At 41.8% G+C, this 117,500-nt stretch overlaps 2 protein-coding genes across 2 annotated transcripts; one reads left to right on the forward strand and one right to left on the reverse strand.

Moving 5' to 3' along the window:
- Nucleotides 1-30,023: 30,023 nt before the first annotated feature.
- Nucleotides 30,024-48,443, reverse strand: LOC128657892 (gastrula zinc finger protein XlCGF66.1-like). Its single transcript, XM_053712320.1, has 6 exons — nt 46,970-48,443; nt 34,178-34,300; nt 31,023-31,082; nt 30,696-30,843; nt 30,257-30,349; nt 30,024-30,118 (listed from the first exon to the last, which is right to left on the reverse strand). The coding sequence occupies exons 2-6, from the start codon at nt 34,253-34,255 to the stop codon at nt 30,024-30,026; spliced, it is 474 nt and encodes a 157-aa protein (XP_053568295.1). The 5' UTR covers nt 34,256-34,300; nt 46,970-48,443.
- On the forward strand, nt 30,721-92,033 carry LOC128657066 (gastrula zinc finger protein XlCGF26.1-like). Its single transcript, XM_053711293.1, has 6 exons — nt 30,721-30,738; nt 58,654-58,809; nt 65,017-65,124; nt 66,600-66,704; nt 67,981-68,094; nt 90,421-92,033. Exons 2-6 carry the CDS (start codon nt 58,758-58,760, stop codon nt 91,866-91,868), a joined length of 1,827 nt encoding a protein of 608 aa, XP_053567268.1. The 5' UTR covers nt 30,721-30,738; nt 58,654-58,757; the 3' UTR covers nt 91,869-92,033.
- Nucleotides 92,034-117,500: the final 25,467 nt, after the last annotated feature.

A 117,500-nucleotide genomic window follows, 5' to 3' on the forward strand; every position in this document is an offset into this window, starting at 1 on the left:
GGCGTCTAAGGTAAAAGAGTTAGCCAACTTAAGTGCTTGAACTCTGTCCATAACCTCCTCATAAGAGGATGCTTGATTGAGCGACTTTTCTAGTTCCTCGAACCAGAAACACGCTGCTGTAGTGACAGGAACAATGCATGAAATTGGTTGTAGAAGGTAACCTTGATGAACAAACATCTTTTTAAGCAAACCCTCTAATTTTTTATCCATAGGATCTTTGAAAGCACAACTATCTTCTATAGGGATAGTGGTGCGTTTGTTTAGAGTAGAAACCGCCCCCTCGACCTTGGGGACTGTCTGCCATAAGTCCTTCCTGGGGTCGACCATAGGAAATAATTTCTTAAATATAGGGGGAGGGACAAAAGGTATGCCGGGCCTTTCCCATTCTTTATTTACAATGTCCGCCACCCGCTTGGGTATAGGAAAAGCTTCGGGGGGCACCGGGACCTCTAGGAACCTGTCCATCTTACATAATTTCTCTGGAATGACCAAATTGTCACAATCATCCAGAGTAGATAACACCTCCTTAAGCAGAGCGCGGAGATGTTCCAATTTAAATTTAAATGTAATAACGTCAGGTTCAGCTTGTTGAGAAATTTTTCCTGAATCTGAAATTTCTCCCTCAGACAAAACCTCCCTAGCCCCTTCAGACTGGTGTAAGGGCATGTCAGAACCATTATCATCAGCGTCCTCATGCTCTTCAGTATCTAAAACAGAGCAGTCGCGCTTTCGCTGATAAGTGGGCATTTTGGCTAAAATGTTTTTAATAGAATTATCCATTACAGCCGTTAATTGTTGCATAGTAAGGAGGATTGGCGCACTAGATTCACTAGGGACCTCCTGAGTGGGCAAGACTGGTGTAGACATAGAAGGAGATGATGCAGTACCATGCTTACTCCCCTCACTTAAGGAATCATTTTGGGCAACATTATTATCAGTGGCATCATTGTCCCTACTTTGTTTGTCACATTCATCACATATATTTAAATGGAGAGGAACCTTGGCTTCCGAACATACAGAACATCGTCTATCTGATAGTTCAGACATGTTAATAGGCATAAACTTGATAACAAAGCACAAAAAACGTTTTAAAATAAAACCGTTACTGTCTCTTTAAATTTTAAACTGAACACACTTTTTTACTGAATATACGCAAAAGTATGAAGGAAATGTTCAAAATTCACCAAAATTTCACCACAGTGTCATAAAGCCTTAAAAGTATTGCACACCAAATTTGAAAGCTTTAACTCTTAAAATAACAGAACCGGAGCCGTTTTTACATTTAACCCCTATACAGTCCCTGGTATCTGCTTTGCTGAGACCCAACCAAGCCCAAAGGGGAATACGATACCAAATGACGCCTTCAATAAGCTTTTTCAGTGGATCTGAGCTCCTCACACATGCATCTGCATGCCTTGCTTCTCAAAAACAACTGCGCATTAGTGGCGCGAAAATGAGGCTCTGCCTATGACTAGAAAAGGCCCCCAGTGAAAAAGGTGTCCAATACAGTGCCTGCCGTTTTTTTAATAAAATTCCCAAGATTAAAATAACTCTCCAAAGTTATAAACCATTAAATATGCTTATAAAGTAATCGTTTTGGCCCAGAAAAATGTCTACCAGTCTTTAAAGCCCTTGTGAAGCCCTTTTATTCTTATATTGAAAATTAAGAAAATGGCTTACCGGATCCCATAGGGAAAATGACAGCTTCCAGCATTACCAAGTCTTGTTAGAAATGTGTCATACCTCAAGCAGCCAAAGTCTGCTCACTGTTTCCCCCAACTGAAGTTAATTCCTCTCAACAGTCCTGTGTGGAAACAGCCATCGATTTTAGTAACGGTTGCTAAAATCATTTTCCTCTTACAAACAGAAATCTTCATCTCTTTTCTGTTTCAGAGTAAATAGTACATACCAGCACTATTTTAAAATAACAAACTCTTGATAGAAGAATAAAAACTACATTTAAACACCAAAAAACTCTGAGCCATCTCCGTGGAGATGTTGCCTGTGCAACGGCAAAGAGAATGACTGGGGAAGGCGGAGCCTAGGAGGGATCATGTGACCAGCTTTGCTGGGCTCTTTGCCATTTCCTGTTGGGGAAGAGAATATCCCACAAGTAAGGATGACGCCGTGGACCGGACACACCTATGTTGGAGAAAGAGGGCGTGTGTGTATCATTTACATGAAGCAGAGGGTAAGAGAGAAGGGAAGAGAGGGCATGTGTGTGAACCATTTACATGAAGCAGAGGGTGAGAGAGAAGGGAAGAGAGGGCATGTGTGTGTATCATTTACATGAAGCAGAGGGTGAGAGAGAAGGGAAGAGAGGGCATGTGTGTGTATCATTTTACATGAAGCAGAGGGTAAGAGAGAAGGGAAGAGAGGGCATGTGTGTGTATCATTTTACATGAAGCAGAGGGTAAGAGAGAAGAGAAGAGAGGGCATGTGTCTGTATCATTTTACATGAAGCAGAGGGTAAGAGAGAAGGGAAGAGAGGGCATGTGTGTGTACTATTTACATGAAGCAGAGGGTGAGAGAGAAGGGAAGAGAGGGCATGTGTGTGTATCATTTACATGAAGCAGAGGATGAGAGAGAAGGAAGAGAGGGCATGTGTGTGTATCATTTACATGAAGCAGAGGGTGAGAGAGAAGGGAAGAGAGGGCATGTGTGTGTGTATCATTTACATGAAGCAGAGGGTGAGAGAGAAGGAAGAGAGGGCATGTGTGTGTGTATCATTTATATGAAGCAGAGGGTGAGAGAGAAGGGAAGAGAGGGCGTGTGCGTGTACCATTTACATGAAGCAGAGGGTGAGAGAGAAGTGACGAGAGGGCATGTGTGTGTGTATCATTTACATGAAGCAGAGGGTGAGAGAGAAGGAAGAGAGGGCATGTGTGTGTGTATCATTTACATGAAGCAGAGGGTGAAAGAGAAGGAAGAGAGGGCATGTGTGTGTATCATTTACATGAAGCAGAGGGTGAGAGAGAAGGAAGAGAGGGCATGTGTGTGTGTATCATTTACATGAAGCAGAGGGTGAGAGAGAAGGAAGAGAGGGCATGTGTGTGTATCATTTACATGAAGCAGAGGGTGAGAGAGAAGGTAAGAGAGGGCATGAGTGTGTATCATTTACATGAAGCAGAGGGTAAGAGAGAAGGAAGAGAGGGCATGTTTGTGTATCATTTACATGAAGCAGAGGATGAGAGAGAAGGAAGAGAGGGCATGTGTGTGTATCATTTACATGAAGCAGAGGGTAAGAGAGAAGGAAGAGAGGGCATGTTTGTGTATCATTTTACATGAAGCAGAGGATAAGAGAGAGAGGGAAGAGAGTGCATGTGTGTGTATCATTTACATGAAGCAGAGGGTGAGAGAGAAGGAAGAGAGGGCATGTGTGTGTGTATCATTTACATGAAGCAGAGGGTGAGAGAGAAGGAAGAGAGGGCATGTGTGTGTACCATTTACATGAAGCAGAGGGTGAGAGAGAAGTGACGAGAGGGCATGAGTGTGTATCATTTACATGAAGCAGAGGGTGAGAGAGAAGGAAGAGAGGGCATGTGTGTGTACCATTTACATGAAGCAGAGGGTGAGAGAGAAGTGACGAGAGGGCATGAGTGTGTATCATTTACATGAAGCGGAGGGTGAGAGAGAAGGGAAGAGAGGGCATGTGTGTGTATCATTTTACATGAAGCAGAGGATAAGAGAGAAGGGAAGAGAGGGCATGTGTGTGTATCATTTTACATGAAGCAGAGGATAAGAGAGAAGGGAAGAGAGGGCATGTGTGTGTATCATTTACATGAAGCAGAGGATGAGAGAGAAGGAAGAGAGGGCATGTGTGTGTGTATTATTTACATGAAGCAGAGGGTGAGAGAGAAGGAAGAGAGGGCATGTGTGTGTACCATTTACATGAAGCAGAGGGTGAGAGAGAAGGAAGAGAGGGCATGTGTGTGTATCATTTACATGAAGCAGAGGGTGAGAGAGAAGGAAGAGAGGGCATGTGTGTGTATCATTTACATGAAGCAGAGGGTGAGAGAGAAGGAAGAGAGGGCATGTGTGTGTATCATTTACATGAAGCAGAGGGTGAGAGAGAAGGGAAGAGAAGGCATGTGTGTGTATCATTTACATGAAGCAGAGGATGAGAGAGAAGGTAAGAGAGGGCATGAGTGTGTATCATTTACATGAAGCAGAGGGTAAGAGAGAAGGAAGAGAGGGCATGTGTGTGTATTATTTACATGAAGCAGAGGGTGAGAGAGAAGGGAAGAGAGGGCATGTGTGTGTGTATCATTTACATGAAGCAGAGGGTGAGAGAGAAGGAAGAGAGGGCATGTGTGTGTATCATTTACATGAAGCAGAGGGTGAGAGAGAAGGGAAGAGAGGGCATGTGTGTGTGTATAATTTACATGAAGCAGAGGGTGAGAGAGAAGGAAGAGAGGGCGTGTGTGTGTACCATTTACATGAAGCAGAAGGTGAGAGAGAAGGGAAGAGAGGGCATGTGTGTGTATCATTTACATGAAGCAGAGGATGAGAGAGAAGGGAAGAGAGGGCATGTGTGTGTATCATTTACATGAAGCAGAGGGTGAGAGAGAAGGGAAGAGAGGGCATGTGTGTGTATCATTTACATGAAGCAGAGGGTGAGAGAGAAGGGAAGAGAGGGCATGTGTGTGTATCATTTACATGAAGCAGAGGATGAGAGAGAAGGTAAGAGAGGGCATGAGTGTGTATCATTTACATGAAGCAGAGGGTAAGAGAGAAGGGAAGAGAGGGCATGTGTGTGTATCATTTACATGAAGCAGATGGTGAGAGAGAAGGGAAGAGAGGGCATGTGTGTGTGTATCATTTACATGAAGCAGAGGGTGAAAGAGAAGGGAAGAGAGCTCATGTGTGTGTATCATTTACATGAAGCAGAGGGTGAGAGAGAAGGGAAGAGAGGCCATGTGTGTGTATCATTTACATGAAGCAGAGGGTGAGAGGGAAGGAAGAGAGTTCATGTGTGTGTATCATTTACATGAAGCAGAAGATGAGAGAGAAGGTAAGAGAGGGCATGAGTGTGTATCATTTACATGAAGCAGAGGGTAAGAGAGAAGGAAGAGAGGGCATGTGTGTGTATTATTTACATGAAGCAGAGGGTGAGAGAGAAGGGAAGAGAGGGCATGTGTGTGTATCATTTACATGAAGCAGAGGGTGAGAGAGAAGGAAGAGAGGGCATGTGTGTGTACCATTTACATGAAGCAGAGGATGAGAGAGAAGGAAGAGAGGGCATGTGTGTGTATCATTTACATGAAGCAGAGGATGAGAGAGAAGGAAGAGAGGGCATGTGTGTGTATCATTTACATGAAGCAGAGGGTGAGAGAGAAGGGAAGAGAGGGCATGTGTGTGTATCATTTACATGAAGCAGAGGGTGAGAGAGAAGAGAAGAGAGGGCATGTGTGTGTATCATTTACATGAAGCAGAGGGTGAGAGAGAAGGGAAGAGAGGGCATGTGTGTGTATCATTTACATGAAGCAGAGGGTGAGAGAGAAGGGAAGAGAGGGCATGTGTGTGTATCATTTACATGAAGCAGAGGGCGAGAGAGAAGGAAGAGAGGGCATGTGTGTGTATTATTTACATGAAGCAGAGTGTGAGAGAGAAGGGAAGAGAGGGCATGTGTGTGTGTATCATTTACATGAAGCAGAGGATGAGAGAGAAGGAAGAGAGGGCATGTGTGTGTATCATTTACATGAAGCAGAGGGTGAGAGAGAAGGGAAGAGAGGGCATGTGTGTGTATCATTTACATGAAGCAGAGGGTGAGAGAGAAGGGAAGAGAGGGCATGTGTGTGTACCATTTACATGAAGCAGAGGGTGAGAGAGAAGGGAAGTGAGGGCATGTGTGTGTGTATCATTTACATGAAGCAGAGGATGAGAGAGAAGGGAAGAGAGTGCATGTGTGTGTATCATTTACATGAAGCAGAGGATGAGAGAGAAGGGAAGAGAGTGCATGTGTGTGTATCATTTACATGAAGCAGAGGATGAGATAGAAGGAAGAGAGGGCATGTGTGTGTATCATTTACATGAAGCAGAGGGTGAGAGAGAAGGGAAGAGAGTGCATGTGTGTGTATCATTTACATGAAGCAGAGGATGAGAGAGAAGGAAGAGAGGGCATGTGTGTGTATCATTTACATGAAGTAGAGGGTGAGAGAGAAGAGAAGAGAGGGCATTTATGTGTACCATTTACATGAAGCAGAGGGTGAGAGAGAAGGGAAGAGAGGGCATGTGTGTGTATCATTTACATGAAGCAGAGGGTGAGAGAGAAGGGAAGAGAGGACATGTGTGTGTGTGTATCATTTAGAAGAAGCAGAGGATAAGAGAGAAGGGAAGAGAGGGCATGTGTGTGTATCATTTACATGAAGCAGAGGATGAGAGAGAAGGGAAGAGAGGGCATGTGTGTGTATCATTTACATGAAGCAGAGGATGAGAGAGAAGGAAGAGAGGGCATGTGTGTGTATCATTTACATGAAGCAGAGGGTGAGAGAGAATGGAAGAGAGGGCGTGTGTGTGTATCATTTACATGAAGCAGAGGGTGAGAGAGGAGGAAGAAAGGGCATGTGTGTGTATCATTTACATGAAGCAGAGGGTGAGAGAGAAGGGAAGAGAGGGCATGTGTGTGTACTATTTACATGAAGCAGAGGATGAGAGAGAAGAGAAGAGAGGGCATGTGTGTGTATCATTTACATGAAGCAGAGGGTGAGAGAGAAGGGAAGAGAGGGCATGTGTGTGTATCATTTACATGAAGCAAAGAGTGAAAGATAAGGGAAGAGAGAGCATGTGTGTGCTATTCACATGAAGCAGAGGGTGAGAGAGAAGAGAGGGCATGTGTGTGTACCATTTACATGAAGCAGAGGGTGAGAGAGAAGGGAAGAGAGGGCATGTGTGTGTATAATTTACATGAAGCAGAGGATGAGAGAGAAAGAAGAGGGGGCATGTGTATGTACCATTTACATGAAGCAGAAGGTGAGAGAGAAGGGAAGAGAGGGTGTGTGTGCCACTTATATAACGCACATGGTAAGAGAGAAGGGAGGAAAGGGCATGTGTGAGTACGATTTACATGAATCAGAGGGTGAGAATGAAGAGAATCGAGGCCAGGTTTATGTATTAATCCCACGAAGCAGAGGGTGAGACAGAGGGCATAAGTGTGTATCATTTACATGAAGCAGAGGGTGAGAGAGAAGGAAGAGAGGGCATGTGTGTGTATCATTTACATGAAGCCGAGGGTGAGAGAGAAGGAAGAGAGGGCATGTGTGTGTACTATTTACATGAAGCAGAGGGTGAGAGAGAAGGAAGAGAGGGCATGTGTGTGTGTGAGGGTGAGAGAGAAGAAAAGACCAGCCCCTCCATTACATATGCAGCGTCACCCGCAAAAGCCGGCGATGCCGGTTTTTGCACAGCTTTGGTATCCTATATACAGCGCCGCATATAAATGCGGCACGTATATTTCACCCATTGGACGTAGATTTTTCACCCATAGACTAACATATAAAACCCGCGGAAGAGGGGGATTACTACAATACTGACTAAGATGGAAGGAGTACCAGGGACCGAAGTGAATGGAGATGGATTATTCTAAGCTAAAGAGACAAACGTAAAAGGAACTGCTAGAAGCCAGGGGAAAGATAGGCAGCAGCAAACCCAAGGCTATATTAATTGCTGAGCTGATGGAGGGAGACAGAGCTCGCAGCGCTACGCCTCCAGCAGCCATGGAGGAGACCCTATACCAGAGGGAAATGAGGACCAGGCTGGAATTTTTACCCCAACCTGTACCACGGGATATGCTATCCGTGGTAATGGCAGATGTGCAGGAGTACGTGATGGCACACAGTCCGCGGAATGCATCCTCCCGAGCAGAATCCATTTTGGACGCACTCAGCAACCCAGTAAGACCCAAAATCCCATACCATGCATTTAAAATGTTTTGTGAGGAGAAGGATGAGATTGATGGGTATTTACAGGATTTTGAGAGACTGTGCGAGTTACATGATTTGGAGCAGTCCGTATGGGTGCCGGTGCTAGCAGGCAAGCTAGCCGGTAGGGCAGCGGAAGCGTATCGCGCTGTACCCAGGGAGGACAGCAAGGATTACGCTAAAGTGAAGAGAGCGATCTTGGAAAGATATGCCATTACCTCAGAGGCATACCGGCGCAAGTTTAGAGGCCTGCGCAAGCCAGAAAGAGATTCCCATGCAGAGTGGGCCCACAAGCTGGATCAAGCATCTCAGGGGTGGATACAGGCCAGCCAAGCTACCACCATGGAAGAATTGCGACAACTGATGCTGTTGGAGCAATTCTTTAACGGCTTGTCCCCAGAAGCCCAAGAATGGGTGAGAGATCGAAAACCCCTCACCTTAACCGAAGCAGCCAGATTAGCAGACCAGCATTTTGATGCCAGGAGGCGCCATGGACTACAGCCTAACAACGGACGGGCTAATATACAATGCCACACCTGCAAGCAGTGGGGACATATGGCACGTGAGTGCACCCAAAATCGGAGCAGACAAGCTTGGAACCAGGTCAGACAGAACCTGGCCCCAAGGGCGGCTGCTCACCATTACCAAACGGAGCCAGCCGCTCATGAGGTGTTGAGCACCCAAGCCGAGGAACCCCTGGGAATTCTGCATGAGGTGATGTCGGTCCAGGGACTTCGGGATTCGGGAGCTACTTTAACCCTGATAGCTCCCCATTTGGTGCCGGATACAGCACCCACTGGCGGATCCGTGGCAGTACGAGGGGCAGGGGGAGCAGTATACCGATTGCCCACTGCTAGAGTGGAGTACAGACCCCCAGTCACCCCAGCAGCTGCCAGTTACCAACCCCCGGCGCACCGCTATACCACACGGCCTCTGGCCACGAACTACCCTCAGAGAGCCCGGTTCAATTCGCGGGGCTACTCACAACCTATTCGGTGCTTTGGATGTAAGCAACTAGGGCACAAAAGACCAGAGTGTCCCCTAAACGCAGCGAATCAAGCACAGTCCTGGAGAAGACCCGCTGGCGGAATCCCACATAATCCTCAGCCTGTGGCCCGCTACGTAGAGGCGCCAGAATGCTGGGGCAGCCTACATGAAGCAGACCCCGTGCAAGCTGCCCACCGGAATAACCGGCAACGGGTTAAAGTGAATGGGAAGGAGGTCAGTTGTCTACGGGATACTGGTGCTACCATGACCTTGCTTCAAGAGAACTTGGTGCCTGAGAAACAGCACACTGGAGACACTGTGGCTGTGAGGGTAGCAGGGGGCACTGTGTTCCGCCTACCTGTTGCCAGGGTACATTTGGATTGGGGAGTGGGCGCTAGACTTGTGAATGTGGGGGTCAAGAAGGACTTACCTGCTGATGTTCTCCTTGGAAATGACTTGGCCCCCCTTGTTTCTGCCTATGCTCCCATGGATCCCGCTGATGTTAACCCTGTGACTACCCAAGCCCAGTCCCTCCGGGAAGAGACGCTTCCATGTTTGGGGTGGGGGCAGTACTGAGCCAAGTTGGAGCAGATGGCGGAGAACACCCCGTAGCTTACTTGAGCCGAAAGTTGTTGCCCCGGACATCCCCAAGCCGATCCGTTGGGATCAGACTGTGTATGCCGGCTTGGTTCTGGGGGAGCATTGTGGCAAACCTAGCCACTTCTGGACTATAACGTGAGAAAGGTTGTCTATAGGCTGTATATTGTGCTATGTAGATGTGACAGACCCTTCTGTCAGCACTGAAAGAGTTAACTGTGTTCAGCTTTAGCCTCAGCTATGGTGCACTGTCATTAATGTTATTGATACACAGTCCATTGTTTAATCAACCTCAGAGAGCAGACCCTAGATGATAAGGAAAGCCAAGTGTGTGTCTGTGTTTAAATTGTTATCAGCTTGAGCAAGGTATTCTATTGTATCATGTAAAAGGGCGTGTTCCCTCCATCTAATGTACAACATTCTTTCAACCCCCCTTCTGGGGGGGGTCAGACCTGCATAAATACTGGGCATATGAGCCTTAATAAAATTGATTCTGTTTAAACCTGAAAACTGGCTGGGTTGTGAATTGCTGATTCCCTATGCAGGACATTGTTCCCTGGTGTTAACCCTTGGTATCCGGTTGGTACCGTTACAGTGAGAATGAAGAGAATCGAGGCCAGGTTTATGTATTAATCCCACGAAGCAGAGGGTGAGACAGAGGGCATAAGTGTGTATCATTTACATGAAGCAGAGGGTGAGAGAGAAGGAAGAGAGGGCATGTGTGTGTATCATTTACATGAAGCCGAGGGTGAGAGAGAAGGAAGAGAGGGCATGTGTGTGTACTATTTACATGAAGCAGAGGGTGAGAGAGAAGGAAGAGAGGGCATGTGTGTGTGTGAGGGTGAGAGAGAAGAAAAGACCAGCCCCTCCATTACATATGCAGCGTCACCCGCAAAAGCCGGTTTTTGCACAGCTTTGGTATCCTATATACAGCGCCGCATATAAATGCGGCACGTATATTTCACCCATTGGACGTAGATTTTTCACCCATAGACTAACATATAAAACCCGCGCAATTCGGTATCCAATATCCAGCGCAAGGCCTTACGTGGCGAAAATGGAGAAATCTTACTCCATTTTCACGTCGCCATAAAATGCAGCCGTAGCAGGCCTTGTGCTGAGTATAAAATGCCTTGAAAAAAAAAAAAAACTAACACCTAACGCATGCGCAATGTCTATCTACCTGTCAACTGCAATCCCCCACCGCAATACCTAATAAAGTGTATTAACCCCTAAACCGCCGCTCCCGGGCCCCGCCGCACATAAATAAAGTGTTTAACCCCTAAACCGCCGCTCCCGATCAGCCAATTCTATTGGCTCATCCAATCAGCCAATCGGATTGAACTTCAATCCGATTGGCTGATTAAATCAACCAATCAGATTTTTCATACCTTATTTCCGATTGGCTGATAGAATCCTATCAGCCAATTGGAATTTGAGGGACGCCATCTTGGATGACGTCATTTAAAGGAATATTCATTCGTCGTTAGTCCGTCGGCCTAGAAGGAAGTTCCGCGCCGGAGGTCTTCAAGATGGAGCCGCCCCTCGCCGGATGGATGAAGATAGAAGATAACGCTTGGATGAAGACGTCTGCCGGTCCGGATGTCCTCTTCTGCCCGGATAGGATGAAGACCTCTGCTGGTCTGGATGTCCTCTTCTGCCCCATCGGATGAAGACTTCGGCCCGGCTGGGTGAAAACGGCTCAAGATAGGGTGATCTTCAATGGGTAGTGTTAGTTTTTTTTAAGGGGGGATCGGGTGGGTTTTAGAGTAGGGGTGTGTGGGTGGTGGGTTGTAATGTTGGGGGGGGGGATTGTTCTTTTTTTTTACAGGTAAAAGAGCAGATTACTTTGGGGCAATGCCCCGCAAAAGGCCCTTTTAAGGGCTGATAAAAGAGCCGATTACTTTGGGGCAATGCCCCGCAAAAGGCCCTTTCAAGGACTATTTGTAATTTAGTTTAGGATAGGGAATTTTATTATTTTGGGGGGCTTTTTTATTTTATTAGGGGGCTTAGATTAGGTGTAATTAGTTTAAACTTCTTGTAATATTTTTTTATTTTTTGTAATTTAGTGGGGGGGGGTTTGTACTATAGTTTAGTTTATTTAATTGTATTTTATTTTAGATAATTGTAGTTATTTTATTTAAATTAATTTATTGATAGTGTAGTGTTAGGTGTATTTGTAACTTAGGTTAGGATTTATTTTACAGGTAATTTTGTAATTATTTTAACTAGGTAGCTATTAAATAGATATTAACTATTTAATAGCTATTGTACCTAGTTAAAATAAATACAAAGTTGCCTGTAAAATAAATATACACCCTAAAATAGCTACAATGTAATTATTAATTATATTGTAGCTATCTTAGGGTTTATTTTATAGGTATTTATTTAGTTTTAAATAGGAATAATTTAGTTAATAATATTAATACTATTTAGATTTATTTAAATAATAATTAAGTTAGGGGGGTGTTAGGGTTAGACTTAGGTTTAGGGGGTAATACATTTAATGTAGGTGGCGGCGGTGTAGGGGGGGGTCAGATTAGATGTTAATATATTTAATGTAGGTGGCGGTGGTGTAGGGGGGTCAGATTAGAGGTTAATATATTTAATGTAGGTGGCGGCGGTGTAGGGGGGTCAGATTAGGGGTTAATAAATTTAATGTAGGTGGCGGCGGGGTCCGGGAGCGGCGGTTTAGGGGTTAATACATATAATGAAGACGGCAGTGGGCTCTGGAAGCGACGGTTTAGGGGTTAATACTAGGATAGGTTTATTGCGGTGTGGGCTATGGCAGTTTAGGGGTTAATAATTAGGCTTAGAATAAAAACTACATTTAAACACCAAAAAACTCTGAGCCATCTCCGTGGAGATGTTGCCTGTGCAACGGCAAAGAGAATGACTGGGGAAGGCGGAGCCTAGGAGGGATCATGTGACCAGCTTTGCTGGGCTCTTTGCCATTTCCTGTTGGGGAAGAGAATATCCCACAAGTAAGGATGACGCCGTGGACCGGACACACCTATGTTGGAGAAAGAGGGCGTGTGTGTATCATTTACATGAAGCAGAGGGTAAGAGAGAAGGGAAGAGAGGGCATGTGTGTGAACCATTTACATGAAGCAGAGGGTGAGAGAGAAGGGAAGAGAGGGCATGTGTGTGTATCATTTACATGAAGCAGAGGGTGAGAGAGAAGGGAAGAGAGGGCATGTGTGTGTATCATTTTACATGAAGCAGAGGGTAAGAGAGAAGGGAAGAGAGGGCGTGTGTGTGTATCATTTACATGAAGCAGAGAGTGAGAGAGAAGGGAAGAGAGGGCATGTGTGTGTATCATTTTACATGAAGCAGAGGGTAAGAGAGAAGGGAAGAGAGGGCATGTGTGTGTATCATTTTACATGAAGCAGAGGGTAAGAGAGAAGGGAAGAGAGGGCATGTGTCTGTATCATTTTACATGAAGCAGAGGGTAAGAGAGAAGGGAAGAGAGGGCATGTGTGTGTACTATTTACATGAAGCAGAGGGTGAGAGAGAAGGGAAGAGAGGGCATGTGTGTGTATCATTTACATGAAGCAGAGGATGAGAGAGAAGGAAGAGAGGGCATGTGTGTGTATCATTTACATGAAGCAGAGGGTGAGAGAGAAGGGAAGAGAGGGCATGTGTGTGTGTATCATTTACATGAAGCAGAGGGTGAGAGAGAAGGAAGAGAGGGCATGTGTGTGTGTATCATTTACATGAAGCAGAGGGTGAGAGAGAAGAGAGGGCGTGTGCGTGTACCATTTACATGAAGCAGAGGGTGAGAGAGAAGTGACGAGAGGGCATGTGTGTGTGTATCATTTACATGAAGCAGAGGGTGAGAGAGAAGGAAGAGAGGGCATGTGTGTGTGTATCATTTACATGAAGCAGAGGGTGAAAGAGAAGGAAGAGAGGGCATGTGTGTGTATCATTTACATGAAGCAGAGGGTGAGAGAGAAGGAAGAGAGGGCATGTGTGTGTGTATCATTTACATGAAGCAGAGGGTGAGAGAGAAGGAAGAGAGGGCATGTGTGTGTATCATTTACATGAAGCAGAGGGTGAGAGAGAAGGTAAGAGAGGGCATGAGTGTGTATCATTTACATGAAGCAGAGGGTAAGAGAGAAGGAAGAGAGGGCATGTTTGTGTATCATTTACATGAAGCAGAGGATGAGAGAGAAGGAAGAGAGGGCAGGTGTGTGTATCATTTACATGAAGCAGAGGGTAAGAGAGAAGGAAGAGAGGGCATGTTTGTGTATCATTTTACATGAAGCAGAGGATAAGAGAGAGAGGGAAGAGAGTGCATGTGTGTGTATCATTTACATGAAGCAGAGGGTGAGAGAGAAGGAAGAGAGGGCATGTGTGTGTGTATCATTTACATGAAGCAGAGGGTGAGAGAGAAGGAAGAGAGGGCATGTGTGTGTACCATTTACATGAAGCAGAGGGTGAGAGAGAGGGAAGAGAGGGCATGTGTGTGTATCATTTACATGAAGCAGAGGGTGAGAGAGAAGGGAAGAGAGGGCATGTGTGTGTATCATTTACATGAAGCAGAGGGTGAGAGAGAAGGAAGAGAGGGCATGTGTGTGTACCATTTACATGAAGCAGAGGGTGAGAGAGAAGTGACGAGAGGGCATGAGTGTGTATCATTTACATGAAGCGGAGGGTGAGAGAGAAGGGAAGAGAGGGCATGTGTGTGTATCATTTTACATGAAGCAGAGGATAAGAGAGAAGGGAAGAGAGGGCATGTGTGTGTATCATTTTACATGAAGCAGAGGATAAGAGAGAAGGTAAGAGAGGGCATGTGTGTGTATCATTTACATGAAGCAGAGGGTGAGAGAGAAGGAAAGAGAGGGCATGTGTGTGTATTATTTACATGAAGCAGAGGGTGAGAGAGAAGGAAGAGAGGGCATGTGTGTGTACCATTTACATGAAGCAGAGGGTGAGAGAGAAGGGAAGAGAGGGCATGTGTGTGTATCATTTACATGAAGCAGAGGATGAGAGAGAAGGGAAGAGAGGGCATGTGTGTGTATCATTTACATGAAGCAGAGGGTGAGAGAGAAGGGAAGAGAGGGCATGTGTGTGTATCATTTACATGAAGCAGAGGGTGAGAGAGAAGGGAAGAGAGGGCATGTGTGTGTATCATTTACATGAAGCAGAGGATGAGAGAGAAGGTAAGAGAGGGCATGAGTGTGTATCATTTACATGAAGCAGAGGGTAAGAGAGAAGGGAAGAGAGGGCATGTGTGTGTATCATTTACATGAAGCAGATGGTGAGAGAGAAGGGAAGAGAGGGCATGTGTGTGTATCATTTACATGAAGCAGAGGGTGAAAGAGAAGGGAAGAGAGCTCATGTGTGTGTATCATTTACATGAAGCAGAGGGTGAGAGAGAAGGGAAGAGAGGCCATGTGTGTGTATCATTTACATGAAGCAGAGGGTGAGAGGGAAGGAAGAGAGTTCATGTGTGTGTATCATTTACATGAAGCAGAGGATGAGAGAGAAGGTAAGAGAGGGCATGAGTGTGTATCATTTACATGAAGCAGAGGGTAAGAGAGAAGGAAGAGAGGGCATGTGTGTGTATTATTTACATGAAGCAGAGGGTGAGAGAGAAGGGAAGAGAGGGCATGTGTGTGTATCATTTACATGAAGCAGAGGGTGAGAGAGAAGGAAGAGAGGGCATGTGTGTGTACCATTTACATGAAGCAGAGGGTGAGAGAGAAGGAAGAGAGGGCATGTGTGTGTACCATTTACATGAAGCAGAGGATGAGAGAGAAGGAAGAGAGGGCATGTGTGTGTATCATTTACATGAAGCAGAGGATGAGAGAGAAGGAAGAGAGGGCATGTGTGTGTATCATTTACATGAAGCAGAGGGTGAGAGAGAAGAGAAGAGAGGGCATGTGTGTGTATCATTTACATGAAGCAGAGGATGAGAGAGAAGGAAGAGAGGGCATGTGTGTGTGTATCATTTACATGAAGCAGAGGGTGAGAGAGAAGGGAAGAGAGGGCATGTGTGTGTACCATTTACATGAAGCAGAGGGTGAGAGAGAAGGGAAGAGAGGGCATGTGTGTGTACCATTTACATGAAGCAGAGGGTGAGAGAGAAGGGAAGTGAGGGCATATGTGTGTGTATCATTTACATGAAGCAGAGGATGAGAGAGAAGGGAAGAGAGTGCATGTGTGTGTATCATTTACATGAAGCAGAGGATGAGAGAGAAGGGAAGAGAGTGCATGTGTGTGTATCATTTACATGAAGCAGAGGATGAGATAGAAGGAAGAGAGGGCATGTGTGTGTATCATTTACATGAAGCAGAGGGTGAGAGAGAAGGGAAGAGAGGGCATGTGTGTGTATCATTTACATGAAGCAGAGGGTGAGAGAGAAGGGAAGAGAGGGCATGTGTGTGTATCATTTACATGAAGCAGAGGGTGAGAGTGAAGAGAAGAGAGGGCATGAGTGTGTATCATTTACATGAAGCAGAGGATGAGAGAGAAGGGAAGAGAGTGCATGTGTGTGTATCATTTACATGAAGCAGAGGATGAGAGAGAAGGAAGAGAGGGCATGTGTGTGTATCATTTACATGAAGCAGAGGGTGAGAGAGAAGGAAGAAAGGGCATGTGTGTGTGTACCATTTACATGAAGCAGAGGGTGAGAGAGAAGGGAAGAGAGGGCATGTGTGTGTATCATTTACATGAAGCAGAGGATGAGAGAGAAGGAAGAGAGGGCATGTGTGCGTATCATTTACATGAAGCAGAGGATGAGAGAGAAGGAAGAGAGGGCATGCGTGTATATCATTTACATGAAGCAGAGGGTGAGAGAGAAGGGAAGAGAGGGTGTGTGTGTGTACTATTTACATGAATCAGAGGGTGAGAGAGAAGGGAAGAGAGGACATGTGTGTGTGTGTATCATTTAGAAGAAGCAGAGGATAAGAGAGAAGGGAAGAGAGGGCATGTGTGTGTATCATTTACATGAAGCAGAGGATGAGAGAGAAGGGAAGAGAGGGCATGTGTGTGTATCATTTACATGAAGCAGAGGATGAGAGAGAAGGAAGAGAGGGCATGTGTGCGTATCATTTACATGAAGCAGAGGATGAGAGAGAAGGAAGAGAGGGCATGCGTGTATATCATTTACATGAAGCAGAGGGTGAGAGAGAAGGGAAGAGAGGGTGTGTGTGTACTATTTACATGAATCAGAGGGTGAGAGAGAAGGGAAGAGAGGACATGTGTGTGTGTGTATCATTTAGAAGAAGCAGAGGATAAGAGAGAAGGGAAGAGAGGGCATGTGTGTGTATCATTTACATGAAGCAGAGGATGAGAGAGAAGGGAAGAGAGGGCATGTGTGTGTATCATTTACATGAAGCAGAGGATGAGAGAGAAGGAAGAGAGGGCATGTGTGTGTATCATTTACATGAAGCAGAGGGTGAGAGAGAAGGAAGAAAGGGCATGTGTGTGTATCATTTACATGAAGCAGAGGGTGAGAGAGAATGGAAGAGAGGGCGTGTGTGTGTATCATTTACATGAAGCAGAGGGTGAGAGAGAAGGGAAGAGAGGGCATGTGTGTGTATCATTTACATGAAGCAAAGAGTGAAAGATAAGGGAAGAGAGAGCATGTGTGTGCTATTCACATGAAGCAGAGGGTGAGAGAGAAGAGAGGGCATGTGTGTGTACCATTTACATGAAGCAGAGGGTGAGAGAGAAGGGAAGAGAGGGCATGTGTGTGTATTATTTACATGAAGCAGAGGGTGAGAGAGAAGGAAGAGAGGGCATGTGTGTGTACCATTTACATGAAGCAGAGGGTGAGAGAGAAGGAAGAGAGGGCATGTGTGTGTATTATTTACATGAAGCAGAGGTTGAGAGAGAAGGGAAGAGAGGGCATGTGTGTGTATCATTTACATGAAGCAGAGGGTGAGAGAGAAGGGAAGAGAGGGCATGTGTGTGTATCATTTACATGAAGCAGAGGATGAGAGAGAAGGTAAGAGAGGGCATGAGTGTGTATCATTTACATGAAGCAGAGGGTAAGAGAGAAGGAAGAGAGGGCATGTGTGTGTATTATTTACATGAAGCAGAGGGTGAGAGAGAAGGGAAGAGAGGGCATGTGTGTGTGTATCATTTACATGAAGCAGAGGGTGAGAGAGAAGGAAGAGAGGGCATGTGTGTGTACCATTTACATGAAGCAGAAGGTGAGAGAGAAGGGAAGAGAGGGCATGTGTGTGTATCATTTACATGAAGCAGAGGATGAGAGAGAAGGGAAGAGAGGGCATGTGTGTGTATCATTTACATGAAGCAGAGGGTGAGAGAGAAGGGAAGAGAGGGCATGTGTGTGTATCATTTACATGAAGCAGAGGGTGAGAGAGAAGGGAAGAGAGGGCATGTGTGTGTATCATTTACATGAAGCAGAGGATGAGAGAGAAGGTAAGAGAGGGCATGAGTGTGTATCATTTACATGAAGCAGAGGGTAAGAGAGAAGGGAAGAGAGGGCATGTGTGTGTATCATTTACATGAAGCAGATGGTGAGAGAGAAGGGAAGAGAGGGCATGTGTGTGTGTATCATTTACATGAAGCAGAGGGTGAAAGAGAAGGGAAGAGAGCTCATGTGTGTGTATCATTTACATGAAGCAGAGGGTGAGAGAGAAGGGAAGAGAGGCCATGTGTGTGTATCATTTACATGAAGCAGAGGGTGAGAGGGAAGGAAGAGAGTTCATGTGTGTGTATCATTTACATGAAGCAGAGGATGAGAGAGAAGGTAAGAGAGGGCATGAGTGTGTATCATTTACATGAAGCAGAGGGTAAGAGAGAAGGAAGAGAGGGCATGTGTGTGTATTATTTACATGAAGCAGAGGGTGAGAGAGAAGGGAAGAGAGGGCATGTGTGTGTATCATTTACATGAAGCAGAGGGTGAGAGAGAAGGAAGAGAGGGCATGTGTGTGTACCATTTACATGAAGCAGAGGGTGAGAGAGAAGGAAGAGAGGGCATGTGTGTGTACCATTTACATGAAGCAGAGGATGAGAGAGAAGGAAGAGAGGGCATGTGTGTGTATCATTTACATGAAGCAGAGGATGAGAGAGAAGGAAGAGAGGGCATGTGTGTGTATCATTTACATGAAGCAGAGGGTGAGAGAGAAGAGAAGAGAGGGCATGTGTGTGTATCATTTACATGAAGCAGAGGATGAGAGAGAAGGAAGAGAGGGCATGTGTGTGTATCATTTACATGAAGCAGAGGGTGAGAGAGAAGGGAAGAGAGGGCATGTGTGTGTACCATTTACATGAAGCAGAGGGTGAGAGAGAAGGGAAGAGAGGGCATGTGTGTGTACCATTTACATGAAGCAGAGGGTGAGAGAGAAGGGAAGTGAGGACATGTGTGTGTGTGTATCATTTACATGAAGCAGAGGATGAGAGAGAAGGGAAGAGAGTGCATGTGTGTGTATCATTTACATGAAGCAGAGGATGAGAGAGAAGGGAAGAGAGTGCATGTGTGTGTATCATTTACATGAAGCAGAGGATGAGATAGAAGGAAGAGAGGGCATGTGTGTGTATCATTTACATGAAGCAGAGTGTGAGAGAGAAGGGAAGAGAGGGCATGTGTGTGTATCATTTACATGAAGCAGAGTGTGAGAGAGAAGGGAAGAGAGGGCATGTGTGTGTATCATTTACATGAAGCAGAGGGTGAGAGAGAAGGGAAGAGAGGGCATGTGTGTGTATCATTTACATGAAGCAGAGGATGAGATAGAAGGAAGAGAGGGCATGTGTGTGTATCATTTACATGAAGCAGAGTGTGAGAGAGAAGAGAAGAGAGGGCATGTGTGTGTATCATTTACATGAAGCAGAGTGTGAGAGAGAAGGGAAGAGAGGGCATGTGTGTGTATCATTTACATGAAGCAGAGGGTGAGAGAGAAGGGAAGAGAGGGCATGTGTGTGTATCATTTACATGAAGCAGAGGGTGAGAGTGAAGAGAAGAGAGGGCATGAGTGTGTATCATTTACATGAAGCAGAGGATGAGAGAGAAGGGAAGAGAGTGCATGTGTGTGTGTATCATTTACATGAAGCAGAGGATGAGAGAGAAGGAAGAGAGGGCATGTGTGTGTATCATTTACATGAAGCAGAGGGTGAGAGAGAAGGAAGAAAGGGCATGTGTGTGTGTACCATTTACATGAAGCAGAGGGTGAGAGAGAAGGGAAGAGAGGGCATGTGTGTGTATCATTTACATGAAGCAGAGGATGAGAGAGAAGAAAGAGAGGGCATGTGTGCGTATCATTTACATGAAGCAGAGGATGAGAGAGAAGGAAGAGAGGGCATGCGTGTATATCATTTACATGAAGCAGAGGGTGAGAGAGAAGGGAAGAGAGGGTGTGTGTGTGTACTATTTACATGAAGCAGAGGGTGAGAGAGAAGGGAAGAGAGGGCATGTGTGTGTATCATTTACATGAAGCAGAGGGTGAGAGAGAAGGGAAGAGAGGGCATGTGTGTGTATAATTTACATGAAGCAGAGGGTGAGAGTGAAGAGAAGAGAGGGCATGAGTGTGTATCATTTACATGAAGCAGAGGATGAGAGAGAAGGGAAGAGAGTGCATGTGTGTGTATCATTTACATGAAGCAGAGGATGAGAGAGAAGGAAGAGAGGGCATGTGTGTGTATCATTTACATGAAGCAGAGGGTGAGAGAGAAGGAAGAAAGGGCATGTGTGTGTGTACCATTTACATGAAGCAGAGGGTGAGAGAGAAGGGAAGAGAGGGCATGTGTGTGTATCATTTACATGAAGCAGAGGATGAGAGAGAAGGAAGAGAGGGCATGTGTGCGTATCATTTACATGAAGCAGAGGATGAGAGAGAAGGAAGAGAGGGCATGCGTGTATATCATTTACATGAAGCAGAGGGTGAGAGAGAAGGGAAGAGAGGGTGTGTGTGTGTACTATTTACATGAATCAGAGGGTGAGAGAGAAGGGAAGAGAGTGCATGTGTGTGTACCATTTACATGAAGCAGAGGGTGAGAGAGAAGGGAAGAGAGGGCATGTGTGTGTATCATTTACATGAAGCAGAGGATGAGAGAGAAGGAAGAGAGGGCGTGTGTGTGTATTATTTACATGAAGCAGAGGGTGAGAGAGAAGGGAAGAGAGGGCATGTGTGTGTGTATCATTTACATGAAGCAGAGGGTAAGAGAGAAGGAAGAGAGGGCATGTGTGTGTATTATTTACATGAAGCAGAGGATGAGAGAGAAGGGAAGAGAGGGCGTGTGTGTGTATTATTTACATGAAGCAGAGGGTGAGAGAGAAGGGAAGAGAGGGCATGTGTGTGTGTATCATTTACATGAAGCAGAGGGTAAGAGAGAAGGAAGAGAGGGCATGTGTGTGTATTATTTACATGAAGCAGAGGGTGAGAGAGAAGGGAAGAGAGGGCATGTGTGTGTGTATCATTTACATGAAGCAGAGGGTGAGAGAGAAGGAAGAGAGGGCATGTGTGTGTACCATTTACATGAAGCAGAAGGTGAGAGAGAAGGGAAGAGAGGGCATGTGTGTGTATCATTTACATGAAGCAGAGGGTAAGAGAGAAGGAAGAGAGGGCATGTGTGTGTATTATTTACATGAAGCAGAGGGTGAGAGAGAAGGGAAGAGAGGGCATGTGTGTGTGTATCATTTACATGAAGCAGAGGGTAAGAGAGAAGGAAGAGAGGGCATGTGTGTGTATTATTTACATGAAGCAGAGGGTGAGAGAGAAGGGAAGAGAGGGCATGTGTGTGTGTATCATTTACATGAAGCAGAGGGTGAGAGAGAAGGAAGAGAGGGCATGTGTGTGTACCATTTACATGAAGCAGAAGGTGAGAGAGAAGGGAAGAGAGGGCATGTGTGTGTATCATTTACATGAAGCAGAGGATGAGAGAGAAGGGAAGAGAGGGCATGTGTGTGTATCATTTACATGAAGCAGAGGGTGAGAGAGAAGGGAAGAGAGGGCATGTGTGTGTATCATTTACATGAAGCAGAGGGTGAGAGAGAAGGGAAGAGAGGGCATGTGTGTGTATCATTTACATGAAGCAGAGGATGAGAGAGAAGGTAAGAGAGGGCATGAGTGTGTATCATTTACATGAAGCAGAGGGTAAGAGAGAAGGGAAGAGAGGGCATGTGTGTGTATCATTTACATGAAGCAGAGGGTGAAAGAGAAGGGAAGAGAGCTCATGTGTGTGTATCATTTACATGAAGCAGAGGGTGAGAGAGAAGGGAAGAGAGGCCATGTGTGTGTATCATTTACATGAAGCAGAGGGTGAGAGAGAAGGAAGAGAGTTCATGTGTGTGTACCATTTACATGAAGCAGAGGATGAGAGAGAAGGTAAGAGAGGGCATGAGTGTGTATCATTTACATGAAGCAGAGGGTAAGAGAGAAGGAAGAGAGGGCATGTGTGTGTATTATTTACATGAAGCAGAGGGTGAGAGAGAAGGGAAGAGAGGGCATGTGTGTGTATCATTTACATGAAGCAGAGGGTAAGAGAGAAGGAAGAGAGGGCATGTGTGTGTATTATTTACATGAAGCAGAGGGTGAGAGAGAAGGGAAGAGAGGGCATGTGTGTATATCATTTACATGAAGCAGAGGGTAAGAGAGAAGGAAGAGAGGGCATGTGTGTGTATCATTTACATGAAGCAGAGGGTGAGAGAGAAGGGAAGAGAGGGCATGTGTGTGTATCATTTACATGAAGCAGAGGGTAAGAGAGAAGGAAGAGAGGGCATGAGTGTGTATCATTTACATGAAGCAGAGGGTAAGAGAGAAGGAAGAGAGGGCATGTGTGTGTATTATTTACATGAAGCAGAGGGTGAGAGAGATGGGAAGAGAGGGCATGTGTGTGTATAATTTACATGAAGCAGAGGGTGAGAGAGAAGGGAAGAGAGGGTGTGTGTGTATCATTTACATGAAGCAGAGGATGAGAGAGAAGGGAAGAGAGTGCATGTGTGTGTATCATTTACATGAAGCAGAGGATGAGAGAGAAGGAAGAGAGGGCATGTGTGTGTATCATTTACATGAAGCAGAGGGTGAGAGAGAAGGGAAGAGAGGGCATGTGTGTGTATCATTTACATGAAGCAGAGGGTGAGAGAGAAGGGAAGAGAGTGCATGTGTGTGTATCATTTACATGAAGCAGAGGATGAGAGAGAAGGAATAGAGGGCATGTGTGTGTATCATTTACATGAAGTAGAGGGTGAGAGAGAAGAGAAGAGAGGGCATTTATGTGTACCATTTACATGAAGCAGAGGGTGAGAGAGAAGGGAAGAGAGGGCATGTGTGTGTATCATTTACATGAAGCAGAGGGTGAGAGAGAAGGAAGAGAGGGCATGTGTCTGTATCATTTACATGAAGCAGAGGGTGAGAGAGAAGGGAAGAGAGGGCATGAGTGTGTATCATTTACATGAAGCAGAGGGTAAGAGAGAAGGAAGAGAGGGCATGTGTGTGTATTATTTACATGAAGCAGAGGGTGAGAGAGAAGGGAAGAGAGGGCATGTGTGTGTGTATCATTTACATGAAGCAGAGGGTAAGAGAGAAGGAAGAGAGGGCATGTGTGTGTATTATTTACATGAAGCAGAGGGTGAGAGAGAAGGGAAGAGAGGGCATGTGTGTGTGTATCATTTACATGAAGCAGAGGGTGAGAGAGAAGGAAGAGAGGGCATGTGTGTGTACCATTTACATGAAGCAGAAGGTGAGAGAGAAGGGAAGAGAGGGCATGTGTGTGTATCATTTACATGAAGCAGAGGGTAAGAGAGAAGGAAGAGAGGGCATGTGTGTGTATTATTTACATGAAGCAGAGGGTGAGAGAGAAGGGAAGAGAGGGCATGTGTGTGTATCATTTACATGAAGCAGAGGGTAAGAGAGAAGGAAGAGAGGGCATGTGTGTGTATTATTTACATGAAGCAGAGGGTGAGAGAGAAGGGAAGAGAGGGCATGTGTGTGTGTATCATTTACATGAAGCAGAGGGTGAGAGAGAAGGAAGAGAGGGCATGTGTGTGTACCATTTACATGAAGCAGAAGGTGAGAGAGAAGGGAAGAGAGGGCATGTGTGTGTATCATTTACATGAAGCAGAGGATGAGAGAGAAGGGAAGAGAGGGCATGTGTGTGTATCATTTACATGAAGCAGAGGGTGAGAGAGAAGGGAAGAGAGGGCATGTGTGTGTATCATTTACATGAAGCAGAGGGTGAGAGAGAAGGGAAGAGAGGGCATGTGTGTGTATCATTTACATGAAGCAGAGGATGAGAGAGAAGGTAAGAGAGGGCATGAGTGTGTATCATTTACATGAAGCAGAGGGTAAGAGAGAAGGGAAGAGAGGGCATGTGTGTGTATCATTTACATGAAGCAGAGGGTGAAAGAGAAGGGAAGAGAGCTCATGTGTGTGTATCATTTACATGAAGCAGAGGGTGAGAGAGAAGGGAAGAGAGTGCATGTGTGTGTATCATTTACATGAAGCAGAGGATGAGAGAGAAGGAAGAGAGGGCATGTGTGTGTATCATTTACATGAAGCAGAGGGTGAGAGAGAAGGGAAGAGAGGGCATGTGTGTGTATCATTTACATGAAGCAGAGGGTGAGAGAGAAGGGAAGAGAGTGCATGTGTGTGTATCATTTACATGAAGCAGAGGATGAGAGAGAAGGAAGAGAGGGCATGTGTGTGTATCATTTACATGAAGTAGAGGGTGAGAGAGAAGAGAAGAGAGGGCATTTATGTGTACCATTTACATGAAGCAGAGGGTGAGAGAGAAGGGAAGAGAGGGCATGTGTGTGTATCATTTACATGAAGCAGAGGGTGAGAGAGAAGGAAGAGAGGGCATGTGTCTGTATCATTTACATGAAGCAGAGGGTGAGAGAGAAGGGAAGAGAGGGCATGAGTGTGTATCATTTACATGAAGCAGAGGGTAAGAGAGAAGGAAGAGAGGGCATGTGTGTGTATTATTTACATGAAGCAGAGGGTGAGAGAGAAGGGAAGAGAGGGCATGTGTGTGTGTATCATTTACATGAAGCAGAGGGTAAGAGAGAAGGAAGAGAGGGCATGTGTGTGTATTATTTACATGAAGCAGAGGGTGAGAGAGAAGGGAAGAGAGGGCATGTGTGTGTGTATCATTTACATGAAGCAGAGGGTGAGAGAGAAGGAAGAGAGGGCATGTGTGTGTACCATTTACATGAAGCAGAAGGTGAGAGAGAAGGGAAGAGAGGGCATGTGTGTGTATCATTTACATGAAGCAGAGGGTAAGAGAGAAGGAAGAGAGGGCATGTGTGTGTATTATTTACATGAAGCAGAGGGTGAGAGAGAAGGGAAGAGAGGGCATGTGTGTGTGTATCATTTACATGAAGCAGAGGGTAAGAGAGAAGGAAGAGAGGGCATGTGTGTGTATTATTTACATGAAGCAGAGGGTGAGAGAGAAGGGAAGAGAGGGCATGTGTGTGTGTATCATTTACATGAAGCAGAGGGTGAGAGAGAAGGAAAAGAGGGCATGTGTGTGTACCATTTACATGAAGCAGAAGGTGAGAGAGAAGGGAAGAGAGGGCATGTGTGTGTATCATTTACATGAAGCAGAGGATGAGAGAGAAGGGAAGAGAGGGCATGTGTGTGTATCATTTACATGAAGCAGAGGGTGAGAGAGAAGGGAAGAGAGGGCATGTGTGTGTATCATTTACATGAAGCAGAGGGTGAGAGAGAAGGGAAGAGAGGGCATGTGTGTGTATCATTTACATGAAGCAGAGGATGAGAGAGAAGGTAAGAGAGGGCATGAGTGTGTATCATTTACATGAAGCAGAGGGTAAGAGAGAAGGGAAGAGAGGGCATGTGTGTGTATCATTTACATGAAGCAGAGGGTGAAAGAGAAGGGAAGAGAGCTCATGTGTGTGTATCATTTACATGAAGCAGAGGGTGAGAGAGAAGGGAAGAGAGGCCATGTGTGTGTATCATTTACATGAAGCAGAGGGTGAGAGAGAAGGAAGAGAGTTCATGTGTGTGTACCATTTACATGAAGCAGAGGATGAGAGAGAAGGTAAGAGAGGGCATGAGTGTGTATCATTTACATGAAGCAGAGGGTAAGAGAGAAGGAAGAGAGGCGATGTGTGTGTATTATTTACATGAAGCAGAGGGTGAGAGAGAAGGGAAGAGAGGGCATGTGTGTGTATTATTTACATGAAGCAGAGGGTGAGAGAGAAGGGAAGAGAGGGCATGTGTGTGTATTATTTACATGAAGCAGAGGGTGAGAGAGAAGGGAAGAGAGGGCATGTGTGTGTATTATTTACATGAAGCAGAGGGTGAGAGAGAAGGGAAGAGAGGGCATGTGTGTGTATCATTTACATGAAGCAGAGGGTAAGAGAGAAGGAAGAGAGGGCATGTGTGTGTATCATTTACATGAAGCAGAGGGTGAGAGAGAAGGGAAGAGAGGGCATGTGTGTGTATCATTTACATGAAGCAGAGGGTAAGAGAGAAGGAAGAGAGGGCATGTGTGTGTATCATTTACATGAAGCAGAGGGTGAGAGAGAAGGGAAGAGAGGGCATGTGTGTGTATCATTTACATGAAGCAGAGGGTAAGAGAGAAGGAAGAGAGGGCATGAGTGTGTATCATTTACATGAAGCAGAGGATGAGAGAGAAGGGAAGAGAGGGCATGTGTGTGTATCATTTACATGAAGCAGAGGATGAGAGAGAAGGGAAGAGAGGGCATGTGTGTGTATCATTTACATGAAGCAGAGGATGAGAGAGAAGGAAGAGAGGGCATGTGTGCGTATCATTTACATGAAGCAGAGGATGAGAGAGAAGGAAGAGAGGGCATGCGTGTATATCATTTACATGAAGCAGAGGGTGAGAGAGAAGGGAAGAGAGGGTGTGTGTGTGTACTATTTACATGAATCAGAGGGTGAGAGAGAAGGAAGAGAGGGCATGTGTGTGTATCATTTACATGAAGCAGAGGGTGAGAGAGAATGGAAGAGAGGGCGTGTGTGTGTATCATTTACATGAAGCAGAGGGTGAGAGAGAAGGGAAGAGAGGGTATGTGTGTGTATCATTTTACATGAAGCAGAGGGTGAGAGAGAAGGAAGAGAGGGCATGTGTGTGTATCATTTACATGAAGCAAAGAGTGAAAGATAAGGGAAGAGAGAGCATGTGTGTGCTATTCACATGAAGCAGAGGGTGAGAGAGAAGAGAGGGCATGTGTGTGTATCATTTACATGAAGCAGAGGGTGAGAGAGAAGGGAAGAGAGGGCATGTGTGTGTATCATTTACATGAAGCAGAGGGTGAGAGAGAAGGGAAGAGAGGGCATGTGTGTGTATCATTTACATGAAGCAGAGGATGAGAGAGAAGGTAAGAGAGGGCATGAGTGTGTATCATTTACATGAAGCAGAGGGTAAGAGAGAAGGGAAGAGAGGGCATGTGTGTGTATCATTTACATGAAGCAGAGGGTGAAAGAGAAGGGAAGAGAGCTCATGTGTGTGTATCATTTACATGAAGCAGAGGGTGAGAGAGAAGGGAAGAGAGGCCATGTGTGTGTATCATTTACATGAAGCAGAGGGTGAGAGAGAAGGTAAGAGAGGGCATGAGTGTGTATCATTTACATGAAGCAGAGGGTAAGAGAGAAGGGAAGAGAGGGCATGTGTGTGTATCATTTACATGAAGCAGAGGGTGAAAGAGAAGGGAAGAGAGCTCATGTGTGTGTATCATTTACATGAAGCAGAGGGTGAGAGAGAAGGGAAGAGAGGCCATGTGTGTGTATCATTTACATGAAGCAGAGGATGAGAGAGAAAGAAGAGGGGGCATGTGTATGTACCATTTACATGAAGCAGAAGGTGAGAGAGAAGGGAAGAGAGGGTGTGTGTGCCACTTATATAACGCACATGGTAAGAGAGAAGGGAGGAAAGGGCATGTGTGAGTACGATTTACATGAATCAGAGGGTGAGAATGAAGAGAATCGAGGCCAGGTTTATGTATTATTCCCACGAAGCAGAGGGTCTATTTACATGAAGCAGAGGGTGAGAGAGAAGGAAGAGAGGGCATGTGTGTGTGTGAGGGTGAGAGAGAAGAAAAGACCAGCCCCTCCATTACATATGCAGCGTCACCCGCAAAAGCCGGCGATGCCGGTTTTTGCACAGCTTTGGTATCCTATATACAGCGCCGCATATAAATGCGGCACGTATATTTCACCCATTGGACGTAGTTTTTTCACCCATAGACTAACATATAAAACCCGCGCAATTCGGTATCCAATATCCAGCGCAAGGCCTTACGTGGCGAAAATGGAGAAATCTTACTCCATTTTCACGTCGCCATAAAATGCAGCCGTAGCAGGCCTTGTGCTGAGTATGGGAGCACCGTAACTCCCTAAAATGCCTTGAAAAAAAAAAAAACTAACACCTAACGCATGCGCAATGTCTATCTACCTGTCAACTGCAATCCCCCACCGCAATACCTAATAAAGTGTATTAACCCCTAAACCGCCGCTCCCGGGCCCCGCCGCACATAAATAAAGTGTTTAACCCCTAAACCGCCGCTCCCGATCAGCCAATTCTATTGGCTCATCCAATCAGCCAATCGGATTGAACTTCAATCCGATTGGCTGATTAAATCAACCAATCAGATTTTTCATACCTTATTTCCGATTGGCTGATAGAATCCTATCAGCCAATTGGAATTTGAGGGACGCCATCTTGGATGACGTCATTTAAAGGAATATTCATTCGTCGTTAGTCCGTCGGCCTAGAAGGAAGTTCCGCGCCGGAGGTCTTCAAGATGGAGCCGCCCCTCGCCGGATGGATGAAGATAGAAGATAACGCTTGGATGAAGACGTCTGCCGGTCCGGATGTCCTCTTCTGCCCGGATAGGATCAAGACCTCTGCTGGTCTGGATGTCCTCTTCTGCCCCATCGGATGAAGACTTCGGCCCGGCTGGGTGAAAACGGCTCAAGATAGGGTGATCTTCAATGGTTAGTGTTAGTTTTTTTTAAGGGGGGATCGGGTGGGTTTTAGAGTAGGGGTGTGTGGGTGGTGGGTTGTAATGTTGGGGGGGGGATTGTTCTTTTTTTTACAGGTAAAAGAGCAGATTACTTTGGGGCAATGCCCCGCAAAAGGCCCTTTTAAGGGCTGATAAAAGAGCCGATTACTTTGGGGCAATGCCCCGCAAAAGGCCCTTTCAAGGACTATTTGTAATTTAGTTTAGGATAGGGAATTTTATTATTTTGGGGGGCTTTTTTATTTTATTAGGGGGCTTAGATTAGGTGTAATTAGTTTAAACTTCTTGTAATATTTTTTTATTTTTTGTAATTTAGTGGGGGGTTTTTTGTACTATAGTTTAGTTTATTTAATTGTATTTTATTTTAGATAATTGTAGTTATTTTATTTAAATTAATTTATTGATAGTGTAGTGTTAGGTGTATTTGTAACTTAGGTTAGGATTTATTTTACAGGTAATTTTGTAATTATTTTAACTAGGTAGCTATTAAATAGATATTAACTATTTAATAGCTATTGTACCTAGTTAAAATAAATACAAAGTTGCCTGTAAAATAAATATAAACCCTAAAATAGCTACAATGTAATTATTAATTATATTGTAGCTATCTTAGGGTTTATTTTATAGGTATTTATTTAGTTTTAAATAGGAATAATTTAGTTAATAATATTAATACTATTTAGATTTATTTAAATAATAATTAAGTTAGGGGGGTGTTAGGGTTAGACTTAGGTTTAGGGGGTAATACATTTAATGTAGGTGGCGGCGGTGTAGGGGGGGGTCAGATTAGATGTTAATATATTTAATGTAGGTGGCGGTGGTGTAGGGGGGTCAGATTAGAGGTTAATATATTTAATGTAGGTGGCGGCGGTGTAGGGGGGTCAGATTAGAGGTTAATATATTTAATGTAGGTGGCGGCGGTGTAGGGGGGTCAGATTAGGGGTTAATAAATTTAATGTAGGTGGCGGCGGGGTCCGGGAGCGGCGGTTTAGGGGTTAATACATATGATGTAGACGGCAGTGGGCTCTGGAAGCGACGGTTTAGGGGTTAATACTAGGATAGGTTTATTGCGGTGTGGGCTATGGCAGTTTAGGGGTTAATAATTAGGCTTATTGCATTGTGGGGGGTTGTCGGTCTAGGGGTTAATACATTTATTGTTAGGAGTGAGAGGGGGGATTGCAGATATAGGGGTATACGTGTCGGGCTATTTTTGGGAGGCGTGTTAGATAGTTACGGGAGATTTAATATTTTAGTTAGTTTTTTTAGGCGCAGGCAGTTTCTAAAGTGCGGTAAGTCACTGGCGACTCCAGAAATTTGTAGTTACGCTTATTTCTGGACATCGCTAGTTTATCCGACTTACGGCACTTTAGCAACTGCCGGCGCCTTATATGTAATCGCCGATGTGCGAGGTGAAACTACGGGCGGCGTGGGTTCCCTCGCTTGCGCCGAAAACTATGCCGTTTATCGGATTGCGCCAAAGGTAGGGGTGTGAACCAAATATATTTTATTATTACAATCTGTCTGTACTGACACTCATCATTAACATAGGAGGAAAACATTTTAGAATCTGAGTTTTCTAACTGTGAACCCTATACCATAGATCACTCACCTGCAGAGACATCAGATGGCTGAATATTCTGTACAAGGTCTCCATGTGCTCCTGTGTGTAGATTTTCATCACTGCGACCTGTTAGTTCTAATAAAGAATAAAATTAGTTTTATGGTTATATGGATTTAAGTGCAGTTATCTCACACAATCTGATTATACAGTAATATTACACAACAGATCAGTATTTGAAAACATTACTAGTAGCTTCTGCCATAGATTTGTTACCTGCAGAGATGTCTGATGGGGTCTCCACTGGCTGAATATTCTGTACTCTATGTGCTCCTGTGTATAGATTTTTATCTCTGTGACCTGTTAGTTCTAATAAAGAATAAAATAAATTTATTTTGTTAAATGGATATGAAACAATTTTGGTTGCATTTAAAAATATATATATTTAAATGTATTCAATTAAGAACAAAACAAAGCATCTGTTTTGCACTTAAACAATTACATATATAAATGAATATACAAATTGATTTAGCAGTAATTCCCATTGACCCTTTAACTGTGTTTTTATTATTTTTGTTGGGTATAAAATTAGTTTATAATCAGACAGCTCATTAGATCACACATGACGGATTCACTGTAGATTTGCTCTGTGTCACTCACGTCAGTAGTGTTTTTGCACTTCCTGAGTGAGGTATTTATTACTACACAGCGTTACCTGAGCTCTCATTTCCTGGGATCTCCTTAGTCCTTAGTGCTTGGTGAGTCTCCATCATGACGTCCTTGTAAAGCTCCTTGTGTCCCTCTATATACTCCCACTCCTCCATAGAGAAATACACAGCAACATCATCACACTTTATAGGCACCTGAAACACACATAACTCATTCAGCGCTGACACAGGGACAGGTTCTGTCACACACTTTTACTGACAGAGCCAGGATAATGTTACTGAGAACATACAGAAGGCAGGAAATACACACAGGGTCAGATGGGTCAGTAAAGGAAGTCACTGTGTATATTGTCACATTCCCCAGCAGTGCTCACCTCTCCGCTCAGCTGTTGAACGCTGCTGTGGGAGGGCCTCTTCTTCACAATGGTGTATTCCTATAATATGTATGAGAAAGATCATCAGACTCCATTTGCCTGGACTAACAAGTTCTTGTTTACTTCTCTCGATCATCACAAAACATATAAATAAATAAAATATTATAGTGGATAATTCTGTGGGACATCTATGGATAAAAGCTGCTAAAGACTGAGGACATGAGCTCAGGAATATAGACATTTCTGGAACATTTAAGAGGATGTGATGGGGGAAGGGTGAGTTGAGCCCTTGATTGATAGGAGGTTCCTTCGGTGCTGAGGTCCCTTGGGTATTAAGGCTTTTTGTAGTTGGGGGCCTTTAGATTCTGGAGGGAGTTTTTGCAATAGAGGTCATGTAGTAGGACTTTGTATGCTTGGAATTTTTCTTTATTGTGGGAGGGTTCTTGGGTGTTAGGATTAGTATTTTTTTTGCAGCAGCAAACCGTTGTGCAGGGTGCCCTGGGTGCTGGGGGATGATTTGTGTTGGAGGGTTGTGCAGGTCAGTAAGCTTAAAGGGGCAGTCTACTTTATTTTATTTATTATTTAAAAAGATAGATAACGCCTTTACTACGCCTTTACTACCCATTCCCCAGATTTGCATAACCAACAATGTTATATTTATATATTTTATAACTAAACCTCTATATCTCCGCCTGTTTCTAAGCCCCTGTAGGTCGCCTCACGGTGCTTTTTAAAGGGACAGTCTAGTCCAAAATAAACTTTCATGATTCAGATAGGGCATGTCATTTTAAACAATTTTCCAATTTACTTTTATCACCAATTGTGCTTTGTTCTCTTGGTATTCTTAGTTGAAAGCTAAACCTATGCTAATTTCTAAGCCCTTGAAGGCTGTCTCTTCCCTCAGGGCATTTTGACAGTTTTTCACCACTAGAGGGTGTTAGTTCATGTGTGTCATATAGATAACACATCTCATGCACGTGGAGTTCCTATGAGCCAGCACTGATTGGCTAAAATGCAGGTCTGTCAAAAGAACTGAAATAAGGGGGCAGTTTGCAGAGGCTTAAATACAAGGTAATCAGAGGTAAAATGTGTTTTTACTGTGTTGGTTATGCAAAACTAGGGAATGGGTTATAAAGGCATTATCTATCTTCTAAAACAATAAAAATTCTGATGTAGACTGTCCCTTTAACTTTTCACAGCAAGATAGTGCAAGTCCATGTGTGAAATATAGATAACATTTTGCTCACTCCTATGGAGTTATGCAGGAACCAACACAAGTTGGCTATAGGCAAGTTTGTAAAAAGCACTGAGATAAGGGGCAGTCTGCAGAGGCTTAGATACAGATAATGATAAAGCAAAACGTATATTAGTATAACAGTAATGGTTATGCAAAACTGGTGAATGGGTAATAAAGAGATTATCTATCTTTTTAAACAATAACACTTTTTAAGTAGCCTGTCCTTTTAAAAGTGACAATCAAGTCAAAATAAACTTTTATGATTCAGATAGAGCATGCCGTTTTAAGACACTTTCCAATTTACTTTCATTATCAAATTTTGTGCAATATTTTATATACACTCTTTCTGGGGAACAAGATCCTACTGAGCACGTGCACAAGTTCACAGGGTAAACGTATACTAGTCTGTGATTGGCTGGTGTTTGTCATATAATATAGGGGGCCAGCAAAATGGGAGAAAAAAGAAATTTGTCAGGAAAAAAACTGTTTATTTGAAATTCAGAGTAGGTTTTATTGCTTTGTCTTTTTATTAAGCCCTTGTTAATTATGCAATTCTACTGCATTGAGTGGTCCTTTAAATTAGTGTTTGTGAGATGGTCTGGTTAGGGTTTGTCAGATGGTCTGGGTGAGCTAAAGCTAAGGGTATGTGAGATGGTCTGGTTGAGTAGAAGTTAGGGTATGTGAGATGGTCTGGTTGAGCAGAAGTTAGGGTATGTGAGATGGTCTGGGTGAGATGAAGTTAGGGTTAGTGAAATGTCTGGGTGAGATGAAGTTAGGGTTAGTGAGATTGTCTGGGTGAGATGAATTTAGGGCTAGTGAGATGGTCTGGGTGAGTGAGATGGTCTGGGTGAGATGAAGTTAGGGTTAGTGAGATGGTCTGGGTGAGATGAAATTAGGGCTAGTGAGATGGTCTGGGTGAGTGAGATGAAGTTAGGGCTAGTGAGATGGTCTGGGTGAGATGAAGTTAGTGTGAGTGAGATGGTCTGGGTGAGATGAAATTAGGGCTAGTGAGATTGTCTGGGTGAGTGAGATGAAGTTAGGGCTAGTGAGATGGTCTGGGTGAGATGAAGTTAGGGTGAGTGAGATGGTCTGGGTGAGTGAGATGGTCTGGGTGAGATGAAGTTAGGGCTAGTGAGATGGTTTGGGTGAGATGAAGTTAGGGTTAGTGAGATGGTCTGGATGAGTTAGATGGTCTGGCTGAGATGAAGTTAGGGTTAGTGAGATGATCTGGGTGAGATGAAGTTAGGGCTAGTGAGATGGTCTGGGTGAGTGAGATGGTCTGGGTGAGATGAAGTTAGGGCTAGTGAGATGGTCTGGGTGAGTGAGATGGTCTGGGTGAGATGAAGTTAGGGTTAGTGAGATGGTCTGGGTGAGATGAAGTTAGGGCTAGTGAGATGGTCTGGGTGAGTGAGATGAAGTTAGGGCTAGTGAGATGGTCTAGGTGAGATGAAGTTAGAGTTAGTGAGATGGTCTGGGTGAGTGAGATGGTCTGGGTGAGATGAAGTTAGGGCTAGTGAGATGGTTTGGGTGAGATGAAGTTAGGGTTAGTGAGATGGTCTGGATGACTTAGATGGTCTGGCTGAGATGAAGTTAGGGTTAGTGAGATGGTCTGGGTGAGTGAGATGGTCTGGGTGAGATGAAGTTAGGGTTAGTGAGATGGTCTGGGTGAGATGAAGTTAGGGTTAGTGAGATGGTCTGGGTGAGATGAAGTTAGGGTTAGTGAGATGGTCTGGGTGAGATGAAGTTAGGGTTAGTGAGATGGTCTGGGTGAGATGAAGTTAGGGTTAGTGAGATGGTCTGGGTTAGATGAAGTTAGGGTTAGTGAGATGGTCTGGGTAAACTGAAGTAAGATCTGGTGTATCAGAAGCAGCACAGTAAATAGTACCAGTTTCACATGACATTACCCAGAAGCTCTCACCTCTCCGGTCAGCAGGCAGATGATGCCCAGGGCCTGACTCAGGAACTGCTCTGCTATCTGCTTCCTGTATTTCTTCATCTTGTTCTTTGTCAGTGACTGAGTTAGATGCTATAAATGTGACACCTGCGAGAAGAAAGCAAGACAGCAACATGAGAGATCAGAAATAATCAGAGCTCTTCCGATATTTTTATTAAGGTAAAGAGATGATTATGTGATATTAAACATGTTTATGTCACTTATGCACAATCTAATACTACACATGTGACCAGCTGCATATAGAGAAGATAACATATAAAGTGATAAAATGTGACAATCTTTATATAGCAGGTTTGTCAAACGTTATGGGGTGACACATTTATTTAATATTAGTATCATGAGAAGGTGACTGTATACAGGAATATGCAGAGTTATCTGATAAATCAGGAAACAAATGGTCCTTATACCTACTACCCTCTGAACAGCTGTGCTTGTGCTTCATATAATTATATATATATTGCATTACTCCGAGATGTGGATTCCTCTTCATATTTAGTTAAATGGCTTCATGTCACCCCTAACTTTTCATTAAGATAGTCATAAATGGTTAATTATAGCAACAGTAATAATAATATCTAATAGCAAAAAGAAACAAACAGCCAGATTACGAGTTGTGCGTTATGAGTGAAAAAGCAACGTTATGGCTCATAACGCTGCTTTTTCATTAACGCTGGCATTACGAGTCTTGTAGGTATAGGTGTACCGCACACCTTTTTGGCCGTCACGCAACGTCAGTACCGCACTTTTAAAAAAGCCCTTTTTCAATAGGACTTCCATAGCGCCGGTATTACGAGTTTCCCTGGCAGGCCAAAAAGTGAGTGGTACAGCCTATAACTACAAGATCCCGTACCGCCATCTGAAGTCAGTAGTTATGAGTTTTACGTTACAAAGCTGTACCATAAAACTTGTGACTAAAGTGTTAAAAAGTACACTAACACCCATAAACTACCTATTAACCCCTAAACCGAGGCCCGCCAGCACCGCAAACACTATAATTTATTAACCCCTAATCTGCCGCTCCGGACATCGCCACCACTATTAAAATGTATTAATCCCTATTCCGCCGTTCCCTGACATCATCACCACTATAATAAACCTAATAACCTCTAAACCGCTGCACTCCTGCATCGCAAACACTAGTTAAATATTATTAACCCCTAATCTGCCGTCCACCCACACCGCCGCTATAATAAAACTATTTTATAACGAAATATACTAAAATAAACTATTAACCCCTAAACCTCTGGCCTCCCACATCACCAACTCTACATAAATATATTAACCCCTAAACCTAACGTAACCCTAACCCTAACACCCCCTATCTTAAATATAATTAAAATAAAGTTAAATTAAAACTTACAATTATTAACTAAAAATAATTCCTATTTAAAACTAAATACAAACTTACCTGTAAAATAAAACCTAAGCTAGCTACAATATAGCAATATAATATAACTATATAATCTAATAACCCTATAAAAAAAAGCCCTCCCAAAATAAAAAACCCCTAGCCTACACTAAACTGCCAATAGCCCTTAAAATGGCCTTTTGTGGGGCATTGCCCCAAAGATAACAGCTCTTTTACCTGGCAATAAAAAACACAAATACCCCCCCCAACAGTAAAACCCACCACCCACACAACCAAACCCCCCAAATAAAACTATCTAAATAAACCTAAGCTAACCATTGCCCTGAAAAGGGCATTTGGATGGGCATTGCCCTTAAAAGGGCATTCAGCTCTTTTACGAAGTGCCCAAACCCTAATCTAAAAATAAAACCCACCCAAAAAACCCTTAAAAAAAACCTAACACTAACCCCCGACGATCCACTTACAGTTTGTGAAGTCTGGACATCCATTCTCATCCAGCCGGCGAAGTCCTCCTCCAATCGGAAAGAAGTCCTCATCCAAGCGGAAAGAAGTCTTCATCCAGGCGGCAAGAAGTCTTCATCCAGGCGGCAAGAAGTCTTCATCCAGGCGGCAAGAAGTCTTCATCCAGGCGGCAAGAAGTCTTCATCCAGGCGGCAAGAAGTCTTCATCCAGGCGGCAAGAAGTCTTCATCCAGGCGGCAAGAAGACTTCATCTAGGCGGCAAGAAGTCTTCATCCAGGCGGCAAGAAGTCTTCATCCAGGCGGCAAGAAGTCTTCATCCAGCCGGCAAAGTCCTCATCCAAGCAGCCATAAATCTTCATCCAGACGGCATCTTCTATCTTCATCCATCCGGCGTAGAGCATCTTCTTCATACGGTCACCACCGGACACTGAAGGTTCCCTTTAAGGGACTTCATCAAAGATGGCGTACCTTGAATTCCTATTGGCTGATAGAGTTCTATCAGTCAATAGAAATTAAAAGGTGAAAAAATACTTTTGGCTGATCCAATCAGCCAATAGGATTGAGATTTAATCCTATTGGCTGATCCAATCAGCCAATAGGATTGAGCTTGCATTCTATTGGCTGTTCTAATCAGTCAATAGAATGTGAGCTCAATCCTATTGGCTGATTGGATCAGCTAATAGGATTTTTTCACCTTTAATTCCTATTGGCTGATAGAACTCTATCAGCCAATAGGAATTCAAGGTACGCCATCCTTGATGACATCCCTTAAAGGGAACCTTCAGTGTACGGTGGCGACCGAATGAAGAGGATGCTTTGCGCCAGATGTCTTGAAGATGGACCCGCTCCGCGCCGGATGGATGAAGATAGAAGATGCCGTCTGGAAGAAGACTGCGCCGGCTGGATGAGGATGGATGTCCGGACTTTGCAAACTGTAAGTGGATTGTCGGGGGTTAGTGTTAGGTTTTTTTAAGGGTTTTTTGGGTGGGTTTTATTTTTAACTTAGGGTTTGGGCACTTCGTCAAATAGCAAATATATTTATTTTTACACTTTTATTTAAAACATATGCTTGAAACAGACGTTACCAGGGGGGAAAAAATATATCCACGGTTAAGCAACCTCTGGACTAATTGTAAGATTACAAAATCTAGAAATCCCCACCGGTAATTAGACAAGTAAAATAGGGATGTATTATATAAGGCTAAAATAAAACTATTTTATAACGAAATATACTAAAATAAACTATTAACCCCTAAACCTCTGGCCTCCCACATCACCAACTCTACATAAATATATTAACCCCTAAACCTAACGTAACCCTAACCCTAACACCCCCTATCTTAAATATAATTAAAATAAAGTTAAATTAAAACTTACAATTATTAACTAAAAATAATTCCTATTTAAAACTAAATACAAACTTACCTGTAAAATAAAACCTAAGCTAGCTACAATATAGCAATATAATATAACTATATAATCTAATAACCCTATAAAAAAAAGCCCTCCCAAAATAAAAAACCCCTAGCCTACACTAAACTGCCAATAGCCCTTAAAATGGCCTTTTGTGGGGCATTGCCCCAAAGATAACAGCTCTTTTACCTGGCAATAAAAAACACAAATACCCCCCCCCCAACAGTAAAACCCACCACCCACACAACCAAACCCCCCAAATAAAACTATCTAAATAAACCTAAGCTAACCATTGCCCTGAAAAGGGCATTTGGATGGGCATTGCCCTTAAAAGGGCATTCAGCTCTTTTACGAAGTGCCCAAACCCTAATCTAAAAATAAAACCCACCCAAAAAACCCTTAAAAAAAACCTAACACTAACCCCCGACGATCCACTTACAGTTTGTGAAGTCTGGACATCCATTCTCATCCAGCCGGCGAAGTCCTCCTCCAATCGGAAAGAAGTCCTCATCCAAGCGGAAAGAAGTCTTCATCCAGGCGGCAAGAAGTCTTCATCCAGGCGGCAAGAAGTCTTCATCCAGGCGGCAAGAAGTCTTCATCCAGGCGGCAAGAAGTCTTCATCCAGGCGGCAAGAAGTCTTCATCCAGGCGGCAAGAAGTCTTCATCCAGGCGGCAAGAAGTCTTCATCCAGGCGGCAAGAAGACTTCATCTAGGCGGCAAGAAGTCTTCATCCAGGCGGCAAGAAGTCTTCATCCAGGCGGCAAGAAGTCTTCATCCAGCCGGCAAAGTCCTCATCCAAGCAGCCATAAATCTTCATCCAGACGGCATCTTCTATCTTCATCCATCCGGCGTAGAGCATCTTCTTCATACGGTCACCACCGGACACTGAAGGTTCCCTTTAAGGGACTTCATCAAAGATGGCGTACCTTGAATTCCTATTGGCTGATAGAGTTCTATCAGTCAATAGAAATTAAAAGGTGAAAAAATACTTTTGGCTGATCCAATCAGCCAATAGGATTGAGATTTAATCCTATTGGCTGATCCAATCAGCCAATAGGATTGAGCTTGCATTCTATTGGCTGTTCTAATCAGTCAATAGAATGTGAGCTCAATCCTATTGGCTGATTGGATCAGCTAATAGGATTTTTTCACCTTTAATTCCTATTGGCTGATAGAACTCTATCAGCCAATAGGAATTCAAGGTACGCCATCCTTGATGACATCCCTTAAAGGGAACCTTCAGTGTACGGTGGCGACCGAATGAAGAGGATGCTTTGCGCCAGATGTCTTGAAGATGGACCCGCTCCGCGCCGGATGGATGAAGATAGAAGATGCCGTCTGGAAGAAGACTGCGCCGGCTGGATGAGGATGGATGTCCGGACTTTGCAAACTGTAAGTGGATTGTCGGGGGTTAGTGTTAGGTTTTTTTAAGGGTTTTTTGGGTGGGTTTTATTTTTAACTTAGGGTTTGGGCACTTCGTCAAATAGCAAATATATTTATTTTTACACTTTTATTTAAAACATATGCTTGAAACAGACGTTACCAGGGGGGAAAAAATATATCCACGGTTAAGCAACCTCTGGACTAATTGTAAGATTACAAAATCTAGAAATCCCCACCGGTAATTAGACAAGTAAAATAGGGATGTATTATATAAGGCTAAAAAAGAATGGGATAAGTCACTTCCATACTTCAAATAAATAATAGCCAAATTCTATAGCATCCACGTTTAAAATAAAATAAGGGCTAGTGGACTGGGTGTTGCGTGTCAAATCAGCAAGTCATACAGGGTAGAGAAGTTAGCATAAAAGTGATTCCATACACACAGGGTAGGTATTTAGGACAAGCATACAAATGTACAAGCTGTGCGCTCAAAGGCGTCCTCCTGCCTGCGTACTGCTCTGATTGAACAGAGTCAGCCGATTTCTGGCTAAAATCCCTATCAGATAGAGCTAGTTCACATACACACAAGTCATTCTCATATGCGCTCTGGATGTATTATATTCAATACAAAATGTCAAAATGTCACCATAAATTTCTCTCAGTTACGTTCAAACCGATACATTCAATTCAACATTAAAGGTTACTATATAGCTTATAGCGTAATGGCATATAGAGCTTAACAGAAATGTAGCTGTTTGTAACTAGGCAATTAAGCTTATTCTTAGATAACAGTTATAAATTTTATAACAACCCTCCTATAGTAGCAGTTGGAGTGAGAAAACTATAGCAATATAAGTATAAGGTTACAGCGGTATAAAGTTAGAGAATTATCAAAAAACCGCTACTGCTATTTTAGGTATGTGACTAGCTTGCACGCTTATTCCACCCAAGGCCACGCCCACCGACGCGTTTCCATCACAGAACGTGACTTCGTCAGGGCATAGGGCCAGCCCAGCATTCGGTACAAGAATTTATAGTAGTCCGTTGTCATGGCAACTTATAAAGTGTTGGAAACGGAGGTGTAAAACTCCGCTATGGCCTCATTCTGTCATTTAACTTTTAATTTGTATTAGGTATGTATTCTGCCTTTAATTCATTGCACATTTCTAAAGTGAATATTAGAACAAAAAGGGAACGCAACAATTCCTCATTTTATTGACGCTCACCACTCTTGTGTGGAGGTATATTGTGCATCATTATGTGCAAGTATTGTAGGGGAAACGTATATTCCCTAGTGATTATATTGGGAGAGTTTTATAGGGAGAGATAGATATAATGCCTATACAGCATATTGTATTCTACTTTTATAGAATACCTAGGTCAAATATGCTGATAATTGGTGTAGTATTTAACCCCTTAATGACCACAGCACTTTTCCATTTTCTGTCCGTTTGGGACCAAGGCTATTTTTACATTTTTGCGGTGTTTGTGTTTAGCTGTAATTTTCCTCTTACTCATTTACTGTACCCACACATATTATATACCGTTTTTCTCGCCACTAAATGGACTTTCTAAAGATACCATTATTTTCATCATATCTTATAATTTACTATAAAAAAAATATAAAATATGAGGAAAAATTGAAAAAAACACTTTTTCTAACTTTGACCCCCAAAATCTGTTACATACTGTATCTACAACCACCAAAAAACACCCATGCTAAATAGTTTCAAAATTTTGTCCTGAGTTTAGAAATACCCAATGTTTACATGTTCTTTGCTTTTTTTGCAAGTTATAGGGCCATAAATACAAGTAGCACTTTGCTATTTCCAAACCACTTTTTTCCAAAATTAGCGCTAGTTACATTAGAACACTAATATCTTTCAGGAATCCCTGAATATCCCTTGACATGTATATATTTTTTTTTAGTAGACATCCCAAAGTATTGATCTAGGACAATTTTGGTATATTTCATACCACCATTTCACCGCCAAATGCGATCAAATACAAAAAATCGTTCACTTTTTCACAAATTTTTTCACAAACTTTTGGTTTCTCACTGAAATTATTTACAAACAACTTGTGCAATTATGGCATAAATGGTTGTAAATTCTTCTCTGGGATCCCCTTTGTTCAGAAATAGCAGACATATATGGCTTTGGCGTTGCTTTTTGGTAATTAGAAGGCCGCTAAATGCCACTGAGCACCAAAAGTGTATTATGCCCAGCAGTTAAGGGGTTAATTAGGGAGCTTTTAGGGAGCTTGTAGGGTTAATTTTAGCTTTAGTGTAGTATAGTAGACAACCCCAAGTATTGATCTAGGCACATTTTGGTATATTTCATGCCACCATTTCACCGCCAAATGCGATCAAATTGAAAAAAAAGTTAAATTTTTCACAATTTTAGGTTTCTCACTGAAATTATTTACAAACAACTTGTGCAATTATGGCACAAATGGTTGTAAATACTTGTCTGGGATCCCCTTTGTTCAGAAATAGCAGACATATATGACTTTGGCGTTGCTTTCTGGTAATTAGAAGGCCGCTAAATCCTGCTGCGCCTCACACGTGTATTCTGGCTAGCAGTGAAGGGGTTAATTAGGGAGTTTGTAGGGAGCTTGCAGGATTAATTTTAGCTTTAGTGTAGAGATCAGCCTCCCACCTGACACATCCCACCCCCTGATCCCTCCCAAACAGCTCCCTTCCCTCCCCCACCCCACAATTGTCCCCGCCATCTTAAGTACTGGCAGAAAGTCTGCCAGTACTAAAATAAAAGGGTTTTTTATGCTAGGGTGTAGGATCCCCCCCTTAGCCCCCAACCTCCCTGATCCCCCCCAAAACCGCTCTCTGACCATCCCCTCTGCCTCATTGGGGGCCATCTTGGGTACTGGCAGCTGTCTGCCAGTACCCAGTTTGCAAAAAAAAAAGGGCTTTTTTTATATTTATTTGGCTTTTACCTTGCTGATCTTTTTTTTTTTAAAAAAATATTACGGCATTTAAACATTTTTATTAACACATTTTCTGTAGTGTAGCGGTTCCCACCCGCTCCCTCCCCGTGCACGCGCCCGCCCCCGCCCTCCCGTGTGCGCGCCCCCGCTCATCCCCGCCCACGATCCCGCCCCCCCTGCACATAACCAGGGCCATCGATGGCCGCCACCCGCCTCCCGGTCCGGCTCCCACCCACCAACGCAGGGAACCACCGATCTCCGGTGCAGAGAGGGCCACAGAATGGCTCTCTCTGCACCGGATGGCTTAAAAAAGTTATTGCAGGATGCCTCCATATCGAGGCATCACTGCAATAACCGGAAAGCAGCTGGAAGCAAGCAGGATCGCTTCCAGCTGCTTTCCAAACCGAGGACGTGCAGGATACGTTCTCAGGCATTAACTGCCTTTTTTTTGAGGACGTACCCTGCACGTCCTCGGTCGTTAAGGGGTTAAAGAGTGGAAGAAGATATATACATAAAGTATCTTATTGTGGGTTAACTGTAGTTGCTTGTAGTAGCTTATCTGTAAGGTAAAAATGAGTCGCTGTTATTACCTATATAATTTAAGGAAATTACCTATCAAGTCACTGCCTGTTAGAGAGGCAGATTCATTTTTAATAAAATTAAGTTATATAGGATATGAGATTAGCATTGTATGTAAACTTTATTATAAGTTTCATTAGAATAATTTAAATTAAGTTCAATATTGTTAAAACACTATCCTCTGGCTTTGCTTCATCTTGGGGAAGTGAGCTCATTTAATTCAAGACCCTAGACAGGGATAATTAATAATCTTGAATCCACAATAAGATGTATTTCATGAACCATTATCTATAAAAAGCATTTGTATGAAATTGCTTCATTTAATCCCCTAGGTGAGGTGGATTTCAGTTCGTGAATCCATCTACACTCTTTCTGTAGTAGCATTTTGTTAATGTCGCCCCTTCTCCCTTTTAGTTTTATTTGTTCAATTGCACAAAAATAGATTTCATATTTGTGTCCCTGATGTTCATTGTTCATGTGTTGTGCTACAGGAACATTTCTGTTCCATTTGATGTCACCTATGTGTTCTAGCACTCTCGTTCGTAACTCTCTTGAGGTCTCACCCACATAGATTTTCGGGCATTTGCACATTGCAATATATATGACTTGTTTAGATCTGCAATTTAAAAAATCTTTGATTTCATATTGTTTGTCAGTGTCAGGGTGTATGAAGGTTTTTGTGGGGGTCATGTTCTTACAGGCTTGGCATCTTCCACATTTGTAAACTTCGTAAAAGAGATAAATGCCCTTTAAAGGGCAAAGTAAAATAGCTAAATGCCCTTTTCAGGGCAATGCCCATCCAAATGCCCTTTTCATGGCAATGGTTAGCTTAGGTTTATTTAGAAAGAGTTTTATTTGAGGGGTTTGGTTGTGTGGGTGGTGGGTTTTACTGTTGGGGGGGTTGTTTGTATTTTATATTGCCAGGTAAAAGAGCGGTTATCTTTGGGACAATGCCCCGCAAAAGGCCCTTTTAAGGGCTATTGGCAGTTTAGTGTAGGCTAGGGTTTTTTTTTATTTTGGGAGGGGGTTGTATTTTAATAGGGCTATTAGATTAGGAGTAATTTGTTTTTATTTTTGATAATTTCATTTTTTATTTTGTGTAATTTAGTGTTTATTTTTTTTTGTAATTTAGATCATTGTATTTTATTAATTTAATTTATTTTATTGTAATGTTAGTTTTTAGTGTAAGGCAGGTTAGGATTTATTTTACAGGTAACTTTGTATTTATTTTAACTAGGTAGCTAATAAATATTTAATAACTATTTACTAACTAGTCTACCTAGTTAAATAAATACAAACTTACCTGTGAAATAAAAATAAAACCTCAGATAGCTACAATATAACTATTAGTTATATTGTAGCTAGCTTAGGTTTTATTTTACAGGTAAGTTTGTATTTAGTTTTAAATAGGAATTATTTTTAGTTAATAATTGTAAGTTTCATTTAGCTGTATTTTAATTAGTTAGGGGGTGTTAGGGTTAGACTTATACTTAGGGTTACGTTAGGGTTAGGTTTAGGGGTTAATATATTTATGTAGAGTTAGTGATGTGGGAGGCCAGAGGTTTAGGGGTTAATAACTTTAGTATAGTGGTGGCGACATTGGGGGCAGATTAGGGGTTAATAAGTGTAGGTAGGTGGCGGCGATGTTAGGGGCAGCAGATTAGGGGTTAATAACTGTAATGTAGGTGTGGCGGTGTTGGGGCGGCAGATTAGGGGTTAATAACTAATGTAGGTGGCGGCGATGTTAGGGGCAGCAAATTAGGGGTGTTTAGACTCTGGGTTTATGTCAGGTTTAAACATTACTTTTTTTTTCCCCATAGACATCAATGGGGCTGCTTTACGGAGCTTTTCACTTCGCGATCGCAGGTGTTAGGCTTTTTTTTGCCGGTTCTCCCCATTTATGTCTAATGGGGAAATCGTGCACGAGCATGTCAAAGCAGCGCTTGATTTCGGTGCGGTATGGAGCTCAACGCATCCATATCGCCCGCATGAACTTGTAATAGCAGCGATTTAAGTGAGTGAAATAACGGTGAAAATGTTGTGGACGTTAATTTCCCTTTAGCACTCAAAACTCGTAATCCGGCTGATATTTTTTAGCAAACTTTTTCCCAGTTATGTCACATCCTGTTTGGGGCAACAATGCAGACTGACTTCCTGTGACCCCATCACATATAGTAATAAATATACAATTAGTATAAACAGGTCAGACTTGTACCCATCACCCTAACACACAGACTGTACTTCATCAAGTCCTCACTCCCTTAAATACAGCTTGCTCATTGTATCAGCCCGCTCACACCCAGTCCATGTACCAGCTCTCAGCCCCCCTCTGTCTCACATTCCAGCCCCTGTACAGATTCTCAGACCCTCTCCCTCACACTCCAGCCCTGTACTGGTTCTCAGTCCTCCTCTGTCTCACACCTAAGCCCCTGTACAAGATCTCAGTCCTCTATATCTCACAGCTCTGTCCCTGGGCAGACTCTCAACCGCATCTGTCTCACATCCCATCCCTTGCACAGGCTTTCAGCCCCCTATGTCTCACACCTCATACCCTGCACAAGTCTCTCATACCCCTCTCTCTCACAGCCCAGTCCTGTACAGGTTCTCAGTCCTCCTCTGTCCCACACCCCAGTCACTGTGCAGACTCTCAGCCCCCTCTGTCTCATACTCCAGCTCCTCTATAGATTCTTACCTCAACCCCTGTACAGACTCTCAGCCCTCCTGTCTCACACTTCAGCCCTTGTACAGACCCTCAGTCCCCCTCACATCTAAGCCCCTGTACAGACTCTCAGCCCTCCTCTGTCTCACACCCGAGCCCCAGTACAGACCCTCTGTCCCCCTCACACCCCAGCCCCTGTATAGAATCTCAGCTCCCTTCTGTCTCACACCTGAGCCCATGCACAGACTTTCAGCCCCCCTCACACCTCAGCCCCTATATTAACTCTCAGCCCCCCTCTGTCTCATACCCCAGTCCCTGTGCAGACTCTGACCCCCCTCCATTTCACACCCCATCTCCTGCACAGACACTGAGCTACAATCACACCCCAGTCCATGTATAGACTGTCAGACCCCCTCTTTCTCACACCTCAGACCCTGTACAGACACTCAGTCCCCTTACACCCCAGACCCTGTACAGAATATCAGCCCCCATACACCTCAGTCCCTGTATAGAATCAGACCTCTCTCTTACACACACCTGTCTTGTATTAGTTCTCAGCCTCTCTCTGCCTTACACCTAAGCCCCTGTACAAGTTCTCAGATCCCACTGTCTCACACCTCATACCCTGTATAAAACCTTAGCCCCCATCTCTCTCAAACATCCCAGTCCTGTACTGATTCTCAGTCCTCCTTTGACTCACACTTAAGCCCCTGTACAAGTTCTCAGCCCCCTCTGTCTCACACCCCAGACCCTGTACAGACTCTCAGCCCTCCTCTCTGTCTCACACTCCAGCCCTCGTACAGACCCTCAGCCCTCCTAACACCCCAGCCCCTGTATAGACTCTCAGTCCCCCCTGTCTCACACTGCAGCTCCTGTACAGACTATCAGCACCAATCACACCCCAGCCCCTGTAAAGACTCTCAGCCCCCCTCTCCCACCCCAGCCCCTCTCACACCTCAGCTCCTGTAGAGACTCATAGACCTATCCCCCTCTGCCTCACACCAAAGCCCCTGTATAGGCTCTTAGCCCCCTCTGTCTCACACCTTAGCCCATGTACAGACTTTCAGCCCTCCCCTCCGTCTCACACTCCAGTCCCTGTACAGACGCTTAGTGCTCCTCAAATCCCAGTCCCTGTATAGACTCTTAGGCCCCTCTGCCTCACAGATTCTCAGTCTCCTTCTCTCTCTCACCCCAGTCCTGTACTGGTTCACAGTCCTCCTCTGCCCCACTCTTAAACCCCTGTACAGATTTTCAGCCCCCTCTGTCTCAGACATCACCCCGCTCTGTGTTACATCCTAGCCCCTGTACAGACCATCAGTACCCCTGTCTCACACCCCTGCCCCTGTACAGACCAACAGCATCCTTGTCTCACACCACAGCCCCTGTACAGGTGCTCAGCCCCCTCTGTCTTACGCCCCAGCCCCTGTACAGACCATCAGCACCCCTGTCTTACACCCCAGCCCCTGTACAGACCATCAGCATCCCTGTCTCACACCCCAGCCCCTGTACAGACCATCAGCATCCCTGTCTCACACCCCAGCCCCTGTACAGACCAACATCACCCCTGCCTCACACTCCAGTCCCTGTAAAGGTTCTCACCCCCCTGATTTATACCCCAGTCCCAGTCCAGGTTCTGACCACACGGCCCATGCCCCCACTCACACCTCAGTCACTGTAGATTTGCAGCCCCCCTCTGTCTCGCATACCAGCCCCTATAGACTATAACCCCCCCTATCTCACACCCAGCCTCTGTAGACTCTAAGACACCCTCTTTCACACCCCAGCCACTGTAGACTCCCGGCCCCCTCTATCTCACACTCTAATGCATGTAGACTCTATGCTCACTTCTGTCTCGCACATAGCCCCCTCCTTACCCTCTCTCTCCGCAACCCCAGCTCAGCTCTCACCCTTAGGCGGTTAAACGTTAATTGTCACACATCTATTACCTGGTAGCAGCTAGATCCAGTCCCGGCTGAATGACTGATGATGTCACTACAGTCACGTGACTTCTGTGCGTTCACTTCAAGGGTCCTTAGCTGCAGTGGATCTAGCTGCTACTCGGATAAGGTACTGGAAGGAGGGTGTGTGTGAGGCATAGGAAACCTAATAATATTTATCTGTGTATAATGCACCAGGGAGGTGTTTGTGTGCGAGGCAATGGGAATAACTCTATAATATTATATACCTGTGTTAATAACTAATGTAGGTGGCGGCGATGTTAGGGGCAGCAAATTAGGGGTGTTTAGACTCTGGGTTTATGTCAGGTTTAAATATTACTTTTTTTTTCCCCATAGACATCAATGGGGCTGCGTTACGGAGCTTTTCGCTCCGCGATCGCAGGTGTTAGGCTTTTTTTTTGCCGGTTCTCCCCATTTATGTCTAATGGGGAAATCGTGCACGAGCATGTCAAAGCAGCGCTTGATTTCGGTGCGGTATGGAGCTCAACGCATCCATATCTCCCGCACAAGCCTGTTTTTTTTCTGAACTTGTAATAGCAGCGATTTAGGGGAGTGAAATAACGGTGAAAATGTTGTGGACGTTAATTTCCCTTTAGCACTCAAAACTTGTAATCCGGCTGATATTTTTTAGCAAACTTTTTCCCAGTTATATCACATCCTGTTTGGGGCAACAATGCAGACTGACTTCCTGTGACCCCATCACATATAGTAATAAATATACAATTAGTATAAACAGGTCAGACTTGTACCCATCACCCTAACACACAGACTGTACTTCATCAATTCCTCACTCCCTCAAATACAGCTTGCTCATTGTATCAGCCCCCTCACACCCAGTCCATGTACCAGCTCTCAGCCCCCCTCTGTCTCACATCCCAGCCCTTGTACAGATTCTCAGACCCTCTCCCTCACACCTCAGTCCTATACTGGTTCTCAGTCCTTCTCTGTCTCACACCTAAGCCCCTGTACAAGATCTCAGTCCTCTATATCTCACAGCTCTGTCCCTGTGCAGAATCTTAGCCCCCTCTTCCTCACATCCCATCCCTTGTACAGGCTGTCAACTCCCTCTGTCCCACACCTAAGCCCCTGTACAAGATCTCAGTCCCATCTGTCTCCCACGCAAGTCCCTGTGCAGACTCTCAACCCCATCTCTCTCACATCCCATCCCTTGCACAGGCTTTCAGCCCCCTATGTCCCGCACCTCATACCCTGCACAAGTCTCTCATACCCCTCTCTCTCACAGCCCAGTCCTGTACAGGTTCTCAGTCCTCCTCTGTCCCACACCCCAGTCACTGTGCAGACTCTCAGCCCCCTCTGTCTCATACTCCAGCTCCTCTATAGATTCTTACCTCAACCCCTGTACAGACTCTCAGCCCTCCTGTCTCACACTTCAGCCCTTGTACAGACCCTCAGTCCCCCTCACATCTAAGCCCCTGTACAGACTCTCAGCCCTCCTCTGTCTCACACCCGAGCCCCAGTACAGACCCTCTGTCCCCCTCACACCCCAGCCCCTGTATAGAATCTCAGCTCCCTTCTGTCTCACACCTGAGCCCATGTACAGACTTTCAGCCCCCCTCACACCTCAGCCCCTATATTAACTCTCAGCCCCCCTCTGTCTCATACCCCAGTCCCTGTGCAGACTCTCACCCCCCTCCATTTCACACCCCATCTCCTGCACAGACACTGAGCTACAATCACACCCCAGTCCATGTATAGACTGTCAGACCCCCTCTTTCTCACACCTCAGACCCTGTACAGACACTCAGTCCCCTTACACCCCAGACCCTGTACAGAATATCAGCCCCCATACACCTCAGTCCCTGTATAGAATCAGACCTCTCTCTTACACACACCTGTCTTGTATTAGTTCTCAGCCTCTCTCTGCCTTACACCTAAGCCCCTGTACAAGTTCTCAGATCCCACTGTCTCACACCTCATACCCTGTATAAAACCTTAGCCCCCATCTCTCTCAAACATCCCAGTCCTGTACTGATTCTCAGTCCTCCTTTGACTCACACTTAAGCCCCTGTACAAGTTCTCAGCCCCCTCTGTCTCACACCCCAGACCCTGTACAGACTCTCAGCCCTCCTCTCTGTCTCACACTCCAGCCCTTGTACAGACCCTCAGCCCTCCTCTCTGTCTCACACTCCAGCCCTTGTACAGACCCTCAGCCCCCCCTGTCTCACACTGCAGCTCCTGTACAGACTATCAGCACCAATCACACCCCAGCCCCTGTAAAGACTCTCAGTCCCCCACTCCCACCCCAGCCCCTCTCACACCTCAGCTCCTGTAGAGACTCATAGACCTATCCCCCTCTGCCTCACACCAAAGCCCCTGTATAGGCTCTTAGCCCCCTCTGCCTCACAGATTCTCAGTCCATGTACAGACTTTCAGCCCTCCCCTCCGTCACACTCCAGTCCCTGTACAGACGCTTAGTGCTCCTCAAATCCCAGTCCCTGTATAGACTCTTAGCCCCCTCTGCCTCACAGATTCTCAGTCTCCTTCTCTCTCTCACCCAGTCCTGTACTGGTTCACAGTCCTCCTCTGCCCCACTCTTAAACCCCTGTACAGATTTTCAGCCCCCTCTGTCTCAGACATCACCCCGCTCTGTGTTACATCCTAGCCCCTGTACAGACCATCAGCACCCCTGTCTCACACCCCTGCCCCTGTACAGACCAACAGCATCCTTGTCTCACACCCCAGCCCCTGTGTAGGTGCTCAGCCCCCTCTGTCTTACGCCCCAGCCCCTGTACAGACCATCAGCACCCCTGTCTTACACCCCAGCCCCTGTACAGACCATCAGCACCACTGTCTCACACCCCAGCCCCTGTACAGACCATCAGCATCCCTGTCTCACACCCCAGCCCCTGTACAGACCATCAGCATCCCTGTCTCACACCCCAGCCCCTGTACAGACCAACATCACCCCTGCCTCACACTCCAGTCCCTGTAAAGGTTCTCACCCCCTGTTTTATACCCCAGTACAGGTTCTTACCACACGGCCCATGCCCCCACTCACACCTCAGTCACTGTAGATTTGCAGCCCCCCTCTGTCTCGCATACCAGCCCCTATAGACTATAACACCCCCTATCTCACACCCAGCCTCTGTAGACTCTAAGACACCCTCTTTCACACCCCAGCCACTGTAGACTCGCGGCCCCCTCTATCTCACACTCTAACCCATGTAGACTCTATGCTCCCTTCTGTCTCGCACATAGCCCCCTCCTTACCCTCTCTCTCCGCAACCCCAGCTCAGCTCTCACCCTTAGGCGGTTAAACGTTAATTGTCACACATCTATTACCCGGTAGCAGCTAGATCCAGTCCCGGCTGAATGACTGATGATGTCACCACAGTCACGTGACTTCTGTGCGTTCACTTCAAGGGTCCTTAGCTGCAGTGGATCTAGCTGCTACTCGGATAAGGTACTGGAAGGAGGGTGTGTGTGAGGCATAGGAAACCTAATAATATTTATCTGTGTATAATGCACCAGGGAGGTGTTTGTGTGCGAGGCAATGGGAATAACTCTATAATATTATATACCTGTGTATAAGGTACTGGGGAGGGGCTGTGTGTCTGTGAGACAAATTAACTTCTTTATAATATATATCGGTATATCAGGTACTCGTCTCGTCTCTCACACACAGTACTACGTACTCATACAGCGGGTTAGGGACCGGAGCCCCGCTGTAAAGTGAAAACCGCCTTAAAGTGAAACAAGGCAGTTTTAGCTTTCTTTTCACCTGCCAGTGTGTTTAAAAACTTAAAAACATGTTTGAACTAACATATATTAGGTGAACAATAGCGCTAAGTTTAGTTTAACACTAGCACAGCACAGTATTCAATAAATACTGTACCTGTAAAATAGTGACAATCACTGTAGTACAATTTGCCAGAGTATAGCACTGAGACACAGATTGCACTGTAATGCTGTAAACAGAGTGAACAAAGCATAATAAAATGGTGTCAGTCACTTTTCTTGCAATCTCACGAAGATTACAGCACTGTTTTAAAATCCTTGGAGGTTGGACTTCAGCTCCACAAAGCGCTGTATTAGCGAAGCGCTGTAAAGTGAAGTGCTGTAAAGTGAGGTATACCTGTACCTTATATAAAAATATCTAATATTATATAGAGGGGTCTGTGTGTGAGACTATAGGAACCTCTCTATATAATATTAGATATTTTTTATATAAGGTACGTAGTACTGTGTGTGAGAGACGAGTCAATGGGAATATCGCTATAATATTATATACCTGTGTATAAGGTACTGGGGAGGGGGCTGTGTGTTTTTGAAGCAAAGGAACTTCTCTATAATATATATCTGTATATAAGGTACTGGGGAGGGGTCTGTGTATTAGAGAATGTGAATGGGAACCTCTCTATAATATTATATATTTGTATATAAGGTACGTAGTACTGTGTGTGTGAGGCAATTGGAAACGTTCTATAATATTTTATATATGTATAGAAGCTAATGGAGAGGGGACTGGGTGTGTGAGGCAGAGAGAACCTCTCTATAATATTATATATCTGTATATAAGGTACTAGAGAGGGGTCTGTGTGTGAATGAGACAGATGGAACCTCTCTATAAAATTATATATCTGCATATTAAGTAATGGGAAGGGGCATGTACTAAAAGGAATGACAAGGGTGAATAACAAAATGGAATGCCCATGGACTTTAATGGACTGTAAAGTTAAAAGTGCTATAGCAATAAAATTATGAGACATAGCAAGTAGATATTTACCAGATATGTTCCCTAGATACAGTAGCATATCCTGAAAGTGGGATTATTGCTGATTTCTATTGAATGACAAAATGGGATGTCCATAGACTTTAATGGGTTGTAAAGTTAAAAGTGTCATTCCATAGAAAGCAGCTATAATCCCACATTATTTCACTTTCAGAATATGCTACTGCACACAGGAAATATATCTGCTAAATATCTTCTTGATATCTTCTCATAGTTTTGTTGCTATAGCACTTCTAACTTTACATCCCATTAAAGTCAATGTGCATTCCATTTTGTTATTCACCCTTGTTATTCCAAAGAAAGCAGCTATAATCCCGCATAATATCACTTTCAGAATATGCTACTGTACTTGGGGAACATATCTGGTAAATATCGATTTGCTATATTGTATGGCTTTGTTGCTATAGCACTTTTAACTTTACATTCCATTGAAGTATATGGGAATTCCATTTTGTCATTTACCCTTGTCATTCATTTGAGAACATCCCACATAGAAGGTAGAGCTGTGTATGAGTGAGACAGAGGGATGGAGCTGTGTATGAGTAAATTAGAGGGAACTTCTCTATAATATTTCTCAAGGTACTATGGAGGGGGCTATGTGTGAGACAGAGGGAACCTATCTATAATATTATATATCTGTATATAAGGTATTGGGAGGAGCTGAGTGTATAAGACAGAGGTAACCTCTCTATAATATGTATCTGTATATAACAATGGGCAGGGGGTTGTGTTACTGAGTAATTAAATGGAACCTCTATATTATCATATATTACATATGTGTGTATATAAGGCACTGGGGAGGTAGCTGTGTGTGTGAGTCTGAGGGACCCTCTTTATATTAAATATCTATATATAAGGTATTTGGGATGGGACTGTGTGTGAGAGGTAGAGGGAACCTCTCTAATATTATATTTATTTATATACAGTACGGGGGAGAGGTTGTGTTTGTGAGTTTTGTCAGCTGCGTGTATGTGAGGCAGAGGGAACCTCTCTAATATTATATATATTTATATACAGTACGGGGGAGGGATTGTGTTTGTGAGCTGCGTGTATGTGAGGCAGAGGGAACCTCTTTAATATGCTCATGTAGAAGGTACTGGGGAGGGGGTATATGTGTGAAGCAGGAGAAACATCTCTTTAATATTGTATAAGCTACTGGGGAGGGAGCTTTATGTTTGAGTCAGAGGGAACTACTTTATAATATTATATTCCTGTATATAAGGTGCTGGGTAGGGTGCTGTGTGTGTGAGCCAGAGGAAACCACTGTATAGCTTTAAAGGGACACTGAACCCCATTTTTTTTATTTTGTGATTCAGATAGAGCGTGCAATTTTAAGCAACTTTCTAATTTACTCCTATTATCAAATTGTCTTCATTCTCTTGGTATCTTTATTTCAAAAGCAAGAATTAAAATTTAGATGCCAGCCCATTTTTGGTGAATAACCTGGGTTGTTCTTGCTGATTGGTGGATAAATTCACCCACCAATAAACAAGTGCTGTCCAGGGTAATTAACCAAAAATTGGCTGGCTCCTTAGCTTAGATGCCTTCTTTTTCAAATAAAGATAGCAAGAGAATGAAGAAAAATTGATAATAGGAGTAAATTAGAAAGTTGCTTAAAATCGCATGCTCTTTCTGAATCACAGAATAAATTTTTTGGGGTTCAGTGTCCCTTTAAATCTGTGCATATAAAGTGCTGGAGACATATGGCACCTCTCCATAGTACTGAATATCTCTACATAATGTGCTATAGGAAAGGTGGTGTAAGTGAGGCAGAGAGAATCTCTCTATAATGTTAAGTGTCTGCATATAAGGTGCTGGGGAGGAGGAGTGTGGGAGAGACAAATAAAGGGGATTTAGAGGATATTAGTGATAGAAGTTGTGGATAAATAAAAATGTTTTATACATACAACACCAATGTATCCTACACCCCCTGCAGTTCATCAGCCTTTAGTTTAGTTCTACAGTATAGGAATTTAAGAATTAGAAACAATCGGCTAGATTACGAGTTTTTGTCGGTAAGGCTTGCGGCTCTAACGCTCCTTTTTTTTCCCACCGCTCCCTTAAGCCAACGCTGGTATTACAGGTTTTTTTAAACCTGGTGTTAGCCGCAAAAAGGTGAGCGTAGAGCAAAATTTAGCTCCACATCTCACCTCAATACCAGCGTTGCTTACGGTAGCGGTAAGATGGCTAAACGTGCTCATGCACGATTTCCCCATAGGAAACAATGGGGCTGAGCTGGCTGGAAAAAAAACCTAACACCTGCAAAAAAGCAGCGTCCAGCTTCTAACGCAGCCCCATTGTTTCCTATGGGGAAAGAAAAAATATGTCTGAACCTAACATGAACCCCAAGTCTAAATACCCCTAATCTTACACTTATTAACCCCTAATCTGCCGCCCCCGACGTCGCCACCTGCATTATACTATTAACCCCTAATCTTCCGCTCCGGACACCGCCGCCACCTACATTAAAGTCATAAACCCCTAATTTGCTGCCCCCAACATCGCCGACACTTACATTATAATTATTAACCCCTAATCTGCCCCCTCCAACGTCGCCACAACTATATTAAATTTATTAACCCCTAATCTGCCGCCGCCACTATAATAAAGTTATTAACCCCTAAACCTAAGTCTAACCCTAACACCCCCTATTTATTTATTTTTATTTTACAGTCAATTTTGTATTTATTTTAACTAGGTACAATAGTTATTAACTATTTAATTGCTACCTAGCTAAAATAAGTACAAAATTACCTGTAAAATAAATCCTAACCTAAGTTACAATTACACCTAACACTACACTATAATTAAACTAAACTAATTACCTAAACTACCTACAATTAATTACAATTAAATTTAATAAACTAAATTACGGGGGGAAAAAACACTAAATTACAGAAAAAAAAAATTACAAGAAGTTTAAACTAATTACACCTAATCTAAGCCAAATCAGAGGATACAGCACTCGTGGGACACGGTGGATATATAAAAAATAATATTTATTTGTAAATGTTAAAAAGGTAGAGGCATAGAACAGGGAATTAACCCCTTACGCGTTTCATGCCGCAAACAGGCACTTAGTCATAGGGATGGCCCACGAGTGCTGTATCCTCTGATTTTGCATTGTTTTGTGGCTTGCGCAAAGCCGCGGTTAACTTGCACCTCACGGGGCTGTGTTTTGGAGTTTCCCTTACAGCTAGGCGGCTCACGGCTTCCCTCACTACGTCATGCTCTGCAGCGGCCTTGTCTCTACACCTAATCTAAGCCCCCCAAAATAATAAAATGCCCTAACCTATACTAAATTACAAATAGCCCTTAAAAGGGCATTTTGCGGGGCATTGCCCCAAAGAAATTAGCTCTTTTACCTGTAAAAAAAAATACAATACCCCCCCAACATTACAACCCACCCAATCACCCCTTAAAAAAAACCTAACACTACCCCATTGAAGATCACCCTACCTTGAGCCGTCTTCACCCAGCCGGGCACAAGTGGTCATCCGATCCGGCCAGAAGTCTTCATCCAATGGGGCAGAAGAGGACATCCAGACCGGCAGAAGTCTTCATCCTATCCGGGCAGAAGAGGACATCCGGACCGGGAGAAGGCTTCATCTAAGCGGCATCTTCTATCTTCTTCCATCCGACGAGGAGCAACTCCATCTTGAAGACAACCGGCACGGAGCATCCTTCCAGCACGACGACTAACAACGATTCCTTTAAATGACGTCATCCAAGATGGCGTCCATCGAATTCCGATTGGCTGATAGGATTCTATTAGCCAATCAATCCGATTGGCTGATTAAATCAACCAATCGGATTTTTCCTACCTTAATTCCGATTGGCTGATAGAATCCTATCAGCCAATCGGAATTCAAGGGACACCATCTTGGATGACGTCATTTAAAGGGCCATTATACACTCATTTTTTCTTTGCATAAATGTTTTGTAGATGATCTATTTATAAAGCCCATAAAGTTTTTTTTTTTTTTTTTTTTAAATGTATAATTTTACTTATTTTTAAAGAACATTGCTCTGATTTTCTGACTCCTAACCAAGCCCCAAAGTTTTATTTGAATGCCGTCAGCTACCTTCTCCAGCTTGGTCCTGTTTGTGTAAAGTGTCTTTGCATATGCAAAAGAGGGGGGAGGGGGGGAGTGTCTTATTTCCCACTTGCAGTGGGCTTTACAACTGCCTTTTCAACAGAGCTAAACTGAAAGCTTCTAAGTATATTTTTAAACCATTTTATACTGGATTTTTATATCAGTATCCGTGCATCTTATTCTTTATAGTAGTGTCTATTACATGCAGTTATATGAAAATGAGTGTATACTTTCCCTTTAAAGGAACCGTCATTCGTCTTTAGTCCGTCGGCCAGGAAGGATGCTCCGCGCCAGATGTCTTCAAGATGGAGTAGCTCCTCGTCGGATGGAAGAAGATAGAAGATGCCGCTTGGATGAAGCTTTCTGCTGGTCCGGATGTCCTCTTCTGCCCGGATATGATGAAGACTTCTGCCGGTCCGGATGTCCTCTTCTGCCCGGATAGGATGAAGACTTCTGCCGGTCCGGATGTCCTCTTCTGCCCCATTGGATGAAGACTTATGCCCGGATTAGATGACCACTGGTGCCCAGCTGGGTGAAGACGGCTCAAGGTAGGGTGATCTTCAATGGGGTAGTGTTAGGTTTTATTAAGGGGGGATTGGGTGGGTTTTAGAGTAGGGGTGGGTGTGTGGGTGGTGGGTTGTAATGTTAGGGTGGGGGTATTGTATTTTTTTTTACAGGTAAAAGAGCTGATTACTTTGGGGCAATGCCCCGCAAAAAAGGCCCTTTTAAGGGCTATTTGTAATTTAGTATAGGGTAGGGAATTTTATTATTTTGGGGGGCTTTTTTATTTTATTAAGGGGTTTAGATTAGGTGTAATTAGTTTAAACTTCTTGTAATTTTTTTCCCCCTGTAATTTAGTGTTTGTTTGTTTTTTCGGAATTTAGTTTATTGAATTTAATTGTAATTAATTGTAGGTAGTTTAGGTAATTTATTTAATGATAGTGTAGTGTTAGATGTAATTGTAACTTAGGTTAGGATTTATTTTACAGGTAATTTTGTACTTATTTTAGCTAGGTAGTTATTAAATAGTTATTAACTATTTAATAACTATTGTACCTAGTTAAAATAAATACAAAGTTGCCTGTGAAATAAATATAAATCCTAAGCTAGCTACAATGTAACTATTAGTTATATTGTAGCTATCTTATGGTTTATTTTATCGGTAAGTATTTAGTTTTAAATAGGAATAATTTATTTAATTTTGTTAAATTTATTTAGTTTAATTTAAATTATATTTAAGTTGGGGGGGGTTAGGGTTAGGTTTAGACTTAGGTTTAGGGGTTAATACCTTTAATATAGTAGCAGCGACGTTGGGGGTGGCAGATTAGGGGTTAATAAATGTAAGTAGGTGTCGGCGATGTTAGGGCAGGCAGATTAGGGGGTTAATAAAATGTAACTAGTGTTTGCCAGGTGGGAGTGCGGTGGTTTAGGGGTTAATACATTTATTAAAGTGGCGGCGATGTTTGGTCGGCAGATTAGGGGTTAATAATTTAGGTAGGTGGCGGCAACGTTGGGGGCGGCAGATTAGGGGTTAATAAATATAATGTAGGTGTCGGCGATGTTAGGGGCAGCAGATTAGGGGTCCATAAGTATAATGTAGGTGGCGGCGATGTCCGGTCAGCAGATTAGGGGTTAAAAAATTTTATTATAGTGTTTGCGATGGTGGGGGGCCTCGGTTTAGGGGTTAATAGGTAGTTTATGGGTGTTAGTGTACTTTTTAGCACTTTAGTTAAGAGTTTTATGTTCCGGTGTTAGCCCATAAAACTCTTAACTACTGGCTGACTTTTAAATGCGTTAGAAGTCTTGCCAGGAGAGGGTCTACCGCTCACTTCTTCCCAGACTCGTAAATACCAGCGTTAGGTAAGTCCCATTTAAAAAGATAGGATACGCAATTGACGTAAGGGGATTTGCGGTAGCCTCGAGTCGCAGAAGAAAAGTGAGCGGTAGACCCTTTCCTGTCTGACTCGTAATACCAGCGGGCGTTAAAAAGCAGCGTTGGGACCTCTCAACGCTGCTTTTTAAGGCTAACGCCAAACTCGTAATCTAGGCGCATGTGCTGCAAAACTAACCATAAAGCCTGATGTGCTGCTGAGGATGATGGGAAATAATAAAGATTTAGTTATTTTATGCACACAGTGTCACCCACTGCAGTGTAGTATACAGCGCTATGAGCACAAAATATACTTTTTTTTTTAAAGAGGATTAGCACCAATTTGGAAAAGTGCTTTCAAAAAAGATTCAATGCCCTTGAGGAAATAACTCCTGTGCTATTGCATATCATGTACGTTAGTGAAAAATTACTACACTGTAATAAAAATTAACTTTTTTGCATTTTATGTTGTTTTATTTTACTGTATTTGGTTATTAATGCAAACTTTTTTTCTATAAATGCTCGGTCTGAAAAAAACTGCTTATAATTTGTGTAAAAAAAAAAAGCACTGGAATTGATATTTAAACATAAAAATGTGCAACTGGTTAGAAAAAGCTTCAACTCAGGTGTGTCAAATGGCTCAGAAAAGAAATGAATAAAGATCTGCATTTAGTGACATAAATAAAACTATTTAATTGTTAGAACACTTTGTGTGTGTGTATATATATATATATATATATATATATATATATATATAACATCATGTCCCCTGTTGCATTAATCAGTTGTATTTAGTTTAATCTCTTTATGACTAAGTTGAGTGATTGTTGTATGTTGGTTTGTGTATGACGCTCAGATACAGGTATTTGTCACCCATAATGCACAGCATCTCCCCCTATGATAATGAACTCTACATGAGACCCTCTCTCTGTCTCTCTCTCTCTGTGTTTAGGCTCCTGTTACTATGAAGATCAGGTACAATACAGATCACTGTGTTTGCCAGTAAAGAAGAAGCATTATAAGAATATCTGACAAATTCAGTTGCTGAACAAGACAATGTCTGACAAGACCGAGACCCAAACCTCAGACTATCCTGATGCACACGGAGGTAAGCAGGACGTCACATGTATGTCCCCTGGTTTTACTGTATATATGGCAGCAGTGCTTGTCATGAGAGCATACTGAAGTAGGCACAGGAGCGTGCTGTATATATGGCAGCAGTGCTTGTCACAAGAGCATACTGAGGTAGGCACAGGAGCATGTTGTATATATGGCAGCAGTGTTTGTCATGAGAGCATACTGAGGTAGGCACAGGAGTGTGCTGTATATATGGCAGCAGTGCTTGTCACAAGAGCATACTGAGGTAGGCACAGGAGCATGCTGTATATAAAGCAGCAGTGTTTGTCACAAGAGCATACTGAGGTAGGCACAGGAGCGTGCTGATTATATGGCAGCAGTATTTGTCATGAGAGCACACTGAGGTAGGTACAGGAGTGTGCTGTATATATGGCAGCAGTGCTCGTTATGAGAGCATACTGAGGTAGGCACAGGAGCGTGCTTTATATATGGCAGCAGTGTTCGTCACAAGAGCATTCTGAGGTAGGTTGAGGAGTAAGCTTTATATATGGTAGCAGTGCTTGTTATGAGAGCATACTGAGATAAGCACAGGAACAAACTTTATATTTGGCAACAATGTTTATCATGAGAGTATACTGAAGGAGGCTGAGCAGTGTGCAGTAAATACAGTGCTCCAGACACGTGCACGCTTCTGAGCATACTTAGGTATTTTGTCATGGGAAGGAGCTAAATTTGAACAAAGGATACTAAGAGAAAAAGGTAAATGTAATAACATAAAAAGCATTGTTTGTTTCTACCCTAGCTGTGTGCGTCTACAGACAACGTCACTGTGTGCAGCACTGAGGCAGCTAATATTCTGTTACCGCTGGTTACATAAACGTATTATATACAATATGGTGCAGCTCTTCAGTGCTGGGGGCAGAAGTATGTGCAGCGCTGAGGCATCTAATATTCTGTTACCGTTGGTTACATAAACTTATTATATACAATATGGTGCAGCTCTTCAGTGTGTAGCTGGGGGCAGAAGTATGTGCGGTGCTGAGGCAGCTAATATTCTGTTACCGCTGGTTACATAAACGTATTATATACAATATGGTGCAGCTCTTCAGTGTGTAGCTAGGGGCAGAAGTATGTGCGGCACTGAGGCATCTAATATTCTGTTACCGCTGGTTACATAAACGTATTATATACAATATGGTGCAGCTCTTCAGTGTGTAGCTGGGGGCAGAAGTATGTGCGGCGCTGAGGCAGCTAATATTCTGTTACCGCTGGTTACATAAACTTATGGCAGCTAATATTCTGTTACCGCTGGTTACATAAACTTATTATATACAATATGGTGCAGCTCTTCAGTGTGTAGCTGGGGCAGAAGTATGTGCGGCGCTGAGGCAGCTAATATTCTGTTACTGCTGGTTACATAAACGTATTATATACAATATGGTGCAACTCTTCAGTGTGTAGCTAGGGGCAGAAGTATGTGCAGCACTGAGACAGCTAATATTCTGTTACCGCTGGTTACATAAACGTATTATATACAATATGGTGCAGCTCTTCAGTGTGTAGCTGGGGCAGAAGTATGTGCAGCACTGAGGCAGCTAATATTCTGTTACTGCTGGTTACATAAACGTATTATATACAATATGGTACAGCTCTTCAGTGCGCAGCTGGGGGCAGAAGTATGTGCAGCATTGAGGCAGCTAATATTCTGTTACCGCTGGTTACATAAACTTATTATATACAATATAGTGCAGCTCTTCAGTGTGTAGCTGGGGGCAGAAGTATGTGCAGCACTGAGGCAGCTAATATTCTGTTACCGCTGGTTACATAAACGTATTATATACAATATGGTGCAGCTCTTCAGTGCTGGGGGCAGAAGTATGTGCAGCGCTGAGGAATCTAATATTCTGTTACCGTTGGTTACATAAACTTATTATATACAATATGGTGCAGCTCTTCAGTGTGTAGCTGGGGGCAGAAGTATGTGCGGTGCTGAGGCAGCTAATATTCTGTTACCGCTGGTTACATAAACGTATTATATACAATATGGTGCAGCTCTTCAGTGTGTAGCTGGGAGCAGAAGTATGTGCGTCGCTGAGGCAGCTAATATTCTGTTACCACTGGTTACATAAACGTATTATATACAATATGGTGCAGCTCTTCAGTGTGTAGCTGGGGGCAGAAGTATGTGCGGCGCTGAGGCAGCTAATATTCTGTTACCGCTGGTTACATAAACTTATGGCAGCTAATATTCTGTTACCGCTGGTTACATAAACTTATTATATACAATATGGTGCAGCTCTTCAGTGTGTAGCTGGGGCAGAAGTATGTGCGGCGCTGAGGCAGCTAATATTCTGTTACCGCTGGTTACATAAACGTATTATATACAATATGGTGCAGCTCTTCAGTGTGTAGCTGGGGCAGAAGTATGTGCAGCACTGAGGCAGCTAATATTCTGTTACTGCTGGTTACATAAACGTATTATATACAATATGGTGCAGCTCTTCAGTGTGTAGCTGGGGGCAGAAGTATGTGCAGCATTGAGGCAGCTAATATTCTGTTACCGCTGGTTACATAAACTTATTATATACAATATAGTGCAGCTCTTCAGTGTGTAGCTGGGGGCAGAAGTATGTGCAGCACTGAGGCAGCTAATATTCTGTTACCGCTGGTTACATAAACGTATTATATACAATATGGTGCAGCTCTTCAGTGTGTAGCTGGGGGCAGAAGTATGTTCAGCACTGAGGCAGCTAATATTCTGTTACCGCTGGTTGCATAAACTTATTATATACAATATGGTGCAGCTCTTCAGTGTGTAGCTGGGGGCAGAAGTATGTGCGGCGCTGAGGCAGCTAATATTCTGTTACCGCTGGTTACATAAACTTATTATATACAATATGGTGCAGCTCTTCAGTACGTAGCTGGGGGCAGAAGTATGTGCAGCACTGAGGCAGCTAATATTCTGTTACCGTTGGTTACATAAACTTATTATATACAATATGGTGCAGCTCTTCAGTGTGTAGCTGGGGGCAGAAGTATGTGCAGCACTGAGGCAGCTAATATTCTGTTACCGCTGGTTACATAAACGTATTATATACAATATGGTGCAGCTCTTCAGTGCTGGGGGCAGAAGTATGTGCAGCGCTGAGGCATCTAATATTCTGTTACCGTTGGTTACATAAACTTATTATATACAATATGGTGCAGCTCTTCAGTGTGTAGCTGGGGGCAGAAGTATGTGCGGTGCTGAGGCAGCTAATATTCTGTTACCGCTGGTTACATAAACATATTATATACAATATGGTGCAGCTCTTCAGTGTGTAGCTAGGGGCAGAAGTATGTGCGGCACTGAGGCATCTAATATTCTGTTACCGCTGGTTACATAAACGTATTATATACAATATGGTGCAGCTCTTCAGTGCGGAGCTGGGGGCAGAAGTATGTGCGTCGCTGAGGCAGCTAATATTCTGTTACCACTGGTTACATAAACGTATTATATACAATATGGTGCAGCTCTTCAGTGTGTAGCTGGGGGCAGAAGTATGTGCGGCGCTGAGGCAGCTAATATTCTGTTACCGCTGGTTACATAAACTTATGGCAGCTAATATTCTGTTACCGCTGGTTACATAAACTTATTATATACAATATGGTGCAGCTCTTCAGTGTGTAGCTGGGGCAGAAGTATGTGCGGCGCTGAGGCAGCTAATATTCTGTTACTGCTGGTTACATAAACGTATTATATACAATATGGTGCAACTCTTCAGTGTGTAGCTAGGGGCAGAAGTATGTGCAGCACTGAGGCAGCTAATATTCTGTTACCGCTGGTTACATAAACGTATTATATACAATATGGTGCAGCTCTTCAGTGTGTAGCTGGGGCAGAAGTATGTGCAGCACTGAGGCAGCTAATATTCTGTTACTGCTGGTTACATAAACGTATTATATACAATATGGTGCAGCTCTTCAGTGTGTAGCTGGGGGCAGAAGTATGTGCGGCGCTGAGGCAGCTAATATTCTGTTACCGCTGGTTACATAAACGTATTATATACAATATGGTGCAGCTCTTCAGTGCGCAGCTGGGGGCAGAAGTATGTGCAGCATTGAGGCAGCTAATATTCTGTTACCCCTGGTTACATAAACTTATTATATACAATATAGTGCAGCTCTTCAGTGTGTAGCTGGGGGCAGAAGTATGTGCAGCACTGAGGCAGCTAATATTCTGTTACCACTGGTTACATAAACGTATTATATACAATATGGTGCAGCTCTTCAGTGTGTAGCTGGGGGCAGAAGTATGTTCAGCACTGAGGCAGCTAATATTCTGTTACCGCTGGTTGCATAAACTTATTATATACAATATGGTGCAGCTCTTCAGTGTGTAGCTGGGGGCAGAAGTATGTGCGGCGCTGAGGCAGCTAATATTCTGTTACCGCTGGTTACATAAACTTATTATATACAATATGGTGCAGCTCTTCAGTACGTAGCTGGGGGCAGAAGTATGTGCAGCACTGAGGCAGCTAATATTCTGTTACCGTTGGTTACATAAACTTATTATATACAATATGGTGCAGCTCTTCAGTGTGTAGCTGGGGGCAGAAGTATGTGCGGCGCTGAGGCAGCTAATATTCTGTTGCCACTGGTTACATAAACGTATTATATACAATATGGTGCAGCTCTTCAGTGTGTAGCTGGGGGCAGAAGTATGTTCAGCACTGAGGCAGCTAATATTCTGTTACCGCTGGTTGCATAAACTTATATAAAATATGGTGCAGCTCTTCAGTGTGTAGCTGGGGGCAGAAGTATGTGCGGCGCTGAGGCAGCTAATATTCTGTTGCCACTGGTTACATAAACGTATTATATACAATATGGTGCAGCTCTTCAGTGCGTAGCTGGGGCAGAAGTATGTGCGGCACTGAGGCATCTAATATTCTGTTACCGCTGGTTACATAAACGTATTATATACAATATGGTGCAGCTCTTCAGTGAGTAGCTGAGAGCAGAAGTATGTGCGGCACTGAGGCATCTAATATTCTGTTACCGCTGGTTACATAAACGTATTATATACAATATGGTGCAGCTCTTCAGTGCGGAGCTGGGGGCAGAAGTATGTGTGGCGCTGAGGCAGCTAATATTCTGTTACTGCTGGTTACATAAACGTATTATATACAATATGGTGCAGCTCTTCAGTGTGTAGCTGGGGGCAGAAGTATGTGCAGCACTGAGGCAGCTAATATTCTGTTACCGCTGGTTACATAAACGTATTATATACAATATGGTGCAGCTCTTCAGTGCGGAGCTAGGGGCAGAAGTATGTGTGGCGCTGAGGCAGCTAATATTCTGTTACTGCTGGTTACATAAACGTATTATATACAATATGGTGCAGCTCTTCAGTTCGTAGCTGGGGGCAGAAGTATGTGCGGCGCTGGAGGTGCTGCTAATATTGTGATGGTGTCTAGCCGGTACTTCCTGTCACTAGTATCCTGCTTGTCTGTCTGATCTTTCAGGTGCACACAACGCGCTGCTTCCTATTTGCCAGTTTTATGTAGTTCTGAGCCGGCCATTCCTCCTTTTTTAAATTGCACTAATTCTGACTAATTCTCATACAGTGTTATTAGCTATCCAGCTTCCCGGGTTTACTGCATGCTGACACCTCTATTAGGGTCACCTGCTTAGCCCTGTATTGTGTATATCACAAACCACAACTGTTACGTGTGTACAGATACAAAAGTAAATCAGGCAGCACGCTCTTCCTTTAGGTCATTTACCAGAGAGTGTTAGATCAAGGAGTTACATACAAAATAACTACACTTATCCAAGATGCTGGTTTATTTTTACCCATAGCTGGTTCCTGTTAACTTAAAGGGATATGAAACCCCAAATTTTTCTTTTTTAATTCAGAAAATACAAGTTTGAAAAAAGATTCCAATTTATTTCTATTTTCAAATTTGCTTTGTTCTCATGATATCCTTTGTTGAAGAGATACCTAGGTAGGTGTCTGGAGCAGAAAATTGTGCTGCCATCTAGTGCTCATGTAAATGGATAACATTCTTGTAAACTGCTGCCATAAAGTGCTCCAGACACAAACGCACGTCTGATTTTTTTGTGTAATACAATTAGCTAAATTAGGTTTTCGCTAATTGTGTAATAAACTAAATCAGAAAGTACAAACTGCTGTTATATAAGTTTATGTTACACCCTGTACTGTGCTCTATCAGGTAACTTCCTGCTGTAATTACAGGGCGTCTAGAGGAAAACCCGGGCACTGGGCTATTAAATGTGAAGGAAGAGGATGAGACAGATGACATGAATAGTCATCAGACTGAAATACATTGCTCCCTCCCTGCCGGTGAGTAGTAATATGTGAGAGTCTGCCGGGGCTGTGCACACAGTTACTTACTGCTCTCCCTCCCTGCCGGTGAGTAGTAATACGTGAGAGTCTGCCGGGGCTGTGCACACAGTTACTTACTGCTCTCCCTCCCTGCCGGCTTGTAGTAATACGTGAGAGTCTGCCGGGGCTGTGCACACAGTTACTTACTGCTCTCCCTCCCTGCCGGTGAGTAGTAATACGTGAGAGTCTGCCGGGGCTGTGCACACAGTTACTTACTGCTCTCCCTCCCTGCCGGTGAGTAGTAATACGTGAGAGTCTGCCGGGGCTGTGCACACAGTTACTTACTGCTCTCCCTCCCTGCCGGTGAGTAGTAATACGTGAGAGTCTGCCGGGGCTGTGCACACAGTTATTTACTGCTCTCCCTCCCTGCCGGTGAGTAGTTATACGTGAGAGTCTGCCGGGGCTGTGCACACAGTTACTTACTGCTCTCCCTCCCTGCCGGTGAGTAGTAATACGTGAGAGTCTGCCGGGGCTGTGCACACAGTTACTTACTGCTCTCCCTCCCTGCCGGTGAGTAGTAATACGTGAGAGTCTGCCGGGGCTGTGCACACAGTTACTTACTGCTCTCCCTCCCTGCCGGTGAGTAGTAATACGTGAGAGTCTGCCGGGGCTGTGCACACAGTTACTTACTGCTCTCCCTCCCTGCCGGTGAGTAGTAATACGTGAGAGTCTGCCGGGGCTGTGCACACAGTTACTTACTGCTCTCCCTCCCTGCCGGTGAGTAGTAATACGTGAGAGTCTGCCGGGGCTGTGCACACAGTTACTTACTGCTCTCCCTCCCTGCCGGTGAGTAGTAATACGTGAGAGTCTGCCGGGGCTGTGCACACAGTTACTTACTGCTCTCCCTCCCTGCCGGTGAGTAGTAATACGTGAGAGTCTGCCGGGGCTGTGCACACAGTTACCTACTGCTCTCCCTCCCTGCTGGTGAGTAGTAATACGTGAGAGTCTGCCGGGGCTGTGCACACAGTTACTTACTGCTCTCCCTCCCTGCCGGTGAGTAGTAATACGTGAGAGTCTGCCGGGGCTGTGCACACAGTTACTTACTGCTCTCCCTCCCTGCCGGTGAGTAGTAATACGTGAGAGTCTGCCGGGGCTGTGCACACAGTTACTTACTGCTCTCCCTCCCTGCCGGTGAGTAGTAATAGGTGAGAGTCTGCCGGGGCTGTGCACACAGTTACTTACTGCTCACCCTTGTAGTTTACTGTCTACTTTATAAGCACAGATAACACAATGAGTTTAACCCTTGTTTAGTTCATGTTATAGTTTTATACTGGAATATAGAGGCTCACGGTAAAAAAAAGGATGAGAGGGAAAAGGAGAATGTGTGAATTTGGTGCTATTGTCTGTGTGGGAAATAAACAAACTGTTTTATAGTAAAGTTAAAAAAAACTAGATCATGTGATATAAAAACTGAATCTGCTTTATTTGTACAGATGAAGATAACGCTGATATAGTGAAAGTTGAGATAACAGAAGATCTGTGTGTGAGGCATCAGCTGGAAGCACCAGATGAGGAAACCAGTGACAGCTTTAGCCCAGGTGAGTGTGCACTTGTGGTGTGTCTGAGGGACACAAGGGAGTGTGCATGTGTGTTGTATCTGATGGACATAGGTTACAGGTAAGTGTGCTTTTGTGGTGTGTCTGAGGGACACAGGATACAGGCGAGTGTGCACATGTGTTGTGTCTGAGGGATATAGGTTACAGGTGAGTGTGCACTTGTGGTGTGTCTGATGGACACAAGGGAGTGTGCACGTGTGTTGTATTTGATGGACACAGGTTACAGGTAAGTGTGCTTTTGTGGTGTGTCTGAGGGACACAGGATACCGGTGAGTGTGCACGTGTGTTGTGTCTGAGGGATATGGGTTACAGATGAGTGTGCATGTGTGTTGTGTCTCAAAGACACAGGCTACAGGTGAATGTGCACATATGTTGTGTCTTAGGGATAAAGGTTACAGGTGAGTGGGCATGTGTATTGTGTCTCCAGGAAAGCGGAAACGCGTCAGATGCCGTAGATCGAGTTCTACTATCCCACACTCCTCTGTGTATGTCCATAAATTTGTAAGTCTTTTACGCTTTACTAATACATTTTTTAAGTGTTTACTTGTTAACTAGTGCGGTCTTTAAATTGTTGCCATTTTCTTGCTCACTCGCTTTGGAACTCTTTTTCTATTATTGTTTCACCACTTAGCTCTGTTGTGAGCATTTGGCATATGCCTGCAGCTGAGGGAACACCAGCTGCCTTTCTGCATGTGAGTGATTGTTCATTATTACCTTTAGAAGTCTCACTGAGATGTGTTTTATGTCTCTGGGACACAGCTTTACAGGTGAGTGTGCATGTGTCTGATGGATAAAGGTAGCATGGGTGTTGTGTGTGTTACAGGTGAGTGTGCATGTGCCTGAGGGATGAAGGTAGCATGGGTGTTGTGCGTGTGTGTTACAGGTAAGTGTGCATGTGTCTGAGGGATGAAGGTAGCATGGGTGTTGTGCATGTGTCTGAGGGATGAAGGTAGCATGGGTGTTGTGCGTGTGTGTTACAGGTGAGTGTGCATGTGTCTGAGGGATGAAGGTAGCATGGGTGTTGTGATTGTACACAAGGTGGTTGTACATGTATGTTGTGGGTTACAGGTGACTGTGCACATATATTGTGTGTGAGTTGCATAGTAAGTGTGATAATCTACTAAATAATTCTCTTCTGTGCACATAGTCATTTTTGGGTCATCTCATGATTTTTCGTTATATACAATAAGAGAGAAATTGATACATCCCATGAGCACTACAAGCAACTTACACATATGCATGTATTCTTACTGTACAGGCCGTATGGATGTGACACCTTCAGATGGCTCAGCAGTTGAGTGCAGAGGAGAACCGTATGTGTGCGATCACGTGAAGCCTGAGCAGGATGAAGTTCCTATAAATATGGCTACAGGTGATTTGTACTAATTAACACATTACCCTCAAACATCCGCCGGATCTTGCCACTGGCCTGCAGTCCTAGCACAGCTTCGCCAGCGAAGTTGCGCCAGTTAAACCCAGAACGACCACAGATGTACAGGGTACGTCTGTCATAAAGGGGTTAAGTAAAAGGAATATTCTGTGATGCTGTCATTTTGTCTCATGTAAATAACAGTTATATTTTCTCAAATGGTTACACAGCAGACACAGGTCAGTGAGCAGCTCATGTATGAATAACTAAGGGCTAGATTACAAATGAAACACAAAAATATAATTACTACTGAGTGCTAAAGCCACTCCAGTTATATCTATAGTGCTTCTATTCTTGTACTCGTATTACAAGTTAAAAGTAAAATGTTATCAGAAGAGTCAAAGACTTAGGTGCATTAATATCTGGAGGTCGTTTATTGTGACCTCGCTGAGTCCCTTTCTGCATAGACTTCTGTATATTTATACACATATAAATAAATCACATACATATACACCTTTGTGCACCAGATCATAAACCATATCCCTTTAAATCACTATTAGAACATTTATTTTAATAATAAACCTTGTTTTTGTATTAAATATGTATAATTATGAGTGAAATACTTTATTTTAATATATTATATATGTGTTTTATTGCGCATATATTCAGGCGTTAAAAGGACAGTAAAGTCAAAATTAAACTTTTGTGCTTCAGATAGAGGATACAGTTTTAAACAACTTTCCAATTTATTTCTATTTAATTTTCTGTGTTTTCTTGGTATCCTTAGTTGAATAGCATACCTAGCTGATGTTTGGTGTCTGCACATAAATGCTTCTTGTCATTGGCTCAGCAGATGTGTACAGCTAGCTCCCAGTAATTCTTTGCTTCTCCTTCAACAAAAGATAACATTTGCTTCATTCTCTTGGTAACAGAAGTACATTGTAAAGTTGTATAAAATGACTCTCTCTCTGAATCATGAAATAATTTTTTTTTGTTTGTTTTTTACATTTTACTTCAGGTCTCTAAAAGCACTAAGTTTCCAGTGCTATTTTGTAATGTGCTCGAGTGTAACACTTATGTCGCCAATGTAATATGAGCGTTAGTAGCAAATTCTGCGCTCTTCATTCAAAGTATAGGGTGCGCTAAATAAATGTCAGCCTCGTTAAAGGGACATGAAACCCTTAATTTTTCTTTCATGATTCAGAGATAGAATGAGGAGCAGAACCGTTAACGTTACCCTTAGGGTGACCTTGTGCACAATCATCATCAGAGACATGAAGCTTCAGATTAGTTTACGCCATACAAGGCCAATGATAAAAAAAACAAAGCAAAAATATAATATTAGCATGATTTAAATCACAGCTTGACTAAATGAAAAATGATCCAAAATGGCCTAGGATTTCTATTTTATACTGCTGAACTATTTTATACCTATTATACTTCCTACCTATATACAAGGACAAGGGGACAAAACACAACAACGAAACAAAAAAAAAAAAAAAAGGGGGGGGGAGGGGAAATGGAGGGATGAAGTCCTTAGCTACCAAATACCCAGTAGTACCAGCTCTGAATTCTGGAAAGGGAATATTATATAATCAATCTCCATGGTCGGGAGTGACTTTATAAATGCTGCCCACTTGTTAAAAATTTTTCTAATATCAAGTTCATTAGCTATATCAGTGTCTCGTTGTTCTAATATGCATTGTTTCGTAAGATAATTTTTAATCTCTGAGATACTTGGGGTCTCTCTTGTTTTCCATTTTTTGAAAATTAAATGCCTGGCTGCCCGAATAGATAAAATTATCAGTTTTCCACTAATATGCTGTACCTCGTGTTTTTTTAGGCAGAAAAGGACTTGGGTTAATGATAGTGCCAGAGGAGAGATCTTAAGTGATTAATTCAGCCAGAATTCTAGTTTATACCAGAATTGTCTGATCCTTGGACAATTCCATATTATATGTAAAAGATCTGCGGCTATGAAAGAGCATTTAGGACATTTATTGAAATTTGGGTTTCGAAACTTAAAGCCTTTTTCAGGGGTGAAATAAAATTTATGCAAGAGTTTGAGATGTGCTTCTCTCCAGGTAGCTGAAAGCGTGGTCTGTGACACTTTATGAATGGATGCTTGTATAAATTTAGAATCTATATTATTCTGTGGTAGCATCAGATTCCATTCTTGAGTGGTTTTTCAAGGATAGGAGTTCCCTTGCTAACTCCCAGAAAATGAAAACAAGGAGTAATAGACATAAACCCTTTCTCGACCAATAAAAACCAGCTTTCCAAATTACCCAAGGCCCAGTGCCAGTTTACCTCCTTCGTTAATTCTAAGGCGAAATGTCTTGCCTGTAGGTATGCAAAGAACTCTTTATTGGTGAGATTGAACTAATTTTTAAGCTCCTCAAATGTTTTGACACATTTTTTCTCTTGGTCGATTAAATGCACAATCCTATCCAGTCCTAGTGAGTGCCACCTTTTGAAGACAGTCAAATTTATGCCAGCTTGAAATTTTGGGTTTCCAGTAAGAGGTAAGTATTGGGAGACCCTACAATTTATAGATAGGAGATTTCCTATCTTACACCAAGCCTTTAATGGGTTAAAGAAGGTTTTAAGTTTCTTGATGTTAACTGGGATATCTTTTGGCTCACAATGAATTAGTGCTCATGGAAGAAATGGATCACATATGCTTCCCTCGAGTGCATTGTTTAGAACATAATCATTAGAAAAGATCCAATCTGTGTCAGGATAATGGCATACTTATTCTCTGCACTGTCCCTTTAAAGCATCCTGCTCTCATTAACATCAACCTATTTAAGGCCCCTCCCAGCATTTTCACATTGCTTAGTATTGAAGTTTGTCTTAAACCTTAACCTGAGCCTGCTCTCTGTAAGATTTATCATACTACTTCTGTTTGTTGGATTCCTCTACTCCTCCTAACTGGATTTCTGTTGTCATCCTCTCCTTCCTGCCTGCTTCTCCCTCAGAAGATTCAGCTATTTCAAAAGCCTCATTCCTACCTTTACCTCTAACTCAGTTTCCCCTGCAGCTCACCGGCCTTGGGATTCACTTTTCACTGAGCTCCACTTCCTCATGCTGTGACGTCATCAGCCAGCTGCTACTGAGCTTCCCTGCTCCCTCTGGCAAGTCGCCATTACAACCCGGTGTTTGCAACTATCATTATAACAGTCCTGTTAGGGGTAAGCCAGTCTCTGAATTTTTACTTTGCTGCTATACTCTAAGATTAGTATCTCAGTTGCTGTTGTTATTTTTCTGTGACTTTTATTTTCATTCCCTCATATCCTGCTGTTTTACCATAACTCTGCTCACAATAGCAATTGCTTATTTTTTCTATGATCATAGTACCATTTTTTCCTTGCTTATTTATTTTTTCCTTTATTAATGGTAAAATCTCAGGTTTATCTGAGCATATCCCTGCTGCATTTACTTTCTCACAGTGACTACCCAGACACATGTGGCAGCCATAGGGAATATGCTCAATTACTGCCTGTATATTAAAACTTTGCAATAAGGAATAAGGTTTTACATAGCTGCCTAATTCCTAAACTTTGTTTTACCTTATCACTCTGTTGCAAACAACCATACAATTTTTATTGTTTTTTTCATTCCCAGCAGTTGTGGTCCAAATAACTAAGCTGCACACATTTTTTCTTTCTTAGTTGTGCCTGACAATCTGCCACAATGCGTGCCAGAAAAGCAAGATTGTACAAGCGTATATCTGGAAGTGCGAGACCTCCATAATCCTTTGCAAGGGATAGTTTGATCAGTGATATCCTAGGTCTTTTATCCTGCCAGATAAATCTTCTAAGCGTGCTATGAAGTAGACAGATGTTCCTCTCTAATAGTATTATTAATAGTGTTCTGTAAAATATAGAGCAGTTTAGGGAAAAGAACCATCTTTATGTTTAAATCTTTTTTTATTGATAAGAAAAACATTACACATAACAAAAAACTTATTCAAATAGATCAAATCCACTATGGCTTAGCTTGTCCATTATGAGTTGAAGTATACAGCAACATATCTATCCAGAAGCTGTGAGAAGTCTCTTGTTACTGTAATTTTAAAAAGTCATAGTAATCTGAGCAAAAAACTTATATATAAATCAGTATACAAAATAAGAAGAAAATAAATAAGGAAAAAAGACAATAATAAATTTAAATTAGAATATTCATTGAATGGATGCCAGAGAGTGGTCCGTCAACTGTGCATTTTCATGATGCCCAAAGAAGTCCAGGTTTCCCTATATCTGCCTACTCTTCATCTCACTTTCCCCTTCACCTCTTGTCGCTGTCTTACAAACCTAACTGGGGTAATCAAAATCACCCCTATAGTTCCAATAGAACCAAATTTCGTCATTCTTGATTTTAGTACCTAGCGACCATGAAGCGTGATCATACATATTGTATGTGTGTTGGATCTTGCATTTAATTTCCTGCCATGTCGGTGTGCCTACCTTCCAATGTTTCGCTATGCATGTCCTCACCACTGTGCACAGTATCCTGATAAATGTGTTTATTGGTCTGTTGTACTTTTGGATTCGTTCGTGGAGTAGTGCTTGTGCCATGCTGAGTTGCACCTGTTCATCTAATAGATAGCTAATCAGATTAAAAAGGGATTTCCATATAACTTGAACTCCTATATACTCCCATATCATATGGCGGTATGTACCTAATTCTCCGCATTCTCTATAGCATAATCCCGAATTAGCTTTTGATGTGTGAGGTTCTAAGTGGTGTCAGGTACCATCTGAATATTGTTTTCAGTGTATTCTCTCTAAGGTCTGCACTCAACAACCCTCTAGTAGCTGCTCCAAAAGTCTCGTTCCATTCGTCAGATTCTAAGGTCATGTCTAAGTCAGTTTCCCACCTAAGCATGAGTGTGGTTTTAGTTTTGGTCGTAGGTGTTTGAATGTCTAGATATATTCTGGAAATGGAGTGTTTTGGTCTCGTTGGGGAGCCGCATATATCCCCCAAGATAGATCTACCTCTAGTTGGTGTTGTCTGGAGAAATGCTTGTATGGATGAAGATATCTGAAGGTATAAAAACCAGTGTACCGCAATTGGGGACACTTTGTCCCTTATTTGGGTGTAGGTCATTATTTTGTTCTGTATTAGTAGGTCTGCCACTCGGTATAGTCCTTTGTTTTCCCATTTATTGATTTCTTTCTGTGGATCCCCGTGTAGTAGGTATCTAATTGCAGTAGTGATCCAATAGGGCACATCCCTTTTTTGTGTGCTAATTCTGCCCAAATATATTGTGTTGTCTCGCTTGTTATAGGGTGAAGTTGCCTTGCCTCTCGTGTGATAGTCTTATGTTCCCATAGAATGGCATCTGTTTTGTCCCATCTTCCCATATCTGACTCTAATTGTATCCAAAGAGCTTCCTCTTTGTTTCTGAGTATTAACGTGTCCAGTGCCAGTCTAGCCGCTTTGTAGTAATCGATTAGATTAGGAATTCCCAACCCTCCGAGGGTCTTATGCCGAGTCATAATTTTCCCCGCTATTCTGGCTATTTTCTTACCGCATATGAAAGCTAATATTTCGGATTGGATTTTATCGATATCGGGGTATATAATGCGTATGGGTAGGGCTCTAAAGAGGTAAAGCAATCAGGGTAGTATAGAAAAGAAAAGAACCATCTTTAATAGTGCAATTCGTCCAGAAATAGAGAGCGGTAGATTTTGCCAGCTCTTAAGTTTCTCCCTAAAATTTGTTAAGACTGGGGGTATATTAAGTTTGAGAAGCAAGAGGATGAGCTGAATCAAAAGAGTCAAATGCTGTAAAAATTTATTAGGAAGTCCATGGGTTAGTACATACAAAGTAGGTCACAGTCAGGGACGCCTGACGCGTTTCGCGCATGCGTAGATGCGCTTCTTCGGAGGCTAGTTAGAATCTCATAGTGACAGCTTTTTAAACATTTGGCGCACCAATCCAAGGACAGCTTGAGTTAAAACCAATCAGTGTGTCTCCATTGAACAAGCAAATAAAATAAGAAGTCTGATGTTTATTGCAACAATCATTGCTCAATAGAAAAAAACATAATTTATGTAAGAACTTACCTAATAAATTCATTTCTTTCATATTAGCAAGAGTCCATGAGCTAGTGACGTATGGGATATACATTCCTACCAGGAGGGGCAAAGTTTCCCAAACCTCAAAATGCCTATAAATACACCCCTCACCACACCCACAATTCAGTTTAACGAATAGCCAAGAAGTGGGGTGATAAAAAAGTGCGAAAGCATATAAAATAAGGAATTGGAATAATTGTGCTTTATACAAAATCATAACCACCACAAAAAAAAAAAGGGCGGGCCACATGGACTCTTGCTAATATGAAAGAAATTAATTTATCAGGTAAGTTCTTACATAAATTATGTTTTCTTTCATGTAATTAGCAAGAGTCCATGAGCTAGTGACGTATGGGATAATGACTACCCAAGATGTGGATCTTTCCACACAAGAGTCACTAGAGAGGGAGGGATAAAATAAAGACAGCCAATTCCTGCTGAAAATAATCCACACCCAAAATAAAGTTTAACGAAAAACATAAGCAGAAGATTCAAACTGAAACCGCTGCCTGAAGTACTTTTCTACCAAAAACTGCTTCAGAAGAAGAAAATACATCAAAATGGTAGAATTTAGTAAAAGTATGCAAAGAGGACCAAGTTGCTGCTTTGCAGATCTGGTCAACCGAAGCGTCATTCCTAAACGCCCAGGAAGTAGAAACTGACCTAGTAGAATGAGCTGTAATTCTCTGAGGCGGAGTTTTACCCGACTCAACATAGGCAAGATGAATTAAAGATTTCAACCAAGATGCCAAAGAAATGGCAGAAGCTTTCTGGCCTTTTCTAGAACCGGAAAAGATAACAAATAGACTAGAAGTCTTACGAAAAGATTTCGTAGCTTCAACATAATATTTGCATGCAACGATTTCTCCTTAGAATTCTTAGGATTAGGACATAATGAAGGAACCACAATTTCTCTACTAATGTTGTTGGAATTCACAACTTTAGGTAAAAATTCAAAAGAAGTTCGCAACACCGCCTTATCCTGATGAAAAATCAGAAAAGGAGACTCACAAGAAAGAGCAGATAATTCAGAAACTCTTCTGGCAGAAGAGATGGCCAAAAGGAACAAAACTTTCCAAGAAAGTAATTTAATGTCCAATGAATGCATAGGTTCAAACGGAGGAGCTTGAAGAGCTCCCAGAACCAAATTCAAACTCCAAGGAGGAGAAATTGACTTAATGACAGGTTTTATACGAACCAAAGCTTGTACAAAACAATGAATATCAGGAAGAATAGCAATCTTTCTGTGAAAAAGAACAGAAAGAGCAGAGATTTGTCCTTTCAAAGAACTTGTGGACAAACCCTTATCTAAACCATCCTGAAGGAACTGTAAAATTCTCGGTATTCTAAAAGAATGCCAGGAAAAATGATGAGAAAGACACCAAGAAATATAAGTCTTCCAGACTCTATAATATATCTCTCGAGATACAGATTTACGAGCCTGTAACATAGTATTAATCACAGAGTCAGAGAAACCTCTTTGACCAAGAATCAAGCGTTCAATCTCCATACCTTTAAATTTAAGGATTTCAGATCCTGATGGAAAAAAGGACCTTGTGACAGAAGGTCTGGTCTTAACGGAAGAGTCCACGGTTGGCAAGAGGCCATCCGGACAAGATCCGCATACCAAAACCTGTGAGGCCATGCCGGAGCTACCAGCAGAACAAACGAGCATTCCTTCAGAATCTTCGAGATTACTCTTGGAAGAAGAACTAGAGGAGGAAAGATATAGGCTGGATGATACTTCCAAGGAAGTGATAATGCATCCACTGCCTCCGCCTGAGGATCCCGGGATCTGGACAGATACCTGGGAAGTTTCTTGTTTAGATGAGACGCCATCAGATCTATTTCTGGAAGTTCCTACATTTGAACAATCTGAAGAAATACCTCTGGGTGAAGAGACCATTCGCCCGGATGCAACGTTTGGCGACTGAGATAATCCGCTTCCCAATTGTCTACACCTGGGATATGAACCGCAGAGATTAGACAGGAGCTGGATTTCGCCCAAACCAAAATTCGAGATACTTCTTTCATAGCCAGAGGACTGTGAGTCCCTCCTTGATGATTGATGTATGCCACAGTTGTGACATTGTCTGTCTGAAAACAAATGAACGATTCTCTCTTCAGAAGAGGCCAAAACTGAAGAGCTCTGAAAATTGCACGGAGTTCCAAAATATTGATCGGTAATCTCACCTCCTGAGATTCCCAAACTCCTTGTGCCGTCAGAGATCCCCACACAGCTCCCCAACCTGTGAGACTTGCATCTGTTGAAATTACAGTCCAGGTCGGAAGCACAAAAGAAGCCCCCTGAATTAAACGATGGTGATCTGTCCACCATGTTAGAGAGTGTCGAACAATCGGTTTTAAAGATATTAATTGAGATATCTTCGTGTAATCCTTGCACCATTGCTTCAGCATACAGAGCTGAAGAGGTCGCATGTGAAAACGAGCAAAGGGGATCGCGTCCGATGCAGCAGTCATAAGACCTAGAATTTCCATGCATAAGGCTACCGAAGGGAATGATTGTGACTGAAGGTTTCGACAAGCTGTAATCAACTTTAGACGTCTCTGGTCTGTTAAAGACAGAGTCATGGACACTGAATCCATCTGGAAACCCAGAAAGGTTACCCTTGTCTGAGGAATCAAAGAACTTTTTGGTAAATTGATCCTTAAACCATGATCTTGAAGAAACAACACAAGTCGATTCGTATGAGATTCTGCTAAATGTAAAGACTAAGCAAGTACCAAGATATCGTCCAAATAAGGAAATACCACAATACCCTGTTCTCTGATTACAGACAGCAGGGCACCGAGAACCTTTGTAAAAATTCTTGGAGCTGTAGCTAGGCCAAACGGCAGAGCCACAAACTGGTAATGCTTGTCCAGAAACGAGAATCTCAGGAACTGATAATGATCTGGATGAATCGGAATATGCAGATATGCATCCTGTAAATCTATTGTGGACATATAATTCCCTTGCTGAACAAAAGGTAAGATAGTCCTTACAGTTACCATCTTGAACGTTGGTATCCTTACATAACGATTCAATATTTTTAGATCCAGAACTGGTCTGAAAGAATTCTCCTTCTTTGGTACAATGAAGAGATTTGAATAAAACCCCATCCCCTGTTCCGGAACTGGAACTGGCATAATTACTCCAGTCAACTCTAGATCTGAAACACATTTCAGAAATGCTTGAGCTTTTACTGGATTTACTGGGACACGGGAAAGAAAAAATCTCTTTGCAGGAGGTCTCAACTTGAAACCAATTCTGTACCCTTCTGAAACAATGCTCTGAATCCAAAGATTGTGAACAGAATTGATCCAAATTTCCTTGAAAAAACGTAACCTGCCCCCTACCAGCTGAGCTGGAATGAGGGCCGCACCTTCATGTGGACTTAGAAGCAGGCTTTGCCTTTCTAGCTGGCTTGGATTTATTCCAGACTGGAGATGGTCTCCAAACTGAAACTGCTCCTGAGGATGAAGGATCAGGCTTTTGTTCTTTGTTGAAACGAAAGGAACGAAAACGATTATTAGCCCTGTTTTTACCTTTAGATTTTTTATCCTGTGGTAAAAAAGTTCCTTTCCCACCAGTAACAGTTGAAATAATGGAATCCAACTGAGAACCAAATAATTTGTTACCCTGGAAAGAAATGGAAAGTAAAGTTGATTTAGAAGCCATATCAGCATTCCAAGTTTTAAGCCATAAAGCTCTTCTAGCTAAAATAGCTAGAGACATAAACCTGACATCAACTCTGATAATATAAAAAATGGCATCACAGATAAAATTATTAGCATGCTGAAGAAGAATAATAATATCATGAGAATCACGATGTGTTACTTGTTGCGCTAAAGTTTCCAACCAAAAAGTTGAAGCTGCAGCAACATCAGCCAAAGATATAGCAGGTCTAAGAAGATTACCTGAACACAGATAAGCTTTTCTTAGAAAGGACTCAATTTTCCTATCTAGAGGATCCTTAAACGAAGTACCATCTGACGTAGGAATAGTAGTACGTTTAGCAAGGGTAGAAATAGCCCCATCAACTTTAGGGATCTTGTCCCAAAATTCTAATCTGTCAGACGGCACAGGATATAATTGCTTAAAACGTTTAGAAGGAGTAAATGAATTACCCAAATTATCCCATTCTTTGGAAATTACTGCAGAAATAGCATTAGGAATAGGAAAAACTTCTGGAATAACCACAGGAGCTTTAAATACCTTATCTAAACGTTTAGAATTAGTATCAAGAGGACCAGAATCCTCTATTTCTAAAGCAATTAGTACTTCTTTAAGTAAAGAACGAATAAATTCCATTTTAAATAAATATGAAGATTTATCAGCATCAACCTCTGAGACAGAATCCTCTGAACCAGAGGAATCATCAGAATCAGAATGATGATGTTCATTTAAAAATTCATCTGTAGGGAGAGAAGTTTTAAAAGATTTTTTACGTTTACTAGAAGGAGAAATAACAGACATAGCCTTCTTTATGGATTCAGAAACAAAATCTCTTATATTATCAGGAACATTCTGCACCTTAGATGTTGAAGGAACTGCAACAGGCAATGGTACTTTACTAAAGGAAATATTATCTGCTTTAACAAGTTTGTCATGACAATCAATACAAACAACAGCTGGAGGAATAGCTACCAAAAGTTTACAGCAGATACACTTAGCTTTGGTAGATTCAGCACTTGACAGCGATTTTCCTGTAGTATCTTCTGACTCAGATGCAACGTGAGACATCTTGCAATATGTAAGAGAAAAAACAACATATATATAAAGCAAAATTGATCAAATTCCTTAAATGACAGTTTCAGGAATGGGAAAAAATGCCAAAGAACAAGCTTCTAGCAACCAGAAGCAATAAAAAATGAGACTTAAATAATGTGGAGACAAAAGTGACGCCCATATTTTTTCGCGCCAAATAAGACGCCCACATTATTTGGCGCCTAAATGCTTTTTGGCGCCAAAAATGACGCCACATCCGGAACGCCGACATTTTTGGCGCAAAATAACGTCAAAAAATGACGCAACTTCCGGCGACACGTATGACGCCGGAAACGGAAATAGAATTTTTGCGCCAAAAAAGTCCGCGCCAAGAATGACGCAATAAAATGAAGCATTTTCAGCCCCCGCGAGCCTAACAGCCCACAGGGAAAAAGTCAAATTTTAAGGTAAGAAAAATGTTAAATTAAAATGCATTATCCCAAATATGAAACTGACTGTCTGAAAATAAGGAAAGTTGAACATTCTGAGTCAAGGCAAATAAATGTTTGAATACATATATTTAGAACTTTATAAACAAAGTGCCCAACCATAGCTAGGAGTGTCACAGAAAATAAGACTTACTTACCCCAGGACACTCATCTACATATAGCAGATAGCCAAACCAGTACTGAAACGAGAATCAGCAGAGGTAATGGTATATATAAGAGTATATCGTCGATCTGAAAAGGGAGGTAAGAGATGAATCTCTACGACCGATAACAGAGAACCTATGAAATAGACCCCTTAGAAGGAGATCCCTGCATTCAAATAGGCAATACTCTCCTCACATCCCTCTGACATTCACTGCACGCTGAGAGGAAAACCGGGCTCCAACTTGCTGCGGAGCGCATATCAACGTAGAATCTAGCACAAACTTACTTCACCACCTCCATCGGAGGCAAAGTTTGTAAAACTGAATTGTGGGTGTGGTGAGGGGTGTATTTATAGGCATTTTGAGGTTTGGGAAACTTTGCCCCTCCTGGTAGGAATGTATATCCCATACGTCACTAGCTCATGGACTCTTGCTAATTACATGAAAGAAATGTAATATTCAGTGGGTGCACACTGCGGTACTCAAGCTGCGCAAGAAACAAACATAATAATAGAAGTATATCATGAAGCACATCTGTATGGAATCTAAGCAAGAGATAATTCATAAAGAGCATCTGTTCTTATTTCTTGGTAGATGTCAAATAGATGACAATCCGATGTAGCAATAAAGGGGTGATCTATCTTATCCAGTGTACATGCCAAAAGCAGTATTTAGGTGAAATGTCACGTACCTACGTACAAGAATTTGAGAACATCTAAACTTAATTGAAAAAGGAGATCAAGAAACAAGATTGTACGAACACTTTAGGAGTGTACATAATAATAACATTAAGGATCTCAGTTATTGGGGCATATGTAAGGTTAAAAAAACCATGGTGGGGAGGCGATTTTGACACAAATGATTTATGATATGGGCACCCTATTTCCACTTGGCCTTAACTCTGAACTGGACCTAAACCCCTTTATTTTGGATTAATATATAATAGTATAGCCTGGCTACATGGCTAGTCTAAATTCATGGTACACAGTAACATTATCGATTTACACTATTTTAGTGGCTAATTTATGAACTGTCTACTATGTATGACAGTATAGTTATGTACAGGGACCCGTCATGGATAATACTATGTAATCTAAAGAAGGCTCCTTGAATGTATGATTAGTAAACTTTATTGCACTGTTGGCAGAAATATATATACAGGTGGCCCTCGGTTTACGCCGGTTCAATTTGCGCCATTTCAGAATAACAACCTTTTTATTCAGTCATGTGACTGCTATTGAAAAGCTTTTGGAAAGCAATGCACTAATTAAAATAGCCAGTAGGTGGAGCTGTCTGCTTGTTTTGCAGCAAAGTTATGCAACTTAACAGCCTTAAATTGATCTGTGTACACAGATCAGACCAGATCTATCGAGCAAAATTTAGCAGGCACTTCCCTATTATCTTCCTGTCCAGCAGCTTCAGGTGAGTGTGCCTAACTGCTTATTAATCACTGCAGATTGAAATGCATAGAATAGGTGCAGACCCAATATTATCTAACATGCTAACAATTCAGAGAACTGCTTATAAATGCAAGTAAAAAAACGTTTTTGTTCATTAAACTTAGTTTGATGATGATACAATCTATATTATTAGGTTTATAATGCTGTTTAGCATGTAAAGTCTTAATTTCAAAGCTTTAAAAATAATATATTAGGTGTTACTTATGACAATTTTGGGAGGGGCCTGGAACCTAACTCCCTCACTTCCCATTGACTTACATATAAACTGGGTTTCAATTTACAACGGTTTCAATTTACAACCATTCATCCTGGAACCTAACCCCCGGCGTAAACTGAGGGCTACCTGTATATAGAATATGATAATTCAAGTATTTGATACAGAATATGGCACTTGATTTAGCTGTATTTGTTCAACACTATTTAAACAATGGTTACCCTGAATATGCCTTAATACATGCAAATAATTTTAATATGCTTCTATCAAACTTAACAATATACTTGGTGTGACTTAGTTAAGATTACTGCAATTAATTTTAGCCTAACATGTTATTAGAATATAGATTCCATACATTTTGATTTCACATTTATTTGTTTATAGTAAGTTTTATAATGGTATATGTCCACAGTAAAAATGGATACCACCTTAAATAATACCACCTTTACAGATTATATTGAAAAGAAAAAAGATCCATCCAATCACCTATTAAAATGTGTGTATAACCATCTTGATAAAGCTGTGGTAACGGTGAAATGAGTTGATGGCATATGTTACGGTACCAACAGGATACCAAGGGTTAATACCAGGGAACAATGTCCTGCATACAGAATCAGCACTTCACAACCTCGATCAGTTTCCCTGCAAACATGAGACCAAGCTCCACATTTCAGGTTTAAAAAAGAATATATTTATTAAAGGCTGAATGCCTAGTATTTATACAGGTTTTGACCCCAGATGGGGGGGTTGAATATAACCCTGGCTTCAGGTTACAGAGGGCATTGGTTAAACAGTAAAGCAAACATATGAACAATGCATCAAACCTCTAAGAATTGTCTATTCACAGGTAAAACAGATTAACATATTAAGTACTCAGACAATCTGATGTTGGGCAGTCTAGTTAACATAATCACACAAAACCCAATCAGTTTACCTAGACAGACTCCTGAGACACAATCAGATCTTAAACATACATAGAATACATCTTATTACAGAATATAGGAACAGTTCTTATTAGCTATAAAGTCTTTTATGCCCACTTGGCTTATAGAGTCACAATTGCTCCCACAAGGGGCACTCACACCCTGTACCCATCCTGTATTTATGGATACAGGGTGACATAGACATAAGACAGAGTTATGAAAGTACATGGGGTGTCCAGCATATAAAATTCCATATTTCCATGCAGTCTCTGGGTATCCTTAAGCCCATGTACCTCCAGCCCAAAGAATGTTCCATAACAGGCCCTCCAATGTACAGTGGCGAGATTGGTTTCGTCACATCTCTCCCCTTTTCCAAACAGACTAACAGGGTATCTGACCTCCTGCCGGTCAGTGCCCTGGTTAGTCCAGCAACCCACCCATAAAACACAATTAGTAGTACAGCCCACCCACAATAAATGGTTACTACACCTGAGTACGGGGAAAACTTGTCCATGTCCAGGTGCCTCACCACAGCTGTGTGGGGGACTGGTACGCTGAATTGGTGGGTTGCGAGGTGGGCAGAGACCAGCTGTACTCTGCCCGGGTGCCAGCACTACCATGGAAGTAGCCTGGTGGGAGCCTGGTTGCTGGAGGGGCAGACCGACTGTCTCCCTTTTGGATACATAGCTGTGCTGCTGGAGGGGGAGACCAATCGTCTCCCCTTTGGCTAAACAGCCGTGTTGCTGGGGGACAGGACCAACTGTCCCTACCCCTTGTAACGCAGCCTGCCGCTGGGGAATGGAGTCTGGGCTCCCAATTCCCTGTATATCACTCTGCTGCTGGGGGACAGGACCAACTGTCTGTGCCCCCTGTAACTCAGCCTGCCGCTGGGGAATGGAGTCTGGATCTGGGTCTTTCACCTTGCTGTCCTGCTGAGCCTTCCCAATGGAGTGGAAGAGATCTCGGTAGTCCTGCTCCAGTTCCCACTCCAGGGCTGCTAAGTGAGCCAGGTCTGGCTCTACTTCATGGGGGTCAGCCCAGTCATGCCTAGCCTCCCTCTCATAGAAAATGTCCTGAAGTCTGGTCTGCGCAGGGCTCCCAAAGTCAGGCTCTGCAAAGGACTCCCATAACAAGCCAGGACCATCAAACTCCTCTACCTCTGGTTTGTCATGCTCAGCTGTCCAGGGTATATACTGTGCCATATACCACCAGAGCGCCTGGTAGGCATGTCAGTTTGCTGGGACAATCCATCTGTATTCCCGTTATGAGAGAGAATTCCTGTCCATACAAACAAGGGTTCAAATTCCTCAGTGCCCAGACCAGGGCCAAACAGTCCTTCAAAATCCCATCAGCTTCTTTACGAGTTTTCTGTACCTGCTCTTTATAGGTATCCACAATCCCTTCATACTGACATAGGGTGCCCTTGAGTTGCTGCACCTCACTATGAGCCAGCGTCAGCTTCTCCTCAAGTGTCGCTAAGTTTGTCTTTAATGTTTCATGTCCCACTCTCAAGCTGGTGTTTTCTGCAGTCTGTCGGTGCAGCTTGTCTAGCAGAGATTCACGTTCTAAACGTGCTTTTTCCTCTGCGCTCCTCTTCTCCTTCATCAGCGCATTGTAACGGGACCTCCACATATCAATAGCGGATAGAGATTTACTGAGCTCAGCGTCCTGGGGCTTAGCAGCAGGTGGGTCAGTCTCTGCTGCACGGATCTGGGCACGGGTAGTCACAGGGTTAACATCAGCGGGACCCATAGGAGCGTAGGCAGAAACAAGGGGGGCCAAGTCATTTCCAAGAAGAACATCAGCAGGTAAGTCCTTCTTGACCCCCACATTCACAGGTCTAGCGCCCACTCCCCAATCCAAATGTACCCTGGCAACAGGTAGGCTGAACACATCGCCCCCTGCTACCCTCACAGCCACAGTGTCTCCAGTGTACTGTTTCTCAGACACCAAGTTCTTTTGAAGCATGGTCATGGTAGCACCAGTATCCCGTAGACCACTGACCTTCTTCCCATTCACTTTAACCAGTTGCCGGTTATTCCGGTGGGCAGCTTGCACAAGGTCTGCCTCATGTAGGATGCTCCAGCATTCTTGCGCCTCTACGTAGCGGGCCGCAGGCTGAGGATTACGTGGGATTCCGCAGGCGGGTCTTCTCCAGAACTGCGCTTGGTTCGCTGCGTTTAGGGGACACTCTGGTCTTTTGTGCCCTAGTTGCTTACATCTAAAGCACCGAATAGGTTGTGAGTAGCCCCGCGAATTGAACAGGGCTCTCTGAGGGTAGTTCGTGGCCGGAGGCCTTGTGGTATAGCGGTGCGCCGGGGTTTGGTAACTGGCAGCTGCTGGGGTGACTGGGGGTCTGTACTCCACTCTAGCAGGGGGCTTAGTGGTAGCAGTGTCCAGTTTGCGGGCATCCGTATACTCATCTGCCAAGCGAGCCGCTTCCTGCAGGGTGGAGGGTTTACGGTCCCGAACCCACTCTCTAACTCCTGCGGGTAACTTGTCGAAGCAATGTTCCAACAGGAATAGCTGCAGCACCTCTTCCCCAGATATGGCTTGGCACCCCGCTATCCAGTGAGCTGCTGTGCGGTGCACCTTACATGCCCACTCAAGGTAGGAATCTCCAGCTAATTTAACAGTGTCTCTGAACTGCCTCCGGTATGCCTCCGGTGTAACCACATACCTGGAGAGCAGAGCCTCTTTTACAGTATTATAATCCCTGACTTCCTCATCTGGAATGGCCCGAAAAGCCTCTCTGGCCCGGCCGGATAATTTTCCAGATAATATCGTGACCCAGTCCTCTGCGGGTACCTTGTGTAGTGCACATTGCCTCTCAAAATCCGCAAGGTACCCAACAATCTGTCCTTCTGTTTCCAGGAAGTTTTTAAAAGCTGCAAAATTTACTTTTCTCTTTTCCATCTTAGTCAGTATTGTAATAATCCCCCTCTTCCTGAGGTTAGTCGCTTGCCACCAATTGTTACGGTACCAACAGGATACCAAGGGTTAATACCAGGGAACAATGTCCTGCATACAGAATCAGCACTTCACAACCTCGATCAGTTTCCCTGCAAACATGAGACCAAGCTCCACATTTCAGGTTTAAAAAAGAATATATTTATTAAAGGCTGAATGCCTAGTATTTATACAGGTTTTGACCCCAGATGGGGGGGTTGAATATAACCCTGGCTTCAGGTTACAGAGGGCATTGGTTAAACAGTAAAGCAAACATATGAACAATGCATCAAACCTCTAAGAATTGTCTATTCACAGGTAAAACAGATTAACATATTAAGTACTCAGACAATCTGATGTTGGGCAGTCTAGTTAACATAGTCACACAAAACCCAATCAGTTTACCTAGACAGACTCCTGAGACACAATCAGATCTTAAACATACATAGAATACATCTTATTACAGAATATAGGAACAGTTCTTATTAGCTATAAAGTCTTTTATGCCCACTTGGCTTATAGAGTCACAATTGCTCCCACAAGGGGCACTCACACCCTGTACCCATCCTGTATTTATGGATACAGGGTGACATAGACATAAGACAGAGTTATGAAAGTACATGGGGTGTCCAGCATATAAAATTCCATATTTCCATGCAGTCTCTGGGTATCCTTAAGCCCATGTACCTCCAGCCCAAAGAATGTTCCATAACAGGCCCTCCAATGTACAGTGGCGAGATTGGTTTCGTCACAGCATATTTTAAGAAAGGATCTCATTTATAAATGGAAGATTGCACAAGATTAAATATAACTATTTTTAAAAACTCTGCACAGAGTAGGGATTCAACAGAAACTACGTCTATCCTTCATTGATTAGCTGCCCAAACCAGGTGATACGGAAACACCAACAACATCAGACAAGGAACTTCAGGGAGAAGCGGGGAATAGGCTAGCTACCATACAGGGCTTTGCAGACACCGGTGCCGAGGCTCATCTGAACGGCTAACATAGTAAGCTACTACGGAGATCCAGGGAGCCGGTCCAGTCTATAAGGTAGGCACATAAAGGGGTGTATAAGCCTGTATGTGTGACGCTAGCAACACCACTGGCAGTTTGGACTAATACACAGTTGTCTTTGAACAAACTTATCTATCACTTGAGCGTTACTGGAGCAATACCATAAATTGGGCAAAGTTTATCCAAACAAAAAAGTGTTAACAATATCATCAAAGAATAGACACATTGTATACAGAACACTAAAGTTGAAAAAGCATTAAGGACTTCCCAAAGTTGTTTGTTCTTCACACCATAGGTGCTTGTTTCCTTATACTATGGATATAAGAATATGCAGTGAGCCTTTTTATGTTTTAATTACATTAAGGTTTTTTATGCAAGTGATATATCTTTGATTTGTATATATGTTTAGGATATGACCAGTCATTTTTTATAATTTATAAAATTCTTGTGAATATTAAACTTTCATATATATGTTTTTGCAATTTAAAGAACCAAATTTTTGCTTTCTTTTTGTTTTTAAATAAGTATTATGGTATATACCACTGCCAATTAGACAGATATATATAGACCGTACCCTTTAGCTGCAAAGTGCACATATACACTTTTAAATCTAGTATCAAATACCTTCTACTTCTTAATAATAGACGTCACTGTGCTTCTTGGCATTGATAAAGCCTTTGATGTTTTCTTGTATCCATCTCCTGACTTGTGCCTGTCCACAACATTATCCCAGAGTTCTTTGACAGTGCCTTGTCACCCATAGTTGATTGTTTGCTTAAGTTGCACTACCAGGGAATGAGAGGCTCCAGGAAAGCTCTTATCATGCTGAGCTAATCAATATGCTCACAGCTGATCACAGTTGAAGGTAAAATGACTTTGTGTTTGCCGTTGAGAAGGTTATTAGCTACACCTGATTGAGTTTAAATATAATTTTAGGAGGGGGTGATCCTTTTTCCAACTCGGTAATTCTGTTTTTGAATTGTCTTTATTTTTGCCTGACGTGTTGGTGTTATATGCTTCACTTGGATGTTATAAGTTGCACTGAGTAATTACAACTGGATAAACAAAAACTGTGTCTGTCTTAATTTCAGGCTGCAAAGCAACAAAATGTGATTATTTTCTAGAGGGGTGATTATTTTCAAAACCCACTGTACATCTGTAAATACATATATACACATAAATAGACATATATATATATATATATATATATATATATATATATATATATATATATATATATATATATATATATATATCTTTAGACATGTATATATCTCAATGTTAAAGCTTTTTGTCTTCCTTTTTTAAAAAAAACCTGAGATCTCATATCTTTGAGCCCTTATATCTTTTGTTATGCAATATTTTTTAATCATTTTTTAATAATTTTATTAGATGGTGTTATTATGAGTGTAACTGTACTTTGTTATGTATATTTGGTGTGTTTTGTTACACTTTTTTGTTGTTTTGTGATCTCGTTTACTTTCAACTTGTAATACCAGTACAATTTAACCTGTGCGAAACGAACGCAAAAAAACTATCGTTTGCACTACACACATAGTCTGGCCCTTGGGCTTTGGTCTGCAGACAACAAAGCTAGCCACAATCATACTTTTAATATAAAGTACATTGTTTTGCAGCTGCAATAAGTTATATCCAATTATGAAAGCTGTAGCATGGTTAGCCTTTAATAGTTAGTATGGTGCATTTCAAGTTTCGAGAATTAGAAAATTCACAGTTTTCAAAGGTAAATTACATTAAAAATTGGCAAAATATACAATATATTGCAAATTTGTTTCATTACACATTACTAAACGTTTTACATAAAATCTCAATGTGTTTACTGTTCCTTTAACTACTTTTTTCAGGAGTTAAATGAACTTGCTAACCTCTGCATTTTTGTGTTGCATCTTTGTTTTGAAAAAATATGTCAGCCTTGCTGTACTCCATACAGAAAAGACAGTTGTTTATACATTTACAGGTGGATTCTTTCACCACCCCAACATTTTCGGAATCCACCTGGATGCAGCGTAGGCAAACAAAGCATTAAGAAAAAAAAACATGTAACCGCCCGCACAAGATATTAACAAAAAAAGCACGCAACCGCCTGCACAAAATAACAGAAAAACCTAACAGACCACACGAAGTATAACAAACACATAAACTGCCAACCCCCACATCGCAAAATAATAAAGTAATTAACACCTAATCCATAAATTAAACAACGCAAATAACATAATTAAACAATTAACCCCTAAACTGCAAACCCCCACATCGCAATAAACCTTAAACCGCCAAACCCCCACATCGCAATAAACCTAATTAACCTTTTAACTCCTATACCACCAACCCCCTACAACGTAAATAACTAATTTCATTACTAAGCCCCCTAACCTAACACCCCCTAAATTAATCCCAATTACATAAAATACTGTTACAATTAAAATAAAAAATTCTAACATTAATTTAAAAATAAAACCTAAGATTAAATTACAAAAAAAATATCTAAAATTACAAAATATAAAAAAGTCTAAAATTACAGAAAAAAATGAACAAAATTATCAAAAATAAAAACAAATAAATCTAATCTAATACCCCTATGAAAATAAAAATCCCCCCAAAATAAAAACACCCCCTAAACTAAACTACCTATAGCCCTTAAAAGGGCCTTTTGTATGGCATTGCCCTAAGTTAAACAGCTCTTTTACATGAAAAAAATGCTGTCCCCCTAACCCCCTAAAAGTAAAACAACCCCACCCACCAAACCCCCCAAAATAAAAAATCATAACACTAAGAAAACCTAAGCTATCCATTGCACCTAAAGTGGCATTTGTATGGGCATTACCCTTAAAAGGCAATCAGCTCTTTTACAGCCCAAAAATCCCTAATCTAAAAAAACCAACTAACACTAAACTACCAATAGCCCTTAAAATGGCCTTTGTACCAATTACCCCTAACAGTAAAACCCACCCAACCAACCCCCCAAAATAAAAAACTAAGTCTAAAAAAACTAAGCTACCCATTGCCCCTAAATGGTCATTTGTATGAGCAATCAGCTCTTTAGTGTCCATTAAAAATGAAAAAAAAAACTAATCTAAAAAAAAACACAAAAAACAAAACAAAAAAAACCTAAGTCTAACCACGAAATAGGTACTCACAGTTCCTGAAGTCCGGCGGTGAAGGTCTTCTTCCAGGCGGCTCCATCATCTTCTTTCTTCAATTGGAGCAAAGGCGGCACAGAGGTGTGGAGCGGTCTTCCCCGATGCATGGATCCGGAGCAGCAGTCCTCAGCGGCGTGGAGGCTCCTCTTCATGCAGTCGTCTGCTGCACACTGAAGATTGAATAAAAGGTACCCCATTTATATTGGGGTACCTTGCATTCCTATTGGCTGAAATTTTGAAATCAGCCAATTGGATGAGAGCTACTGAAATCTTATTGGCTGATTTGAACATCCAATATGATTTCAGTAGCTGTAATCCTATTGGCTGATTTCAACATTTTAGCCAATAGGAATGCATGGTACTCCAATTCGCATGCGGTACCTTCCATTCAATTTTTAGTGTACAACGTAGATCGTATGAAGAAGAGCCTCCATGCCGATGAGGACCACTGCTCTGGATCGCACATTGGGGAAATACCGATCCGCAACGCCTTTTCTCCGGGTGAAGATATAAGATGATGGAGCCACCTGGAAGAAGACCGTCGCCTCCAGACTTCAGGAACTGTAAGTACCTATTTCAGTTTTATTTTTTTGGGTGTATTTTATTTTTTAGATTAGGGCTTTTTTTATTTTTTAATTGACACTAAAGAGCTGATTGCCCTTTTAAAGGCAATGCCCATACAAATGCTCCTTTAGGGGCAATGGGTAGCTTAGGTATTTTTAGACTTATTTTTTTTATTTTGGGGAATTGGTTGGGTGGGGGGTTTACTGTTAGGGGGTAATTGTTAATTTTTTTAGCTAAAAGAGCTGTTTAACGTATCCACCAATTAGCAAGCACTACCTAGGCTCTGAACCAAAAATGGGCTGGCTCCTAAGCTTGCATTCTTGCTTTTCAAATAAAGATACCAAGAGAACAAAGAAAAATTGATAATAGAAGTAATTTAGAAAGGTGCCTAAAATTGCACGCTCTATCTGAATCATAAAAAAATAAATATGGGTTTATTATCCCGTTAAGCCTTAGCATGGAGGCTGGGAAATGGTCTAGGTGTCATAACCTGTCTTTTACCCTTGTGGCAGATACTTATTCAGAACAGTTCAAATGTTTTTAGAATAATTATGCTAGTAATAAATAACATTACTCTCATATTTCTTATTAACAGATGAACTCACAAACTGCTGTTATCCTTGTCATGGTCAGAGTGCAGATGCTTCTTCCAGTCTTCTTCAAAAACAAAGAAACCACATAGGAAATTTATGTTCTGAATGTGGGAAATGCTTCACAGATAAATCATTTCTTTTTGACCATCTGAAATCTCATGCAGGAAATAAAGCATTTCCATGTTCTGACTGTGGGACATGTTTTACTCAAAATTCAGATCTTATTCATCATCAGAAAATTCATACAGGAGAGAAAGCATTTTCATGTTTTGAATGTGGAAAAAGTTTTACTTGGAAATCATATCTTATTAGGCATCACAAAGTTCACACAGGAGAAAAAGCATTTTCATGTTCTGAATGTGGGAAATGTTTTCCTCAGAAATCTACTCTGATTACACATCAGAAAATTCATACAGGAGAGAAATCATTTTCATGTTCTGAATGTGGGAAATGTTTTACTCAGAAATCATCTCTTATTACACATCAGAAAATTCATACAGGAGAGAAAGCATTTTCATGTTCTGAATGTGGGAAATGTTTTACTTTGAAATCATTACTTATTAGGCATCACAAAGTTCACACAGGAGAAAAAGCATTTTCATGTTCTGAATGTGGGAAATGTTTTCCTCAGAAATCTACTCTGATTACACATCAGAAAATTCATACAGGAGAGAAATCATTTTCATGTTCTGAATGTGGGAAATGTTTTACTCAGAAATCATCTCTTATTACACATCAGAAAATTCATACAGGAGAGAAAGCATTTTCATGTTCTGAATGTGGGAAATGTTTTACTCAGAAATTATCTCTTATTATACATCAGAAAATTCATACAGGAAAGAAAGCATTTTCATGTTCTGAATGTGGTAAATGTTTTACTTTGAAATCATATCTTATTAGGCATCACAAAGTTCACACAGGAGAAAAAGCATTTTCATGTTCTGACTGTGGGAAATGTTTTCCTCAGAAATCCTCTCTTATTACACATCAGAAAATTCATACAGGAGAGAAAGCATTTTCATGTCCTGAATGTGGGAAATGTTTTACTCAGAAATCATCTCTTATTACACATCAGAAAATTCATACAGGAGAGAAAGCATTTTCATGTTCTGACTGTGAGAAATGTTTTACTCTAAAATCATGTCTTATTACACATCAGAAAATTCATACAGGAGAGAGAGAATTTTCATGTTCTGACTGTGGGAAATGTTTTACTCAGAAATCCAATCTTATTGAACATCAGAAAATTCATACAGGAGAGAAAGCATTTTCATGTTCTGTCTGTGGGAAACGTTTTACTCGGAAATCATATCTTATTATGCATCACAAAATTCACACAGGAGAAAAGGCATTTTCATGTTCTGACTGTGGGAAATGTTTTACTCAGAAATCATGTCTTAATAGGCATCACAAAATTCACACTGGAGAAAAAGGAATTTTCATGTTCTGACTTTGGGAAATATTTTTTTTGGAAATCAAATCTTATTGATTATCTGAAAATTCATACAGGAGAGAAAGAACTTTCATGTTTTGGCTGTGGAAAATGTTTTACCAGAAAATCAACTCTTATTGATCATTAGAAAATCAATACAGGAAAGAAAGCATTTTCATGTTATATATATAAATATTTTTTTTATTGAGATGATATATGTATGAAAGAAGTTTTGATTTCGGAACATAGTCTTCGAATGACTTACAATACAAACAATTCATAAAATGAACATATAAACATGTTGCCATGTCATATATCAGTGCAGATGGATGATCAAAGTTCAATGGCAGAATATAAGAAAATATATAAATGAGAGAAAGGATTTTTATGTTATGAATGTGATAAATACACTAAAAGAAAATGAATACCCGTTAAGACACAAACAATAATAAATCAAACAAAAACAATGTGTTAGTGCAAAAAGGATATTCCAAAAAAGTCAATTGGAGATTAAGTGCCAACTCCAAAAGTGCATATGGGATCCCAGGGATTACTTCTCAGTAGAAACAAATGCTGCAGTTGAACTCCAAGGGTTAATTTAACCTCAAATAAAACAGATCAATGCTGCCAATAGTGAAGTCCTGTCACACTACAGAGTTAATTTACTTGTAAGTTGTATACTCACATGCTGCAGTGCTTCACATCAAGCTCTAGATATAAACGCAACAGGAGCAGATAGAAGTGAACTCAGATGAATGTTAAAACAATTTATTAAAACATGTGTTTAAAATCACAGGGGTTTAAAGAGAACTACCACAGCTAGAACATCAGTATATTGCATAGATTGTATATTGTAAATGATGTCTATGATTACGGTTTGCAGTTCAGAAGGTTGGACTCTGCCCACAACGTGATGTCACACGCTCAAATCCGACGATCGTTTCACCAAATTGTCGCTTGGCTTTTTCAGTATACAGATTTTCTAGCTGTGATTGTTCTCTGTAAACCCCTGTGATTTTAAACACGTTTTAATAAATTTATTTTAACGTTCATCTGAGTTCACTTCTATATGCTCCTGTTGGAGTCTTTCATTGCGTTTATCTATCTAGAGCTTGATGTGCATGTGAGTATACAACTTACATGTGAATTAACTCTGTAGTCTCACAGGACTTCACTATTGGCAGCATTGATCTGTTTTATTTAAGGTTGACCCTTGGAGTTCAAATGTAGCATTTGTGTAGCATGAAATATACCAAAATGGGCCTAGATCAAGTAATCCCTGGGATCACATATGCACTTTTGGAGTTGGCACTTAAAGGGACACTGAACACAATTTTTCTTTCTTTCATGATTCAGATATAGCATGACTTTTTAAGCAACTTTCTAATTTACTCCTATTATCAATTTGTCTTAGTTCTCTTGCTATCTTTATTTTAAAAGCAGGAATGTAAATCTTAGCAGCCAGCCCATTTTAGGTTCAGCACCATGGATAGCGCATGCTTATTGGAGGATTACATTTATCCACCAATAAGCAAGCATAACCCAGGTTCTCAACCAAAAATGGGCCGGCTCCTATGCATCACATTCCTGCTTTTTAAATAAAGATAGCAAGAGAACAAATACAATTTGATAATAGGAGTAAATTAGAAAGTTGCTTAAAACTGCATGCTCTGTCTGAATCATGAAAGAAAAAATGTGGGTTTAGTGTCCCTTTAATCTCCATTTGACTTTTTTGGACATATCCTTTTTGCACTAACATTGTTTTTGTTTGAATGTGATAAATGTTTTGCTTAAAAATTTAAATCTTATTACTTAATTTTAACTTATTACTTAACTTATTACTTAATTTTTAAACTCTTAAGTGCAGAGACATTTATTCATCATCAGTACAATGTCTAGAGTGCTGGTGATGACTACATGTGGACCTCTGGTGGACAAGCTTTAGGAACTGTGTAAGGATCCCTCTGCATATCAAGTGGTTACTAGGTGGCCTAGTGCGTTTGTCATCCCCAGGGAAATCTGGGGTTCCTATATAGGTTTGAATAGCCAAGTGATCATCTAGCACAATTAAAGTGTGTCTTTATTTGAGTTTCATGTGAGGGAGTCCCTATGTGCAGAGCCAGAGTGCGTTCGGTGCTCCGGCTCCATATGAGGGCAGATGCCTGATAGTTACAGGGGGGACACTAAGCTACAGAAAATATGTTCACAATTATAAAAAAATATATATTTTTTTTTTTAAAAAAAAAAGGCAGTTTATAGGTACTGGCAGACAGCTGCCGGTACCTAAGAGGGTGCCTAACAGTTAGAGGGGGATGTTTAGAGAGCTGTTTGGGGGGGGGTCAGGGAGGTTGGGGGTAAGGGGGGATCCTACACGGCAGAAAACATATATATTGTCAAGGTATATGTAAGGTTAATAAATATATATATTTTAAGGTTAATAAATATATATATGTCCCTGTTACTATATAGGGAGCTCAAAGAAAGAATAAAAGAACATAAAAGGGACATTAAAAACAAATGTACTAAAACTAGCAGTGTGGCTCATCATTTTGCAGAATTCCATGATAGCAACAAGAAAATTCTAAAATTTAGGGGCCTGGAAATAGTGGACCTTAAAGGTAGAGGAGAAAATCTAGATCAGATTTTATTATGCAAAGAGAGTAAATGGATTTTCAATCTAAAAAAGCCTGAAACTAGAAGGCTTGAATGAAGAGTTAAACTTTGGTTCATTTCTGGGAGATTGAATTGTAATATAGGATAATAGAACTGGTATGAATAAAAGTATCTATCTTAATCACACTGAATACATTCTGAAATAATTATTCTATAGCTGTATTACAAATATAGATTATAAAATATATATGGATTAGGATTCAATTTTGACTGCTATGTGAACAAAAATACTTTGTTTTTCATTAAGAAATGTGTGATCAAATTATGAACTTATAGATTAGTTGCAAACATTGTGATTATAAGAATATAGCAAAGTAATGTAAATAGTATTATATGTTTAATATTTCACCTAAGAGGCTTGTACATATTTCAACGAAGGTTTTGAAGGTGGAGCATCCTGTTTAAATTTCATGGAGTGTATTCTCCAATCATGCACAGCCGGAAGAAGCCCGAAGGAAACACGGGTGAAACGTGCGTAGCTTGTCTGTATGTTTGAGCGGTGCACCAGCTAAGCACCGCCTAACAGCTGATCCCCCAAGAGAAGGAATATTTCCGCAAAACAAAAAGGCGTGCGGATGCACTTAAAGAGCCTACAACAGCGGAGGAGAAAAGGTAACGAATCTGAAAGTCCAATTCCGGTTCTGAAGATCGAATCATTGGATGTAACGAGCAGGTAGTCCTATTGCACCATAACAACCAAGTTAACAGGTATTTGTTTATCGTGTGATATTATGCTGAACAAGCCGTTGAAATCAAGACAAAAATGGCATTGTGAACTTGCTAACTCACGATATCCTGCCTAAATTGATACAAGTTGCAATCCTGTATTGGGTATGTTGCTAATTTTGGTGCAGAGCCTGCATTAACGTTTATCCACATCTTTTGGATTATAAATATGCTAATAAGTGGCATTGTGATTTAAATTTCCAAGTGTACCGGATTACTAACGGACTAACCTAAGAACTCTCCTTTACAACCCGGGTTGTGATTAATAAGCTCATATATTTGGGGGAAATGTTAATATCACATTATGTTGCTATGATGCATATATAAACAAATGTATTCACGCATTTTAGTGAGTGTGTTCTATTATATTGTATTTTTTACTTTAACTATATCTAGAGACTAGCACATAACTGTCCATTACATAGTTTGTTGCTGGATTAATAAAAGTACTTTTTCTCTCTTTATATATAAATATATATATTTATTCAGATGTCTGACTGGTCAGTAGAAAATGATTGATTTCTTTCAGACAAACTGACTTTAATCAGGTGAGAACAATGGAACATTTGGTACTTAATTAAAATGACCATTCCAGAGAAAAACAGATTACTTCAAAGATAATCATCTGTATATTATATATATTTCACATTTGTTTCCAAGGATATCCCACGGAGGCGTGAATTTAAGATCCATATCAGATGATCACTGACCCCTAGTTCTGCTCTAAAGCCACCTATATTGCCTCTCATAAATTTTGGAGACATCAGTTCTATTTACTATAAAACCCCCCTTGCCAAATATTTTAAGCTGAATGAAAACTTGTTTATCCTAATTAAAAGATAACATAGTCTTTATAACAAACAAAGAACGGATGGAGACGAAGTTCTGAGCATAAACCAGATAAGCTAGGCAAGATCCCTAGGAACTGATAATTAACATAAACTTGTTAAATAGCCCCTGCGGTGTCAAATATACAAGTATTGAACCATGGACTACAACAACAACAAAAATAAAAACATTCTTTTTATTCTCTCTGTTCTCCAGAAATCTAATGAAAATTATAAGAGCAACTGGGTTAATGAGATATCTGGGTAAATAGATATATAACAATGCATAAACTGCTGGATTTTATATAATTTCAGATCTACATAGAAATGAATGTCCATATATATATATATATACAGGGAGTGCATAATTATTAGGCAAGTTGTATTTTTGAGGATTAATTTTATTATTGAACAACAACCATGTTCTCAATGAACCCAAAAAACTCATTAATATCAAAGCTGAATAGTTTTGGAAGTAGTTTTTAGTTTGTTTTTAGTTATAGCTATTTTCGGGGGATATCTGTGTGTGCAGGTGACTATTACTGTGCATAATTATTAGGCAACTTAACAAAAAACAAATATATACCCATTTCAATTATTTATTTTTACCAGTGAAACCAATATAACATCTCAACATTCACAAATATACATTTCTGACATTCAAAAACAAAACAAAAACAAATCAGTGACCAATATAGCCACCTTTCTTTGCAAGGACACTCAAAAGCCTGCCATCCATTGATTCTGTCAGTGTTTTGATCTGTTCACCATCAACATTGCGTGCAGCAGCAACCACAGCCTCCCAGACACTGTTCAGAGAGGTGTACTGTTTTCCCTCCTTGTAAATCTCACATTTGATGATGGACCACAGGTTCTCAATGGGGTTCAGATCAGGTGAACAAGGAGGCCATGTCATTAGATTTTCTTCTTTTATACCCTTTCTTGCCAGCCACGCTGTGGAGTACTTGGACGCGTGTGATGGAGCATTGTCCTGCATGAAAATCATGTTTCTTGAAGGATGCAGACTTCTTCCTGTACCACTGCTTGAAGAAGGTGTCTTCCAGAAACTGGCAGTAGGACTGGGAGTTGAGCTTGACTCCATCCTCAACCCGAAAAGGCCCCACAAGCTCATCTTTGATGATACCAGCCCAAACCAGTGCTCCACCTTGCTGGCATCTGAGTCGGACTGGAGCTCTATGCCCTTTACCAATCCAGCCACGGGCCCATCCATCTGGCCCATCAAGACTCGCTCTCATTTCATCAGTCCATAAAACCTTAGAAAAATCAGTCTTGAGATATTTCTTGGCCCAGTCTTGACGTTTCAGCTTGTGTGTCTTGTTCAGTGGTGGTCGTCTTTCAGCCTTACCTTGGCCATGTCTCTGAGTATTGCACACCTTGTGCTTTTGGGCACTCCAGTGATGTTACAGCTCTGAAATATGGCCAAACTGGTGGCAAGTGGCATCTTGGCAGCTGCACGCTTGACTTTTCTCAGTTCATGGGCAGTTATTTTGTGCCTTGGTTTTTCCACACGCTTCTTGCGACCCTGTTGACTATTTTGAATGAAACGCTTGATTGTTCGATGATCACGCTTCAGAAGCTTTGCAATTTTAAGAGTGCTGCATCCCTCTGCAAGATATCTCACTATTTTTTACTTTTCTGAGCCTGTCAAGTCCTTCTTTTGACCCATTTTGCCAAAGGAAAGGAAGTTGCCTAATAATTATGCACACCTGATATAGGGTGTTGATGTCATTAGACCACACCCCTTCTCATTACAGAGATGCACATCACCTAATATGCTTAATTGGTAGTAGGCTTTCGAGCCTATACAGCTTGGAGTAAGACAACATGCATAAAGAGGATGATGTGGTCAAAATACTCATTTGCCTAATAATTCTGCACTCCCTGTATATATATATATATATATATATATGTGTTTTGAAAACATAAAAGGTCTTACTTAGCCTCTGTGTTTTTAAGAATATTTGTGGACCTAAAAGTAAATGATTAATAATACTTAATTTTATTTCAGATGGACCATAGACATATGAATGCTTAAATCATTTCTAACAATTGTTTCCATTTCTATTGCAGGCATCAATTCATATATGCAGAAATTGTCGGAGACATAGAACATATTATATTACGTGAAAACATATATAACAGAATGTATAAATGCCATTAATTTCAGAATAATTGGCAGTATAAATTATTATAATATAATGATGTTAAGGGCATACTGTGTTTCATGTCAAATTGATCAAAATAATATGATATAATACAGTACATATAAACATAACTTATTAATGTAAGGAAATTATGGCATTTATTACACATTTTAAAGAAATATTTTCTTTCAAGTTGGGGTAGTAAATGTATGGCTGTGTTTGTCATGCTACATGTATTGCTATGTCTGTTTGTAATACTGCCACCCGATGGACAAGGTACGGTGTTGCGACACAGGTATTACAGACAGGAGATGATTGGCTGTTAAAGAATGCATCTCCTTGGCAACCTGCATTCACAGGGTGAGCCAATCAGAAGGGACAAGCAAAAAGGGCATAAACGAACTAGGTCTTCAATGATTATAAAATAGGAGTAGTGAATGCACAAGGCGACAGTTTTTTGTGACTTGCTGAGACAAAAGTGTTTTTAATTTTGGCTGCCTGGAAATACATTTCACTTCAGCAAGGAACTGGAAGCTTATCCCTGATCTATGCAATAACTTTTCTTTAAATGAGATGACCTAAAGACCGCTTCAAATTGGTAAAGTATAATTGTTCTAATTTTTAAAAACTTGAAACAAAGCTTATTGGTAAGAACATAGTCAATTTGTATTCAATAGATTTAGAGAGCAGTCTGCATTTTACTAGTATTCAGCCTGTGTATGGTTAAACAAATCCTTACTGCTAAATTGTTTTATCTGTACAAATATATAGTTATAACTCAGAATTGGGTTTTTGTATAAATAATATATACAATTTCTGATGTTTTAATAGAAGTGTATATTGTACTATTGTTTAAATTAGCACTGTAAATCGTATTGCTGAATGTTTGTAGCTGCTATTTTAAATCTCATTATAATATTTTAAATGCAACTGAATGAAAGGCTATTTGTAAATAAGGCTGGTTTTGAAAGTAAATTTGCATGAGCTTTGCATAGCATATTTTATTTGAATAGTTTTAAACGCATATAGTGTCGGCTCATATTCTAATTCTCACGAATATACACATTTCAATATGTTCATAAATATTCACTAATTATAAAGAATTCAGGTATTTATATTAATTTTGTTGTCTTAGTAGAAGTATATTGATTGTGGGTTCAGTCTAAAGAAAGATTGTTAAATATATTCCCTGCCATATACTCACACATTGTTTGGAGAATACTGCTAAGATTCTTATAAATACACTGACATATTATGTGGAGGCACTGCTGAGATATTATAAATAATTATCATATTGATACAGTATATTTGTGGTAAATAGAAATTATTATAGAAGAGAGAAAAAAAATTCATATTTCGAATTGATATTTTGAAAATATAAGGGTTTTTTTTAAAATTGAAATATTGATTTTCGTGTTCAAGATTAATATTAATATTTTTAAATATTTTTAAAAATTAATTTTTTGAAAAATGTATAAAAATATTAATTTTTCATATTAAAAAAAATAATCAAAAATATTAATTTTTCATATTTCAAAATTCATAAAAATATTAATTTTTCATTTTTCAAAATTAATCAAAAATATTAATTTTTTATATTTTAAAATTCATAAAAATAATGATTTTTCATATTTCAAGATTAATAAAAATATTAATTTTGTCATATTTCAAAATTGATATTGATATTTTGAAGATATACATTTTTTTTCCTCTCTCTTATTAGTCAAAATTGTATTAACGTTTTTATCTTATTAAGTACAACACTAAAATAACGATGTCTTCAGCAAAAAGTAATGCTAGCATTTCTGTGCAAGATGAAATTGTGTCCTCCCCAAGGTCCTCCGTCAATGAAGTGATTCAGAAAAAAACGCTCAAATTAGACGCCATGAATCACATCATGACTAGACTTGATATTGGCGGACGATGTCTCCAGGTATATTAATGAGTGTAAAGATAAGGCCAAATATTTAGTTAAAGATATGTGGTTTGAAGATGGGGAATTATACCAAATGTTACTGCAACTTAATAGATGCACGGAACTTAGGGGGCGTGATGAATTAATTTTCGAAACTTGGCCGATCCTAATATATTTGAGCTGTGAGATGTCTAATGAAATGGCAGGACAGAATAGACAATTAGGGTGGCTAAGGGATGAAAATAATTAATTACGAGAATTTCAAGATGCATTTATTCAGGCAAAGACAGAGGTTTCCATGCTAGCCAAAAGGCTTCTGGCTTAGATAAATATAATCAGGAATTAATGGCTGATTTTAAAGCTTTCGAAGAAGAATATAAAAAGTGCCAAGATGAAAATAAAACTTTAAAAGCTAGATATCATGAGGCTGAAAAAGCATACGAACAGGCAATAAATAAATTACAGAGACAAATTAGCAGCTATAAGGACTGGGACAGAAATGAGAGTCAAGATCGCATGCGGGAGGATAGACAAAGATACCCAAACTATAGCCCTAATTCAGACCCAGGTAACTTTTCGGTTGAGCGAACAAGTCGCTAATATGAGTCAAAAACTTACGGCTCAGCAACCGAACAATACTTTTTTAGGGGTGCAGCCAGTGGTCAGCAATGGACCACAGGCACAATCATAAACACTGCGGTATCACCTAAGAGGGAGGGGAGAGATATACAAAATGTAATAATAAATATCAATGATACTAATCATGTTCTCTCCCCACAGACCGGAAATGGACGATTTAGCCGTGATGACAAGCAACCTCATACGAGAAAAATTAACAAATCTCTTCCTTTGCAGCACACTCTTAACCTTATTTCCACAGATGCAGTACAAAAGAATCCAGCCGACCCTGTCATAGAGGAAACAGGTAGGTTTGAAGTTTCCTCTGCATCGAATGACACAGCGAATTCAGGTAACACGTGGCGAAGCCCACAGATGTATGATAACGCCAACTTTATGTGTGAAATGGTAGAAAATGCAGGAAGGTATTATGTATTAGTTGAGCTGCAAGATTCGGTCTCCAACCCTATCATGGGATTAATTGACACCGGATCTCAGGCAACTATCTTATCCCACAGGTACTACACACAGCTAAATGAGCTAACACCCCACAAACCTAAAATAAGAGAATTTGACGGTTCTCTAATAGGAGTTGGGGGTGATTCTCTAAAAGTCTACGGTACGGCCTGGTTAAATTTAAATTGGGGAACAGGGTCATAAGACACCCTGTCATTATAGTGGATCTGCCTACTGATCGTTTAATTATTGGTAGTGATCTCCTGAAGCGATTAAGCACCATAATTGATTGCATAAATAATGTAATTTGGTCACAAGTTAAAAGGCCTATAAATTATGAAAAATCTGGTATATCTCGCACCCGACATAGCTGTCACGTGGTGGAAGAGAAACCAGATGCTGTGGAGATTCATTTCAGGAATAACTCTGTACCTGAAATCACTATTCTACAAATAGATGATCAGACTCCTTTAAGTGGCTCTGATGGTAATACTTTTAAAATTTCGCCTGGAAAGATAGCGAATATTTCCCTAGAGGGCGATGTATTAACCATATCACTCCACAAGGGGGATCATAAAATCCCTAAGGGGGAGGCCACGCTCAATACCTCACAGGGATTGAGAGAGTTAAAGAGGATCTATTTATCCCTATACAAGTGCATAACCTTGGTAAAACCAGTATGCTAAAATAAACTTGAAACAGGAAGCTAGCTATATAAGCGAAGGTTTATTAGCGCAGATAGCTGAACCTAAAGTGATTAAATATCTTTCTCCCCAAGACCACAGTGTCAGCAACCTGGATAACAGGTCTGAAAGCCATAACATCACAGCTAAGTGCTTATTATCTATCTCTATTGGTAATAAGTCAGTGAAGCACCTGTTTTTAGTTTTAAATACTCCCCATAATCAAATATACATTGGAAATGATATCTTACATAGATATGCCATACAAATAGATTTGATTAATTCTTGCCTCTGGAGCAGGTTAAAGGGGGACCCTGAAGTATTTCAGGATGAAAATGCAGCCCTGAAATCAAACCAGCAATTGCCATATGCTGTGAATATGCAGGTATCTAGCGATGTTATAATTCCTGCTGGGGCTGATAAATTTCTTTTACCCTTACAGGTAAAGAGAGGTCAGAAATTAAAAACTTCTGAAACACTGATTTGCCTCCCCCATAGAATACAAAATCTTGGTGTCAAAGTAACCTACACTCCTATGGTGAATATTGGAACTGTTCCAATACATATTATTGTACATAACATGACCCCACAGGATATAACATTATCCAAGGGAACTACCATAGGATATGCACTGGAATCAAGTTATTACACGTTTGGATTCCAGAATAATGTAATTGGGTTGATCCCTGAAGGATACTTAACTGACGAACAATTAATAGAACAATCCTTTGCATCTATGCCAGAGGGTCTATTTAATATTCAGTCTATTTATCCCTTCAGCTCAGAGGAAGGCATCTGTAAAATTGAAGAAGCCTCTCTAGTGTTTGATCAGCCAATCAAATAGCAAGATTACCCCAATACCCAGAGTCATGGGAGCAATGTAAATTATAATCAAGGGGATCTCACCTCTAGGTTGGAAGAAGCCTATGAAATAGGACGGCCTGAAATCTTTCCAGGATTTCAGCAAATAGTCGACGAGCAAATATCCTTAGCTAATGGCTGTTCCAGCGATGATGAACGCCAACAGCTGCGAGAACTCCTGATGGAGTACAAGGATATTTTTGCTAGGGATTCTTACGACTGTGGTACTACAGACTTGCACATTGCAAGGATACAAACAGATCCCGATGCACCACCTGTATTTGTCAAACAATACAGACTTCCCTTAGCCTCATATGATTCTCTTGTAGAGATCATAAGGAATTTGGAAGAAAGAGGTATTATCAGACAGGTGCACAGCTCATATAATAATTCTATTCTAGGTGTTCTCAAGCCCAATGGACAATGGCGTTTGTGTGCTGATTTAAGACAGCTAAACAAACGAGTGTACATGTCTGACTGGCCTGTGCCATATATTGACCAATGCCTAGCACAAATGCAGGGATCCAAAATATTCACTGCCATTGATTGTGCACAGGGATATTGGACCATCAAGGTACATGAGGAGAACCAGTATAAGCTGGCATTCTCCTTCTAAAAGGTTCAATATGCAATCCAGAGACTTCCATTTGGATACATAAATTCTGGACATGAATTTGCTGTATTCATGCATAAGGCTATGCCTGATTCACTAGAAATGGGGACCTTATCTTATGTTGATGATGTTTTAATCAAAAGCACAGACTTTGAAAAACACATCGCAGAGCTTAAACACGTCCTCAGCCAATTTAAAAGGGCAGGTGTCAAATTATCCCTACAAAAAGCTCAATGTAAACTTCTTGGGACATGAAGTTACTACTGAAGGATTAAATCCCCAGAAGAAAAAGGTGGAAGCTATAGTAAATTCTAAAAACCCAAGTAACTTAAAGGAATTGAGATCATTCCTGGGTATGACGAATTATTCTCGGAAATTCATTGATAATTATGCAGAGTTAGCTAAACCACTACTACTTCTTCTAAAGAAGGATGTGAAATGGCACTGGAGTGAATCTCAAGAGACAGCCATCAAAGAGCTGAAGAGAAAACTCACTTGTTTAGCATACCCTGAAGGTGGTACACCTTTCTTCTTAGAGACAGGGTACACAGATGTAAGCATGAGTGCTGTTTTATACCAAAAGCATGATAATTTAAACAAAGCCATTGCTTATGCAAGCAAACATCTATCCCCAGTAGAAATAAAGTTTAACGATTGCGAAAAAGCCCTCTTATCTACTGTATGGGCTCTACAAAATTTCCGCAACTATATACAGGGCGAGAAAATTATTGTAGAAACTGCCCACCAGCCGCTGCTATATTTGCAAAGTGAGAGAATAACAGATGGGAATTTGTCAAATAGCCGCATAACAGAGTGGACTCTTTCCTTACAAGGCTGGCCATTAGAAATTCGCTACAAGCAGAATAAAAAGAATCCAGTCGCACAAGGGCTTGCTGAGCTCCGCAACTTTACTGCTAGAGATCCTGGGGAAGAATTATCAGACAATGATTTCCTAGAGGAACAATTGCTTTCCCCATATAAAATGTACAATGAAGACCATTGTCAACCATTACCTTGGGTATATGTTGATGGTTGTTCTTACCATGCCACTATTGATAATGAGCGCAGATTAGTCACTGGCATTGGTATAACTTTGGCAAATGGATTCCCAAATATATCTCTATGTTTTAACATTGGACCAAGATTGGACCTATTCTAAAAACCATTGAAATGGCTATTGAACATGGTATTCATGAATTTGTGATCATAACTGACTCAAATTATGTGCGTGACAGTTTTGTTGAATACCTGCCAACTTGGAAAAGAAATGGCATGCAGAAAAGCAAAAACAAACCAGTCAAGCATGGCAAGTTGTTCTGTGAGATGGATACCATCAGATTATCTAATGATTTAACCATACACTGGAAAAAGACCAAGGGTCATTCCAGGGTTCTAGGCCCAGATAAGGAAGGCAATGATCTTGTGGATTCATTAGCCAAACAAGGAGCCATAACTGGAGAACTCCTTAATATTGACCATTTAATGGGTGCAATTCAGGTAGAAGCCATTACCAGAAACCAGGCCAAACAACAGAGTGAGCCTAACTTGGTACAATGGAGTCAGGATTCTCCTAGTGAGGACCTGATGACTAGTCAAAAAGAAGACCCCATTGTAGGCATCTTCTATAAACACATAGAAGATCCTGAAGGCAACCCCATCTCAAAAGATGATTGTATTGGCAAAGAAGATCTTAGAATCTTAATGAAATCCAGATCACAATTTAAGTTACAGGATGGTTTGTTAATTAGAACCTCCAAAACTGGCATTCAGCAATGGGTAGTACCCACCAAGTTCAGAGGTCTAATGCTTCAACACGCCCATGATGCTCTTACATCCGGTCATCGTGGTGCCAAACTGACGTATGAAATATTGCGTGATTACGCTTTTTGGCCACACATGTTGAAGGATGTTCAAACCTACTGTCAAGGGTGTTTAATCTGTCCACAGTTCCAACCCACTGCACCAACGCATAGAGCGCCATCGCAGAAAAGGGGGATGGTAATGCCATGGTCAGATATACAAATTGATTTTATTGGTCCAGTAACAAGATCATCAAGAGGTAACAAATACATGTTAACCGTGACATGCCTGTTCACTAAATGGGTAGAGTGCATCAGTGCACCTAACAATAGTGCTGAAACATGTGCAGCATTGCTCATCAACCATGTATTCTCCAGATTTGGTTTACCTCAAAGAATCGAGTCAGATCAGGGCACCCACTTCACTAGCGAAGTGATGACCAAAATGTGGAAAATACTTGGGGTAAAAAGAAAGCTCCATATTGCTTATAGAGCTGCCTCAAGTGGTAGTGTATAGCGTTACAACCAGTCCATTGTGAAAATCCTCAAAAAGTTTGTGAGCGAAATGGGTAAATACTGGGATGTAAAACTACCTCTAGTCCTAATGGCATTAAGAGCAACTCCAAGTGGTGCTACCAAGATGTCACCTTTTGAACTGATGACTGGTAGAAGAATGGTTCTACCTCAGCATCTGCTGTACCGTACATCAGACCAAAACTTGATAAACGCTGCCAATACACATCAATATGTGGAGAACCTAAGAAAGCACCTGCAATATGCCTTTGCTCAAAGGAATTTAGAAAGAGCCGCAACTGCCACTAAAACCTATTATGATCTCAAAACGTCCAAAAAGGAATACAAAATAAATGATAAAGTTTATCTTTATAACTTTGGAAGAGATCAGGTTAGGGAGAAGAAATTTCTTCCCTCATGGAAAGGTCCTTTTGTCATTACTGACAAAATATCTCCAGTGGCCTATAAAATACGGATCCCCAAAAATGAAAGTTTCATAGATAAATGGGTCCATATCAATCAATTGCGAGCATGTCATCCAAGATCCCAACTACAAGTTATAGAGGGAGAATGAAGTATCATATCCCCAAATGAAATAAAGACATAATGTAGTTTAAAGATGACTAGCTGATAAACATGAAGGCTCAAAAAAAATAATAACAGACTATGTACATAGAAGACTGTCTATGGTGTGTATGGTCAACATCCTCACCAAATACCATTGACTTTGAGCCAATCTAAATACATGTGTCCTACATCTATTTAAAATTGGAAGGGGGATTTATGTCAAGGTATATGTAAGGTTAATAAATATATATATATTTTAAGGTTAATAAATATATATATTTATTCAGATGTCTGACTGGTCAGTAGAAAATGATTGATTTCTTTCAGACAAACTGACTTTAATCAGGTGAAAACAATGGAACATTTGGTACTTAATTAAAATGACCATTCCAGAGAAAAACAGATTACTTCAAAGATAATCATCTGTATATTATATATATTTCACATCTGTTTCCAAGGATATCCAACGGAGGCGTGAATTTAGGATCCATATCAGATGATCACTGACCCCTAGTTCTGCTCTAAAGCCACCTATATTGCCTCTCATAAATTTTGGAGACATCAGTTCTATTTACTATAAAACCCCCCTTGCCAAATAGTTTCAGCTGAATGAAAACCTGTTTATCCTAATTAAAAGATAACATAGTCTTTATAACAAACAAAGAACGGATGGAGACGAAGTTCTGAGCATAAACCAGATAAGCTAGGCAAGATCCCTAGGAACTGATAATTAACATAAACTTGTTAAATAGTCCCTGCTGTGTCAAATATACAAGTATTGAACCATGGACTACAACAACAAAAAAATTAAAAAAAATAAAAACATTCTTTTTATTCTCTCTGTTCTCCAGAAATCTAATGAAAATTATAAGAGCAACTGGGTTAATGAGATATCTGGGTGAATAGATATATAACAATGCATAATCTGCTGGATTTGTCCATATATATATATATATATAACACACAGAGAAAACCCAGCACTCACTTACAAGCTCTCAGCTAAGATTTAAAAGCAAAAATGGAAAGGTTAGTCACCGCATCTGGCCAAATGGGACAAGCTCAGGTACCACATCAAGGTCCTTTCCAATACCTGAGACCCTAAAACAGCCACACAATGCAAGCTTTCAAATCCAAACAAACTGAAAACAAGGGAAGGGTGCACAGGAATATGTAACCACCCTAGACATATACAAAACACGGAAGGGAACTGCACTCTCATACCGGACCGGGTACACATCCCATAACCCTGCAACATGCTCAGCCCTGGGTGCCACTGGCACTCACAGGAAGCTGTGCTGTCCCCAGAGCCACAAGCAGTTAACCCCAGACAGGTCTGGGTGCAAGAACCATAGGGAAAATTACAAAACAAATTAATACAACACACAGAGAAAACCCAGCACTCACTTACAAGCTCTCAGCTAAGATTTAAAAGCAAAAATGGAAAGGTTAGTCACCGCATCTGGCCAAATGGAACAAGCTCAGGTACCACGTCAAGGTCCTTTCCAATACCTGAGACCCTAAAACAGCCACACAATGCAAGCTTTCAAATCCAAACAAACTGAAAACAAGGGAAGGGTGCACAGGAATATGTAACCACCTTAGACATATACAAAACACGGAAGGGAACTGCACTCTCATACCAGACCGGGTACACATCCCATGACCCTGCAACATGCTCAGCCCTGGGTGCCACTGGCACTCACAGAAAGCTGTGCTGTCCCCAGAGCCACAAGCAGTTAACCCCAGACAGATCTGGGTGCAAGAACCATATGTATATGTCTAGGGTGGTTACATATTCCTGTGCACCCTTCCCTTGTTTTCAGTTTGTTTGGATTTGAAAGCTTGCATTGTGTGGCTGTTTTAGGGTCTCAGGTATTGGAAAGGACCTTGACGTGGTACCTGAGCTTGTCCCATTTGGCCAGATGCGGTTACTAACCTTTCCATTTTTGCTTTTAAATCTTAGCTGAGAGCTTGTAAGTGAGTGCTGGGTTTTCTCTGTGTGTTGTATTAATTTGTTTTGTAATTTTCCCTATGGTTCTTGCACCCAGACCTGTCTGGGGTTAACTGCTTGTGGCTCTGGGGACAGCACAGCTTACTGTGAGTGCCAGTGGCACCCAGGGCTGAGCATGTTGCAGGGTCATGGGATGTGTACCCGGTCCGGTATGAGAGTGCAGTTCCCTTCCGTGTTTTGTATATATATATATGTTTTGAAAACATAAAAGGTCTTACTTAGCCTCTGTGTTTTTAAGAATATTTGTGGACCTAAAAGTAAATGATTAATAATACTTAATTTTATTTCAGATGGACCATAGACATATGAATGCTTAAATAATTTCTAACAATTGTTTCCATTTCTATTGCAGGCATCAATTCATATATGCAGAAACTGTTGGAGACATAGAACATATTATATTACGTGAAAACATATATAACAGAATGTATAAATGCCATTAATTTCAGAATAATTGGCAGTATAAATTATTATAATATAATATAATGATGTTAAGGGCATACTGTGTTTCATGTCAAATTGATCAAAATAAATAATATGATATAATACAGTACATATAAACATAACTTATTAATGTAAGGAAATTATGGCATTTATTACACATTTTAAAGAAATATTTTCTTTTAATGTGGGGTAGTAAATGTATGGCTGTGTTTGTCATGCTACATGTATTGCTATGTCTGTTTGTAATACTGCCACCCGATGGACAACGTACGGTGTTGCGGCACAGGTATTACAGCCAGGAAATGATTGGCTGTTAAAGAATGCATCTCCTTGGCAACCTGCATTCACAGGGTGAGCCAATCAGAAGGGACAAGCAAAAAGGGCGTAAACGAACTAGGTCTTCAATGATTATAAAATAGGAGTAGTGAATGCACAAGGGACAGTTTTTTTGTGACTTGCTGAGACAAAAGTGTTTTTAATTTTGGCTGCCTGGAAATACATTTCACTTCAGCAAGGAACTGGAAGCTTATCCATGATCTATGCAATAACTTTCCTTTATATGAGATGACCTAAAGACCGCTACAAATTGGTTCAAATTGGTAAAGTATAATTGTTCTAATTTTTAAAAACTTGAAACAAAGCTTATTGGTAAGAACATAGTCAATTTGTATTCAATAGATTTAGAGAGCAGTCTGCATTTTACTAGTATTCAGCCTGTGTATGGTTAAACAAATCCTTACTGCTAAATTGTTTTATCTGTACAAATATATAGTTATAACTCAGAATTCGGTTTTTGTATAAATAATATATACAATTTCTGATGTTTTAATAGAAGTGTATATTGTACTATTATTTAAATTAGCACTGTAAATCGTATTGCTGAATGTTTGTAGCTGCTTTTTTAAATCTCATTGTAATATTTTAAATGTAACTGAATGAAAGGCTATTTGTAAATAAGGCTGTTTTGAAAGTAAATTTGCATGAGCTTTGCATAGCGTATTTTATTTGAATAGTTTTAAACGCATATAGTGTCGGCTCATATTCTAATTCTCACGAATATACACATTTCAATATGTTCATAAATATTTACTAATAATAAAGAATTCAGGTATTTATATTAATTTTGTTGTCTTAGTAGAAGTATATTGATTGTGGGTTCAGTCTAAAGAAAGATTGTTAAATATATTCCCTGCCATATACTCACACATTGTTTGGAGAATACTGCTAAGATTCTTATAAATATACTGACTATATATATATATATATATATATATATATATATATATATATATATATATATATATATATAAAAAGCCATATATTTTCATACTGGCATCAGTAACTAAGATAAGGGTGGGTGAGGGAAGAGAGCAGTTTGAGAGGTATAAGGGGGTGGGAAGTCTCAGGTGGGAGGATAATCTTTACATGAAGGCTAAAATTAACCTTTTAAGATACCTGATTAAACCCTTCACTGCCAGGAATAATAGAAGTGGGGTGATCAGCTACAATTAGTGGCCTTCTAATTACCAAAAAGCAATGGCAAAGCCATATATGTCTGCAATTTCTGAACAAAGGGGATCCCAGAGAAACTTTTACAAACATTTGTGCCATGATTGCACAAGCAGTATGTAAATAATTTATGTGGGAAACCCAAAGTTTGTGAAAAAAGTACCAATTTTTTTTATCGCATTTGGTGGTTAAATGGTGGCATGAAATATACCAAAATTGGCCTAGATCAATATCTTGGGTTGGCTACTTAAAAATATATATATAGTTTTGATAGGTAAACAAAATTAAAGAAGGCTCAATTTTTGTTTAAATGGAGTGATAGCAAAAATGCTAAAAAATGTCTGAAATTTTGGGCAAGTTTTTGTGTGAAAGTTCCGGTACTGAATGGGTTAAATTGACCAGGTGTATAGCTGTACAGGGAGAGTGAGAGTCTGTGCTAACATCAAAAGAATAAGAGGCCACCAAAAGCCCTTGTCTGGATTATGATAAGCCCCTACCCTTAAATATAACTAATATATATATATATATATATATATATATATATTATTTTTACTTTCAATTATTTATCTTTTATAGAGAAACACTGAATTAATATGTATTTTTTATTATATTAGAAAGATCACCTAATACAAGTATAGCTCCACAAACATTTGGACTATACAGGTCAGAAAAAACTCACATTGTATTGTTTACAACCATGTTTATTAAAATATTAATAATGATGTATTTGTTCAAACCGTTTGTTCTAGATTTCTCACACACCATAGAATATACATAAAATAATAGTATAGTTTAAATCTGTTAAGAAAAATACATAATTTATGTAAGAACGAACCTGATACATTAATTTCTTTCATGGTGGCGATAGTCCACAAGCTTGTTACTTATGGGATACACATTCCTACCAAAAGGGGACAAAGTTTCACAACCCTAAAGCCTATAAATACCCACCTCACCTCACTCATACCTCTGTTTAACGTACAGCCAAGAGGTGAGGCGTTTAAGGAGTAAAAGCATAAAAAAGAAGAGCAGGAAAAAGATGTGCTTATTAAAAAGAACTCAAAAATAAAGAAATAATTGGGTGGGCCTTGTAGACTCTCGGCACCATTAAAGGAATTTAAGTCCTTACATAAATTATGTTTTCTTTAATATAGGTGGCGAGAGTCCACAAGCTTGTTACTGGTGGGATACAATGCCCAAGATGTGGAAGTCCAGAAGTAACAAAAATAAAGGGAGGGATAAAATAAAGACAGCTATTGTCGCTGAGAAATTAAATCCAAAAGTAATAACATTTTTCTTTAGAATTTTCAAAAAAAATTAAATCATAGGCACTAGAATCAAGCTGAGACAGCTGCATGAAGAACCTTTCTACCAAAAGCTGCTTCTGAAGAAGCAAAAACATAAAAATTATAGAACTGAGTAAAGGTATGTAAGGAAAACTAAGTGGCCGCTTTGCAAATTTGATCAATTGAAGCTTTATTCTTGAAAGCCCTAGATGTGGTGACTGAGGTTTTAGAATGAGCTGTTATTCTCTGAGGCGGAGACTGCCCCGCCTCCAAATAAGCTTTGTGAATTAAAAGTTTCAACCAAGATGCTAAAGAAATGGCAGAGGCTTTCTGACCTTTTCTAGAACCAGAAAAAAGAACAAACAGACTAGAAGTCTGTCTGAAATCCTTAGTAGCATCTACATAATATTTCAAAGCTCTTACTACATCTAAACAGTGTAAAGATCATTTAATATTATTCTTAGGATTAGGACACAAAGAAGGAACAATGATTTCCCTATTAATGTTATTAGAATTCACAACTTTAGGCAAAAATTTGAAAGAAGTCCACAAAACAGCTTTACCTTAATGGAAAATCAGATAAAGAGATTCACAAGAGATAGCAGTCTGAGGTATGAGTGAGCTGTGCAGATATTTATAGGGTTTGGGAAACTTTGCCTCCTCCTGGTAGGAATGTATATCCCATCAGTTACAAGCTTGTGGACTCTCGCTACCTATATTAAAGAAAACAATATATAGTTGTTTGGGTTTCTCACTTTAAAATGATTTCCAGTAGTACTTAAATGTGAGCAGCATCTAAAAACTCAGAAACAGCTCAGCAAAGGGTGTGTAGTATTCATTAATTATTTATTTTGTGATGTAACTCTGAAAATTGTTGGCTTTCTAAATCCCATGTGTTTCCTTAAAGAAATGGAAGCTGCCATGTTGAAATCTATATCTATAGATTTAACCTCAATGTTTCTGCCCTTTAATTTGTTTATAATTATCCATTTTACCTGCTGGAGTCTATTAAATTCTTTACAAATAGCTCTGTTACCTTTATATCGACATTTGAAATATATGATTTTACCTGTGGTATCCCTACCTATATTGGACGTTTCTATACTTAGTATTATATATTTATAGTATTGGCTATAAAAAAAAATGTGTAAACATAGCCAGTAGACAAAATTACACTACTAGTGGGAGGTAGCAGAGATAAGTGATAAAATGTTAATGTTTTAATTGTTCTCTCTAATTATTGGGCTTTGGTATACAGACAGAGATAAAGAATGAGATCTGATTTCCCTGCAAACTCAACACATTTTAATAGAGTGTCATTTCAAAGAACAAACCCAGTTATTTTGTTTGCAAAAATAAACATAAAGAAGCAATGTCTCATACATTTTACACTCTGCAGCTGATATAAGAAGTCATTGGACAAACATTACACGGACAGTTAACACCTTGTAATTACAATACATTTATTTTAAACTGTTAAAAAGAAATATCAGCCAAGTCTTAACATTTTAAAAACAAATTAACATAATTTGTTCTGCAATTATTTTTACACTAGTACTAAAGCCCGTGTACACGGGCCATTTTTTGCAGTACAGCGGTCCCACCCATTGCTCTCTCCCCCCTCTCTTTTGCTCTCTCTTCCCCCCTCTCTTTTGCTTTCTCTCCCCCCTCTCCTTTGCTCTCTCTCTCCCCTCTTTTGCTCTCTGTCTCCCCTCTTTTGCTCTCTCTCTCCCCTCTTTGGCTCTCTCCCTCCTTTCTTTTGCTCTCTCTCCCCCCTCTTTTGTTCTCTCCCCCTCTTTGGCTATCTCCACCCCCCTCTTTGGTTCTCTCCACCCCCCTCTTTGGCTCTCTCCACCCCCCTCTTTGGCTCTCTCCCCCCCCTCTTTGGCTCTCTCTCCCCCCTCTTTGGCTCTCTCTCCCCCCTCTTTGGCTCTCTCTCCTCTTTGGCTCTCTTTCCTCTTTGGCTCTCCCCCCCTTTGGCTCTCTCTCCCCCCCCTTTGGCTCTCTCCCCCCCTCTTTAGCTCTCTCCCCCCTCTTTGGCTCCCCCCCCCCTTTGGCTCTCTCTCCCCCCTCTTTGGCTCTCTCTCCCCCCTCTTTGGCTCTCTTCCCCCCCCCCCTCTTTGGCTCTCTCCCCTCTTTTGCTCTCTCTCCTCTTTGGCTCTCTCTCCTCTTTGGCTCTCTCTCCTCTTTGGCTCTCTTTCCTCTTTGGCTCTCTCTCCCCCCTCTTTGGCTCTCCCCCCCCTTTGGCTCTCTCCATCCCCTCTTTGGCTCTCCCCCCCCCCCTCTTTTGCTCTCTCTCCTCTTTGGCTCTCTCCCTCCTTTCTTTTGCTCTCTCTCCCCCCTCTTTTGTTCTCTCCCGCCTCTTTTGTTCTCTCCCCCCTTTTTGGCTCTCCCCCCCCCCTCTTTGGCTCTCTCCCCCCCCCCCTCTTTGGCTCTCTTACCCCCCCACTTTGGCTCTCTCCCCTCTTTTGCTCTCTCTCCTCTTTGGCTCTCTCTCTCCCCCCTCTTTGGCTCGCTCTCCCCCCCCCCTTTGGCTCTCTCCCCCCCTTTGACTCTCTCCAACCCTCTTTACCCCCCCCCCCCATCTTTGGCTCTCTCTCCCCCCTCTTTGGCTCTCTCCCCTCTTTTGCTCTCTCTCCTCTTTGGCTCTCTTTCCTCTTTGGCTCTCTCCCCCCCTCTTTGGCTCTCTCTCCCCCCTCTTTGGCTCTCTCTCCCCCCTCTTTGGCTCTCTCTCCCCCCTCTTTGGCTCTCTCTCCTCTTTGGCTCTCTCTCTCCCCCCCTCTTTGGCTCGCTCTCTCCCCCCCTTTGGCTCTCTCCCCCCCTTTGGCTCTCTCCCCCCTTTGGCTCTCTCCCCCCCTCTTTTTCTCTCTCCCCCCTCTTTGGCTCTCTCTCCCCCCTCTTTGGCTCTCTCCCCTCTTTTGCTCTCTCTCCTCTTTGGCTCTCTCTCTCCCCCCTCGTTGGCTCGCTCTCCCCCCCCTTTGGCTCTCCCCCCCTTTTGACTCTCTCCCCCCCCTCTTTGGCTCTCTCCCCCCCTCTTTGGCTCTCTTTCCCCCTCTTTGGCTCTCTCTCCCCCCTCTTTGGCTCTCTCTCCCCCCTTTTTGGCTCTCTCTCCCCCCCTCTTTGGCTCTCTCTCCCCCCTCTTTGGCTCTCTCTCCTCTTTGGCTCTCTCTCTCCCCCCTCTTTGGCTTGCTCTCCCCCCCTTTGGCTCTCCCCCCCCCCTTTGACTCTCTCCCCCCCTCTTTGGCCCTCTCTCCCCCCTCTTTGGCTCTCTCCTCTCTTTTGTTCTCTCTGCTCTTTGGCTCTCTCTCCTCTTTGGCTCTCCCCCCCTTTGGCTCTCCCCCCCCTTTGGCTCTCCCCCCCCCTCTTTGCCTCTCTCCCCCCCCTCTTTGGCTCCCCCCCCTCTTTGGCTCTCCCCCTTCTTTGGCTCTCTCTCCTCTTTGGCTCGCTCTCTCCCCCCCTTTGGCTCTCTCCCCCCCTTTGGCTCTCTCCCCCCCTTTGGCTCTCTCCCCCCCCTCTTTTTCTCTCTCCCCCCCTCTTTGGCTCTCTCCCCTCTTTTGCTCTCTCTCCTCTTTGGCTCTCTCTCTCCCCCCTCATTGGCTCCCTCTCCCCCCCCTTTGGCTCTCCCCCCCTTTTGACTCTCTCCCCCCCTCTTTGGCTCTCTCCCCCCCTCTTTGGCTCTCTTTCCCCCTCTTTGGCTCTCTCTCCCCCCTCTTTGTCTCTCTCTCCCCCCTTTTTGGCTCTCTCTCCCCCCTCTTTGGCTCTCTCCCCTCTTTTGCTCTCTCTCCTCTTTGGCTCTCTCTCTCCCCCCTCTTTGGCTTGCTCTCCCCCCCTTTGGCTCTCTCCCCCCCCCCCCCTTTGACTCTCTCCCCCCCTCTTTGGCCCTCTCTCCCCCCTCTTTGGCTCTCTCCTCTCTTTTGTTCTCTCTCCTCTTTGGCTCTCTCTCCTCTTTGGCTCTCCCCCCCTTTGGCTCTCCCCCCCCTTTGGCTCTCTCCCCCCCCCCCCTCTTTGCCTCTCTCCCCCCCTCTTTGGCTCCCCCCCCTCTTTGGCTCTCCCCCTTCTTTGGCTCTCTCTCCTCTTTGGCTCTCTCTCCTCTTTGGCTCTCTCTCCTCTTTGGCTCTCTCTCTCCTCCTTGGCTCTCTCTCTCCCCCCTCTTTGGCTCTCTCCCCCCCTCCTTTGGCTCTCTCCCCCCCCCCCTCTTTGGCTCTCTCTCTCCCCTCTTTGGCTCTCTCCCCTCTTTTGCTCTCTCTCCTCTTTGGCTCTCTTTCCTCTTTGGCTCTCTCTCTCCCCCCTCTTTGGCTCCCCCCCCTTTTGGCTCTCCCCCCCCTTTGGCTCTCCCCCCCTCTTTGGCTCTCTCTCCCCCCTCTTTAGCTCTCTCCCCCCCCTCTTTGGCTCTCTCCCCTCCCTCTTTGGCTCTCTCTCCCCCCTCTTTGGCTCTCTCCCCTCCCTCTTTGGCTCTCTATCCTCTTGCTCTCTCTCCTCTTTTGCTCTCTCTCCTCTTTGGCTCTGTCTCCTCTTAGGCTCTCTTTTCTCTTTGGCTCTCTCTCTCCCCCCTCTTTGGCTCTCTCCCCCCCCCCTTTGGTTCTCTCCCCCTCTTTGGCCCTTCCCCCCCCCCCTCTCCTGCTCCCTCTCTGGCTTTTGCCTCTCTGGCCACGCCCCCATCGCGGCACCCCACCCAGCCACACCCCATCGCGACGACACCCGTTGAGCCACGCCCCTCGTCGCGCCCAGTCACGCCCCTTGTGAGGCCCGGTCATGCCTCTCGCGACACCCGGCCACGCCCCCATCGCGACGCTCCCGTGGGCCACGCGCCCTGACACTCCCCTTCAGCCTTGCTCTGTGCTGAGTGCTGAGTGTCAGGATCCAAACGGCCAGGTACGTTTGTCACGTGCAGTCTCTACTGCGCATGACTGCATCTGACAAACATACTTGGCCATTTATAATATAGGATAGCTAAGCTCCACCTACCATTCCTCTTAGTTGGTGGAGCCAATCTGGGCTTTAGTTAGCAGACGACCAGGCAAATCACAGTCACAAAGTTAGTATAATGTACTCTATTTTGCAGTTGTTATCAGGTAAAGCCAATTAGTGAAAGATACAGCAGAATTGGCCTTGAAAAGTCAGCAGGTGCATTTCAAGTTCTAAGCATTAGAAATGGCTCAAATTTCAGAGCTAAATTACATGAAAGGGGGCAAAATAAATAATGAATATATATAGCAAATATATTATATATTTCATTATGCATCAGTAAACATTTTATATAAAAATATCAAGATGTTTACTGTCCCTTTAAGGGAAATTTTTTTTTTACAGTAAAATGCCCCTTTAATTTCCTCTTCTGCAGATAATCAAGGACAGATGAATTGTGCAAACAATCTCTGTGTGGAATTCAAAGACTTTAAACCCTGTTATATAGTTATTTGAATGTTGCACACAGCCATTGTTTGCACAACTCTTTATCTGCATGTAATCATTAGTAGATGTGATTAGATAAAGGAAAACTAGATTTCAACATGGCAGGATCCATTACTTTTTTGAAACTTAAAGGGACACTGAACCCAAATTTTTAGAGCATGCAATTTTAAGGAACTTTCTTATTTACTCCTATTATCACATTTTCTTCATTCTCTTGGGATCTTTATTTGAAAAGCAAGAATGTAATTTAAAATGCCGGACCATTTTTGGTGAACAACCTGGGTTGTTCTCGCTGATTGGCAGATAAATTCACCGACCAATAAACAAGTGCTCTCCAGGGTCTAAACCAAAAATTGGCTGGCTCCTTAGCTTAGATGCCTTCTTTTTCAAATAAAGATAGCAAGAGAACGAAGAAATTTTGATAATAGGAGTAAAATAGAAAGTTGCTAAAAAATTGCATGCAAAAAAAATTGGGTTCAGTGTCCCTTTAAGTACTCTTTATAACCAGTATATAGGTAGGTAGATATATACAAGGCTGGACAAGGACCAACAATAGACCCAGGCTTTTTAAG

This window comes from Bombina bombina, chromosome 4 (assembly GCF_027579735.1).
Source record: "Bombina bombina isolate aBomBom1 chromosome 4, aBomBom1.pri, whole genome shotgun sequence".
Taxonomy (NCBI): Eukaryota; Metazoa; Chordata; class Amphibia; order Anura; family Bombinatoridae; genus Bombina; species Bombina bombina.

What these genes read in the sequence shown, in the direction of transcription:
- LOC128657892 (XM_053712320.1), bottom strand. Translation starts at nt 34,255, where the DNA reads ATGAAGAAATACAGGAAGCAGATAGCAGAGCAGTTCCTGAGTCAGGCC. An exon ending in TTCAACAGCTGAGCGGAGAG is followed by an intron (nt 30,844 to 31,022) that starts GTGAGCACTGCT and finishes TGTGTGTTTCAG; the next exon opens with GTGCCTATAAAGTGTGATGA. An exon ending in CCCATCAGACATCTCTGCAG is followed by an intron (nt 30,119 to 30,256) that starts GTAACAAATCTA and finishes ATTCTTTATTAG; the next exon opens with AACTAACAGGTCGCAGTGAT.
- LOC128657066 (XM_053711293.1), top strand. Translation starts at nt 58,758, where the DNA reads ATGTCTGACAAGACCGAGACCCAAACCTCAGACTATCCTGATGCACAC. An exon ending in CTATCCTGATGCACACGGAG is followed by an intron (nt 58,810 to 65,016) that starts GTAAGCAGGACG and finishes CTGTAATTACAG; the next exon opens with GGCGTCTAGAGGAAAACCCG. An exon ending in ACATTGCTCCCTCCCTGCCG is followed by an intron (nt 65,125 to 66,599) that starts GTGAGTAGTAAT and finishes TTATTTGTACAG; the next exon opens with ATGAAGATAACGCTGATATA.